General features: G+C 41.8%; 11 protein-coding genes, 3 non-coding genes and 3 pseudogenes across 20 annotated transcripts; 8 read left to right on the top strand and 9 right to left on the bottom strand.

Moving 5' to 3' along the window:
• Positions 1-1,027: 1,027 nt before the first annotated feature.
• On the bottom strand, positions 1,028-8,935 carry LOC133920100 (actin-related protein 2/3 complex subunit 1B-like). The gene is made up of 15 exons (XM_062364750.1): positions 8,664-8,935; positions 6,283-6,368; positions 6,108-6,184; positions 5,921-6,015; positions 5,367-5,436; positions 5,104-5,173; positions 4,777-4,850; positions 4,638-4,680; positions 4,225-4,306; positions 4,028-4,116; positions 3,852-3,937; positions 3,509-3,569; positions 1,719-1,822; positions 1,503-1,561; positions 1,028-1,420 (listed from the first exon to the last, which is right to left on the bottom strand). The coding sequence occupies exons 1-15, from the start codon at positions 8,737-8,739 to the stop codon at positions 1,362-1,364; spliced, it is 1,131 nt and encodes a 376-aa protein (XP_062220734.1). The 5' UTR covers positions 8,740-8,935; the 3' UTR covers positions 1,028-1,361.
• Positions 8,936-17,734: 8,799 nt separating this feature from the next.
• On the top strand, positions 17,735-22,101 carry LOC133920101 (probable voltage-gated potassium channel subunit beta). Its single transcript, XM_062364751.1, has 4 exons — positions 17,735-18,434; positions 20,764-20,907; positions 21,529-21,693; positions 21,793-22,101. Exons 1-4 carry the CDS (start codon positions 17,871-17,873, stop codon positions 21,904-21,906), a joined length of 987 nt encoding a protein of 328 aa, XP_062220735.1. The 5' UTR covers positions 17,735-17,870; the 3' UTR covers positions 21,907-22,101.
• A 306-nt stretch (positions 22,102-22,407) lies between these two features.
• LOC133920104 (auxin-responsive protein IAA10) lies at positions 22,408-25,070 on the bottom strand. 2 transcript variants are annotated; one of them, XM_062364754.1, is made up of 5 exons: positions 24,527-25,070; positions 23,713-24,008; positions 23,183-23,291; positions 23,006-23,067; positions 22,408-22,782 (listed from the first exon to the last, which is right to left on the bottom strand). In XM_062364754.1, exons 1-5 carry the CDS (start codon positions 24,892-24,894, stop codon positions 22,727-22,729), a joined length of 891 nt encoding a protein of 296 aa, XP_062220738.1. In that variant the 5' UTR covers positions 24,895-25,070; the 3' UTR covers positions 22,408-22,726. The 2 variants fall into 2 exon arrangements, with proteins under 2 accessions (XP_062220738.1, XP_062220740.1); XM_062364756.1 differs by having other exon boundaries at positions 23,713-24,005; positions 24,527-25,069.
• A 10,537-nt stretch (positions 25,071-35,607) lies between these two features.
• On the bottom strand, positions 35,608-39,127 carry LOC133920102 (3-ketoacyl-CoA thiolase 2, peroxisomal-like). Its single transcript, XM_062364752.1, has 14 exons — positions 38,919-39,127; positions 38,730-38,806; positions 38,224-38,308; positions 37,994-38,120; positions 37,801-37,899; positions 37,644-37,711; positions 37,460-37,567; positions 37,300-37,377; positions 36,949-37,081; positions 36,769-36,865; positions 36,502-36,625; positions 36,316-36,424; positions 36,105-36,188; positions 35,608-35,989 (listed from the first exon to the last, which is right to left on the bottom strand). Exons 1-14 carry the CDS (start codon positions 38,988-38,990, stop codon positions 35,880-35,882), a joined length of 1,371 nt encoding a protein of 456 aa, XP_062220736.1. The 5' UTR covers positions 38,991-39,127; the 3' UTR covers positions 35,608-35,879.
• Positions 39,128-42,199: 3,072 nt separating this feature from the next.
• On the top strand, positions 42,200-43,597 carry LOC133920105 (uncharacterized). Its single transcript, XM_062364757.1, has 5 exons — positions 42,200-42,530; positions 42,624-42,800; positions 42,956-43,025; positions 43,106-43,177; positions 43,295-43,597. The coding sequence occupies exons 1-5, from the start codon at positions 42,267-42,269 to the stop codon at positions 43,348-43,350; spliced, it is 639 nt and encodes a 212-aa protein (XP_062220741.1). The 5' UTR covers positions 42,200-42,266; the 3' UTR covers positions 43,351-43,597.
• Positions 43,121-48,778, bottom strand: LOC133920103 (protein LUTEIN DEFICIENT 5, chloroplastic-like). The gene is made up of 16 exons (XM_062364753.1): positions 48,319-48,778; positions 48,005-48,230; positions 47,843-47,914; positions 47,631-47,741; positions 47,360-47,551; positions 47,088-47,249; positions 46,895-46,990; positions 46,717-46,818; positions 46,104-46,136; positions 45,930-46,010; positions 45,768-45,850; positions 45,137-45,268; positions 44,284-44,344; positions 44,073-44,138; positions 43,760-43,997; positions 43,121-43,539 (listed from the first exon to the last, which is right to left on the bottom strand). The coding sequence occupies exons 1-15, from the start codon at positions 48,771-48,773 to the stop codon at positions 43,797-43,799; spliced, it is 2,073 nt and encodes a 690-aa protein (XP_062220737.1). The 5' UTR covers positions 48,774-48,778; the 3' UTR covers positions 43,121-43,539; positions 43,760-43,796.
• Positions 48,779-55,854: 7,076 nt separating this feature from the next.
• On the top strand, positions 55,855-57,547 carry LOC133917764 (heavy metal-associated isoprenylated plant protein 19-like). Its single transcript, XM_062361624.1, has 4 exons — positions 55,855-55,931; positions 55,998-56,115; positions 56,227-56,411; positions 56,774-57,547. The coding sequence occupies exons 1-4, from the start codon at positions 55,923-55,925 to the stop codon at positions 56,996-56,998; spliced, it is 537 nt and encodes a 178-aa protein (XP_062217608.1). The 5' UTR covers positions 55,855-55,922; the 3' UTR covers positions 56,999-57,547.
• A 1,809-nt stretch (positions 57,548-59,356) lies between these two features.
• LOC133920106 (heavy metal-associated isoprenylated plant protein 3-like) lies at positions 59,357-60,528 on the top strand. The gene is made up of 2 exons (XM_062364758.1): positions 59,357-59,641; positions 59,747-60,528. Exons 1-2 carry the CDS (start codon positions 59,491-59,493, stop codon positions 60,211-60,213), a joined length of 618 nt encoding a protein of 205 aa, XP_062220742.1. The 5' UTR covers positions 59,357-59,490; the 3' UTR covers positions 60,214-60,528.
• Positions 60,529-61,176: 648 nt separating this feature from the next.
• LOC133917765 (heavy metal-associated isoprenylated plant protein 3-like) lies at positions 61,177-64,043 on the top strand (annotated as a pseudogene).
• Positions 64,044-88,791: 24,748 nt separating this feature from the next.
• On the bottom strand, positions 88,792-88,858 carry LOC133920233 (small nucleolar RNA Z105). The gene has a single exon (XR_009910047.1). It is a non-coding gene; the product is annotated as a small nucleolar RNA Z105 (small nucleolar RNA).
• Positions 88,859-88,948: 90 nt separating this feature from the next.
• LOC133920225 (small nucleolar RNA SNOR75) lies at positions 88,949-89,036 on the bottom strand. Its single transcript, XR_009910042.1, has one exon. It is a non-coding gene; the product is annotated as a small nucleolar RNA SNOR75 (small nucleolar RNA).
• A 194-nt stretch (positions 89,037-89,230) lies between these two features.
• On the bottom strand, positions 89,231-89,309 carry LOC133920226 (small nucleolar RNA SNOR75). Its single transcript, XR_009910043.1, has one exon. It is a non-coding gene; the product is annotated as a small nucleolar RNA SNOR75 (small nucleolar RNA).
• Positions 89,310-96,617: 7,308 nt separating this feature from the next.
• LOC133920108 (probable protein S-acyltransferase 15) lies at positions 96,618-99,747 on the top strand (annotated as a pseudogene).
• Positions 99,748-99,808: 61 nt separating this feature from the next.
• LOC133920107 (thioredoxin M4, chloroplastic-like) lies at positions 99,809-102,652 on the top strand. Of its 3 annotated transcripts, none has more exons than XM_062364761.1 (5): positions 99,809-100,548; positions 101,412-101,486; positions 101,560-101,640; positions 102,071-102,097; positions 102,177-102,332. In XM_062364761.1, exons 1-3 carry the CDS (start codon positions 100,064-100,066, stop codon positions 101,621-101,623), a joined length of 624 nt encoding a protein of 207 aa, XP_062220745.1. In that variant the 5' UTR covers positions 99,809-100,063; the 3' UTR covers positions 101,624-101,640; positions 102,071-102,097; positions 102,177-102,332. The 3 variants fall into 3 exon arrangements, with proteins under 3 accessions (XP_062220745.1, XP_062220743.1, XP_062220744.1); XM_062364759.1 differs by having other exon boundaries at positions 99,812-100,548; positions 101,574-101,640; positions 102,177-102,652; XM_062364760.1 differs by having other exon boundaries at positions 99,817-100,548; positions 101,574-101,640; positions 102,080-102,097; positions 102,177-102,652.
• A 1,567-nt stretch (positions 102,653-104,219) lies between these two features.
• Positions 104,220-110,252, top strand: LOC133920109 (pumilio homolog 1-like). The gene is made up of 11 exons (XM_062364762.1): positions 104,220-104,537; positions 105,011-105,691; positions 106,120-106,939; positions 107,063-107,621; positions 107,704-107,845; positions 107,969-108,076; positions 108,190-108,402; positions 108,484-108,594; positions 109,037-109,231; positions 109,510-109,684; positions 109,793-110,252. The coding sequence occupies exons 2-11, from the start codon at positions 105,062-105,064 to the stop codon at positions 109,822-109,824; spliced, it is 2,985 nt and encodes a 994-aa protein (XP_062220746.1). The 5' UTR covers positions 104,220-104,537; positions 105,011-105,061; the 3' UTR covers positions 109,825-110,252.
• Positions 110,253-110,508: 256 nt separating this feature from the next.
• LOC133920110 (P-loop NTPase domain-containing protein LPA1-like) lies at positions 110,509-115,203 on the bottom strand (annotated as a pseudogene).
• A 1,963-nt stretch (positions 115,204-117,166) lies between these two features.
• On the bottom strand, positions 117,167-120,921 carry LOC133920111 (OVARIAN TUMOR DOMAIN-containing deubiquitinating enzyme 12-like). Of its 4 annotated transcripts, none has more exons than XM_062364765.1 (12): positions 120,771-120,921; positions 120,124-120,266; positions 119,903-119,989; positions 119,682-119,815; positions 118,930-119,003; positions 118,659-118,713; positions 118,356-118,430; positions 118,197-118,270; positions 118,054-118,102; positions 117,851-117,935; positions 117,685-117,741; positions 117,167-117,523 (listed from the first exon to the last, which is right to left on the bottom strand). In XM_062364765.1, exons 2-12 carry the CDS (start codon positions 120,230-120,232, stop codon positions 117,456-117,458), a joined length of 867 nt encoding a protein of 288 aa, XP_062220749.1. In that variant the 5' UTR covers positions 120,233-120,266; positions 120,771-120,921; the 3' UTR covers positions 117,167-117,455. The 4 variants fall into 4 exon arrangements, with proteins under 4 accessions (XP_062220749.1, XP_062220747.1, XP_062220750.1 ...); XM_062364763.1 differs by having other exon boundaries at positions 120,094-120,266; XM_062364766.1 differs by having other exon boundaries at positions 117,642-117,741; positions 120,094-120,266.
• Between the last annotated feature and the right edge of the window lie 7,944 nt (positions 120,922-128,865).

The following is a 128,865-nucleotide window of genomic DNA, read 5'->3' on the forward strand; positions in this document are numbered from 1 at the left end:
GAGAAGGGCACCATCTCGTCCCGGTCGAGGCGGCCACTGCCGGACACCGTGGACATCGCTGCCGTGCTGCCGGAGGAGGAGGAGCCATGCCTGTTCATGGAGCTGTCGGAGGAGGCTGTTGCGGCGTCGGCGTTCGACGTGGAGGACGAGTTCCTGGTGATGCTGGAGGACAAGTACTGGGCGAGGAGCAAGGAGATCGAGAAGAGGCTGAGCGTGAGCCTGGACATCGGGCTGGACCTGGACTCGCTCATCAAGGACGCCGAGATGGAGCTCGCCAAGGCGGAGCAGGCGTGGAAGAGCAAGGTCGGCGCCGCCATGGTCGAGGAGGAGGAGTACAAGGAGCTCGTCAGGAGGTGGAGCGCCAGGGAGACGCCGAACTCCCACTACTCTGCTGCTTCCACCGGCTGCTCCTGGGGCTTCGGCTTCGGGAGCCCAATCTAGCTAATCTTTCACCCATATCAATTACACTACTGATCGGTGTGTACGTATCATGCACTACTATTACATGATGACCACGAGTGGTGATTAAGTGATGTATTGGCTGCTGTAATACTGGAAAGACGACAAAAGGAAGAGAAAACATAAACTGGATCGATCATTGGTTGCTCCATTGTTACACTTCGGGCTCATGCATCCATGACAATTGATGCAACAGGTAGCCACATCACTGTGACTTCCATGCAACAACCAAGTTTTATCACTGAAATGGTCCTACTGAGGATTGATCGAACATGCGAGCTAGTAGTCTAGTACCAGCAGCTAGCAGCTCATGCACATACAGCCAAAACTAGCCGACTTGGTGGAATGTCTCACATTATCGAGCAAAGCAGGATTAACGCGCATAGGGATCCACGAAAAGGACAGGTCCCCACAGGCCACATATCAGCACGACCTGATTTCATGCCCCTCAAAGTGTAGATTATACGTACGTGTTCACAGATTTCGATCGTCAGGCGAGTCTTTCGATTCTACAGCTTCCAACGAATACAAGAGTGTAGCTCAGCAGAACAAACAAAATGTCCACAAGTACCAGTAACGCATCCGCTGATAAATTCCAGGTGTGGTTATCTTACAAACACTGCAAAATGTCGAATTATGTCATTGCCTACCTAGCTAGAATTATACAGGTGATACACAATATGAATTCGTTTTAAAGGACAAATTACTCCCAAAAATGAAGCCAGCTGATGGATGCCAACGGCCTCTACGCTAAAGAGTTGGTTTGTGTACAGGTACAACAAAGTAAGCAATCTACCTGGCTGGCCCTGGATATTGAAAACCTGCAGGGCCCGCTGCCAGGAATGGTCCCATGCGTAACGACAGAAGTTTTCAACTTGATTGATATGGAACCTTCCTTGCAGCTATTTTGCAATGGTGATGTGATTTTCCAAATCCCATAGCACAATCTTACCGTCCAATCCTACAACCATGTGGGAATGTTAAAACATGTCTGAACAAAGAACTGCAAGAACTGGGTAAGTTTAGCTCTACATATTACAAACCTGAAGTGCTGAACCGTTTGATAGTACTCTGACTTCCTTTTTGCAATGGTACGATGCAACTGAGGATATGAGCAAATTATCAGTCCATATCAGAGATAAGAGCACACTGGAAGCGTAAAACAACAACATCAACAGTCTTTGTCCTAAGCAAGTTAGGGTAGACTAGAAATAAAACTTACAAGATCCAACTAAAAAGAAAATAACTAAAGAGTGTACGTTATGCAGTTCTCATGGGCACCACCACGAGGTTTCGTTGGTTCAACAGTGTCACTTGTCCCTTGCTTTGATTGGCCATATAGCTTCCCGAGGGCTTCAGATAGCTGAAATATACAATTTTTTAAGTATTAGTTCCTGTGAGACAATGACCGGTGAGTTCTTCGAGTCAATCAGCAGCAGCCACTAATGATCAACACTTCAGCAGTATTTCCAACTTTCATATAGTGCCTATAGCTTTAGCATCTATCTAGCCATAAAATTGCAGTAGTCTACCACTAAATTAGTTATTGTACACGTTTGACTGCAAAATAAACAGTAACTAGCAGGTTTGCAGCACTAGATATACAGTATTATGAAAGCTTCATGGACCAAACTATTTAATTCTAGCATTCAAGAAAGTAAGAAGGGGGAATTGAAAAAAAAACCACTTGCAAGTCGGGGGTCCAGCGGGGGGGGGGGGTGTTCAAATACCCACATGTATCTCAATTTCTCGCGTTTTACCACCTGTAAGTTTTATGCGTTTCCAGATAGCCCCCTATGCCTGTTGACTGATCGTGGTGGCCTCTCTAGCCTTCACCTAAGTGCTTGACTTGCCAAGACAAGCTCGCTTACGAGATTTCTCAAACTTTGGTGTGGCTACTTCCGAGATTCGTCCATCTTCCCTAAATCCGGCCATCATAGCTGCCCTTCATCATTTTTCCACTCGGGTGAGCTCTGTTACAATTTTTTGCACCTGGAGCATCTCTAGCACCTCCCAATGTTATGCTGGAAGAGCCACATCACGCTTGGAGGCTACGCGACAGCCTCGTTGGTCGGTCAACAGACATAGGGGGGAATTTGAAAACACATAAAACTTGTAGGTGTTAGATCGTACGGAATTGAGATGTAGGTGGGTATTTGAAAACCTCCCTGACTTCCAAGTGGGTTTTTGTAATTTTCCCAAGTCAAAATACAGAAGTCAGAAGAGTGGACCAATCCTTGATTACAAAAGGAAGAGGGGACAGATCAATTTGTAGTCATATTAGCGGAGTGCAAAAAGGTGACAATTAGACTGGCCACAATTCCTGGCTAGTACCTCTTTCCTTCAAGTTATAATTCCTAAACAGTCAAAAACTAGATCAGTCTGACATATAAATAGGTCAAACACACTGTGGACCAGATTGCTTGCTGTAAATCTTTTGAGAAAGGATAATTTCATTTCCATCATCGGAAACCAGAGAGGTAAAGGTCTGATTAGACTTTATAGCCTGAAAAGGAAACCCAGAGTTCGATAGCCACCAAACAATCAACAGGGGATGCGTTAGAGTAGAAATCAGTGGCCAACTGGCCACAGAAAACACTTGCACTAATTCTCATATGAGCAAAAGAACAGCACAACTCCACCCTCAAGTAGGAAACAGAAACCCTTTCTCGGGTTATCTGAACCCTGGTTTTGCATCCACTTTGTGACAGGGGGACCATTCGTGGAAGGGGAAAAGAAAGAATGTTGAAAGCTGGACGTGATGCTGGTGCATTGAACTCCTGAATTCTAATGGAAGGAGAGAAAATGATCGTAAGTATTAGCAAAAGCAAAAGCAACTCTATAGTACCAGCCAAACACCATTCCCAAGCATCTACCAACTAAACATCTAGCCAACAAAATAAGTCAAACCACACTCAACCATTCACGGAGTTATTCAGAACTAAGCAACCTCTTCAAGAACACAGTGTACCCTCATAAAATAGAATAGCAGCTGGGTATGACATGCATAAGCATCCATTGACACAAACGAATATGATAAGGGAGAGACCTGTGATGCTTTTGAAGTTGATGGAGTAACTTTCCTTTCATCCAAGAATCTTACAAAACTCCTACAGGCCAAAAGTATGCATGGGTGAAATAAATATGGCCATAAAATTCTATAGGGTTATCTGTAGTAGCATATCCTGTAGAAACGTTTTCTTTCAAAGCATTGAACAATAGAATATTTGAAGGTGCAGCGAGATTAAATGAACTACAGGTTTATAGTGTTGTAGCATTTTACATGGTTTCTACAGGAAGCCATGACTTAGTTCAAAACACTACAAGGTGGGGGAAAAGAAAAGGAAAAACAACTCATGTAACAAAGAACTCGTATGTGCATCTTCGCTTACCAAAGTCCAGTCTCATCTGCAGCGAATATCATAGGATTGCAGTCAAATCCAACACCGATCAACATGCACTCAGAGGCAAAAAGAACCTGAAATTTTGAAGAGTTCTCTCAATATTATGAAACTTAGAAATAATCACATGCAACTAAATACTAGCAGAAGAGAAAATGCTGACCCACATCACGGAGAGGCAGATCACGCAGTGCCAAATTTTGTGCAGCAGGAGACGTTTCAACATCATCAATGAAATAGATCATGGAATTGTGCCCTAGCAATCAAAGTATGAAACAATGTTATGCATGCCAAATGGTCTGGTGAAAAACAATGCAGATTTGAGGAACTCTTAAGAACAACAAGCTAGTAGAGGAGTAAGAACCTGCATAGGCCAATGTTTTTCCACTTGGTGACCACTTTACACCAAATGTCCAGGTAGATGATAGGTCAAGCTGAGCAATTTGCTGCATCCAAACAGGAGAAAATGTACGAGGATGAACAATCACTTCCACAGGTAAGGGAACTAGATCCACTATGAACTATCAAGAATGCTCTCATTGTAAAACATTCATGATTTGCCCTAAGCCTACAACGAGTGAAAGTATTTGAGCAAGCATTTTACGCAAAAGATAATCCAGCATATTGTTGAAGGTTAGCTTTGTGCATGAGCAGATGAATTGTTATTTTTCAACAGTAGGTATGGTGCATAAATAGTCAATAGACTTAAAATTTTAGTTACTTTTTGGCAAAAGTTAACGGATGGTATAATATAGAATTGATGGACTAATAAAATACCTCTCCGAATTTCGAATTGGCCAAAGTGTTTGATTGCGATACCCTGGAAAAAAGTGAGAAAAAAACATGAGACAACTAAAGCATTTTGAATATCCTAGATTACCAGTAGACAGGTAGATGTAAGAACAGCATGTTCCACCTTGTATCCACACCCTTAATGAAAGTAGAGAATACTCTGCATTTACCATCAGTAGACGTTGTTGCAAGATATATCTGAAGAAATAAAAGAGCAAACAAACCAGCATTACATTCAATACCGATTCCTACATAGTGACATATACATAGAAAATCTAGAACAAACTGAACTGCATCATGTTTTCCAATAATTTTTATGGTATAAATGGGAGGTATGTGGCAGACATACACCATAAATAAACACAACCATAATGAGAACACGCCATAAATAATTGTGTCCTAAGTTTACCTACAGAAGACTCTTTAAAGAGAGTCATAATACTACACTCACATTGTTCGGATGCCATGCGAGACTAGTGACAGAAGATTCATGCCTTTTCCTAATAACCTTGCTAATCCACCTGTAGCACAGTGCAGGATCCAGATAGTTAAAGATGCATATCAAGAGTGTCAGATCAACCTCACTAATTGCAAGAACCAAATCAGTATGAAACATGCTCAATGGCTCACCAATTGTGCTATTCAACATAAATAATGGAAAAATAAGGTCATATGGAAAATGATAGTGGACTGATGAAAGGTGAGGAAAAATACCAGTTGTTTTCTTGTTCATAGTAGCAAATGCACACAGACTTAGCACCACTTCCCACAGCAAACTTATTTTCTGCAAACAATGCAAAAGGAAATTTAAGGAAACCGGTGATAGTTATTCAGCGAAAAAGAAAATAAACAACAAAGCCTACTACTCAAAAGCGCTTCTATTGTATGTTTAGCTCATAAGTAATTTCATTATTTCAACATGACCTACATGGTTTTCCCAGCGAAGTATGATAATTTGAGTAACTAACACAACTAAGTATTTCATGTGTTAGCAACACAGGTCTGAGAAATTACCATGGGTGCTCAAATAAATGGGATACAGAAGTGTCAACTATGGTCAGTTGCTTATTAGTTATTGCTAAGCTACCATCTATCAAGGAGCCATATAATGAAAAGCTGCTAAGAAATAAAAGATCAAAAGTTTAAATATTGACATATTGTGCGGAAAAAATAACAGGAGAGCACGAAGAATTGGATAATCTATTCATGTCACTAACAGAGGGAGAAAATTTCCAATTTGTAACAGAAGTATGTGCTAATTAACTAACCTTTTGGGCTCCATTGAACACATAAAGCTGCACGATTTAGCTTGAGAATAACGAGTGTAGGCACCCAATCAGATCCTTCTTGTGTCCAAACATATCTGCAGGTAATAAGAGGAAAAAAAAGTATTTATTACTGTTGGAGTAAGAAGCGCACAACAACGTAGAAATCTGGGCTTTAATGTATACTTACGAATTTCTATCATGTGAAACTGTTACAATTTTGTTGGATGATCTACTCCAATCTATTCCAGATACTATTTGATCGTGCTGCAAGATACAACAATAAGTAGAATTAAGATAATGATTCACATTCTGATTAGGCAGCATGAAAAGATTCCTTGTGAAACATAAACAGGAACATTTACCTTTGAAAGAACATGAAGTTTCTCCCACTTGTCTGTGAAAAATTTATAAATATGCACCTCATTGTTGTTTGGACAAAAGGCGATCACTGGAAGGGAGGAAAAGGTATCCAATCAATTAAAGATCAGGTGGCATGATAGGTGCAATTACAAAATAGTAGGAATGAAAAAATGTCAGAAATATTTCAGCAGTGTTGGAAGGCATGCGATGCTTGTGTTCTTAAATCGTGTTAGGCTTTTTTGCCGTTACAGACAGGTTCATCGTCTACTTTGTGTATTTTTCCAACAAACAATGGAAGAGACAGCATGCACCATAAGCAACCAGCAAGTAGCGGAAAGCCATATTTCCAAACTATTATCATCTTAAGGTTAATACAAGCAGCAATATTATGATTTGTTCATCCATTCCGAGCAACTTGTGCATCTCATGGACATTTGTGTGTTCAAGTCAACATTATGCACAGCTAAGTATAATATCACATGTCCCTCTATTAGCAGCAACAATGAAATTAAAACCATATTGGCACCATGTACAGATGTCACCATGGACGAAGATACCTTCACCATTGAGAAACAAGGTAACTGGGATAACTAGATCGCCCCGCCTTGTGCGCTTTGATCTTTGCTTTGTTTATTTCTTGCTTGATCCTAATACATAGCTATTGCCAACGCCGGCCAACTAAAGAGTCCCAATTCTAATCCAACTAACTATTAAACCGAATTCAACTCTATCTCCTTGCTGATTCTATCCTAAATTACCAAACTTATCAATCCTGAAATCTAACTATTCCAAAACCTAAAACAAAACTAATTATTCTGAAACCTAAGAGGAAACTAATTCTTTCCTTCCCTAATTGCTTCTCTATGCCCATATCATTTCCGTCCTTGCCATGAAACAGCTCGTCCTCAAGCTGTGGTGGTGGCCATGGTTGCAACCCATTGAAGCCCCATGCTGATAAAAGACTGTAGTTCTTGAACACAGCCACATTGTGAAGGATGGAGGGGATATCATCCTTGTTTCTCAGCATAGGCACAGTTGTAGCACCTAAGGACAACTGGATTGAGAGTGAGACATTTGCCACCGGCAATGCAATTGACACTGAAGCAGAAATAGCAAGTGGTTGTTTGATGACCAATGACGCCACAGATGGGAGCAATGTTGTCTCCTGCTTTGCCTCTACCTCCATGCATGTGACGACAGGAATTGGTAGCACTATGGTACGTTCTAGATGTATGGCCATGAGAGCAGATGATAGTCCTTCAGCCGGTACTGGTGGAGGCGAAACGACTTGTGCTAATGTGATTGTTGGGGCAAGCGGTGGCAGCATGTCCACTGCATTGGTGCTGAATTTTTTTTACCCATCTAAGTTGACGAGCCTCGATTTTTTCAACCTTCGCCAAAACTTTCTCCATCATCTTGCTAAGAAGCTCTATGGTGCAGGCGTCGTTACCCATGATGAGGGGTGCAGCCGGTTGTTGATGATACAGCAGCGGCTGGCGAGTAGGCGGCGCCGACGGCTGTGGCGGCGGCGGCGGCTTGGCAGGGCAGCAGGGGTGTGCGGCGATGGACAATGGTAGCGGCGGCAGCTGATGTGGTAGGACAGCAGCGGTGGGTGCGCAAGATCAGTGATGGCATGGAACAAGTAAGCAAGGGTGTGAAAAACAGTGGCGACAATGAGGTGTTGGCGCAGGAACAGGAGCATAAACCTGGCTGGTGGAGCGGCTGAAAACAGAGTAGGGTTACGGTGGCGGTGGGCACGGGAACAGGGCGGTGTGGAGGTGCAGGATCGATATCTTTGGATACCAAATATTGAGAAACAGGTAACTGGGATAACTAGATCGTTCCACCTTGCGGGTTCCGATCTTTACTTTGTTTATTTCTTGCTTAATCCTAGTACATAACTATTGTCAACTATATATAGCCAGCCAACTAAAGAGTCTCAATCCTAATCCAACTAACTATTAAACCGAATCCAACTCTATCTCCTAGCTAATTCTATCCTAAATTACCAAACTTATCAATCATGAAATCTAACTATTCCAAAACCTAAAAGGAAACTAATTGAATTGTTGTGTATCACTATGGTGCTAGCAGGATTCGCATTTTCAAACTGAGAGGCCGTATCTACGAAATAAACCCGGCTCTAGTTGTTCGTTGAATAACCCTTTGATCTCTAAGGATGGGAGCGGGTGCTCCACTAGCTAACTGAAACCCTAGGAATCTGATGATCCTGAACTCCACGCGTACCAATCGGAGGCTTTCCTAACTAATCACCCCATCGGCCTAAGCCAGGCGCGGATATCCACAAGCCGGAACCAATTGGAACGGGCGCCAAGGAACAGTGAGATCTAGCGCGGACAGGGAAGAGGGTGGAAGGCGTTACTGGATTGGTCGGGGCTCCAGGCGTGGCAGGTGATGCACTCGGCGAACTGGTGGATCGCCACCGCCGCCGTCGCCATCGGGGGCGCGAGCCCAGCGGCGCGGCGAGGGCGAGACTGGAGCGCTCTCTCAAGGGCGGAACAGGGTGGGTGGGTGGTTCAGCGATGGAGGAACCGGAAATGGATGGAGGAGTGGAAGCGAAGGAAGGCAGGCAGGCGAGTGCCACTACTCCACCACGACTAGGCCGTGATGGCGCTGCTGCGCCAGCTCGCTTCATTCGTGCATATAGCAGAGAAAGTTATTTGGTTGTTAATATATTTTTTTTCTTCTTATAATTATTTGGTTAGAGATTAGATACAATTATATAGTTGCAGACTGGTTCAGTGCATACACTTGAATCGAGTGTCTGTACTGAGCTTGAAGTGATGGATGTATTGCATATGCTATAAAAGAGTTTACTCATTAATCTTAGTTAGTTATTATATATATCTATATAGACAAGCTAACAACTTTATATCTATAGTACAGGTCATTATATCCGTCATATAAATAATTAAATATTCTTTTTTACAAAATTACTATATTTATTTAGCCTGTTTATATTCATTTAACATACATACCTACATATAGGAGGATGGTCCTGCCCCTGCACGCACGGCCGGACCGTTCACTTGTTCAATGGTGCCATGATGCCACACTTCACTCCACGGTGTTATTCTCTGTCTCGCTCTGTGCTTGTTTGATCATTCATCTTGTTTTCATCATTGACAAAGCCAATCATAAATCATGGGACCATGGCTTTAGCCTCAGTTCACATGGAGCGACATTTTTATTTTGATCTCAAGAAAGAAAGAACATAGAAGACTAATCACATCTTTTTCTTCGTAAACTACGAGTAAGTTTTGTTTCTTTGCCTATCCTTATCAAGCAAGACTAGAGAATAAAAATATATTTGGTTCTTTTGTTTGGTTTAAATTTAGTCAAATATTTTCTTGCTTTTGAAAGAGAAGCAAATTAGTTTTCCTCTTCTAACTAGATTTGTCAGCCTAACCTTACCAAACAAAACTAGTGAATAAAGAAATCAAATATACCCTGCCTTTAATTTGTGCTCAACTGCAACCATCCAAATATCAGCTGCAATCATTGTTCCTCCATGATAGCAGCTCTTTCATCATCGTCCCTATTATTCTCGAGAGGCTTTTCGCCAAAGATGAAAGATATCACCAGAAAAGGGGGACAACAAAAGGAATTTGTTTAAAATATATGCCCCTGTTTATAAAATTGAGAGGTACAGACCCCTATCGCCCAAGGGCGACAAGGTAAAAATCGTTCTTTTGTTGCACTATTTTTGCAAAAGAGAGAGGAAAATATATTTTCCTCAGAACTTCAAAACGCCATTCAAATAGTCAAAAACAATTCTGAAAAAAAAAACAGGTAAGGTAGAGTATACTACTTCAAGCGCGATTTTTGCATATATAGCTCAACAAAAGGGCGATTTTTGCAAAAGTAGTTTTTTAAGTTAGTGATTAGGCTTTGTCGTCCATTGATTGGGTAACAGGGGTCTATTTCTATAAATTTTGTAAGCATATGCCCAATTTTATAATATTAATAAGAAATAAATATAATTGAGAAAAACCCCAACAAAAGAGGATTTTTTTAAATAATATTATTTTATTAAAATTTGTAAAAATAATACCTAAATTCAAAAAATTACAAGAATAGATACCTGTCGCACGCGGAATACCGACAAAGGACATGTCGGTATTCCGCATGCCAACAGGCTATGTGGCACTGGGTCCGAAGGCCTGTCGGCACGTGGAATGCAGATCAAAGACCTGTCGTTATTCCGCATGCCGACAGGCATTCGGATAGACACCGACAAAGGTGTCGCGGTAGCGGATAGCCGACAGCTCGATAGCTATCTTTTTTAATTATTTTTTATTAATAATTAGGATAATGCAACGTATTTATTGAAAGATTTTTATTAATAATTAGGAGAATATCATGTATTTAATGAGGCACCGCTAGAACTCAATGTGGATCCTATAAATGAAGTTAAAAGAGTTGTCCAAACGGTATCACGTAGTGGTTCATTTTTTGCTAATATTGATTCAATGTAATTTTATCGATATTTATTTATTTAGTTGATGTAAAATTATGTGAGTAATTTTTTAGTGAAGTGTCGTTGGGAGAATACAAAATCTAAATTTTTGAACAATAGTAGTTGTAAAGCACAATTATCATAGTACTCGATACGAATGTTACATACACTAGTAAACATTACACGAGACATATGGTTTATCTTCGCTACGCGAATAGACCATAACCATAAAGAAATGACGATAACAAATATCGGCATATACAGTACGCCTAAAGACTAACCTAATAGCGTGTCGCTGGTAAATCTAACATACATTACGGAATGAAAATAGGTTGGGTTACAATAAAAACTATCTACTGAGTGCACCTAAAACATTTGCCCTTTTTCAGGGCATCGCCCCCCCCCCCCCCGCCTTAGCACGATGGGCTCTCTCTCGCTTCCTTTCCCTCTCTACTTTGCGTGTTTGAGTCATGGCGCGCTCCTTCGCAAGAAACAATAGGGGAGATTAGTAAGAGGGTGAAATCGTATGAAAAGACCCACATGAGTAATCATGTCGCTATACCGGTGGGTACTCGTATGGTCCATGTCGAGACTTGTTGCACAGGTAGTTGTAACATGTTTTTCTTTCCACATGAGTGATCTACCCCGATAGCTGCGAGTATCTGCCCCCTGTATTTGTCTGTGAGAAATGTCTCGTTCATGCACATTATCGACCAACAATGTCAGAGTACCTCGATCATACAGTCGAACAACCAAAACACCTGCTGAAGTACTCGATCTTCATCCTGATTAACAAAATCATGAATAACAATGCAGGTGTCTGGGTTCCTACCTTGAATAACCTCTAGCAGTGAAGGCAAATTTGTGGTATGAGTCCTTATAAGTGTCAAACCTCTTCCCTAACACCTTCTGTTTCGCTCTCCATGCAAATATCATAAAAAATCTCGTACCCAAATCTGGTGTTGATAGCATGCAAAACTCCAAAATTAGACATAATAGTCTTCTTCACTATCTCTGGGTACATTACATTTGCAACAAAATCAGCGCTCAAATTCCTGTGCGCACGCAGAGGTCAGCTCAAGTTACAAGTATGTGGCTCAATAATAAACGCTAACCATATTGTGTCATACCTCAGCAACAATCCACGAACTTACCACGTGCAACCTTCAGCTAAACATTTGACGTCGTGTGTTCTAGGATTAGATATTACCACCTTGAACTCCCTCGCCTCCGAGAAACACCATCTCTTCACTGCATGCTACAGATGAACCTTGTCATGAAATGTCTAGCCTTTGTACACCACGATAGAATCATACTCCCATGTCGACTCATGTCTATCGTTCATCGTCAACTTCTCCAAAGCAAAATTCGACCATTCTTTCAGGATTCCTGCACTTGAGTCCACAAATGTGCGAAACTCGTCGTTATCCGCCTCCATCTAATCCACTAATGTCTCGTCCTGCTCTCCCTGATCAGCACACATCGTGACCTGATTTTCTTCCCCATCGCTACGTTCTTCTCTTCCATTCTGTATTTCAATCGGTACACTAGTCTGCAAGGGTACCTTCGGAACCACACTCTCCTGCACCTCCTCATGGATAATATTTTCATCAACAACTTATATGGTGCTAGGTCCAGGTTCTGTGGACCCAACATCGATCACTTCTACAAGAATACGGTGGGAAAACCCCGTCTCAACCATAGGGACACAAATTGCTGTCATTGCTTCGAACATATTACCTCCAAGAGCTTCCACTGCCAGCTGGTTTCTCGACATTTAGGAATCAAAATATTCACCATCAACTACTGATGTGTCGGACTGAGTTGTAGTAGATTACACAGCCAACCTAACACTTGGTATCGTCGAATCTCTCTCGAACTATTGAAAGTGCATCTAGGTCTCTATGTGGATTTTGGATAATTGATGATAAATAATTAAGGGACTAATGAGTTTATCGAAGTTATGAATAGATTTTAGTCCTATCAAAGAAGTTAAATGATGTTAGCATCCCTCAAAAAGAAAAAAGAGAAGCGGTATATAGTCACTCAATAGATTTAAATTGATTTTATTTTCGAATTTGAGTATAGGTATACCGTTCTATCAAGAGGGATGTGTATATATTGACATGAAAATATCTCAGTGATCAAAATACCTATCTAGACCAAAAAAGAGAGAGAAACAATTCACCCCACGAACATCAGGAAGTTAAATGTCTTAGTCTGGACCCAGAGTCTCCAGGCTGACCCGGATACTCCGAATTCTGGTGTGTCAGTTAGAGTCTCCGAGTTCAGCTCCAGTAAAGGTGCTCTGTTAGTTTTTACCTAGAGTCTCTGGTTTGACCTGGTTACTTCAGGCTCTATCAATCATCTGGACCCTCCGAGTTAGGTTCCGAACATGGCTCTCGGTTACGCATTTAAGTGTCAACCCGGAGTCTCTGGGTATAACCTGAATACTCTGGGTCGGTATAAAAAAGACTGTAACGGCTAATTTTTTGAGGGGTGAGTATATATACCCCCTCATCCTCTTCTTTAATATGCTGTTGTTGCTGAACCAACTCGAGACAAACATATTCATAGTCATTCAATAGCTATCCTAATTCATCTAGTACATCGAATCTTGCAATATTTTGAGACTTGGGTTGGAAAAGTAAGATTGAGTGCTAGTGAACATAAATTTATCCTTTGAGCACTTGAGTTCGTCATCAAGTCGTCGATTCACATTCATTACTCTCGAAGCTTGGAGCTCTTAGACCTCTAGACGTTACTCGGGGAGCACCCAAGCTTGTGGAGTGCCCCGGAAAGTTTGTGAATGTCATATTTGCCTCCGTAAGGGAAGAGGAAGCTTTGAGTAAGCCCAAACTCGGTATTTGTAGTCGCTTGATGAGGATAAAGGTTGGAAGATACATGGCTCTTTGCGAGCATCTCAATGGAGATGTAGAATCGTTTGATCCGAACTTCGGGAATAAAATCTTGTCTCCTTTACTTTCTTGCATACTTTCTCATTTTAGTTGATATTTGAGGCAATTTGTCCGATCTATTTGTTTGCGAGTTTGCAGCTGCAGGTGGTTGGTGAAAATGTCTTTAAGCTTCCTTTGCAACTTGTGATAACCCTTAGATTCAATTAGAGTTACTTAGATGTTCTTAGTTTTTGATTTCCTGTTCCATCCGAACTATTCGGGTTGAGCTTGGAACCTTCGGACCCCAGAGTCTCCGAATTGACCTGCAGTATCCAGAATCTGTAATCCACGATGAAGTTTTAATTTTCAGGAAATGCCTATTCACCCCTTCTAAGCGACATCACGTACATTCAACTATGCAATTATGTATCTACACAGTGGAAGTTACTCGGATCCACCACACTGTCACAATGCATGGCATATCTAGGGCCGTAAAAAACTCTGAACCTAACTAAGGTCGACATTCCAGATTTAACAAACACACTATACTCCATAAGGTCAAATAATTGTAATCAATATACAACAGTTATGACCACAGATTCTATTCAACCTTATCACTTGTATTCTACATAACCATCAAATATCATCACTAACATACTCTTTCTGTTGACACTATATCATTTTAAATGTATTGCTGCCAAAACCAATTACTCCATTCATAACAATTCGACTTCAAACTATTAAACATTGAAAAATATCAAACTATATATGTTTTATGCTAAATTATCTATTCTACACATGTCTAAATTTTTCTATTATAAATTCTAAATGAATCACATTTTCCTGCTTCCATTCTAAATACAATACTACGAAAATTCACAACAATTCAAATATACAATTCCTACATTGACAAAAAATATGAATGTCTAATAATATCAAATTTTCAAATCATATTAAGTAACATATTTTAACTCTACATTACCTAAATATTTGAACTTTCAAACTACTCTACATTTCCTAACTAACTATACTATATTTTCTATATATAGCTAATTTCCGAATCATACATACTATATTCTAAATTTCATATCCTTATTCTCCTAAATTATCTACTCTACTCGGCATTTCTCTAACTATTTTACTACTATTTTTCTAAGTATTTACAACATTAAATTATCTAAATATTCAAACTTTTCTAAATACTCTGTATTGCCGAACTACCTCAAACATTTCCAACCTAAGTTTTTAAACTATAATAAATTTTCTACCTAACTATACTAATTTTTCTGACTATTACAAATTTCCAAACTAGATCTAATCTATTCTAAATTTTCTATCCTAACTTTTCTACTATGTTCTAGATTTTTCCTACTGTATTCTAACTATTGTATACTAATTTTTCCTACTCTATTCTAACTACTCCTAAATTTTTCTATTTTTCTAAGTATTCATAATTTTTCTAACTACATGTACTTTCTAAATACTCTAAATTTCTAACTATTTCAAAGAAAAAGAAAAGAAAAAACCCTTACCGACCACTGCTGCTCACCGTTGCTCATCGCCCGAAGCCGCGTGATGCCCGCCGTTGCTCTCACCGGTGGTCGCTGCCCGCCGGACGCCTTCGCCCGGCGCTGCCTGTTCATTGCTGCCCGCTCGTCGTCGTCGCCTGTTCGTTGCCGCCCGCGATGTGTACGATCACACGTGGGAGAGGAATCGACGCCCGTAGATTATATAACGTGGCACCTGTCAGCAGTCTACGTGCCAAAGGGTCATGTCGTGTCACCTGTCAGCATACGAAATGCCAATAGGCTCATATGCTGCACGGACATCTTACATGACACACCTCTTTAGCTGGGCTCACAATCTGTCGGTATTCTATGTGCCGATAGGCCCTCGAGTCTAGTGCTACATAGGCTGTCGGTATGTAGAATATCGATAGTTTCTTTATCGGTATTACGCGTGCCGACATGTAATTATTTTTATAATTTTTTTGAATTTAGCTATTATTTTTGTAAATTTTTTAATAAAATAATATTATTAAAAAACCTTGCTATGGGCTTTTGTGTCCCGTAGTTCGATCTATTTTGGTCCAAGCTAAGAGGCCCAGATTTTGTACACCAGGCCTCAGGTTTTGTACATCAGGCCTCTTCTTGGCCTAAGCCCTCGACGACCGCTCATGCCACTCTTGGACCAGGGTGGATCTTGTTGTTTCTTCGCGTCTATTGTTCCTTGAATTTTTTAGTGAAGTTTACAAAACTGTCATGGTCTAAAACATTGTGTATTTGTGACCAAAAGAAGTACCCTTTAGAACCTTGTAAAAGTATAGTTTTGCAATAGTTTTTGTAATTATAATGTAGTTTTCTGAAATTTACTTCAATTTTTTCTGCAGGCTTTTACAGAGCTGTCACATGCACAGAGAAGAGCAGTGGAGCACCTGCTTTGATCCGAGTTCCGACTCTCTGACACTGTACATGCACAGCAAACCCGAAAAGCCCACGCATCACGTGAGCGAGCACATGACGTTGGGTCCGTCGAATCTTTGGATCCTTTGCAAGGTTGCGTTAACGACTCACGTTACAAGATTCTTTTCTTTAACAAAAACTGCCAAACCATAGACATACAGAATGGGGGATAAGGCGCTGTGTAGCTGGAGCCTTCTTCAGTGCTACAGTAAGGAGAGGCGAAAAAAGAGGGCGACTTCTTCTTCGGCGGCGATCCGGCCGATTCCTCCTCCCCGGCGTCATCTCCGGCGCCGGGAGGGGAGGGAATCGGCCCGGTCTCGGCCGATCTGTATATAGGTACTAGGTTTTACTACTACCTCTAAGTTTTACCGGTGGCGTTGGTGATGATGGCTTCGTCCGGCTTCCGGGAGGGCCAGGCATCTACGACTCCACGACGGCTTTTGCTCCTCCAACGGATCTCCGGCGATGGCGTCTGTGAAGGCGCTCTACCGGGCGACCCTTCTGGGAGGTCCGTTTTCCTCAATCTCATGCGGTGGGGTTGGTGGATATGCTTCCCCCTTTTGGGTGGACTTTATTCCGCGTCGGTGGATTTCGGTCTGACGGCGGCGGATTCTGTCTTCTTCTCTAGTGACGAAGCTGCCGATGGTTGTTTAGTGGTCTCTATGCGCGTCGATGGTGAGCTCGGCGTGCTGTCTTTTGCGGCGTTTCCAAGGGTTGGAGCTTCTTCACCGGCTTGGAAGGAGATTTCTTTCCTCACCCTCGGCGATTGTTTCTCTCGGTTCCTGGTATGGCAGCGGGGGAAGCACGGGTCGGAGGTGGAGAAGATGAACAGGAGGCCCTGTGCTACTTTCCTTTGTAATTTCCAGTTCTTGCAGGGGCCTCTTTGTAACAGCTGGGTTGTAATATCCTTTTAATATCAATATAAATCCAGCCCTTCCGCAAAAAAAAAAAAAAAAAAAGAATCACTATATTTTTATAGAAAAAATCGTTCGGTTAGTTACATTTTTTTTATCTATGAATGTAATTATATAGTTAGAGGCTACCCTGATATGTGTTAGAATCGAGTTTTTCTGTCGATTCTGACCTGATAGATATATTAGAGCGTGCATCGAAGAATGCTACGCAGAAAACATCAGGCCGAGTCACGAACGCCGACCGGCGGCCGGGCAGCCGGCCGCGTTTTTTCCTTTTTCCTTTTCAAACGAAGCCCGGCAGGCCGGCGATTGCGGCGTCGCCTTCCTTGGTTTCCTTGTCAGCCTGAACGTGGGGCCCAAATGGCAGTGCCTCACGCGGGCGACAGCTGGTTGCTCTCGAGACGGGTCCCTGCCAAAACAGAAGGGCGCTTTTCTTCTGTCACGCCAGCTTTCCTTACCCCACCTGTCAGTTGTAAGATGTATAGGATCGCCCTTACTCCGTACCCCACATGTCAGAGAGCAAAGTGATGCCCCCACTGGTGACACAGGACCATGGCCCCTCCTCGCGATGGAAAATATACCACACGCCCCACATCACGCTGCAGGTGGGCCCGAAACAACCCGGTCCACCTGTCCGTCACCGGTGGCGTTAGTTGCGCCTAGCGAGTAGCGGGGTTGAAATAGCTACGTCCACACCGCGCACTACTTGCCTTGTTCAGCGGTGCTTCGTCCTCCCCAGTCCCCTTCACACAGATCCGAGCGCAATACGAGCAGGCGAGCCAAGGACAAGGAGGAGGTGGAGGAGGAGAGCAGGGCAAGGCAAGGCGAAGAGGCAAGATGCAGTACAAGAACCTTGGGCGGTCGGGGCTCCGCGTGAGCCAGCTCTCGTACGGCTCGTGGGTGACCTTCGGCAACCAGCTGGACGTGAAGGAGGCCAAGGTGCTGCTGCAGGCATGCCGCGACGCCGGCGTCAACTTCTTCGACAACGCCGAGGTCTACGCTAACGGACGCGCCGAGGAGATCATGGGCCAGGCCATCCGCGACCTCGGATGGCGCCGCTCCGACGTCGTCATCTCCACCAAGCTCTTCTGGGGAGGCCAGGGCCCCAACGACAAGGGCCTCTCCCGCAAACACATTGTCGAGGGCCTCAAGGGCTCGCTCAAGCGCCTCGACATGGACTACGTCGACGTCGTCTACTGCCACCGCCCCGACGCGGTAACGCCCATCGAGGAGACAGTGCGCGCCATGAATTGGGTCATCGACCAGGGCTGGGCGTTCTACTGGGGCACCTCCGAGTGGTCCGCGCAGCAGATCACCGAGGCGTGGGCGGTTGCCAACCGCCTCGACCTCGTCGGACCCATCGTCGAGCAGCCGGAGTACAACCTCTTCTCGCGGCACAAGGTCAATCTAATCTTCTCGGGTTACTAGCAAATCTCCATTAATGCTTTCGTACAATCACCAGATGCATTTTATGCCTTGGATTGGTACTTTGTCGGGTGTTGAGCGGTACTTGCGGATCGACAGATGGGGGATTCTAAATGGAATTCCAACAATTAATGTAGTAGTATGCAACCGTACTCGCTGGATATTTGACTCGGAGCAGTAGTACCCTCCTCTGGGGTGTTGTTTTCCCTTCCCACAACGCGGGATCGTTGAAATTTGAAGTGGATATTTGATTGATTTAATTAGTGCCAGTACAATCCCTGCTGCTAAGTAGGTCATGTTACAATGACTCTCCGAGCTGGATTAGGTGATGGTTCTTCTTGGCTTTTATTCGCTCTTTGATGAGGTAAAGTAGATTGTTGGAGAGAAACGGCATCGTAGATATGCAAGCTACCTGGTTTGCTCAAGAGAACACTGGTTGGTTCAGATGACGACGACAGATACCCTTTTCACCTACCAGATAGGCAGATACTATTATGTTTTTTTTTTTTTAATCCGGGGAGTGTGGCTAGTAAACATCTATCTTTCTTGATGTAACCTACAGCTCGGCACAGCTCGAAGCACAGTATAGCTACCAAACTAGACAGAGATACCAGCCATGCATTGTTGTGTTTGCTTTTGAGCCATGTAGGATGCCAGGCACAAGACAGCGCAATGTTGATGATGAAAGCTTTTCTGTAACAATGTGATATGGACAACTTAGTACTAGACCGGAAGGAATATGTTTTTATGCTTAGAATCGGAACCTTGGTTAGGCATTTAGTCTTAATCGAGCACACAATTTAGCATTTGGTCTGAACTCACAATCAAACAGAAGAAAACACCAACCTGTCACTGTTAATGTTGCATTCAATTAGTTGGTAGTGGTTCCTCATTCCAGGTTGGGAGCTCACTAAACGAGCTTAGAAGTCATACAAGTCGCCTGAGCAGGTTGGAGGTTGGAGGTTGCAGTTTAAAATTCTTATTGAAGTCCAGCAGCCGAGGTACAGAAGCTTTTAATAACTTCAGGAGGGAATTGGATTTTGAGACACGGCAATAAGAGCAGAGTGTTACTGTTAGGGTAAACACCTGACCGGGAGAGAGATTGTACTATAGATTGGGCAGACTTAGAACATTGGGGGAGACATAATAGAAAGGGACTGGAACTAGATTGATTTCTCTTTCTTCATTGTTGATTAATCACGGTTGACGCCGTGTATATATAGCAAGCCAGCCGACCTGCAACGGCCTAATTCAAATGAAACTCTAACTTATCTTTAACTTTAACTCTTATCTGATTTAAACTACTAACTTATCTCTAACAACCGATCCAACTTATCTGATAGCGGGCTACAGCAACACGTGGTGCTACAGTTATGCTAACAAAAACTTAAATTGGTTGATTGGATGTGGCTGTAACCAGAGATAGTGGCTGTACTCTGATCGTTTGTAAACTCTTTCCTCTCTCAAATGGCATCGGAGGCAGTTGTCCTGCCTCTTTTGGCAAAGGATAGAAGTTTAGGTCGGTCAAAACTCAAACAAGACTGTCGAATTTCTATGACTGGTAGTGGAAATAGGCTTCTACTTGTCTACAATCGGTACTAGGTAGCAAATACTACAAAGATATTTACTGTTGATACCTGAATAATCATAGAAACATAGGAAAAAATAAACTGCATTATCAATGGTGGTTCCAATTGAAACAAAGATTCATGGAGTCTAGCTTTTAAAGGAGCTTCTGGTCTGCATTTTGAGTCTATGGTGTTCTATGGTTACATGTATTGCGAGTTGTGGCACATACCATAAAGGTACATCTGATTTATGGCACTACTCACTTCAGTTTTATCGTTTGATAACTTTGCCAGGATTTCTTATTGTCATGCCCACTGTACCTCAAAATCAAGTGAGCCTAACAAAAAATGCGAGATTGAAAGAGTAAAGATTTGCCATTCATGTTATGAACATTATAGTTTATTTTAGTCTATATTACCAGTATGATACTATCTGATATGGAACTGCCATTTTGCACGATTAGTATCATATGTGATATTTAATTGCGTCTATGTGATATTCCTTGTTTTATGTGGACATAGCAAGTGGGATCTCTGCTTTAAACTCAATTTACTCTTGGATGATTTCCTGAATGTTTGTTGAAACTGATTTCCATGTTTTATGTGGACATAGCAAGTGGGATCTCTGCTTTAAACTCAACTTACTCTTGGATGATTTCCTGAATGTTTGCTGAAACTGATTTTCCTATGCATGCAGTTTGTGTTGCAAGAACTAAAAGTATACTGCATTTCTGCAGGTTGAGTCTGAGTTCTTACCTCTTTACAGCACCTATGGCATCGGTTTGACTACATGGAGTCCTCTAGCTTCAGGAGTGCTCACTGGAAAATATGGCAAAGGGAACATACCTGCTGATAGCAGGTTTGCCCTAGACAATTACAAGGTGATTTGGGGAACTCTGTCTATGCATATTTATTATCTCTTTAGCAAAAATTTATGGGGAGTTCCCCAAAGAACTATGCAAGTACTCCTGTTCTTAATTACTAGTAATTTATATCAGAACTTTTAAGGTTTACTCCTCCGCCTCATATCATGTTTTTCCTTGTGACCACAAAAGTGTATGGTGGTAGTAATTAAAGTATCAAACTGCTAATTACTTTGACCATACATGAGTGTTCAACTGCACTGCTAATTAACCAGGGCATAAAACTCAGTTACTGTATCAGTCATGTTAATCATTAGGCGTTGGTCCATGGTGGGCGGCGGATGCCACACTGCAGAATCAATATACAGGAACATAATATAACATTTTAGGACTTAACAATTTTGTGTAGCAGCTACTAGTTCCACTTCTGCTTTCTTGTCCTTGTGTTGATTTTACTGCTATGTATTTTGTAGTTATTACCATTCTGAGTGTTTTATAGACTGTAGTTAATCCATTTGTAGGTAGGATGGAACTATCCCCTAATCAATGTATACATTCGAGTTCCACTTTACATATTTGCTATGTATTTGTTGATACCTTGGGATCATAATAAGTAGAAACCTCTGCTCATCTTTCCAGAACCTGGCTAGCAGATCCCTGGTTGACGAGACACTTCGGAAAGTGAATGGCCTAAAGCCTATTGCCTCTGAACTTGGTGTTTCATTAGCTCAACTTGGGATCGCTTGGTGTGCATCAAACCCCAACGTCTCATCTGTGATCACAGGAGCCACTAAAGAAAGCCAGGTACATTTTTGCGAACTCTTGTTCGCAGAAGATTGTTTCTTTAACCAACTATTTCTATACTAATAACATTAACCTCTCATCTGGCAACTGCATGAACAGATTGTCGAGAACATGAAGGCTCTAGATGTCATTCCCCTGCTGACCCCGGAGGTTGTCGACAGGATTGAGGCGGTGGTCCAAAGCAAGCCGAAACGCCCTGAGTCATACAGGTGAAATGATAGTGTGCAGAATGGGTGCTAGGGATTCAGCATTCATCTGGAGTTCAGGCCATTCTATCTCCATTGTTTGATATTTCGGAACTATATGCTTGCTTTTGTGTACTCTGTGTGTCCAGTCGTGGTGCTCTGTCCTAAACATTTCCCTTTTCACGAACAGTACTCTGATCTGTGTGTATTCTGCATTTCCTGATGCCTGATTCCTCTGCATTGTTCCTTTTGAGCATCGAAATTTACCGACGACGACCCTTCCTCTCTGGTTGGGGCAACCAGGGTTGCTTTTTAACGTGTCCGCTCAAATGGGCAGTCGCATTGTGCATTTGCAAGGTAGGTTCAGACACAACCATGAGCAGCGAAGTGGAGCCATCAGAAATCTCCAAGGAGCTTTCAAGGGACATAGATGGCGCTTTCACTCATTTTGTCTTCGGTAGTTGGCCTCACAAACCAGAACAATATGCACAACACGAAACACCAGAATGAATACTTTTTCACAGAAAAAGAAGGAAAAAAACTGACACTTAAAGCGACCGTGCTCTCACAGATTAAACAGTGTGCAAGAAAAAAGAGACAGGGAAGATGCTAATAGCCATGAGAAAAGCGCAAAGAGGGCACCAGAAGGCAAGGGAAAAAAAAATTAGAAAAGAACAGAGAAAGTAGTGGGGTGGCTCTTTCTTGGCTTCTACTATTTCCACTAGACACAAGTAATATCACAACTATGCCGAAGATATGGACTGCTCTTATGTGATATCAAACACATTTCAAGCTTCACCAGCGGTAGAGCCTCTCTAGTCTCTAGACACGAACACAATCGGCGCTTTTCAACTTCTGCCTCTTGTGGAAGCTGCAGTTCTGTGAACCCCTTGGAATCGCGGACCTGCAGTAGAATGTTTGGGGAAATGGGCGTCAAACACGGTGTAACCAAAATGCATTAAGGTTGGCTAATTGCAGAGCTATATCCAGCTAGTAGATAACCAACGTGCTTTGAACCTCCAGATTAAATTCAACAGGTTATACAAGCAACAGCAATCTATTAGACTAGATTTCTTTCAAATGTTTTACTATGTCTGGGATGAAGGAGAAAGAGAGAAGAATCTAACCAAGACCGTTGGCATCTGAGGTCCTCATGATCCTGAGCCTCTTTACTGAACTTACAAACATCCTGCAGCGAAGAACAATAAGCCATCTGAGAGAACCATTCCAAGGCACTTGGAAATTTGTCAAGAACAATGTTGACTAGTCTTAGCTTCTAAGAGCACATAGTGCAGGAGACTTACTCCCAGGGAACATCTCCAACTAGCATCCAGTCTCCATCCCTGTCCTCATAGGTGAGCTGATATTCCGATGAGTTGTCCAATAGCTTCAGAGACTTTGCACTACCTGATACTGCCAGTATCAATATAAATCAGGTTCAGAAATGGGAGGAAACAAAACATCCTCAAAACCTTGTGAAACTATATATAGAATCGTGTCACTTCTTAAGTACATGTATTCAGATATTCGAGTGTACAACCCCATTGCCATAACTATAGCACCATAGCCCCTAATGCATTAGAGCACTGAGTTGACAAATCAAGTGGGGATTATGGCAAGTCATTTGTGCTTGCGATTCGTTGACTAACCATTACCATTTGTAGCAATACTATTGCACTTTTGAGTGCTGGTTTACGGGAAATTAAGCTCTACACATTTTTTTTTTCTCTCAATATGGAGGCTCACACCCAAGCTCTACACCATATTGGTTGACACGATCAGACTATGCGCTACGCTAAACTATGGAAAGTAAAAGGATCAGACAATAACTTACTAGAAGTGCAAAGATCGATGGACGGCTTCATGAACATGAGCTCAAGGGCTGAGGCAAGGGTCTTATATGACCGGTGGGCGTTGAGATCCACCTTCCTTCCGATGACATCCCCATCCATGTTCACCTTCACCCATCCAACGAGCCGTCCTTTCTTCTCGCTGTCCTTGTCTTTCTGCACGTCAGATTCATCGGCGGCCTTCTTGGTCCCAGCCTCTGAAGCATTGTCTTTGCCCTGGTTAAATAGACTGTTCATCCTGAAGGTTCTGATGGGTGGCCATCCCACCACTCCAAAGCTGCTACCAAAATCGGAAAATGCAGTTTGGATTAGGAGAAGTTGAAGTTGATTTTGGTAGCTCAGGAAATAAGAAAATAATGTCATGTTCTTATGCACACAATTCCTAGGGTACTATTTTGCGAAACAAAAGGTGTTGGCAATTGCAGATCTGAACGGCAATACTACCACCAAAAGTTTCCCTTTTATTTTCTGTTTCAGGGTTTTGCAGAATGCTAATGGGAAAACAAAGAGATTTCATAAAGGAAACGATGAAAATTAGGTAGCTTTGGCAGAAAAAAAATAGTATTTAGGAATTGTGTGCAGAAAGAAGGTGGTTTCTTATCCGGAACAAATTAGGTGTTAAGGCACAGCAACGCATCCATCCTATCATCCTAACAACAAACAGAACGGGGAGCCACTTATAGTAATAGAGATTCGAATTTTCTTTTCCTGAAAGAAAAAAGTGCATGCTTGCAGCCGTTGTTCTACAGAGGCAAAGAAAAGAAGAAGCATGTCCATGGAGTTGTCATTGCTGCTCACCTCTGTGGGTGGCCGGAAGCAACCGTTCCCGGCGAGGCGGTGGCTGTGGGCGCCGCTTCCGCCTTGGCCCTCTTGCTGGCCGCCGCGGCCGCTGCCCCTGCCGCGGGCGAGGAGGACGAGACGGAGGAGTCCGGAGACATGGCCCCCGGCTGCAGGTCCCTGGCTGTCAGGATCCGGCATGGCGCCGGCGACGGGGACTGTTGCTTCTTGGAGCCGAGGCAGAGCCCCAGCTCCAGCTCGTCGTCCTCCTGCTCTTCGTCCTCGCCGCCGGAGTTCTCTTCCACCTCCTCCGCCGCCGCCGCCGCCGCCGCAGCTAGAAGCGGCTCGCCGGAGGCGAACGCCGCAGTGGGTCCCGGTCCTCCTCTCATCGGGCTGTTCTGGTTTCTTGGCTCTGTGTTTGTGTGTGTGTTTAGGGAGAGACACCTCGAGGGGGAGGAAAGGAGGTGGTGGCTATTATTATCAGAGAGAGAGAGAGTGAGAGAGAAGGAGGAGGAGGAGGAGGAGCTGCCGTGGCTCTGCCTGGGCGCGGAGGTGACTTCTGGGTATGCGTGCAGTATAGTAGGAAGCTTTCGCCTCCTGCAATCCTGACCTGTGGACCCTGCAATGCCGGGATAGTCGCTAAATGCTACGGAGCACCAGCCACTTGCTAAAGAAAAGGTGTTTAAGGCAATACCTACTTGCTCGAGAAGTTTATGGTAGGACTTTTACTCCAATAATGATTTTATTTATGTATGTTTGATAAAAAAAAAACACTTATGATTTAATTTATTTTTTGAGATGTCTCCTCATCCAAACATTCTCTAAAAAGATGCTATGGTAATATAGTTTTGAGTTCATTTTTTCTATCAGTAAGAATAGTCCAGAAGCTTACTCTGAAAGATATCGTAGATATTGTTAATAATATAAACCATACTTATAGCTATGCATGATAGTATCGTAACTTTGGTCATCTCTAGAACAATCTACGAAGCCTAGTTCTCAACTAGATGGTGGGCTAAGCTAAACACGGATGGGGAAATGCCGTTAAAATTTGTTGTAGGTGCACAAAGTTAATAGCTTTGCAAAGAGATGATACCTTGTGTTGATCAATATGTCGTTTTTTCTTAGATGAAAAGAGATTGTAGCTAGAGGTAAAAATATTTTCCCACGTATGCTACTTGAGGTTTTAGTTTTAGAGGTATTGTATGTCCAATCTAGTCATGTTTTGTGAGTAGTATAATATTTTTGTTGGGAATTACAAGACCGATAAAAAAAGATGCAACGCACAAGAAACATGGAAAGATCCACAAGGGAGTGGGCAAAGCATTTTCGCTCTTCCTTCATCCTTGCCCGTTGGGTGGTGGGCCCAGAGTTGCTTTTATTGGGCGTACAAAATGCAAAAGATAAGGGAGAGGAAAGGTTAAAAACCGCGGAAATGGGAGTGGGCGGACAAAAGGCAGGAAAAAGCCATCACGTGAGCCCTCCTCACGTATCGTATCCGGACACGGATATGGGTACTGTATACGTGACTGTTAATGTATATCTAATTATTGTAGAGGATTTCTGCGGTCGGATCTGCCATTTGGACATCATCCTTGCTACTACTGCTCTCAGCTACTCCCTCCATTTCATAATATTTATTCACATCTAACATTACATATAAATCAAAAAATACTGAAATCGAGTGAAAAAACACAGTAAGATAACCATACTACCTTTAATCAATAAAAAAATAAGTGTAAATAACTCACCAGTGTTAGAGTAAATGTATGCATGCACTCAAAAGCATAGCAGAAAAATAAAACATAAAGCATCCTTAGGTGAGACAGATACTCCTAAAGCTATGAACAAATATTACTAAACGAAAGGGAGTATATAACTACAGATACACTAACAGAATATATTTTACGGAGAGAAAGTCCGAGAAAAAAAGAAAAAGAATGTTTTAAAAAGTGTGTAGCTTATTTAGTAGGTTTCACATTAACAAAAATATTAACATATAAAAAATATATTTTATATATAGAGTGCACTTAAAAAGATCTACAAAATTAGTTTGCCTTTATCTAGAGTTTTATTAGTTTTTTCATGATTTTCACAAAGTTCATAAGCATAAAGTGAACATGTTAAGAAAAAACATAATTAACTTTGCCATGTCTTACATTATTTTTCCTACCCAAAGCATTGTTTAAGTAAACTAAAAAAAGTGGTTCCACTAATTTTGGGGTGTGATAGATTAGTTATGAATTAATCTATTTGTAACATATTTACTCAATTTTGTATGTTATAATAACTATTTCATGATTTTATGTATTTTTAGAAGATAAAGGATTGTGTAAGAAGACTAAAAATTTGGTTTCATGATTTTAGATTATAAAATAATTAACTATGTATTTAACTAGGTTTAGCATATTTTTTTCACAGAAAATATACAACTTTTTCATGAGTATAAATAATTTTATCATGTAGATTATGTTGCAAGAAAATCAATAAAATTTGTTTCATTTGATTTAAAACTCGGATGAATTAGTTATCAATTTTACAAGATTGAGTTATTTTTTTATTTTCTTGAACTTTACTGAAATTTGATAAAACCGAATGATTTTTCATGTAATTCGAGCACAAACGAAATGCGAGAAATGCGGTTGGTTTTTGATTGAATTTGATCAGTTACCAAATAGTCGATTTGCCTGAATTTTATCTTGTTCGGTCGAATTCTCGCCGAATTTTGAGTTACAATACTCGTGAAAACCGAGAATTTGCTGAACTCCGGTTTTCGCTTGTCAAACGAATCTGTGAATCTCGGTTCTTGTGAACCTTAGTTCTAGCTAGGTTATTGAAAAGTTTACAGCGTACCAAACAATCTCTATTTTTCTTGCATCTTCGCTCAGCAGAGCGCGCGTAAAATCAGTGGCCATAGAGCACTAAAATAATACTAGTGCTGGTACGTAGCTAGGCGTGCGTGACAATGCAGATTGTTGGGACCCGTAGATTAGGTTCAGCATTCCAAGAGCAGCCGGGCCGGTTAACCTGCCACTTTGTCTCTCAATTCTCAAAGGGAGGATAGGAAGCCAGGCAGCAATATTTTGAGCCAACCAAAGCCAGGACTAGTACGGGCAGCACCCCTATCCATCACATTGCCGGCCCGGCCGCCCGAGATCGTATCCCCTGAACCGATAGTATGTCAGTTCATCAGTGTTTGGCCTGATCCAGCTGGAAAGAGGCTGAGATTCAAGTACATATCTCAGAGGGGAAATTGCCCTCATCCTATTATAAAAATTTGCATCTTATAAGAGTATCACTGATATGTCTAATCAGATCTTATATGTTATTGACATACCTTAGTGGTATTTTAATAAAGTAGAAGAAAGAATGATATAGTGGCAATTTTTCCTTTCCTAAACTAACCTCTGATACGGATACTATCTAGAGTAGGAGCCAGTAGCAGCAGCAGCAGTACATGGTTGACCTTGTCTCAAAATACAGTACTCCTACGATTACACTTCACGAGTTTAGATGTGCATGCGGTACTATATAGCAGGATGCAATACTATAATACGGTTTATTGGCTCAGAATACACCACTGCTTGCGTTGACCGGAGTTGTTGCCAGATTTGCGTATACACGTACATGAGCATGAGTTTTTTTAAGCCTCAATATCGGTACAAGATATTCAGTTTTTTAAGCCTTAATATCGGTACATGCTGGAATATCTGAACGCGCGTGCGTGCGTGTAGCGAAAGTGGCAGAGCGCGTGGGGAGGGAAAGGAAAGGGGGGACAAGCCGACAAGGCGCGGCAACTGTTGACCCCGTGCCCCCGACAGCCTTACCTCTCCCGCCCTCCGGGCCGGGCCCCACCACCATCACATCCATTTCTTCTCTCTCTTCTTTCTCATCCGTAAATCCTCTGCCATCAAAGGAGAATGCTCGCACGTGTCCAACAAAGGAGCGTACGTGCAGCTGAGGGCTCTGTTTCTTCTCTACCTGAGCAGATTCATTCATTCAGCTCTGTTTGAAACCGAGGAATTTCAAAACGAAATTTGAATTTAGTTTAGTGTTTCTGGTCTTGTAAAACTCACCAAGAGTTTCGAACACACTGTCACTGTACCTATCGCACAGAGCAAGACGACGCTGGCTATGAATAACACAGCTGCCACACCGGCCGGCATGGAGGGGGACGTGGCTCCTTCACCCGGCCCCATTTTCGCCACGTCAGCTAGCGTTGATGTGTTTGCTCCACGTGGCACAAAACATAACTTGCATTTTGGTTTGGCAGAATTGTATCGTATAGTCTGGATGAATGTGGTTTTGTAGAGTTGTATCACATAGTTTGGCTGAGCAGAGTTATATTTATTGAAAAAAAGAATGTTTAGTTAGTTGTATCTGCCTAGATAGTCTAAGTTGAATTTATGTTTGGTTGACCGAATATAAGGCCGTATAAACGGATATAAGAGTTGATATTATGATTGGTTGCTCGCATAAATATGATTTTGTAACACCGACAATTGGATCCTCCTGCATGAGCAGATATAGGAGTATACATCCACATGGCCAGGATCAAGGCATATATTTGCATCCGTGGGACCAGATTAGAACAGTGGATGTGAGCAATCAAACACACTTCTCTCTGAGATTATACGCATCCACCTGACCAGGTTAGGACAAATTCGGACAACCAAACACATTTAAAGGATGACCTGTCTGTAATTTTGTGAATGGATATACTAAGGTGTGTTTGGTTCCCTGGATGTGGTATTGTAGAGTTGTATCGTATAGTTTGGCTGGCGGAGTTATATTTATTGAAAAGAAGAATGTTTAGATGGTTGTATCTCTCTGGACATATCGAGTTGAGTTTATATTTGGTTGACCGAATATGAAGCCACATGAGCAGATACAAGAGTTGATATTGTAATTGTTTGCTCGCATGAATATGATTTATTGATATTGACAATTGGACTCGCCTGCATGAGCGGATGTATGAGTATGCATCCACATGACCAGGCTGAAGGCGTATATCTGCATCTGCGAGTTTTGATTGGAATAGTGAATGTGAACAACTAAATACATTTCTCTATGAGATTATACATATCCATCAAACTAGATTGGGACTAATTCAAACAACATTTAAGGGTGGACCTGTCTGTAATTTTGTGAAAATTGTTGCGAACAGACATCTTTTGAGATTAGCATGTGATCAATTAGCCTAATAACTATCATAAACAGTTACCAGCCAAGGGACACCCGTTTGGGTGGAACTACCACCCGAATGGACATGTTCATGTCCCTTGAATATGTGTGTGTGTGTGTGTATATATATGTATATGTATGTAAACTCAATGATCAATAATAGAAGTTCTTAATTCTACTGTTCATTCTACTCTATATACTTTAAATTACAATACGTTATCAGCACTTTGATCTCTGCTGAGCGATGAATAGAAGAAACTGGCCACTCGTCTGGACAAGAAGCAACAACAGAGAGGCACGAAGGCCTCTCCCAGACGATAAGCGCACATATGTAGCCCTCACCTGTGACAACCAGCGATGTTCTTTACTGCTTGATGGTCTTGGACGGCAATCCTCCGTCACATTCGTCCCATCTCGCCGCTCAGTCGCACTCGTAACAGTGGTCATACACGTGCCTGTCGTTGCATCCGTGCACATGCTTGTTGACGTTTTGACCACCACTGCGGCCCTACAAGGGTTCACCCGCTGTAAGGATCGGTGACGTCCTAAGAGGGGGGGGGTGAATTAGGACACTTAGAACTAAACTGGCTCAAAAAATAACACAAGATAAACCTATATCAATTTCTATCTAAATGTGCTCTAGGTTTATCTAGCGTGTCTACTCTACCGATTAAGGAAACTTGCAACCTATCTAGTAAGGTAAATTGCAAGAATGTAAATGCGGAAGTGTAAAGAGGGTAGAGAGAACAAACTCGGCACAAGGATTTTTATCCCGTGGTTTCGATGGCATGAAAGCCACCCCTAATCCACGTTGGAGCTCCACAAAGGATATGCTGCCGGTCGGCACCCGGTCACGGCCTTTGAGCCACCAAGTCACAAAGACAAGGCCTCTACCCGGATGAGCCACCAAACCACCAAGGCAAGGTCTCACCACTAGCCTCTCTTCCGGTTCCTCGCCGCCGTGATCACTTCGGAGCTTGAGCCACAAAGGCAAGGGTCTCCGCGTCCCCGCACAAATACCTTGCCGCCTCTCCACACCAAGTCGGAGGGTCAACAAGCTTACCGGCGAGTCACCAAGACTCCAAGGTGCCGGCGTACCACTTGGTACAAGTTAGGATCACTCCTTGATCCACTCTCTATACAGCTATCAACTAGCTACACTCTCTCTAGGCCTACAAGCACTAATCACTCTCTAATGGTGTGCTTAATCGCCTTGGATTTGATCACTTAAGCACTTTGGTGGCTTGGATGTCTTCTCAAGTGTACATGAACTTCTCTGGACTCCAGCCACTTCAAATGACTGAGTGGAGGAGTATTTATAGCCTAGAGATCAAAAATTAGCCGTTGGCTAACCACTCTCATTTTACTGTAATCACCGGATAATCCGCTGGCTATATCCTTAAGATCACCGGATAGTCCGGTGGGTTCAAAATCAGAGCCAGCTGTCACTAGCCGTTGCACGGCAACATTTGTCCGGTGATAAACTCCGGTGAACAACAGTCAACACCGGATAATCCGGTGAGTACAACTCACCCGACCCTTCGAATTTCAGAACCTTCTGCAAGAAATACTCCGGTGATATTTTTGCTAGCACCGGATAATCCGGTGAGTTCAATTTGTCTGAGTTTCTTCACAACATTTCTCCGGTGGTCTGCCAGCTAAGTCACCGGATAATCCTGTGAACGTAATTTTCCACTGTGGCCCGAAGCAATGCTCTCTGCAAGAAATAGTCCGGTGTTCATATTATGCATTCACCGGATAATCCGGTGGGTAAAAAATTGTTTTTCTCCGAAAATTTTCTCTGCTGGAAAAGCTCCGGTGGTCACCGGACTTATGTTGATTTGAGCACCGGAGTTATGTTGATTTGAGCACCGGATATTCCTCTGAAGCACCGGAGTTATGTTGATTTTGATCACCGAATTATCCTGTGAGGCAAATTTCAGCACAACTGTATTTTGGGCATAACTTTTCGCTACGAACTCCGATTTTGATGATCTTGGGCTCTATTGAAAGCTTGTGAATAGATCTACAAGATTATACAAAATCCATCCCATTTGATCACATCAAAATTCATTGTGAGCACCGGATAATCCGGTGAGGCAAATTTCAGCACAACTGCGTTTTGTATTTTGGGCATAACTTTTCGCTCCGAACTCCGATTTTGATGATCTTGGGCTCTATTGAAAGCTTGTGAAGAACTCTAAAAAATTATACAGAAATCCAACCCATTTGATCACATCAAAATTCATGGAACAAGTCCAATTCATTCCTTTCTTTATTCCGGCTTCGGTGACTTCTCTTTTGTTGCATCCATGAGACCTACTAAAGCATATACTTGACAAACATGTTAGTCTTATTGACTATATTGTCATTAATCACCAAAATCACATACATGCCCTTATGTAATTTAGGCAATCAACCTAAGGGCATGTTTCCTACACCCGCTCCTGCATCCGCTCCTGCACTCGCTCTTGTTGAACTCGTAATAATGGCGAACCATGGCCTCACTTCTTCTTCCCATGGCTTTGACCTCAACATGCCGGCCGGGTCATCCTCCTTAGCTCCAATCTTCATCGACTGCAGCATTGATGTTGAGGATGCGCTTTCCCATGAGTCATCCACCTTATCCGGAGGCACAATGGTGACACGTTGTAGCTCTCCGACCTTGACCGTCGGATCCACTCACGACGAAGTAGATGCTGCCTCTACTGCTCTGGCCCGCCGCATCCTCCACCGCTTTGCCATAGCGGTGGCCAACCGTCGTCCAGGCCTTTACCCAGGGTCGTGGGTCCCTATGGCCTTCGGCCTCCCCTCCGATGGCGCCTAATAGCGCTCGGGCGCACGCGCATGCATGGGGAAGGGGGCTCTTAGGCTCCTTCATGCGCACGTGCGAGGGGGAAGGGGCTATGCACCCCTAACGACGGCGTCCTCATCGACACCATGAAGAAGGCGACGGTCCTGGATTCCACGTCTTTCTTTCTGGCTTCTCCACACTGGAGGTCCGGCTTCTCCACGCGGCCCTCCTAGATCTGACGATGGCATCTCTGGTGGTGTGGCCTCCATCCCGACCGGCTCGTCTCCAGCCCATCTTCGGCGGCGGCAGCACCATGGTGGACTTGATATCGCATTTTGCAGTGGATTTTCTAACTAGGCATAACACCGCTCCAACTAAACACCATTAGACGGGAATCAAGAATATCTTTAAATATCTCTTAGGCACTATAGATCTTGATCTTTTCTTTCAAAGAAAACAAGATATAAATATGATTGGATACACTGACACTGGTTATCTATCAAATCCCCACAATACCATATCACAGACGGGCTACGTGTTCTTACACGGTGGAATAGTCGTTTCATAGAAGTCTTTAAACATATTGCAGTATGCTACATTCATAAATCATTCTAACATAATTGTATTATATAAAGCATCATGTGAATGCGTATGACTTCGTAGAATGATAAACCACATACAACAATCATGTGGAATTAGTTCCATTGAATCACCAATAATTATCTATAAAGATAATTCTGCATGCATTGTTTAAATGAAAACAAGTTACATAAAAAGCAATATAACCAAACGTATTGCTCCTAAAATGTTCTATTATCATAAATTGCAAAATAATAGGGAAATAGAAATCTTGCAAACTAAGTCATGTGATAATCTTCCTGATTTATTCAATAAGCCCTTACCAGCTTCTACATTTCAAAAATATGTTTACGAAATTGGTATGCGACGACTACGAGATTTGCAAAGTTAAGAGGGAGTTGATCCCTGAATAATAACCTATTTATATTATATTGCACTTTTTTTCTTTATAAATTTTTCCTATACGATTAATGAGACAATATCTACCTTATTTCTCATATATTTTTTCAATGGTTTTCGAAGGTTATAATATAATCCAAAGATCATAAGTATTATTCTTTAAGCTCACCGATGAGTTTTTTTGTTATAGGTTTCTCATATGAGCTCACAAAGATACAATAACTAATATATGCTATATCATTTTCTTCTTATTTTTTTCATTGAGTTTTAAAAGAGTTTAATAGCATATCAACATATCAAATATATTATTTTCTCCTCATATTTTTCCATAAGGTTTTTAGAGAAGTTCTAACAAAAGTTTACATTCAGATAATTGATCAAGGAGAGTACTGCGAACAGACATCTTTTGAGATTAACATGCGATCAATTAGCCTAATAACTATCATAAGCCGTTACCAATTAAGAAACACCCAATCGGGTAAAACTTGAATGGACATATTCATATCCTTAATATGTATACTCAATAATTAAAAAAAGTTCTTAATTTTACTATTTATTCTACTCTATCTACTTTCAATTACAATAAAAACTTTTCCTAAGAGTCCTGTCGATAAGGGAGCACTGTGACGTGGCCTTGCCACATGGCCCAAGGCATGCAGGCGCACCGGTAGGAACAACTGTACAAGTGGGCGGCACACCTACGGAGCGGCCGGTGTCTCCCTGAAAGGGGGCAGGCCCACCAACCAATGCAACCCGTGGTCCACCGTCAGCGTCCCGCTCGACAAATGCCATGCGATTCGCTACGTTGGCGTCTAGATCCATGCCATAGTGCATGGTAATCATGTCTTAGTTAATCATCAACGAAAATAGTACTGTAACTTCTTCTTCTTCTTCTGCGGAATAGAGTAACTTGTTATGTACTACTACTGTTCTTGTATAGGAACACTCTTTTTGACTACCAGCAGCAGCAGCAGCACCTCGTCGCTGCATGTGCTTGTCCCTCACAACTCCAACTCCAACTCCACTGCCAATAAGCTAAAAAAAATTAAAAAAAAACTCCACTGTCAATCTCGCAGCTGAATCTTAACAATGATTTAAAATGCCATTCGTTTGCATATTAGACTGCAGTGGGCAAGCTCTCCAGTCTAGACTCATAAGCTAGATCCATGCCACTAGCAGGAGCATCCTACCGGCGGATCCCACTAAAGCAAGTAATTATTAGAGCATATTTCTTAAAATTTACTAAGATGGAGGTTGCTCCGTGCTTAGAGCTCTCTTCATCCGCACGAAGCGGGCCCCATCTCAGCATCTTTCTACTCTACGAGGTACGAAGAATTATGAATGGCGAAACCCGTATAAATTTTAAAAAATATGCTCTAATGGTTAGAGCTAACAGCTAACTCTAAGACCATTTTTATCCATATTTCCTTCATTTCGTTCCCTTCCTAATTTTCCTCGCTGTTCGTATACCTTTTATTTTTACTCATCTTTAACAACTTTTATTTAAAGGAATTCGTAAAGAGGAAAAAAAGAGAATACCAAGATGAAGGAAATAGAAGAGAGAATCTATTCGTGAAGAGAACCGATGAAGCGCTAAAGAGAATCATGCTCGTAAAGTGAAACTGATGAAAATGGTCTAATCATTAGAGCTGTCCTAATGCTTTGCAACCAATGGAAAGCCTCCTGAGCCCTTGACAATTTTTTGCTATGAACGAGGGAGAGGGTAACATAAGAGTGGAAGAAAAAAGAGAGAAGTGGATAAGACCATACCTCCCTCCTCTGCATCCGCCACTGTGCGTGAAGATATGTAAGAGTACGTACTACTACCAATACTTCAAACTGAGCGAGGGGAACATGCATGAAGCTTCAAACTCGTGATCACAGGATTCATAAGAATTTGCACTAGGCTGTGGCTGTTTGGAGAGAATCTATACTAGGGGATGGATGGGGGAATTTCAGGCATCGATCGCCTCTCTTTCCAAAATGCACTGAAGCATTCGAGTTAAGCTCAATATGAAAGCTACACCCCAGAATCTGATACCAGCACAATAACATAGTGAACAAAAGATACACTAGCTAGCAGTGCCTCGCAAGTCACAGTAGCAACAAGCATCTCAACAGCTTTTGCAATTCCTAATCAGCCTAGTGAACAAAGCTACCATCTTTATCCTTTTGGTTCAAGTACACAAAGGCAAAGGAACAATTCCTTGGCCTGTTCACATTCGGAAACAAAAGCAACACAGACAAGCTGACAACATCGAGGAGCTGGTTACAATGCCTGATGACGTCACATGATACTATAGAAGCCCTTTTATTCGTATACTAAGAAAAATATGGTTTTCGTGCTAGTAAGGTAGCATGCTTACTGCTTTAGGACGGTATACTGATTTCCTTGAAGATAATAATGATTCTGCAGCTCTACTTTGCATCCCTAGACAGAAAATTGTGTGACTGGATGTCCCGCACGTTGGAGAGCTCGTCCACCAGGTCGCCCCGCTCAAACACAGCTGCTGCGCCCATACCAGATCCTACGCAACGCAATATGGTTAACAACAGCAGCTCAGTTTGCATCTGTGTGTAGTGCATTCTTTGCACATCAATTATATGTATGTGCAGACGAGCACGAGGAAGAAGAAAACTGACCGATGCACATGGTGACGACACCAAATCTGCAGTCTCTGCCCCGGCGCTTCATTTCATTCAGAAGAGTAGCCACACACCGCGCACCTGAGCAACAAATGAATCACCAGCTTACATGACTGCTCAGATGATCGTGTAACAGGCACTACCGGCAATGGCATGCCATCAAATTCTACGGTCAACATGATAATCTCGAATACAAGTAATTGATTACCTGTTGCACCCAGAGGATGTCCAAGGGCAATCGCGCCTCCATTTACATTTACTTTGGAACGGTCCAGTCCCAGCTTGTTGCAGCTGTAGACAAATTGAGAGGCAAAGGCCTACACATGGATGACTTGGTTATCAGATACTACTGTACATAGGTAAGCGAAGTGCAGATCATAGCAGCTAAACATACCTCGTTTAGTTCAAAGAGATCAATGTCTTCAATCTCAAGGCCAGCAGACTTAACTGCAGCTGGAATTGCTACTGCTGGACCAACGCCCATGACAGCTGGATCCACTCCAACAGCAGCAAAGCTCCTAATAGATTATTCCAGGCATTTCATTTTCAGCATTTCAATGCAACAGCGAGTTGAGGGAATTATGGGAATTATACGTCTCAACAACAACAATAAACACAATCTCAACTAATACATGTACATAAGGAAAGGCAGATAAAGCACCTGAAAACACCAAGAATAGGAAGCCCTTTCTTCATAGCTACAGCTCTCTTCATGAGGAGAACAGCTCCAGCACCATCACTCACTTGACTAGAATTGCCTACATTGGTTGATTGATTTATTTGAGGATGTTTTAGCAATGAGCAAGCAAACACTGGCTGCAATAGTTGAGTTCTGCAATACCTGCAGTCGTACTCCCATCCTTTTTAAAAACTGGTTTAAGCTTTGCCAATCCAGATGCTGTGGTCCCTGGCCTAATTCCATCATCAACTGATATCACAACTTTCTTTTCCTCTCCGGTTTTGGGGTCAATAAGCTGCACAACATAAAGAGTATTGGTGAACGCTCATAAGTCATAACAGATACTTTATGATTTATCTAAAATTATTGTTCTTTCCCTACGTAATCAGACTGAAAATTTGGTCTGACAGCATATTGATAACTTTCTGATATTGTTGCAGTTAAAAATTAGACCCATTCTCCGCTAATTCCTAGCTGAAATGAATTGCCAGCATGTAATTCAATGCCTCTTACCTTTGTAGGCACTGGAACAATCTCATCCTTGAATTTTCCAGAAGCCGTGGCAGCAGCAGCCCTCCTATGAGACTCAGCCTGGTAAAATGCCAAGCTTCACTTGTCATTTTAATGCAGGAGGCAACAATAAAATAAAACAATCCACACCTAAGGAACTCACAGCAGCCTGATCTTGCTCTTGCCTGGTTACACCATATCGATGAGCAACATTTTCAGATGTAATTCCCATGGGCAGAAGACAATCCTGTGCTTTCTGGAATGCACTAATCTGCAGAGAAAATGTGTTATCAAAGCACAAACTACAATATCTGAAGCAATATACACTGTGATTTTATAATGCTTACTTTTGGGTTTACTTGTCCTTCCCAACCAATGGAACTTATCGACATGGATTCTAAACCTGCACCAATCCCTGATTTGGAGGAGAAGCAGTAATTAAGCACCTTAAGCTGAAGGAGCTATGCAAAAAAAAAAGCATGGATTTTCAGCATATTGTAATACCTATGTCATAGAAACCAGCCTTTATAGCAGCAGCAACATCAGCTACTGCCTGCAACCCAGATGAACATTGCCGGTTGACAGTTCTAACAGGAACGGTTTCTAGAACAATGAGAAGGGAGAATAAAATTATGGTCCAGAAGATAAAATTCCCTTTTGTCCATGTCAGGGTGGCATGATTGGAAATAGTATTTACCAGGGAATCCAGCATAGAAAGCAGCCATCCTGCACTCATTTGCACGCTGCGAACCTGGACCTAACACCGTCCCAACTACAATGTCACCAATTTCACCTGGATTGATTCTAGTGTTGTCCAGAACAGCCTACAAACGGAAAACGCAACAATAGAACTATGAGCTCGCAAACTTTTGTTTGATGACAAACAAATGAATTGAAATGCACAGAAACATGACAACAAACACAAACCTTGAGAACAACAGTGAGGAGGTCCTCCGGGTATGTGTCCTTGAAACCTCCACGCTTGGCCTTGCATATCGGCGTCCGGTAGGCACTGCAATGACAAAGCACCAAAGGAGGTGATATCATATTCAGTCAATGGAAGTACATGTGTAGCACATTAATAATTCATACATATGCAGCAAAGATTTGCAATTTGAGAAGGAGTGCGTCGCTGGTTTGTACATAGTACAGTTTTGGACCTGTACTGGTGACTTTAGTTGTAGTGTTTGTGGACCAAGTGTTCTCCTTCTCTGTTATGTTCTCGAAAAACAATTAAATTGATTATCCAGTACGCGCTGCTCAGTGGTACAAGGTTGCCGAGTTCGATCTAACTGGGGGCGCGTCAATATTCTTATTCTTTTCCCCTGTTTGATCTTATGCTAGTTTTTAGTAGCACTTCGGCTAGCACATAGGCGAGTTTAGGAACTATGCTAAAGAGGGCAAAAAGAAAGAGGAACAAGAAGGAGGCTTACGCGACGACGACGACATCGTCTCCGAAGGAAGAGCTCCTCTGGTAGGCGGCGCTGTCCCCGGCCGCGCACGCCGACGCCTGGACACCCCCGCCCCCGCCACCGGCAAGCAGCACCAACCAGATCAGTTAGAGCTGGAACGGAATCGCGGCGCGGGAGGTCGACCAAGCACTAGATCGGGGGGGAACTCACCGAGAGGAGAGGGGGAGAGGAGGGGAGGAGGTGGGCGAGGAGGACGCGCTGCCGGTCGATCGCCTTCTCCATCGCTTCCGTTCCTTGCTTACTCGGCTGCGAAGTGCTTGGAGGGCGGATCGTTGCTTCGACTGCTTCTCTTTCTCGGAAGCAATTCCTCTGACGTAACGTTAGAGGGCAGTGTGGGTCCCACACGTCAGTGATCACTGCACAACGTCAGAGGATCTGGATTCCTCTTTCTCTTCCTCTTCCTCTTATGGCAGGACGGGGCACGTAACGTGACGAAGTGTTTATCCACACGTGCCCATGCCGTCTCGACTTTCCAGAAGGTTTTGCTTGTACGTAACAGATGCGGTATATATTTATCGCTCGTCATTTTCTGTCACCTCATTTTCGTATATCCATCGGAATTGAATTTCTTGAGAGGGCTCAATTGCGGATAAAAAATAGATTTTTAATGTATGTATATATGATGCTAATTTTTTAGTTATACTAAGACAATTAATTGTTTCACAGTGGTTTAGTTTCTTCTCTCCTTATAAATCGCTTGTCACGTTAGTTTTTTTAGTTGAATACCTAATTAGTATAATCGTCACTGGAAAATGCCTTTAAGAGCTCGAACAAACAAGGAAGAAGCTCATCCTTAAGCCTGATCGATCTACTGTCTGCCTATTTATCTATTTCTAATGTTCTTAAAAAATTCTATCTCCAATGTTAGCTTAGGTAGATGGAAGTGGAAGAAAAAAGCAACCGAGAGGCAATCATTACAGCAATTTTGGTTCTCGCAAAATTAGTTTAGTGAACAAGTTGGAACTAACTCCATTTTCATTTATTTACCATCAATTTTTTACTATAGTAATTTTGATTTCACGTTTTTTCTAAAAAAATTTATAGATATCTAAAACTTTTGTATCACTAGATTCATCGTGAAATACACTTCATTAGTGTTGTATATTTTTAAGTATTGGTAAATTTTTCGTAGAAAAAATATAAGATCAAAATTTGCTGTAGTAAAAAGCTGGTGACAAATAACGAAAATGAATGTAGTACTAACCAAACAAGCCAAATGAGATATGAAATTTATTCTTTATCAAATATGCTCATAGCCCTGGTCGTAGCGGTCCGTATGTGGAGGATGTATATTTCTAAGGATAATACTAGTGGCCGTATGGAACGGAACGTGACATGACTCCTGAATTTGTCGGGCCTCCTACATTAGACGTCACGCATGACGCGGGCTTGGATCGGACCGGACAAGTGCCCGTAGCAGTCTGCCATTCCCTTTTTTTTTAGTGGAGTAACGTCCTGCCTAGGTCAGCCACGGCCCACCAATGCCGAATATCTGGATCAGTATTGCACGGCCCATCACATGATGCAACCAATTCTAATTTTCCAGTATAACTCGGAGACGCACGTTCACATTTTTCATATTCACATCATCACACATATATACTCACATAAAGCCTACTAAAGACTGAAGATGTGGAGCTTGAAGATCGATTAAATCATCATAGACGTCTTACTGTTTGATACCTACTTCTTAAAGAAAATTATATCTTAATCAGATATATAAGAAGCAAACCTATCGTTTGATAGGTGGTGAGTTGAGAGTATAACTACCTCGGCTTGGTTCTCAACCAATTCTCACTTGCACTTACAAAACTTACGAGCGAGCAAATGCAGCCTGTGAGGTGTGAGCTGAGCCTCTGTTGCTGTACAGTCATGGTCCTTTTTCTTTTTTGAGGGGAGCCCATTCTAGCAATTCATGCACCGATCCGCAGCGGCAGCCGTGACTTATGCCTACCGAGTTGCATGGTTTAGGCCTGGTTTGGAACGGAACGTGAGAGATCTCGCACGAATTCTATCAAAAATCCACAGGAAACAGATTCAATATCCGCAGGTTTTAGAAATATCCCGAACTCAAAACACAACGCTAGACGGCGTACGACACTAGACGCACCAAAACCAGAAGTCGACGACGATCGGCGAACCATGAGCTCGCCGGTGCAAGTGTAGCACTAGCTACCAAATCAAAGGCCAATCATACCAGACCATACCATAGGCAGACCATTGACCGTGAAGCTAGAGGGAAAATGCAACTTCGAGTTTGTCATGGATGCACTCCCATTCGGTGACCTTATCCATTGCTACGTGACGAGGGCCGCCCACGAGAATCTCGGCGGCCAGTCGCGGCCAGTCACGGTGCGCTACGTCGCCCGTCCTGTAGAAGAAACCATCATTGGAGCAGGCAGCACGCCCAAATTCACGTCAATCCACATCACAACAAGAGCACATTCAGAGCAACTCTCCTTCGCCGAATCTAACTTATAATGTCCCCCTCAGAGTTCGGCACGTATTCAAATCCGGCATTTGACTAAAAATGCATTTGATTATCCCAGGAAGAAACATATGCATTATCATTTCACTAAAAAATTGCGTAATTCTACATACAGTTAGCTCAACTGTCAGCCATGGTTATCCAGATCCGACATTTGATCATCCCAGGGAAGAAACATATGAGTTATCATTTCACTAAGAATTCACGTAATTCTACGTCCAGTTAGCTCACTGTTAGCCATGGTTATCCAGTTAGCTCACTGTTAGCCATGATTATCCCAGGGAAGAAACATGTGCATTATCATTTCGCTAAGAATTCGCGTAATTATACGTCCAGTTAGCTCACTATCAGCCATGGTTATCCAGATCCGGCATTTGATCATCCCAGGGAAGAAACATATGAGTTATCATTTCACTAAGAATTCACGTAATTCTACGTCCAGTTAGCTCACTGTCAACCATGGTTAATCATAGAGAAAATTCTTATTTACCATCGAAAAAAAGATAGTAGTAATTCCCTATTTATCGTCCTACAAAATAAATTTTCTTATTTGCCACTGCTTCTGAGTTTCATTCCTTTCTTGTCACTACTATTCATTTGACTCTTATAAAAGACACATTTGACCTTGACGAGGATAACGGCCTCAGATGTGACCGCCAGCAACTAATCAAAGTTTAGAACTCTTTAGAAGTCGGATCTTAGAATGTAATATAGTAGAGAGTTGTAGAATTTTTCTTTATGTTTTCATAGGGTTCTTGAATGCTGAATTTGGTGATAAATAAGAAAAATATTTTGTAGGATGATAAAATAGAATTACCTTATTTTTTTATGGTAAATAAATAATTTTCTGTTAATCATAAAGTAGCACCAGTCATTGGTGGGCCAGGCCATCCCATGCATGCCTATCCACCTCAGCTCCCTGGCACTAGTCGTTTTATAAACCCCCGCCCCCTACAAGGATCTGCAGAAGAAAACGCAGAACCCACAAAAGAGTGATCACCCTTCCATCCATGGCGTGCATCAATACCTTCCAAAGTTGCTCCATTATCAGAGGGTCAAAGATCAACACAAGAAATAAGGGCAGTGATGGAAAGGGATCACCAACCTTTCTGCGCAGGGCGTCCACTTTCATGGACGGGAGCCTCCGGCTTGAGCTGGACGAGAACCCTGAAGCTATCATCTCCGGCGAGTGGCAAGAGAACTTCTCCCTTCTGAGCTACGATGATCTCCGCGCCTACCTTGAGTCACAGCAGGCTGTCCAAGTAGGCAATCAGGTACTTGTTTCTTGAGATCCTTTTTGTTATCACTCTTCTTCCTCTTGATCTCCTTAAGTTCTTGTTGAACTTTGAACGGGCTGGTGAAAACAGCAAGTGACACTCTTGCGTGAGGTCATGTCAGCACCTGTTCTAGTGGCCACAGCAGAGCAGACGTTGGAGGAGGTTGAATGCCACTTTGAGGTCGTCTCAGGGCTTCCAGTTGTAGACAGCAGCCTCAGATGTGTTGGGATGGTCGTCAAGAATGACCGGGCCAGGGCTTCTCATGGGGTCAGCTACCGCCTCCCCTCTCTCATCCCACCCCCCACAAAAAAAAAGTGCACGCACCCACACATGCACACACTCCTCTCTCTCACACACACTCGCTAAATGAGTAAGACGAGCAATATTCATTTTGTTTGTTGATCTATTGCCACTTCTAACAGTCAAAGACGAAGATTGCACAAGTTATGACCTCACCAACCATCACACTATCATCTGACAAAACAGTGATGGGTAACTGCTGTGTTCATCTTACCTTTTATTTTCATGTAAGTTTCTAAGTTAAACTAACAGTACACGTGTAACATCTACAGATGCTGCGGCTCTGATGCTCAAGAAGAAGATCCACAGATTACCAATTGTAAATCAGGATAACCAAGTAATAGGTGAGTATCAGAATTGTGACAAGTAAGAGGCATGTATATGCTTGGTTTGTATTATCCTTAACATTGGTAACTAAGAGTATGTTGCAAGCTTAATGGGGTTCTAAACACTATCAACAGGTATAGTTACCCGTGCTGATGTTCTGCGCGAGTTGGAAGGCCTGCTGAAGATTTAGATGTGTAGCAGTCCATGCTCAGAACTTCTTGTGTATATGTAAATATGTCCACGGTGCTTCTGAGTAGCAAGCAGATGTATAATCTGTAAGAGTGCACTGTAGCACCGGCAAAAATAAGCCTAGGAGAACTTGAGAGCTTTTCCTTGTAAAAGAAGCATGCCAGGAAACTTCTGCTCTGTGTTGTACTGTCTGCGCAGCACCGCAGCCAAACATTTTCGTTAGTCAATGATTTCCAGAACAACATAAATGGATATGCCTAAAGTAATCTTTCAAAAGAATGTGCTCTGTTTGGGATATGCCACAACAAAACCACAGTAGAACAATGGAAGAGAGATGAGAAAATGCCAACTAATGCACATACTGAATGGAAAAAGCTAAAGAAATAAGGAACCAAATTAAAAGAACATACTCATTCTGTATGTCATTGCAACGTGAAACTGCACAAATCAGGAGACTTCCCCTTGATCTTCTCCTGAAGCACCACTAGCAGCAGAAACAACCATTGATGGAGTAGAATGTGTGGGTTCTTGTGAATCAGAAACAACTTTCATCTCCAGGTTCGGAATTACTGGCGGTCTTGTCCTCCGAGTAACGGTCATTTTCAACCCCTCAGTTGTGTGAATCGTCGCTCCAGTTGTCATCTCAACCTATTATATTGCTCATATATAATGGTTATGGATATTTTATCAATTATAGTAAAAAAGAAACTGGTGGAAACATACCGGAGGTGCTCCTGGAGCCATCTGAAAATCAAATCGCTTGACAAGCATTGCTGTCGCCACCACAGTCTGCAGTGTCCCAGCATGTCTATGTTATTTGAGTTTGAAATACTGCATGTTCTATAGTGATCACTTTGTTACTTATTTAATGACATCAGATATTGGGCTTGTGGAAGCTCGAAATAAGAAAAGAAACCAAGTCTCAAAAATCTACCTCAAAAGTGGCAAACATGTCACCTACACATTTCCTTGGTCCGCCACCAAATGGTAAGTAACTGAAAATTCAACAGGGTATATGAATCCCACTGAGTTTAAATGATTCATCAGGCATTAATCAACGCGGTGGTAGCCAACAAGTGTAATCAGAATGTATCATCCACTACCTTGATTGCAACTACAAAAAAACAAAACTCGACCACGGGGAGAAGATGTCCCCCTGGCTTGTCTTAAGAGAGGGGAGTATCAAACCCTATAGGGAGGTACTCACACGACCTGCAAGCACCTAGGTTCAAGCCCGGGTGAGCAGTCTCTCAACTGGAGGCTCTACCAACCGAGCTATTGCTCGGTTCTCTAATTACAACTATCTTTTGTTGTTTATTTGAAAGATGCACTCTTAAAAAGAAATATATGTGTTCCCCAGTAATCATGTCGTCACCCTAAGCTAACAAAATAGTCAAACACAGAATCACAATCAATAGGCTGAGCTATGTACTTGCGTCCATCTCCTCCACTGTACCATTAGAAAATATCCATCTAATTGATCTTATTTTGTCTCTGGTCAACCACAGTCACAATAGGCTGTGGTTACGTACTATGTCAGAACTACTACCTCAAATAATATGAATCACAACTGAAGAGTTAGATGTTGGAATGAAAGTTGAAAATAGGAATAACTTTTGTCATTTGATCTAAAAGAACCAAAGATTTCTTCAGATAATAAGCACATTCAAATGTTTTCCTTGTTCTTGCAATCAAAACAACAAAATTGACAACTCAAGTGAAAAAACTGGCGTATGAAAAGTCAAAACTAAACTATAAGTGCATTTCGGTGGTGATAAAGATGGAACCTGAAATTTTGGTTTGTCTCGTTTGGATTTGGTCCGTCCAAAGGCCATCTTTCTGGGTTGAAAACATCTGCATCATCCCAATGCTTTGGGCAGCGGTGAAGGTTCCAGACAGAAATAAAAATGTCTTCTCCTCTTGAACAAAGAAAAGAAATAATATACTATCAGATGGTAATGCCAAATGAATGAACGCTATCACATATCAAAATATCCTAGAGCAACCATTACATCAAGTTACTTAGCTACCGGCAATGGCATTTGGAAAGCAGAAAGGAAAATATTTTGCATCAAACAGGCCATACAAGATTGGGAAAAACCAGTGGGCTTGCACATTTTATATAGTAGTTTAAACTAATACATATTACTATCAATGAATGGCTCTCTAAACCACCTATAGTGTTCAAATAGAATATGCCAAATAACCCACAAAAGTAGAACAAATCTAAAGTAGATAAGCTACTTCCGTGGTGATAAACAGTCCTTACAATCGACTCGATACTAAAGCTAGCTTTTTTACATATAAATCCAACAACAGGAGAAATTGCATATCCTTGAGGCTAAATACTAAAGCTAACTGAATATTTGCAGGCATCAGTGACTTAATTGTATAGAATTCTGCTAGAAAATTTTTTACCGGCCAATCGGGTACTCTCCCAGCATATCATCCTCAAGTGACCGGCGAATTAAAACTGGCGGCTGTGGGTATAGTCTCAATGACTGCAACAAATATGATTTGGTGATGTTTTCATTCAACGATAAAATTAATTGGTTCATGAGCCATCACTTAGTTACTTACTTCATTAATAACGCGAGTAGTGTACTTCAGTTTCTTCACATCTTCAATTGTTGGCAAACGGTCACCGAGAACATTATCAACCTAGGGGTAAATGAGTGAGAATAGTCATTTGTAAAAAATAAGAAATATTCAACTCTATGGAAAAGACATCTTAAAAGTAAATCGTGAGTCTACCTCATCTTGGAGCTTGGCTAATACATTTGGATACTGCAAGTTAGCAATAGAGAAAACTAAATTAGTAAATACCAATATTAGTGGCTTAATACCTCATCTTCTCGTTAGTTTACTGTTGCGTCACCCCTAGTTACAACTTAAAAAACTGTCAGTACAATCCGTTAGGTAAACCAGTTACAACCGCACGTCCAAAAATACATAATTGCAACACAAGAAACTCACGAGTTACGTTTAGATTGTACTACGATTACAATCATGTTCCTTAGGTTGTAAATCATTAGGTAAGGAATTTGTTAAGAGTTACGTTCATCCATAACGCAATTGCAACTCAATTTTTTTTATTTACGTATGGCTGTAACTCCCTGTCTCGTGGATTGTAACTCTACTATTTCTTTATTGTAATTGGGGGTGGCGTATCAATAACTAGAGTTGAACCTAAGCACATAATATATATATATGTGTGTGTGCGCGCGCGCGCGTATGTATATGTGTATGTGTATGTGTGTATGTGTGTATGTGTGTGTGTATAGCTGCGAAGACAATCAAAAATCAAGTCATTAGATATTTCTATGTTAGTACAGCAGTGAGTTTTGAGTTACTGATAGTAGAGTACCTTAGATAGAAGGTAAAACGTCCATGTCAAGACTGCTGCAGAGGTCTCATGGCCAGCTATGAGCATCGTCATTAAATCATCACGAAGTTGCTTGCTGGAGACCTAATGCAGATGGAGTGAAGCAACGTGAATATGCGAAAATTTAAACATATGAAATACTTTACAAGTTACATTATACATCATCTCCAGACGCCAAAAGAAAGTGAAGAATACTAGGATCTTGCTCATTCATGTATTCCTCATGAAACTGAAGATCTTCTTGCTCTACCAGTCTCTGCAATAGTAACAACAGGCAATCTTATAGTCATGGGTTATTTTTTCTAAATTCAAGAATGTACAATAGTAAGATCAAAATGTTAGAAAAGATATACCTTGCATATAGCAATTAGTTCATCGAGAGTATTATTTATCAGTGCAAGAGCTTCATTGACCTTCTTCTGCCGAGGGGAAATGTCCTTCCATATGGGTATTTCCCAGGTTGGTATAGGAGAAGTGCTACGCATTTCTGCTTCCCTTAGTGTTACGTACACAGCCTGATCATCATCCCACAAACAAAAAGGTAAAAGTTTCAGGCAAGAATAACCATAATGAAATGAAAACGAAAATTAACTAAAAAAATAGATAAAAAAATCTGAATAATAACCTCGACTATTCCATTATCGTAAGATAATGAATCAAAGTCATAATTGAACACTGCTTTCCCAATAACATCTAGCGTTAGTCGAGAGAACAAAGATTCCATCTCCACATCCTCCCCATCTGATGCTGCCTTGTCCAATTTCTTGCAGAGACGATCAGAAGCTTCTCCAAAGAGACCTATCATTGCGGTTACATACTGAAGCAAAATTAAGGTGAGTGAAGTCAGACTCCAAAGAAAGCAATACACTAAACCTCAGTAACTAGAAAGTTAGGACCTTCTGATGCAATGCTGGTACAACTGCACGCCTCCGAACACGCCAAATCTCCCCATCAGCTGGGATCAAACCAGTACCCATCACAAATTCCAATATTTCCGCAAGAATTCCCTGCATCAACCATAATCAAACAGCATGCTCAACTCATCTCGGCAGAGCGAACCTATCTTTTCGAGGGTAGGAAGCATATGTATCCAAATTGATAACTAAACCTTGGAATAAGATTTGGAGTTGTCCCTCAGGATGTGCTTAGCTATAGCTGGATCGGAGACAATAAGAAAAGACTGGAAAAGGTACAAAAATTAAACCATCAGTAACACGCCTGGGGTCAAAAGTTACCACTTCGAAAGCACTTTTTGCAGATTGCGCGTCACCTTAGGCCCAAAGTTGAGGCGAAAGATGCCGCCGTAGGTGAGGAAGAGGTCATACAGCGGCAGGAAGAACGCCTGCCCGGCGACCGCACCCAGCGATCCCACTGCCTGCGGAATCTCCCGGCCCCTACGCGCCGCCCCAGCACCTGCCAACCTCGTGAGCAGCGCGGTGGCGAGCTCCCCTGGTGGCCCCAGCTTGGACAGCCTCCCCACGATAGGAGCAATCCATCTAAAATCCCCCAAATTCCCCACCAAATCACTACCGGAACAACACAATAAGCGCGTAAAAATGACGGAAAAGGAACAGGGGTGCTAACTCAGGGCCTTGGACGGTGAACTCGCCGGACGCAATGCGCGCGGACAGCTGGGCCCGGCGCCGCTTCTGTTCCTCAAGAACCGGGTCAGAGCCGCCGCCGCCGCCAGAGGCAGAGCAGCGGAGTGGCAAGCGACGACGGCAGGAAGCAGGTGGGAGACGGAGCTGACCCTGGCCGGCGCCGGAGCCGAGGAGGCGGAACGGGGGAGTGGAGGAGAGGCCAGCGGTACCTGTGGTGGCAGCCATGGCGGGCGTCGCTGTGGCGCAGCACTGGTGCGGTGACATGGGACGTGCGCGAACAAGCAAGTGGTGGGGGGATGAGGCGTAGCGTGCAGGACGTGGGGTTCCGTGCTCCGTTTGTTGCCTCCTGGCCCCGGGAAGAGATCCCCGAACGGCCCTGCTGATGGTATCTTCCGAGGCGCAGACGACCGAATCTCTGCCCCCTACCCACAGTGGCATCTTCTCTCAATCCAAGCCTTCCAGTCTCGGGATATTTTAAGTCACCTAGGTCCAACTGCAATTTCGCAACCTAACAAAAACCAGACCAAGAAAATCTAAGCCGGCAGAAAAAAAAAAGGCGGCCAGACGTCTGAAATCGATGCTCTTTTTAGTTCTAGTCGCCGGATACGGATTTAATGGGAATCGTTCTGACTCTTTGTCTTTCTTACTCACTGATATTCTTCCTCACATATTCCTCCTGCCCCGTTGTAAAGGATGTAGGTTATAATCGTGCGATTGTTTGTCTTACTTCCTTGCCATTATTATTCCTCACACGTTCACCATGTCCCGTCCATCTACAACGACGAGGATGTTGTCGGATGTGCTCCCGCAGCCCCCGCCAAACTAACATGGCGTGCCACGCTAATCTAGAATCCGACCAGAGTTTCTTCTAAATGTCGAATACATGGAATCCTCCTAAACCCAAACCCCGAAAGCTCCTCCTCCTGACTCCGGTCGGAGGTGAAGTCGCTAAAAATCTCACCCAATTTCAGGCAAGTAAAGAATAGAAAAGCATGAAAAAAAAAAGTGCACAGTAGTGCCGGTTGAAGAAGATGAGTACCCGTACAAACCTAACGATAGCGCAGGCACTGAGTGCCATGTTACTGCTTTCTTCAGAAGTTCTGAGGCGAATCCTCATCGATCACTAAGGTGTCAGCCTGTCAAATGGAGCCACAAGACGGGTAGTTGTCAATTCATTTTCCTTGTTGCGTTCTTCCTGCAAAAACTAGGCGAAAAGGGTAAGTTTATCTTCACGGTGAAACCCTGTCGTGGGCAAAACAAAGCCATCTGTCTGTACCTTGTTTTTTCCTCAATGGTAGACGAGGAGGAGCACACATATTGCTAACAATTCGTCCTACCAGTACAAGCGGCATAAGATATGGAATCTTCAAGTGGCTCCGCGCATCTTTCGCAGTGCTTCAAGCCCTTCGGCTGTAACAATAGTAAAACTCTTTTCAGAGAACTGGGGCAGCCAACCTCATAAATACTTACATTAGGTAAAAAAAAATATCAATAGGAAGAGGATTATTTAACACATATAAAAAATAAAAACAACTAAAGTAAATCGTGGTACTTGCATTGGTCAAGTTGCGATAGGTCCAGAGCTGCCCAATCCCTGCTATGACTCATGGCAGGGTACAGCACAGACACAAGTGGCTCTGGACTGAGGAACCCATTCCATTGCGATGAATCAGGACACCTGCTAGTTGGATCGGCCTCCCGCGCGTCAGGGTACGCATGAGCTGCAGATGCGCCTCCAGGTCAGACACTGAAGTGAGTGACAACACATGGTGCCAAGCGCAGCAACATGCAGGGCACAATGCGCCGTCAGTGTCGGAGTACTTGTGCGGATGAGCACGGCGGACGAGACGGTTACCAAATGCAGGCAGCCTCGTCTGATCGGCACCCCCAAACAACTAGGAGAATTAGCAAACGACTAGCACCAAACTGAAACTGTAACTGGCTGTGGAAATCGCACAAGCAACAGCGCATTCCAATTTACTGGTACGCGCTCACGAGTCGAACCCACGCGATGGATCCGAGCATTTTTCATAGCACCGAAACGATCGAGCCCAGAGGCTAAGATAATCAAGTGCTACGAGGGGAGGACGATGGAAATATACCTAGGAGATCGAACTGTTGGTCGATGGAAGAGCGTGGTCGATCCCCTCATCGCCGCCGCGGCGCAACCAAATCCCTCGCGCAGGGGGGTCTCAACGCGATCGAGGCGGCTCCAATGGAATTCGGGACGACCAGCCGCGACATAGAGATGGCTTAGGGCTTCACCGGCGGCGACCGCCATGGGGAGACGAGAACGAGTTTCGAGCGGGAACGGAACTGAAGAAGCGCGTCGTGGTTTGTGCGAGACGCCGAAGAGCATCTATAAATAGATGGAAAGAGTAGCGGGTTTGGGCCCTATAGTTCTACATAGACGTCAGCTAAGTCTGGCCCTTTTAAGGCCCGCTTTGAAACGAAACGAAGCTAAATTTTTTTTTCTCTTACCAGTTATCAGTCCATACGTTGCAATGAAAGATAATATATTAGATCATATAAAATATATTTAAAATAACATAAGGCAAGATAGTATTACCATAAAAAACTTTAGATTTTAAAATAATATAAGATAAGAGAAATATGGTATACCTATTAATACTTTATAGTATAATATCCGAGAGTTACAATGAATCTTTAAATCTAGCACCCTTACATTGCAATGATTCTTAAATCTCACATACAATATTGTTTTACTTTTCACATGAAGAAAATAAAACATTGATGCTAAAGGTAACACTTAATTCATAGAGAAATAGTGCTCTATGATGTCTATGATTCAACATTAAGATAATGTCATGACTCTTTATTTCTATCTAACATGAATATAACAAAAATAATATCGCTAACAGATCAGGAACAAATTACATATGAGAGCACATAAATATAATTGGTTCATGGATCTGAGTTCTGTACAAAATAATGAAAAATAAATGAAACAGAAAATAATAGTTTAAATAGTATAAGGTACGACACTACACCAGGGAAGGATAGTAGATAGTATGCAATATATGTGCACATGAATCTCCAAAGAAGCAAACATGAGTAGCATCTGGTATCAACAACAGTAGAGATCACTGTTTGATACAGTCTCCCGTATATCACCCAACGTCCTATTCTCTTCAATAAATCCAGCTGCACGTGCTTCTTGAAAATATTTAGAACCTTTGCAGAGACCAATATGAAATCAGAACACAAAATCAGAGAGATGCGTACTACTTACTGCTTAGACACTTGTTAATAAACCCACATTCTCAAGGGAAAAGGCCCATAAATAGTTATTATTTTGTTTTAGCTACCTTATGAAAAATGTTAACTTATGTAAAGTTGAGTTAAGAAGAAACTAAGGAATACTTGATGGCCCATTAAGCAATGGTTCATAGCTAAGATACGGTGGAAATTTTGATCTTATCAATTATAGCTAAGATATGCTGGATAAGCAAAATATAAGAAAAGCTAACCTTGACAACACTGTTTGACTTTGCCTCAGCAAGTGAGTCTCTCAAGGTATGAGCTTGTGGAGGACCCTATCCGCAAGCAAAGTCGAAAGCAGCACCTCCAAATATTGGCCCTACAACCTCCATCTCATTCTCTACGTCTTTGTAAAAGAAAAGGCTGCATTTGGTCACAAAGATGTTAAAGTACCTCTTGCGCAGAAACAACTTAATAATAGGATAAGGATACGCTGCTAAATAACCATTCCGTTCCAATTATCATAATTAATATGCTTGAAACAAAATAGGTAGCTCTCTATATGTTATAGAATTTATAAGGTCATAGCAGTCAAGTTATCAACCGACTATTCAGGATTGTGATGGAGATCCAGAAGCTTCATTTAACAAACTTCGGACTTCTCTCACTTTGGAACCACTAATATTGGTGATTCGCTGGTTTGTAGGAGAACACCTTATACACGATTCTTAGACAAAATGATAAGAAGCCACTAAAATAGAGATAATAGATGAATTTCTGTACGATATATACTACAGAACAAGTATGTAACAGATATTTATCATTTTGAGGTTGCTCAAGCTTAAATTTTGCGATTCATTTTTCAGCGGAGGTGTACTATAGTGACTGTTAATTTACTTTATATCAATTGGCAAACAAATATTAAAAAGAATCAAACAACACCATATCATATGCATACACTACAAATAATATATAAATTCATTTAATTACATGAAAAATTTATGACAATATTTTGGACTAAATATATAAATTCATAATGTAATGTATTTTGTATCCTCCTGGTGCAATGATACATAGAAAAGGGAAAGCATGCATTTGGAGAGTAGAGTATTCTCCATATCCATATACTAGTGCAATGGGCTCCTTGAAACATCTAGGCATCTAATTCGTATTTTGGTATTTAATGATAATATGTTTTTTATGAACTAACATATTCAAATGAGTTGTGAAAATGTTAGTCACAAGATGTTGCGGAGCTAGAAGATGCATGAGTGAAAAATATGAAAATGGCTAGCTCAAAGCAAGGGTATAATTGTAGGGCATTTTATTTTGTCGATCAAAGGAGATTAGAGAAGAAAAATTGACTGGATTGATAGGATAAGCACCGTACTATTAAGATGGATTGATATGTGTTTACTTGAGATATCTATAGTGCCATAATTTCTCAAACTTGCATTTCATATAGAGTGAGAAATTTAGTTTGAGAGAAACCAAGGGAAGGCAATACTATTCGAGTTTCATGTATGGCGGTCAGACCGTCTGGCATAACCGGTCTAACTGTTGTATAAACTTGGTTGATGCTTAAGTCCAGGTCTGTCCAAGGAGTGTGCCGGTCTTACCGCCAAACGAACACAGGGGTTTGGACCCTCTGGTGTGGCTGGCGGTCTGACCGCCGGCATGTCTGGTCTGATTGCTCTGGGAACAGAGAGTTTTTGGCACTCTGTTATCTGCTCGTGGTCTGACCGTGAGAGGCCACGGTATGATTGCCAGACGTATGTCAGTGTCATCTTCACGCCTTTTATAGCCGTTGTAATAACGGTGGTCCGATCGCCGATTGAGCTGCGGTCTGACCGCCCAGTACGCAGAGATGTCAACTCAAATGCAACAGCTACATTTTCGAGTGTGGGCTATAAATAAGAGTTTGACTAGTTCAAGGAACCTCTCTAGCATTTCATTAAAACCCTTTTTGAGCTCTTGTCTTCACCCTCTCCCTCTCTTGGCTTAATGATTGTATTTTTTAGAGTGTGAGAGCATCTAGTGCATTACTTTGAAGAGTTTGAACATTGAGACACTAGTGATCCTTCAAGCAAGCGTCATCAACTTGTTACTCTTAGAGGTTGCCGCCTCCTAGACGGCTTGGAGGTTGTTACGCTGTTGAGCCCTTCAAAGAAGATTGTGAAGGAGCTACGACGGTGACTGTGAGAGGCCTTGAGCACGTCTTGCCGGAGAGACAAAGTGTTACTCTAATAGAATCGATGTATTGAGTAGTTCTTGTTTTATTTCGTCTTAAGATTAAGTTGCTCGGTGTGAGCCATTTTCTCTTTTGAGAATTGGATACTTGATAGAGAAGTGGTTAGAAGTGTGAACTCACCTCAACGTGGATTAGGGGTGATAGGAAAATCACTGATACCACAAGAAAAATTTCTTGTGTCTTCCTTGAGTAATTTACTTTGAGCAAATTTACTTTATGAAATTTATCTTTATAGAATATAAATTGTTGCTTGTCACTCTAGGGTTGTAAACTTTGAAATAGCTTTTAGTTGTCTTCATACCTCTCTATTGATCTTTAGTTTGTTTCCGCAAGTTTTCTTGATCGTTTAGCATTTAGTTTTAAAACTGCCTATTCACCCCCTCCTCTAGTCGGTATCTTAGACCCTACACTCCTCCCGTCATTGTCCAAAGCATCAAAGTCTACACCGTGCTTTGAGATAATGTGATGCAAGAATGATGTTTCGCCATACTAAGCTACAACATGATCTGCCTGGCATTATAGTCCAAAGGATGAATAGTCAAATAGAGATATCACTCGCTCCACACAAAGGTAAAATGCAAAGGGGCATTAAGCTGTAACAGGGACAAGACTTATATTCCTTTTTAGCATTGTAACTCCAAAAGGGGGGCTGAAAAGCTTCTAACAAGACAAGCTATCAAGCCTAAAAGGAAATTCCTAGAAGTTGCACTGTAAAAATTGCCAAACAGGTTTCCAATGAATCAAGTAATGCTTTCCCAGCAGCACATGCAGCAGAACTAATCTGTACTGGCTCCTATTGCATATGATTTGTTATTAGCAAATAAAGGTGGTTCTAGCAGGAATGAGCAAGGCATTTATTTTTCAAAATTAAATTGAGATGACAGTTTTTCTAGATTGCCAAGCTCATTCCTAGTTATGTACAAACAGAGATTAGCTCATAAATATCTATTGTAATATATATATATGTTGAAACACACAAACTATACAGCATACCTATCGAATCAGATGATAATCAATAGTCAACACGGATCCTACATTTTCAATGGTCAAACAATGTTCCAAAGACATCACACAGACCATCAGAAAAAGCAATCGGCTTTACGATATCCTCGCCAATCAAGCACTAAATCCAAAAGGTGGCTTCATCCACCTCTCCCACCTCGCCTCCACCTCTGGGAGTCTACTTCTCAAATAGAAGGACCTCTGTTTTCCTGCAGCTGCTAACCAAGTTTATGTCAATTCAGCAAAAGGACTGCAACTAGTCAGGTACATCTGCTGATTGATGTTACAATTTCTGAAAATGGTGCATCCCATAACAGAGACAGATTGCGGGGATTTTGAGAGCTATGTACTTCCAGAGCTCTTCACTTATTTTTGGTATATATCCTTACTCTCATCCCAATGCCTCAAAATCTTTGTGGGAGCTGTGGGCAGGTGCAAACTGGATTTATGGTTTTGAGGTCAAAGTCTCAAGTTTGAAGGTCAAAAAGGCCTTGGTGGACATTGGTAAAGGTTAAAAAAATGTCCTTTTCCTGGAGAACCTAAGAGAGTATAAACTTCCATGCTGAAGCTATCTATATAAACCCAGCACACTAAGGTCGATGTTCCTCAGTTATGAGATCAAATGCCGGAATGTTGGAAATTGAAAATTTTGCTCCACCTGCTGAGAAAACCTAACCCAAGTGGGTTGTTAAAAGCCACACCTTACTATCGAATGATACTGACAGCTAACATGACTCCTGACAGAAACTCAGAATAATATATGAATACTATGAGGTCAACGTGCTGTTAAACTGCAAGAAGAAAATTTGAGCAGAAAGAAGCTTACAGTTGCTAGTTGCAATGGCAAACTCCTATCGTTTCTTTATGTTTACCTTTTTTATATATTCGTCCAATACAAACACATATGTTCAAAATAGCTTCACAAATTCAAACCTAAATGGATGGTTTAGTTGTCACTTTCCTATTTTTTATTGGAAGCTGATGGCCAACCACAGGGAAAGCTAACCTTTTCTTTTATTCCTCCACCTTTTGCTCTCAATATAACATATGATCACATCCTTCCGGGAGACTTGAAGTATCAAGACCAAGCTTAAGGCAGGGCCCAAGTGATCATGCCAAAGGTATGTTCTCAAGCATCTGAAAATTTATCCTTGCATAGAGCAATCATTTCTTCACATATGTGGCAGGAACAACGCAAGGGCACTGGTTCAAGGACTTATGTTTTGAAGTTTGACATGCACTGCCAATGCAACGGTTGTGTCAAGAAGATCAACGATGGGTTAAAGGAGATTAGCCGTTCAGAAGGTGCATGCATGTCACTCATATCAGCATCTCTTTGTTATAGCAAGCTGTGCATGTCTTCTGTAGGGTTGCGTTGGTTTGGAATTTACACCTTCATGTAACTCTGTGCTGTAGGGGTAAAGAGAGCTGATCTTTTGGTAGAGACAGGAGAGGTGAAAGTGATCGGGAGCATGGACCCAGAGAAGCTCTGTTGTCTTTTGCATGAAGTAACAAAGAAGCGTGTGAAGATAGTTACCCAAAGCACCCTGTCTGAAGGACGCATTGCAACATCTCAGCAAACCAAGAACCTATTTGGTCAGGTACGAAGGAAGTTACCGTCACTTCCAGTTTGTGCCGAATAACCCTTTTTTTTCTTGAAAATGATATGCTGTACAGCTAATGATGATGGTGGATACTACAAATTTGTCTGCTTATAATCCCTCGGTCACAAAACTTGACGTTTTGGCGTTACACTGAAACAATGAATTAGGAGCAGTTAGATAAGCTGCCAATGAGTGTTATTTATTTGTTCAATCAATGTTCTGCTCAAACGACATATCCATGTTATTAACCTTTACCTTCGTAATTTGTCCGCAAGAGGAGTAGGAGCCTAGTAAGCCACCTGGTACTGTATCCATCTCCAATCCATGATCAGAATTTTGCAACTGAATGAATCTTTCAGGCGCCTTCTGATTCGTTTACGCCGGAGGCTGGGGAAATCTCAAGTAGATGGCAAAACGGCCTCAGCTCCTTCCCCATAACCCCAAGCGCGCCGCCGTTGCCGGAGGCTTGGAGCCAGACGGCGCCTTCAGAACGATGCTGGTATCGCTGGTCAGCGCCTTCCAGCACGCTTGGCATGTGGGTTGCGTCGGACATCACCGGGACACTGGCGATGTACGAGCTCTGAGCAGCAGGACCTGCATGTGCTTCAAGACCATTGTTACAGCACTAGATATTCCAAAGTATCCTGGACCGTAATCCGCGTTTGGAGTTTTGGATGCTGTTTGTGAATGGCCATTTCCCCTTCTTTTCTTAAAGGCCCTGGGAATCAATTTCAATTTGTCAGACATGGGACAGCTCTCTTGTGCTTCGTTGTAACATTAACTGTTAATGTGCTTGGGGTTTAGTCTAATCATTGAAGCAACATGCATTGGATCGGCATGCTGTGCCCACTGGTCGCTAAAAAAACAAGTGGTGTGAAGTGACACGGAAGACGAGCCTAGCGCGTCAACCACGCCAAGGCAGGCAGGCAACTCCAGTTTTGTAGGCGGTACAGTACACTGATCTGAATACCTGATTGTACGGGAGTGCTGGTCCTCTTCTCTCCTCTTGGCCTGTCGTTGGTTGGAGAAGCTGTTTTTAAAACAGTGTCTGGATCGCCATGCATCTTGTTCCCTGATTGTTTACCGACTCTGCTATTTATTCTTGCACGGCATAAGTATCTAGCAAGACTTGAGGCCCGTCAATGCGCTCGTGACTCTTATAAGCAGCTACTGCTATACGGCCGTATACTACAGTGTTCAGTGTGAGAGTTCTGCTGTTCCTCTCTGCCTGCAACTTCCGTGTAATTTCTCCACATGCTTGTAATAGAGCAAAGCCGGATTTCTGAACGGAACGACATGTGCATACACCCCAGACCTGCATCGGATGGCGAGACAAAAAAGGATGACATACATCTGAATTCTGTTTTTTTTTAGCTCACATACATCTGAATTCACCCTCCTATCTCTTATCTCTTTCCCCTTATTAGGAAAGTAGAAAGATCAAAAAGCTTACTAGAAGACATTACATTGCTAGTTAGCACTGATATCAAATAAGTGTGCTTTTGCTTTTGCTGCAAAGATATACGCACGTAATAATCTTAGTTGTAGAATCTGATGTTTTTTATTTTGATTATGAATTCTAACTTCGAAAGAAAAATAAAAAAAATTAATAATTTTAATATAAAAATTGATGCTTACAATAAAAATATTATACTATAAAATTTTACAATTTATAATATAGCTGTACTCTACCGACTGGACTAGATTCTCACATGCGTACAACTGAATCAATATCTATATCCTAACGGTGGAAGAAATGACGCCCTCTCAAGGCCATGCTACTGTAGCAGTAGGTCCTAAATATGTATACACGCATATATATATATATATATATATATATATATATATATATATACATACACGTGTGTATATATACACATATACATATGTATCTATACGTATACGTATAGGTACATATGTATATGTATACATATACACATATACATATGTAATTTTCTTTTCCAAAAATTTTAGAAAAATATCGAAATGAATAAAATGCAAAGAAAAATATCTAAAACTAAAAAAAAATATGAAACAAATTTTTTTAGTTAGTATTACTTTCACATACAAGTTAAAACTATGTGTATACATAAAAGTACTATTATTTTTTCTATAATTAATTTAATGTATTTAACATTAATAATTTTATAAATAAATATTGAAATGTGAACTTAATTTTTTAGTTTTTTTTATCGTACTTTACACAATAAAATAAAAATAGTACGTCGCGTAATGAGACTAGTATTGTACTGAGATAGAAAAACTTGGAGTGCTCCGTAGAAGGGAAGAATCTTGTTCAGCCGGATGAGCAGGTGCGTGCAGGCGCCGTACTGTACCGACATGAGCAGTAGCGTTAGTTCTACTCTTTTTTTTAAGGATAGGTTCTCCCTTCTTCTATAGGCCTCCACTGGATAGATTTATTTTCAGTTTTTTTTTAAAAAAAAATCAGAAGCTATTCAAACTGCTGATTTTTAATTTTGGTTTTTGTTATTTTTTTGGCTACATGTGGAAGCGTCTGTAATTAAAATAAACTAAAATATCAGAAATAGGTTCTGACTGATTTTTTAAGTTTTAATATGTTAATAAATTAAAAAATTATTATTAAAAATAATAATAATTCAACAGTTAAGAGAAGCTCCGAGAAAACATAATATCCAAACACAGCAACAGCAAGCTAGGCAGGAGTGACTCGTTCGTCTATCTGAGTAGTCACCTACCTCCTAGCCATCAAATCCGTAGTCACACCCATCAGCTGAGATGAAAGCGTCCGGGCGAGCGAGCAAGCTCTTCTTGCTCGGTACGTCCATTCCGTATGGCGTTGACTGGCCAAGACTCCACCGGTTCCAACGCGCTCGCTACATGCGAGAATCTTCTCCGAAGCCAGCCGCGTGGCCCACTCTGGTAGTATAAAGCCACCTGCGACCCATCGCTGTTTCGCACCACTCCACTCTCAGTCACCACACCAGTCTGTACTCCTTTGCTCGCCCTGCAGCTCATACCGTCACACGAGCTGATCTTCTCCCTCTGCCGCGACTATCTTCTTAGCTAGTGTGACAGGACACCGACCGGCGATAGGATGGGGAAGAAGAGCGGCCGCGGCGGGGAGAAGAAGGGCGAGGAGAGCGCCAAGGCGAAGGCCTTCCTGCTCAAGGTGGCCATGCACTGCCACTGCAACGGATGCATCGGCAAGATCCGCGCCGCCGTCCAGGACATCACCCTCCTTCCTGGTACGCAATTACGAAGCTCTTCCTGGTTCTTGAGCTATGTGTCCGTCGTCAGTCCGAGCTAGCTGTGATGCTTAATGAAGTTGTTGGCTCGTGATGCGAGTTTAGGAATTGAAGCGGTGGAGCAGTCGGCGTTGGAGAGCAAGGGCGAGGTGAAGCTGGTGGCCACGGCGGACCCTGAGAAGCTCCGGCAGCGCCTGCGCAAGGCCACCCACAAGAACGTCGACCTCATCCTGCCCAAGGAGACCAAGGCAGACAAGGCGAACAAGGACGACGCAGCAGCCGCGGCGCAGGCGCTGCTCGTCAACAGCCTGCAACAAGCCCAGTACGGCCAGGGCGCGTGGGCGAACCAGCTGCTCACCGCCGGTGGCGGCGGCGGCTGGAACACTCATCAGGGGAGCTACGGCTACGGCGCTGCGGGGGTCGCGCAGGCGTACCCGTGGGCCGCGCAGCAGCCGGACCCGTACGCGGCCGCGTACCCAGCAGCTGCTGGTGCCTGGGGCGCGTACGCGTATCCCCCAGCTCAGGGCCATGGCGCCTACGGCGGCGGCGCATGGTACGGCCATGGCTACTGATCGTCAGTACTGAGCGCGTGAAGCAGAGCCGCTGAGCCAAAGACTAGTTCACTACTAGTTGTGTTGTGTGTGTTGTTGATGGGGGTTAATCTCTAGTATTGAGTACGTCATCAATGGTTGTAATAATAGCCAGTCTGTCAGTGGATGCATTTTATGCTCTGTGAGAGTAGTGGTTTGGTATCAACTGCTAGTGTTTTTTGTTGGGTTATCAGTAAGTACACCAGGCTGTTATGCTGCTCTGTAATACTCCATTTTGCAGTGAAATTCACTGGTGAAGTAATATAATATAATTGACTAGTCGTATGCATGCTACAACGTGTAATTAAGCAGGTTTTGCCTCGATCTCTTCTCCCCTGTTCTTCACCTCACAGCGAGCTAGAATTCGTTGATCAGATATGCTCGAGAGAAGAAAATGTCTCAACTTGTACATATTAGGCGGGGATACGCAGAAGGCGAGCTAATTTCTTGTAACCATCCGGGCGGCTACTGAAGTTTATTGTTGCCTAGTCACAGACACAGTGCTTGTGCTTGCTGCTCTGTTCATCCAATCTACTCCAGTCCAATAGATTGTTTGTGCAAAGCACACTGGTACTGCCTCTGCCTCCTGCTGCTAAAACTGGGCCTGAGCGGGTGCAGATGCAGAACCAACCAGAACTGTACAATGCTTTGCCTTGCTTCAGTTGTCTGCCTGTTTTGTTTTCATCCGGCTGGGGCAGAGAGAGCATTTCCCTTTCTTGTTTCAGCTACCTTCCTTGTCCGGTCCTTGAGCTCCAGCACCGTGCTGCAGCAACCACCCACCGTACAGCACAGCAGTCAGGCAGGCAAAGCTTCTTTTCCTCTGCCACAAGCGCGAATGCCATGTGGCAACCCGTGCAGTGCGACGGCAAGGACATAGAGCACACCACGCGCAGGCAGAGAAAAGCAGCCTTGTCGACCTACGAGGAACAGCCGCCATGGGCAAGGCGAGGCGCCAATCGCTAAACCCATTCCTGTTAATCTCTTTCAAACACACGGTGTTGGTTGCAGAAGAAGAAGCGCAGCGGAGCGGGCGGCGGAGGAGGAGGACAGCAGCAGAAGCCGGAGGCGGAGGAGGGCGAAGAGCAAGCCGTCGCGGCCCACGCCGACGCGTCTGGCGAGGCGCCGGCGGAGGACAAGGAAAACGACAAGGATAAAGGGAAGGGGACAAGGAGAAGGGGAAGAAAGCGCTGCCCCCCGTGGTGACAGCGGTGCTCAAGGTGGACATGCACTGCGATGGCTGCGCCAAGCGCATCTGCGGCTCCGTCCGACACCACCCAGGCACGACGTCCCCGTCCCAATCTAGAAGGCTCTGGAAGCGCCTGCACGCCTTCGTTTAGGTGAACTGATCGGCGCTGTCGTTTGTCAGGTGTGGATGGGGTGGCCATGGAGGTGGACAAGGGCACAATGACGGTGGTGGGCCGCTTCGACGCCAAGAAGCTGCGGGATCGCGTCGCCACCAAGACCAAGAAGAAGGTCGACCTCGTCGGCAACAACAACGCCGGCAACAAGGGTGGCGGTGGCGGCGGCAACAAGGGAGGAGGCGGAGGCGGCAGCCAGAAGGGAAACGACGAAGAGGACGTCGAGCCGGATCGAGAAAGCGCACGAGTACGGCCAGGAAGAGACGGGGAAGCATCAGGAGGAGGAGAAGGGGAAGGACGACAAGCGCGGCGGCGGCGGCGGCCATGGAGGGAAGGGGAAGGGCGGCAAGGACAACTAGAAGGCCGTGGTGGTGCGTTGTGCGTACAATAATAATATTACTACTACACGCCTCCTTTGTTTCCCTTAATTTTGCTCGCTCTTTCTTGTTGTGCATTGGTCATCATCCATCGAAAGGGACGAATTGAAGCACATGGTTTACTCATGAACACGACACGGATGGCAATATAATGTCCTTCGATCCTAACATGCATGCACGATCGATGTGCTTTGGCCTTCATTCACATTTGGCCTTTCTGCACATTTTTTTTTTATTATTATTTTGACAGGAGAAAGATCTCTGTTTCTATTGAAAACAAAATAACAGAGTACACATATCATACAACAGATCATTCGAAAAAGAAATAAAAGGCAAAAAAAAAACAGTATATAAAGGACCAGCAGCCCACATGCCACCCACCTCACAGCTCAATTACATTAGAAAGCATCCACGAAGATGTCTATAGATTGTTGCAGCACGCCACGAAGTGATCAAGCGCCGGATCGAGCCTCTCCTTGTCACCCTCCTTGAACAAAATCTTCCAGCTCTGCAAGCAAGAGATACCCTTGAGAAGAGAATCAATCGGTTTGTTGGAAAAGACCCTTTCAATTGCCATCTTGTTTCGGGTGCACCACATTGCCCAGTTAATTCATGCAAAAATAAAGAGACACAATATTACGGGCATATTTAGATTTTGTTTCAAACAACCATCAGCAAGGTCGGCAAGGGACCTGGGGTGTTCAACCCAGCCAAAACTTTCTCGGACAACACTTCATGTGAATGTGGTCAGGACACATTGGAAGAAAATGTGATCGACAGTTTCCTTTTTACCGCATACACAACAGAATTCGCTGCCCTTCCAGCCTCTTCGTTTCAGTGAGGCAGCAGTTTGAAGCCTGTTGTTAAACATCTGTCAGAGAAAAACCTTAATTTTCAGAGGAACTTTGCTTTTCCATATCTCTCTGCTGACCTTGCTTCTCACACCCCCATCCTTGATAAAACGATAGAGTGATTTAGTGGTGAAGTTCTTGTATCTCTCTAGAACCCAATGAACTTTATCATCTCTATTGTCCAGGCTAATATGGGACATCAAAGTCTTCAGCTCCTTGAATCTCCCTGATTCCGAGGCCGTTAGGGTTCTTTTGAAGTTGATTTTGAAAGTACCTCTCTCGAAGTGGTCAGTCACCTTGGCCAAGGGATTGGCTTGTGCACATTGTCTTGTGCGCTATTAGGAGTAGCATTTCTGTGGCCTCGTGCTGAGTTTGCTTTGCTTTGATCTGTATGACGACGCAGCCGGTGGTTGGGACGGTGGTGCTCAAGATCGGCGCCATGGGGCTCCACTGCGATTGCTGCATGAACCGCATCCGCAGCAAGCTCTTCAAGATCAAAGGTACCGCCACGGGCTGGTACATACATGCTTGATCGCCTAAGTTAATTGCCAATTTCTCCGCCGTCAATTTCAGCTTAATTCTGTCACGTTAATTTTTTCAGTTGCCTTGCTGCAATAGAGAACTACTCCTATCTATGTGGCTTAGCTTAGTAATTACCTGATCATATCTAGAGCTTGATCTTTTCAAGTTTCGATTGCCACTTGTACTAGTAGTTTCTGGAGATTGCAGATCCCTCATTGTTTCATTTAAGTAACCAGTAACCAAGTAACCATGCAAATTAACCGTTGTACTCGTGTAGGCGTGGAGCAGGCGAGCATGGACATGGGCAAGAACCAGGTGACCGTGACGGGGACACCATGGACATGAAGGCCCTGCCCGAGAAGCTCCGCAAGAAGCTGCGCCGGCCCGTGGACGTGGTGCCGCCCAACAACGAGGACAAGGACAAGGACGGCAAGCAGCAGCAGGATGGCGGCAAGGAGAAGGACAAGGACAAGGCGCTGACGGCGGAGATGGAGGCCTGGAAGGCAGCCTTCTACGACCAGCAGTCGTTGATCAGCATCGACTTCATACTCAGCGACGAGAACCCCAACGCCTGCTCCGTCATGTGATCGATCTTGTTTACAGTTCTTTCCTGTTGGTAGTTGTGTTGATCTGTAGCTAGCTATGATTGAACAGAGCCTAACAGGCAGGTGAAAGTAGGGTAAGAAACAAGTGGTACATAGAAAGGGTAGATATGCAACGCAACACGGACAGACAGGTGCAGAGTGCAAGTTACAAAGCATGTCTCAGCTGGAGCTGGTCTGGTCACTGCTTTTTTGGGAGCTGCATGTAGTACTCGTACACCTGAATGCTGAATTGACTGATGTTTATGGGCACTACTTAGTATCACCTTTGGATGGCGTCCAATTTGTTAGAGATACTAGTAGATGGACTGCTTGTGTGAGGGAGACTGTCAGACTGTGACAAAGGTGATGTTCCTCTGCCTGTTTCTTGCACACAAGTGTGTTGCTTTTGGGCCAGAGAAAGCAGCTGCTCTTTTGGGTACTGTTTGGGCTGGCCTTCACAGGAGTGGGAAAAATCAAACCAAACGAGAGAGAGAGATACTGCTGCAGATTAAGGCTGGCATGCCAAGACGAGACTGCTTTTTCGCCACATAAAAACACACTCTATACTCCTTTCATCCTTTGGAGTGTGCAGAATCGTCCGGACGTAATTTTTGGCCAACAAAAGTTCACTCGACTTTCGAACCAAAGTCTTGTGCTCTACAGTGGAAAGCTCAGCTCAGCATCACTGACCTAACCTCGCAAAAAAGAATGAAAGATAATCACAAACTACTCCAAAAGGAAAACCAAAAGGATGAATGGGCCCTTGTGGGCTTCTCTTTTAACTGTGTGCGCGTCTTGTGGGTTAATGGGCTGGGTTGGACAAGACGCTTTTGGGCCTTTGGTGTCCGTCCTTCCGGTTTTGCCTGCTGGTGTGAGGGGCTGCAACCTATGGCCCTTTAAAGAAACCTTTGATTTTTCCCCTTTCTTTGCTCCTCTCCCAGTCCCAACCTATGGTTTTATTTTATGTATGCCGTTCTATTTTTTCTTTTTTTTGCGGAATTATGCCGTTCTATTTGTACTGTAAACAATTAGGTTAGTTCCAATCGGCCGGGTTAACTATATTGTATCCGGTAAGAGCAGCTGACAAATAAATTGACCAACATATCTCTGATACTCTGACTATATATGCACCAGTATATGAGAGCTATGTAGCCAAAAAAGATCCGGAGGATAATGTGGATATATGTTGTGAGCATTATTTTCCATGTCTTTTGTCTCTGCGCTTCCGTTCTCTCTTAAGATATCTCATTCCTAGAGACATGCAGTTATATATAGATCCCATTTCAATGTCAACTGCTAAATTAGGTTTGTTTAAACTCAGTTAATCACATCATCTCCAATAATAGATAATACTATCTATAAAATAATATAGGTTCATATTCAATAGACTATAAAATCCATTAATGTATTAAATAAGTAGACTATCTACTAGTTAGTAGTCTATCTTTTATCTCTCCTTACTAGCGCATTTGCATGTCGATTTGACAATACAACATGAGTACCATGTACGTGTGGATTATTTGTATGCATGGTATCATTGATCAAGTGCATAAGGAGTTACTCCCTAGTTTAGAAATAATAGACGTATTTATTTTTTAAAAAGTCAAATTTTATATATTTTAACTAACATTTAATCAAATTTTAAGAATATTTAGTGTATAAAAATGATGCAACTGGGTTCTCCATTCAAAATGATTTCACATTATATAAGTTTTGTAGCTATATATGACATGTTTTGCGAGAAAACTTTAGTCAAAATCTAAATTCAAAGACCAAGCACAAAAGAAATACATATACTATTTCTAAGCAGATGGAGTATTGAGTCCTATTTGGGGGAGCTTTTAATAGCTTCTGCTACTCCCAGCAGCTGAAAAAGCCATAAGCTACACCGAATAGGCATGATTCTCTCACAATCAGCCCTCTCACAAGCTAGCGTTTGTACTAGTATCGAAAAGCTCTGTGAGAGTAGCTTCCCGAGCTTTTGCGGGCTAGGGTTAACAAAGTCCCCTAAAACTTGGGAGGAAATTACCCACCAATGCCATTGGTATAAATATTCCCATTTCCTCCCTTCCCCATCGATCCAAATCCAGATCGGTAATCGCTCTCCAACCTCTTGAACTCCCCGACCCACCTCCCCGAGACCTCAACCGGTCTCACATTGTCGTCGTCTTCCGCCGGTTTGGCATCTTCCCCGACATCGGTGTTGGAGGCGAGGCCCCGCTCGACCTAATCCCCGCTGCCTGCAATGAGGCTCTGCGCGCGTCGCCCTGCCGCCCTAATCCCCGCTGCCTGCAATGAGGTCCTGCACGAAGCGCCATAGTGGGATCGACCCTGCGACCAGATGACAAAGCTCGTGGCATCCAGCGGCTCACGTCATACGCCCAGGCCCTCAGCCACAAAAAGCTCGTCAAGACCTGAGCCGTGAGTCCACCACTTTGAATTCCCCTCTGCAGCTCTAGTATCAGAGTAAAAAAATTGATGCAACCATCACCCTGATGTGGCTACTGTAATTTGAGAGGTTTTGTTGAATAATAGTGTGTTCTATATTCAATTTAGATTGGTAGCTTTGTAGTTGATGGAATTGCGAGGCTGGATTCTGTTATGGAAACATGAATTTTGAAAGAAAAAATCAAGTGTCTTGGTTTGTTAGGATCATATCTTTTATATTTCCTTGTGTGGTTATCTTGCATAAAACTAAGCAAAATTAAGTTGATGCAGTACTACAATTATCTTTGGGTGATATGTCTAGATGTTGTTCCATTTTTTTTTGTTAGTAGCTAGGTACTGTTTAATAGTAATTTACGGTAAATTAGATCAATAAAGTGAAGGTACCAAAAGCTAATTGGGATGCCTATTTGACAAGAGTGTTCTGCGAGATATGTAAGAAAGAAACTCTAGATAGGAATAGATCAGGACATACCTTGAGTGCCATTTGCTACAAGAACCTTAAGGAAAAATTCAAAGCAAGGACTAAATGACACTATCAACATGAAAAGCTAGAGAACTAATAGGATGCATTGAAGCCACAATACAACTTGTGGTTAGATTTGAAGAGGGATGCAATCTGTTTTGGTTATGATGTTCAAAAGGGAATAATTACAACCAACGATGAATGGTGGGAGGCCAAAAAAATGGTACGTAAATCTAAAGTTTTATTTTTTGGCCCCTTTCAAATCCATGCATGATTATTATGATTAATAAGAACATATGACTTTATTATACCAGGAAAATATCAAATATCGCAAGTTTCATGATGGCCCTATGGAGAACCTAGATGAGCTTGAAATTATGTTTCAACATATCAATGTCACAGGTGCATCATCGGTCATTCTAGGTGATGGAGGTTGAAGATGATGCTACAATTGTGGAAGATGAAAAAATAGAGGAAAGTGTAAGATCAATGATGATCTTCCTCAAAACCCTTAGCAGAAGGGTAGGAATCTCATGGTTAGGCAAGTGACACGCTTTATTGATGTGATTTCTACCGGAAATAAGATAAATGACCAAAAGGTTGAGGATGATATCATAGAGCTCATTTAATAAGCTGTGAGTGCGGGAGCATATGAAGGAAGCGATGAACATTTTATGGCCACCAAGCTCTTTATTAAACAAGAATACTATGTAGTGTTTAAAGCCTTTAAAACTAATGAAAGAAATGTAGCTTGGCTCAAGAGGATGTATGAAGAGAGGAAAATGGATTAGAGTTTGTTATCAATAATGTGATGTATCCTAATGTTAGGCTATCATTTTAATTTCAGCTGAACCTTGTATGTAATGTTTGAAATTTGGTAGTTTATGAACCTTATATGTAATGCTATCATTTTAATTCATGCACTAATTTTTATTTTGAGCTGAACTTTATGTCTATTTTCATATCTATATTTATTCGTGCACCAATTATCCTATTTTTGTAGATGAGCTCATGAAGTGAAAGTCATGATGATTCATTTAGTGAGTGACAATGATCAATTATTACTCCTATCAATAGTTACTCTCATTACTATGCACCACAATAATGATAAATATCTGAATAAAAAGGTGAGGCATCCTCCACGACAAACAGGGTATCAATAGGTCATTGATCAACATGTTTCGTATGAATCGTTCTATTTTTGACAAGTTGCATGAAACATCAGTTGAAAATTATAGACTAAAATCCACAAAAATGATGAGTTTTGTTGAAGCTCTAGGGATGTTCTTGTGGATGTGTGGTGGTCCTTAGTTATTTCTTCAAGTTGAGAACATATTTAAGCGATCAATTGAAACAATTAGTCAAAAATTAATGAAGTCTTAGAATGTCTCAATTTGTTAGCTGGGAACAATATAAAACCAAAAGATGAACAGTTTATAATAGTTCACCCAAGACTTCAAGATTCTCGTTTTTCACCCCACTTCAACAGTTGTATTGGTGCAATGGACAACACACATATACGTGTTATGGTCCCAGCAACTGAGATGATTCCCCACATTGGTCGTCATGGATATCCAACACAGAACGTGATGGCTATCTGTGACTTTATTACGAGATTCACATTTGTTGTAGTTGGATGGCCTAGTTCTATGCATGACTCTCGAGTATTCAATGATTCTTTGAGCCGATACTTAGATTATTTTCCCCATCCTCCTGAAGGTAAGGTCCATAGGTCCTACAAATAGATATGTTACTTTTGTCTTTGTCATGTTGATATATTGTATCACATTATTTTTACGTGTAGGAAAATTTTATCTGGTTGATTCTGTGTAACCTAATAAGAAAGGTTTCCTAGCTCCCTATAAAAACCAGAAGTATCATACACCTAAGTTTCAAGGGGGCATAACCCAAGTGGATTCAAAGAGGTGTTCAATCATGCTCACTCCCCTCTTTATAACATAATTGAACGTTCTTTTGGTGCACTGAAAATGAAATGACAGTTCTATTGCATTTGCCAAGTTTTCTAGTTGAGAAGCAGAAGAAGATCATCATTGCATGCATGTCACTTCGTAATTTCATTCGTGATAGTGCTATAAGTGATGAGTTGTTACAGATGTGCGGCAAAGAAGAAGAATACATCTCATCGTTGACTCATCGGGAGGAGGTGACTACAATGATGCATCATTTGATTTCCAAGCCTCACCAATCTAAAGGGAACCATGTTTGAGATAGTTCATGGAGTTTAAAACTCACTCACTAACCTAGCAACACGATTCCTAACTCAAACCTCATCCAAATTCTCTAAATTAGCTCCAAAGCTCAAGAACTGCACTCTAACTCAAAATCGACCAACCAAATCATGCATTCTCACCAGGGAAAGTCTAAGGGACTTACCCATAGTGCCTGTGGAGGTTGGTGGCCGTCGAAGAATGGAGGAAATGCTCGGGAAGAGGAAGAATGCCGATACTCCTCGTTCTTCAACCAAGAACACCAAAACGAGTCAAAATCAGCTCAAATATTCTGGGAAAATGAAAATAAATTGTATGGATGGAAAGCTCATGAACTATTGATCGTGTGAGTACTACATACGTACCCAGATTCGGCTGCTAGAGTGCGGATTCGAGGGAGAAAGAGAGAGGGAGCTTGAGAGGGAGAGAGGGCAGCACGACTATTGTGCTGCTCGGGTGGGAGAGCATGTGAGAGTGAGGAGGAGAGATAGAGAGCAGGTGGGGGCTACTCTAAGGGAGCGAGGGAGTGGTTGGCCTCCCATGTGGGCCATACGCTAGAGAAACTAGTCCGTTTTAATAGCAAATTCTATTCTTTTATTTTTTGAATTTTTTTTTCTTATTCTATTGACTCAAATCAAAGTGCTCTGTGCCAAAATAAATTACTCCAAAATTAATCATGACCCTAATAATGCATAATTAGAATTAATTATGTGATTAGTTTTCGGGACGTGACAGTTTGCCCCGACCTAGCCTGGCTGGGGGTGAAGGAACTACAACATCACATGGCCTCAAAAGAGTCGTTGATAGCGACACTCGGTTGGTAAGTCATCCCATCGTGGACGCTACCCGCCCGAGCTTGAGCCCGCTGGCGCGCACCAGGGTTTTGCTCCTAAGGATTCCTTCTGTTTTGCCTCAAACGCTTGATGGACCTTAACAGGAGGGTGGCACGCTCGTGCTAGCGGAGCCTGAGGCTTCATGAATCTCTTCAATAGATGTGTGTGAGTATATGTTATAGGTCTAGTGTGTGTGGGTGTGAGTATATAAGGTATAGTGTGAGTTCAAATGCTACAGTTTGTACCCAGTATTGAGACTTAAAAAAAGAGTCATCAATCGTAACAAACAAAAAATGTTGGGCTCTTCACTGCACACCTATTTACACTTGCTTTAATTATTGATTCTTAATTTCTAGCTCACAGTTGCCACCCGAGGAAAAATAAAGATTAAAGTCAATGTAATATGACTGCTAGGTTACTCTAATGTCTTATTTCTTAGATACCAATATACACACACACACACACACACACTTCAAATGCAATTAATTGTCTCACAAGAAGAGATGTCTTCCTCTTTAAATTACTTGGTACATCAGCTTTTTCTTAGTTGAATACCTAATTAATATCTATAAAAACAGCCACGCTGGAGCACTGAAAGAAACTGCATGCTCTTGAATCTCAAGAAAGGATAGAAGACATACTGGATTAATTGGAAAACTTACCACATTAAGTAAGACACTATCAAAGGAGACATATCATTAGCGATCCAATCTCAGTGAAGGGTGGAAAGCTATCCGTCATTAAGACTCAGTTATTACTGATGGGTGGTCAATGCACCTGTCATTAATGATCTAATCCCAATGACGAATGGAAAGCTATCATTCAATGAGACTCTGTCATTATACATCCATCACTAATAATCGTCATTAGTAATTGAAAGGAGACATTCTTAGGTCATAATGGACGCATCTTAGTAGTGACAGGTCTCAAGTATGACCCGTCACTAATAATCATCATTAGTACTGAGTTCGTCACTGATTAACACGATAAAAGTGATAAATACCAAACCCATCACTAATGATAAGTATCATCCATCGTTAATGATCTGTTATGGCGTAGTGTTAATATATATAGCCACCAGTAGGCAGCAGCAGATCAAAACTGCACAAATCAAGCAACCTAAACGTTGCCTCCTTTGCTCTCGATTAGCTTTGATCGATCCTAGCTGCTAGCTTGTTAATTCCGACAATCATATACTATATAAACCTAGCTAGCTAGGCATTGCTTGCTAGCTTAGGCTGCATGGTCATAATCATTGAACAGCAAACTTGCTTGTGCACACGATGTACGTCTGATCACAATTGAACAATGCATGATGAAGCCACCAGTAGAATTAAGATGCATGAACGAACACGCGCTCGTACGGTACAGCCAGCTGAAACAAACAACCAGGGTCCAGGGGAAGCTAAGCCAGCTGCATGACACATCTGTCAGTACATGCAGACTGCAGTGTGCTGGGTACAATATTATCACTGCAGGCAAATAAATCATAGCCGTCAGGTACCGTAAGGCGCGGGACCAATTCCAATTCGACCGTCCGATCGCCCACCACACGCACGTACGTAGGCTAGGCATGTTATGCATGCATGCATGCATGGTCCACCGTACGTACCTCCCTCAAATTGAATCGCTAGCTGCTCGATCGTGATCGACCGGTCGGCCGGCCGGCCTCTATTCGTTCTCGTATATATCATGCATCCATGCATGCTGCTAGCTAGCTTCAGCATGCACTTCATGCATGGATCTACATCTCTCACATGTACTGCAGTGGTAAATTATTTGATATATATGGTGCCTGATGATTGCACAGATGCAGAGCTAGCTCTGCATGAAGCACATGGGATGGGACTACGTATTTGCGTTTTACGACATCGATCGATCCAAGTACGTGCTCATGTTAGCCTCAAGTTTTCATCCATCAGACGACTAGCTCATCAGCAGCCGTACATACTTGTTCATCAGGCATGTATGCAGGGTGTATACTCAATGCGATCCGTCTGATGAAGGAGCTAGCAATGCGTATGGCCGGCCAATGAGATCATCTTGCAGGCATGCATGTAGCATGTACGTACTCGTGTTTACACGCCGGTTAGCTGCTAGTATTACTGGCACTGAAACAATTCGATTCAATTCTCGATCGCGGTAAAAACTCTACAGTATATGAGTTGTGTACTTCTTCTCTGAACGCGCGGTGGAATCAAAGTGGAGCTACAAGATTCATGCAACACCTTAACTTCCATGTATAACTCATAGCTTGTATTAATTTGAAAATTAACTGCAATGTAATATATAATTTATGCAAACTGCATGCGACATGCAGGTTAATTCATGTAGAGAGTTCTAAAATGATTTAAGCAGTTTCAGTTCATCGATCACGCTTAGCCTAACTTCGCAGCATTTCTCATTTCAATCTCAGAAATCTTCTAATGCACACACACATTAACTTTCCTTGATCCAACATTATATTTGTTTGCGTGTTAAGGGATGCATATATATGATCTCAGCTAGCTGGTCCATTTTACACAGTTAATTGCAATCTAATTTGCAGGCTTCAATCATATATGGATGCAATGACATGACGTGAAACTAAGGCCTTATTTGGATAGGCTATGGCTTTAGAGTTTTTGGCTAGTTAAGAAAGCGATTGTGGCTATTGAATTTTGGTTGTTGGTTTTTATAATAATTTTTTAACTTCTCAGCACACCAAAAACCAGAAAATCTCTTCTCAACTCGCTTCTTAGCCTCCAATTAATTTTAGTCATAGTCGTTTCCTCAGCCAGTCAAAAACCACCAAAAATCAGGATCAAAAGCCAGCCTCATAAATAACTTCTGACTTTTTTCAGTGATAAGCAAAAAAACCTATCCAAAGGGGGCCTAAGGACTAAAGAGACTGCACGCACAGACTTGCAGGTTATTCACTACTAAAGAATATATCTTATATGTCAGCCCATCATTGTCGAGTCTTATGAGCCTGTAGTGATAGAGTATCATTGTTGGTTTGTACAAAGTACCGACACTAAAAGTGTATTTGAAAAGAACCGACAGTAAAACTTGATACTATTAATGTCGGTCCTTTTTATGAACCGATAGTGATGGACCAACTATCACTTCGGCTCTAGTCACGAAATGACAATGATAGTTTATCAAGTATCACTGCCGTTCCGTGTTACCAACCGATAATGATACAACCGGCAGTGATAATAGATAATACTTATCTTAAAAAAATTATAATTTTTTCATACAAAATCGGATGAGGACAAACTTTATAATATAATTGTAGCCCTCGATGAGATCTACAACTTTATAATTTAAATTTTTTTCATTTGATGTAATTTAGATGTATAAAAATAATCATTTGAAGTTTCAAATAGAAGAGATCAAAAGAATTGCATATGCTATTATTATCATAAACATTTTTATGGTGGGATGGTAAGGATGTATCGTGCGAGATGACTGATCCTGGGTTTGAATGCCACCAACTATACGCACGCGTATTTCGCACGAAAAATCATGTGATTTGTGACTGGTCGAGAAAAAATGTTTTTTTGTCAAAAAAATATCGATTCAGGCATGAACTATCCTATCAGCTGAAGGCTTTAGGCTGTAGTGATAACACCTTCAATATCAGTTTTTGAGCTGACAGTGATAGTTAGGACTATCGTTGTCCGCTGCCCACTACCAACTTCAAAATCGATAGTGAAGGCTATTTTTAATAGGCAGTGAAGATATTTTTTATAGTAGTGATTGCAGCTAGATCGCAGAAGGAAAAAGTAAGTAAAGTGAGATGAAATTATCACCAGCTTTGAGACATGCAGTAGTTGTACCACCACTGTCTGCCAGGCTTGTCCCTCTGGTCTGGTCTGGTCCGGTGCATCACATTATATTGGTCCTTCCCTAGGAACAATAATAGCAATGTACTACGTACGTACCCGGCCGGCCCTCTGCATATACGCATGGACCACTTGAAATTGAACGATCTAGCCAGTGTTATCTTGCATTGGTGATGAACTAGCCGGCCCTCTGCATATACGCATGGACCACTTGAAATTGAACGATCTAGCCAGTGTTATCTTGCATTGGTGATGAACTAGCACATAATATATATGTTGCTTTCACAAGCTAGGCATGCATGAACACCACACACCAAAAAGATCAGACACATCTTGAGGTCGTACACGCATTGTACCACATTACTAATGGGAAGGTTCTGATTACACAAAATAAGAAAAATAGGTGTTGATAATAAGGTGTGTGTATATACACACAAAATAAGAAAAATTAGGTGTTGATAATAAGGTGTGTGTGTGTGTCTATATATATATATATATGTAGCATATTTGATACTCCCGGGAGTATGTACTCTCACATACGTATCTTATTATGTAGAGAGTATCTCATGTGATAAATGGTATATATATGAAACATGTGAGTATATAAGATCATTCAAGTGGTATGTATAGTTTTTTAGTGGTTTGCACATATTTTTTTGTGTATTACATTATGTACAAATACAAAATCTAATAAAATTGATGGACTTCTTTTCTATTTTTTTCATGTAGTTCACATTGAAGTATCTTAGAATGAGTATATAAGTATACTCGTAGTGACAAAGCAGTATATCCACTTCATTTAAGATTGTGATTTTTCTTCCTTCTACACTTTACTTAATTTTAGTTCTCAATTTTCTTATTATTTGAACTAAACTGAGCTTTATTATTATCAATCCCTTCTCTTTGAGCGTTGCTCTGAGCCTTTAGATGTTTTCCTTTATAGTCACGTTTTATTTTGTAGACTAATTTACAGCCTATTGTTTTGGCTATACCATGAGTTTCTACTAAATCTCATTCATCATTATCGCTCATAAACTTTAATTGATCATTCATGGTGTTAAGCCACTTAGGCAAATGTTTTTTATATGAGTTGGAATCTTCTAGGACTATTGAGGCTCATCTTTAGATGTTTCATTAGAAATTTTAGAAACTTCAATAGCTCCCCTTCATCTATGCAATGGTCAAAGTCAGAGGAGTCTAAAGGGTGAAGAATCTCGTCCTTAATGAGATGCTCTATTCTCCTCCTCAAAACATGGTTAAAAAGACAACGTCTCTATTTCGAATAAGTCTTATTATTCACATCACAAATATTAAGAGATATCAAGAACTCATTCAAAGAAAGCAAGACTAATAATTTCCTAATTTAAACTTAATGATAAAATTATTGTCTCCAAATGATATTAATAACCATAATTGTCCAATGGGAAAATTAAAGAAAGATTCCTCCTGATAGAAAGAACATAAAAACATTATTAAGTTGAAGAATGAAGCCGCTATCTAATACTAATGGAAGTGATATGACGACTTTAACTTCGTATTTCTTATGTTGACAACTCTAAGACTTTGCCCCCCTGGTCGCCCCCTCTTTTATGGTTCTCAGGGTATGGAATGCCCTTTCTTGCAAGCCACTTCAGGAAACCAGGACAATCTTTCTGATAATGTCCTCTCTTATTGTAGAAGTGGCAGCTATCAACGAGTTTTTGAATAAGTGTACTGGTATAAACCTTGTAGGTACATTTAAATTGCTCCTTTATGGATGCCAAGTACATCCTAGCTTTCTCTGAGCTCAGTATTGCTCCTCTTATAGCATCTGAGATTGAGTTTCTTATTATTATAAGTAACATGTGGTTGGACTGCTTTCACTTCTCAGAAAGTGTATCATAATTTTTCTTTGAGTGAATTATACAAAACTATAAGTAGTATGCCATTTGTAACATAAAACTACAAGTATTGTACCTAGTAAAACAAAATTATAAGTATTGTGCACTAATTTCACAAAAAACCCGATTTTAATTAGATTCACCAAAAAATGGTCTTATATTTCTTCAAAAATCCTATAAATTTTTGTATGTATTCCATAATCTATGTGCAACCCATTTTAATTAGACTCACTCAAAAAGTCTGTGTAAAATTTAAACTAAAATTCTACAAAAATTCTACTTTTATAACTCCTAAAAATTGTTAGGGCCTCAAATAAAACCCCAAAAATATTGGAAAATTCATTAATATTCTTCTTATATGATGGATTAATTTATAAATTTATTTCTAACTCTAAGTTATATGGTGAAAAAGTGAGTTCTTTTATACATTACACTGAGTAGTGAGAGCATCAACCATGAGTGCATAGTCAATGTCCAAAACACCAAGGACAATTGTCACTTTATCTTTCTAATCGGGAAAGTTATTCCCTATAAGTTGATATATGTTGTCAATTGTGGTGGCAACAGAGTAAGCGTTAAGAGATAAGGAAAAGACTTGGCAAGATTAGAGAAACATCATGAAATAGTATTTGCACGAAATTAACCCTACGGTGGTCTGATTAAAAACATACAAAACTCAATTCTAATTCATATCACCGTTGGGCAGAAGATGGAAAATAATTTAATAAATACGTAAATGGCACATAATCACAATCAACGTTGGTTAGAAAGTAATTATGGACCTTCGTAAAATTAATCGTAAAATTCCAGTGCATGATCGCAAACAACGTTGGTCAGTATGCAGCCACGACCAGAATAGCATCAAATTTCTCTAAATAAATTTTCCTGTTGGTTCCAAATTATCGTTATAATTTTTAGCACATAAAAATGTCAGTTTTGGGCCACATTAGTCAATTAAACCAGTACATAAAAGAAAAATATTAAGTTCACTAAAAAATTCCAGTGCATTAAACACTATTTATTTGGGCTAAAATCATTAAGAAATCCAGTTCATAAAAGGGAAATATTAATATTCACTGGAAAATTCAATTTAAAGAAAAAATCCTAGAAAAAAAAAATTAAAATTGGCCTTTTGGCCCAAAAACATGAGCCGTACCATTACCGGTGGATCTGCCCAAGTGCAAGCACATCCGAATGGCCCAAAGGCGCGAAGTTGGCCCATCCAAGTGTCGCGGCCCATTTCTTCTCGTGCCAACCTAACCTGAAGGCGCGACGTCCCGTAGTTGTCGGATCACATCCGACGGTTTGCCACCGATTTTGCCAGAACAAAACCCGTTGTCATGTGTCATCCCTGAACCCTAAACCTAATCCATTTACTCCCTCTTGTCCTGAGTTTGTCGCGTGAGAGAAAAACGAGAGAGAAAGAGGCAACGACGAGAGCTCCGCCGACAAAGAAGAGAGGGAGCGAAAGGTGAGAGCGGGAGCAACACCACCATAAGAGATGCGGTGTTGCCGTGGGCCTACCCGCTAGAGCACGCGTGCGACCACAGTCGTGCATGGCCCTATTGGTTAGAGCTATAGTGGTGTCCACGTTGAAGACGCACGCAGTGAGAAGGGGTGGCCAGCACCAAAGACGTTGTCAGCGTAGGAATCCCGCTCGCACCCGAGGTGGAGGAAGCGGATCCGCTGGAGGAAGAGAAGGTTCGGTGCCTCCAATGGCCTTAACATCGACAAGGAGCTCACAAACATGTAAGATCTGCCTCCTCCTTCTTAGTGTTTTAGGGTTTCGGTTTAGGGGTTCCTGAATTGGGGAAAATGGCCTCGAATTTGGGGATTGGGGATTCGAATTGAGAATTTAGGGTTTCAGATTGGGGAATTGGCGGTTTCTCTAGGGTTTGCATTAGAGTTTCTTGGATTCCCCTCCTTCTAAATGCTTTCCTGAGCTCTAATCGGTCAACCCAAGCACAAAAACGTCCCCAAAATCAAACATAACAGCATGGACATGTACATAAAGAGCTAATTCATAACTAATTAGATTTAACCCGAGGCATAATTACCCCAAAACATTAGCAATTGCACATGACTATGATCTAATTTTGCTAATCAAGCCTAAACACGAGTTAATCAACATGAATTGCCTAACACAGAGGTATAAATCCCATCAACCCAAACTAATTAAGACTAATCATCAATAGTTCACACTAAACATGAACTAATTGATCATAAGATGGCATCAGCCGAGCATAATTGAACTTGATTAACACTAATTCATACTCAATTGGATTCAATCTAGAGCTAGTCCGGCTCTGGTGCCAAATGTTAGGTCTTAATCTTTAATTCATCATCAAGAACACTAGCTCCAGTAATTGAACACAACTAAAATATTAGTGCGGAAGCGTAAGATCAAACCTGAGTTCGGTGATGCCATTAGGTCTTGATGTTGGCTCGAAGCATATCAACAACATGATGTGCACATAGGCGATGTAGTGGACGTCAAAAGAAGTCGTCGACTTGATGTAGTTGACCGCCGGCGTGATGTAGGGCTTGGTGAAGATGTGGTCGGTGTGGGTGCTGCAAGGGCGGCGATCTTCACCCTGTTGATGACATCCTTAAAGATCGGTTAAGGTTTAAGGAGGCACTTGGATCTCACGTTACTCAAAAACCTATCTATAGAGTCAGACTCCCGTTCTTATTATATAGCGTTGCACAGCATGAGACTGCAACCAAGCTGAGGTTGGTTGCACCCCGATCAGGGTGCGTGGGGAAGTGAAGATCCCCCATTTTTCCAGTTCTGTTAGGGTGCATGTTAGGAGTTGAAATCAATTCCAACCATAGCTAGCAGGAACAAATTACAACAAGCATATATGCTTAAGCTGAAGGCTACATATAACTACTAATACACCACTCAAAGTGCATGTGTGTCTTTCTTGGATGACACCCTTTAGGAAATAGAACGAAGGGTGTACAATGTCTGATATAGATGTACTAGTACAAGTATAATTAGAGAATATATGCAGCTAGCTAGTGTGACACGCAACATCTCAAATAATGATGATTGGGAATATTTTGTAGGTCATATCTGTACGTCAATCAGACGATGCCGACGCTAGTGCAGTGTTGGTACATTGGTTTTGGGACAAGAAATAAAGTATACAGATGATAGAGAATGATTAAGGAAACATAACTTGTATAATTAATAATGTGTGTCAGTGTTTAAATGTCCTCTTTAGGATTAATTAAGCAGGTAGTCAATCATACTACCAGTGCTGGATTAATCTTGAGGGAGGAATGGATGATATATCTGTTTAAGATATGCGTATCAAAAGGGGAAAAACAATAGAAAGAGAAAGGGGAAAATACGCAAACCCAACGATAGAAGCGTCATGTATATAAGATGGATGTGTAAACTTGAACTCATAAGGTGTAAGCTTAATTAATCACTTCATTTGGAGAAAATCTACCTCAAAATTACTAAACAAGTCTGCAATTGGTGCCTTGGGAACTGATGAGCTTCCTCTTCCTGAAACACACAGGGAACTTCCAATTAAACTCATAAGACACCATAAAATCATGGTGCGCCCTTAATCATCAAGTATTTCTCGATCCGCAACCGGCAATGAACCGCACAAAACCAAGATATTCACGTTGCATTGCCAGCCTTGAGAACAAAGGCTTGATGCCAATTGAAATAGAGTTAGCGAGGAAAAGGAAATTACAACATTGGTGACGACACTTCTTCTTGGATCCAACCTCAGCCAATCTACTCCATGAATTAGGAGTAGGGTTTCTGCATATTTGAAAGATGGAAACAATGTGCAAAGATTTATGAATTCAAGTGAACAATCAAGGTATACGTGATTAACGGCAAGAAGGAAGGACTAGTACTCAATTACACCAGATTTTCTCACTCTTTAAATGTTGAGCCGAGTGCTTGCTGATGCAGCATCATCAAGATTCTCGTCATATATGCATACACAGCAACTGTAAACCACACATCTCTCAAGATGAGTTGGATGTGAATCTTGATGGTGCTGCACCTGCAAGAACCGACTGTTTGCTTCATCCGTGACTCACGCACATGTATCTAATCAAAACTGAAACCCATACATCAAGAGGAATGGATTCCGCATCGATATAACTTTGGATCAAGAAGAGAGGAATGTATATATAAGTAAAGAACCATGCATCTAATTAGACAACAGGGGGATGCAAGCTTGAGATATAGATATATAGGTAGCAAAGGGAGGAGATAGAGAATCGAAGAATCAAGAACCGGATGGCACGATCTATATCTTTCCACGCGCCACGCACCGCAGTCGCTGCTGCAGCCGCACAAGAATGGGGATGAGAGGATTGATCTACACGTATATCTGAAGAAAGTAGTAGATGATGAAGGTGAAGATTGGTTGGCACTTGGCATGGGCAGTTAAACTCACATGACTTAAGAGGGAGATGAAGGGGATGTTGGCTACATCTAGGCAAGATAGCTTGGTATATATAAGGCCCTCTCTAGAACAAGATGGCCGGGGAAGCAGCAAAAGCAAAAGCCTAGCTAGATAGGAGTGGTACAGGATCTTGTTGAACGGTTGTAGCCTTGTAGCTAGGCCCTCAACCTCCATGGAGGATCGAGGTGATGAAAGACTAATGGAGAAGAGAGAGAGAGAGAGAGTAATACTAAGGTTTAGAGGCACTGAAAGGCCGGTGCGTCTCTCAACTGTCTAACGAGAGAGAGAGAGAGAGAGAGAGAGAGAGGTAGAATAAAGTAATAGGGAAGTGGGGAGAGGAAAAAAAGGCTGCTGGTGGAGGTGAGACCAACAACAAGAAGCAAGAGAGAGGAGCAAGCGTTGGATTGCTGACCTGTATGCGGCCCCGCGCTTTCGCACTAGGTTAAGTTTTCGCAGGGGCACATGACAGCGCCACCCACATCCGATCCATCCATACAACGCAACGCGCCTTTGGTAATATAATCGCATTCACTACTGTTTTCTAAAACCACACCAATAGAAGATCGCCATCTTCTCCATTCCAACCATAAACTATACATCCGATGCCTCTCTTTTATCTCATCACCCAAAAACACGTCAGCCACTGGTAAATTCATGATCACAAGCTATCTGTATTTGTATGTTTGCCACTAGTAATTAGTGTCTACTGATATGTAAAGCTTGTTTGTGTTGTTCAAGAAAAAAATAATGTTGCTAATAATAAGGTGGATATGATGTTTTTGCGAGAGGAAATATATATCAGAATGCATGGAAACATGTGTGTGTGTGTGGGGGGGGGGGGGGGGTGGCAGGGAACGCAAGGGGCGGCAATTTGCAAGGGGCCCGGCCAGTCACAACTTAAGATTGCAAGTATGGGAATTGAGATTCTCTGTAGTGAAGGAGTCATAGTAGAGTATCTACAGTTATCTATAGTCGTTCGATCGGCAACGAGCATTCCAGATCAGTCACTACAGTAAACACTATAACACAAAATCCACCATACAATATATTGAAATACTGTAGCAACAATATTAATAATTAGTTAATACATACTACTATAACACTAGACTTGTTTTACTGTATGAACAGTGATCCTCTGTATTAATTTATCATCCGTGCCTAAAGTTAAGGTCCACCCCACCAAAACCAAAATTTCTCAGTGACATGATGTTGTGACATGGATGTGTGTCACTTTTAGGTTTAATTTAATCTATAAATAATTCATGAGCATAAATTGATAAATTGATATGTTTATATCATCATAGCATAATTTAGATAGTGTATGATAGTATTATATATGTCTAGATCTATTATACTTAAAATTAGGAATCGTAGGAAATAAAGTACGAGTGATATAGTTTTTATATATTGATCCTGCGCTGTGAAGATTGCTGAGGATGTAGGTTACACCGTGTTAACGGCATGATCGATCCTACTAACAATGCACCGGATTTATTGATGATGACAGTGGGCGGTGCGCAAGTGACCAGGAGCCATGGTGAAGAACTTGAGCAGTCGCGCGGAGCATATCCCAAAAACCTTATCTACTCTCTCCCGGCGTAAGATCTCAAGAGTGAGGGTTTCGAAGAACTGCTCTCCTAGTTGCCAGTGCACGTCGATGCTGGGATGGAGTAGACTACAATGGCAACGCAACAATAAGAGGAAGAGATAAAACCCTAATTTTTATATAAACTCATGTAATAAGAGCGTTTACAAATTGAGGGTGTTGAGAAATTCATGAAATTATAATATTTTTGTGAGCTTTCCTCAATTAGACCGGTTGGCCCTTTTGGCCTTTGTTTGGCCCGGGCCCATTCAGCTGGGAGTAAAAGGGTAGGGGCGTCGGTGCAGCTAGGGTTGAGCAGATAAAAAAACGAAAAAGAGCAGAGGGGAACATGCGGCTTTCAAGCGAATGCGGCGTAACCGGCCTCCGACCCTTCCGGGGGCTCGGGTGGTGCTGGAGGGCGTTGTTGCCGCTATATGGAGGTCGGTTTCCTTCTCCCTGTTCACCGATTGAAAATCCTCTCCGTGTTCTTGCTCTCACACTTTTATCTCTTTCGATTTTTGGAGGTTCAACTCCTGGATTGGATCCGAGTGGAGCTCGTGCTTTGGCTCAGTGATTCGATGCTGAAAGTGATTGGGTGGAGGAGCTTGGTTGTTGGGGCTCTTTAGTGCTATGGTTGCCGAGGCTCGCCCACATGCTCCGATGCGGTGCGATGAGGCTCGATATTTCCATCTTCCTCGCTGATGAAAACAACGACGAATAGGATTTCTAGGACAGCAGCAAGTGTGTCGTGCCTTGCCTCGCTTCTCTGTGCATTTGAGCAAATCACTTTGTGAGTATTTTGCCCTTTCTATGTTCGGAACAGCAGATTCATACTTTTGTATGCTCGAAGATGATTCATTGTTCTGAGATTGGGATTGTTTACTGAGTACACTAGCTTAGCCTATGATTTCTCATGTCATCTAGTTGAAATTGGTAGTTCTGGAGGCTCAGTTTTGTGTGCATCGGCTATGTTCCTGTTCATAGTGATACACTTGTTGATTTGGGTCATCCATATACTACATGTTATTCTTATCATTGGATTAGTGCTCTTTACATGTTTGTTTCTAGTTGGATTGCTCGTGCAAGTTGTTGTCTTTGTTCTGTACAACTTGCTGTACAATCTCATATATGGCTCGACAGTGATTTGTTTCTACTATTTTGTTTATGAGCATTCTGATATTGAACTACAACAACATCCTCGATGAGCCTTAAAACTTGAGAATTAAATTCAGGTTATTTTGCTAGTTGAGATCTTAGAAACATCCACCAATCGATGACTTTCTTTCTAGTACAATTAGGGAGGAGGACATTGAAAGTCCTGGGGCAAATTGTTATGTTTTTACTGAGAGCACGTTTATACATCATATATATCTATTGTCCAGCTTTTAAGATATACATGAATATGGAATCTGATAGTTCTACTTTTTTGCAATTACATTCAAAGATCATGTATACTTGGTTCATATTGTTAAGTTCGTGTTTTTATACATATGGAATAATATCAATGCTCATATTATCGTATTATATACAACAGAGGGCTACTCTTATTAGTAATCTATCTTCTATCTCCAATAAGGTAGAGATACTTAGATATATATAGGGAGAAAATCATCTACCTCTATCTCTATTAGTAATATGGTACTAATAGAAGTTAAACCTTATCATGAGCTATCTCTCAACAATATGAGCTTTTAAAATTTATTAAAATTATATGAGTCATATAATTCTGACACTCTCAGATCCCTCTCTCTACCACTACCTAGGAAAAAAAATAATTAAGTGAAGAAGAAGAAGAAGAAAAGGAACCGGGCAGCAGGCATCCCTTATTGTTGCTATTGGTGGCTGCTGGCTGGAGCAGCCTGAGGTAGCTGTTTGTTCGGTGGCACCGTACTGTTGCTACTGCCGTGGCCACCATCAATGGTCCCCCGAAGAGAACATGCCTGCCTAGCTACACTACCACACCTCAATTAATCTAAGCAACAATTGATTACTCCTCAAGGTAGAGTAGTAATCAAATTATGCATTGCTCTCCTCGTCGACATACGTATAACTACTCCCTCCCGGCCCTCGGTCGATCTGAATCCTTTCTGTGACAGCGAACGTAAGTATATTCGATTCTGATCTGATGGGTCGTTACTAAATCGTTTACTCTCTCGATCAGTACTGTAAGTCAGTAGCTCGAATCTCGAGGTACACGGGGCGTTATGATTAATTACTCAGTTAATTATTAGCCAGGGTACTCAGCAGTAGCTAGTATATCTGCGTGCTGGCCGGCCGGATGCTGGTTTTCTTTGCTACCGAGCGATGATGTCGACACCGCCACACTCCTAAGACGTCAAACCATCTTCAATTCTTATATTACTCTCTGTCAGTACTTCAGATTCAGAATTACTCCATGAAATTACTAGAGTTAACTGATCGATCGATAGCCCAGATACTCATCTTATCCTGCAACTACTCCTGCTTAGTAATTTAGAGCTAGCTAGCTAGTATAGGAAGAACTGAAGCGCCAGTTATATAACAAATATTATCAGGCGGCAACAATGATTTACGGGAGGAACTGTAAAACGGCACTTATGATTCGTATAGGCGTAGGAATATTTTCGGAAAAAAGGAACTGTAAAATGACAAGTTTTTCAATGTAATTAAAATTCCCTTGGCTACATTGAATTTCTAACAGTACTGCTACATGACACTTAAACAAGCACATATGATTCATGCATGCAAAGTACCAATATATACGTATAGTTTATATATAAAAAATATCAAATGAACACATTACCTATTAAAAATGAAGTTATTAAATGAAAGGTCGTTATCAGCTAAAGATGAAAGTAATTTTTTTTTCCAAAGCTCCTTTTTCTCCAATATGTATCATAAAGTGGTATCATCGTAAGTCAACAGACTGCAAGCATCGGACTGACTGGAAAGATAAATACAATGCGAATAGCTGTACGGACTAATCTTAATTTATGCCTACCTGTCGAATATGATTTGATTTCTTTGCTGGGTCGATCATCATTGATTAATTAGTTTAACGATCCGATGAAAATATGATTTAAGTATAGGCATCTAGCACGTCTGCCCCCCCCCCCCCCTCCCCAAAGATTCCTCGTCTCGATCTGAGGCAGGTAGTTTCTAAATATTTAACAATTTTTTTTGGAGTATTATTGGTGTGGAATGGGAATTGCACTGCAAAAGAAAGACAAGGTCACCTTAGTAACATTCGTGGTCAAGTTCTTTATTTTGATATTTTGGTGTGTTCCATATATATGAGATTTTGTATGATCTGAGCGTGGCAGATTTAAATTTGTTCACATTTTAGATTAGGACCAGCAGCTAAACTTGCTAATGCATGCAACAGCAGGTCCATTAATTTGTAGTTGTCACCTTAATATTCTGTCAGTGCCCTTCCTTGCAACCGAAAGGTTAAACGCTTAAACCATGGGGTTGGAGCCTGTGTATGCATGATGTGTTAAGTTGTTGGTTTATCTCTACGCAAAATTGTTTCTTAACTATAATATATATCCCTCCCTCTAATAACAACTCAGCTACCATTTGTGCATATTCTCACTTAACTATATCCAAAATTCTGCTCCTTCTGTGTGATGTTGTAATAATAATGTCTAAATAGGCCATAACTTCATGGATGATATTGTTTATACTTTTGCTTTGCATTTTAGCTAGCCAACTATTTGGCTATACTTTAGCTTTATCCTAGTGAAAGAAAGGGGAGAGCTACCTGAAAGATACTGTGAATTCTAAAATGCAGAGATTGTTCTTCCAAACGTAGTCAATTGGCTGGACACTTATACAAAGGAATAAAGGAGTTTGAAGTCGTATAGCTGAAGCAAAAAAGGCACCAAGTTCCTAGGCAGAAGAAGCTGTTTCTTCCAAACAGGCAAATTAAAGTTAGGACGACAGGATTAAACACAATGCATGGGTTTAGTTGCACCAAAAGCAACAATCAGTTATAGTGAGTCAAGTCATTGGTGAGTAGGAGAAGAAAAAACCTTAAAGGTTGCAAACCGTAATTAAGGACCCTGGATTCTAGCATGGAGTTTAGCCCTAAAGAAATCATCGGTCACAACGCCCACCCACTGGAATCTCCATACTCCGTAGTGTGTTTTGTTTATCGCAAGAAGACAAGTGACAGTACCATGAGGAAGAAGAAAGAGCTTTACTACCCCTAGCCATGTTGTGGTTCAGTACATATGCATGATTGCATATACTTCATCTTCACTTCTCTCTAGCTAGCCTCTCTACCCACAAAGGGTAAAAACTAGGAGAGAGTTTGAGCATGGAGCTACCTAGATCTGGGACAAGCTCCTCCCATTTGAGTGGCTAATTAATCAAGAGAGTTTCCATTTCTCGAAACGATCTTTTTCTATGAACTTCTTGAAACATTTTCACACAAAAGGTAAAAAAAAATACTAAGTTTCTAGATTTATTCATACAAGATATTATCCGACAATAACTTACAGAATGACTCATCATGATAAGGATTGATGTGAGTTAGAACAGAAACACGAGATGCTTGCCAGCTAGACTTTTGATGCCTGTGATTTAGCAGATAGAACTGTCATGTCTTATTTACCAGGTTCTTCTGTGCATGTGTTAGGTACTTTTTTTTCTTTTTTATCATTAAAGAGAATGATGTAGCTATTATTTGGATGGTGTAAAAATCTAGAGGGTTGTTCATTGGATGAGGTTAGTTAGAGATGACGAAACCAAGATGCAAGTGTTAAGTGCTCTGATAAACTATGTTAATATATCGGTAACAAATTATTCACATAAAACTATGCTAAAGTAATTTGTTTTTCAAGTATATAAAAGAAGTGTCATTAGTAGCTTCTAGTTATGAAATTATTTTCACGCACGGCAGGAGAGGAGAAAGGAGGAAAACCCATGGGAATCGAAGAAAAGGGGAGTTGGATGGGTGTGGTGGTGGGCCCGGGTGCCCGTGATGTGGGGAACAACCTAGTACCGCTCCCATTGAGCCCAATGCAGGTGAGGCCCGCCTGCCCAAACTTTGACAGTCACCACCACTCGTATTGGCTACCCAATCAACCACTCAGCCAATCAAACCGTTGCTTTTCTCTCTCCTACTGGCTAATCAAAAGTGCACTGATGTTCTGTCCCCTCTTTCTCTCCTTTAGTCCTCTCTGAAAATACACTACCTAACCTGATGGCTCACATTGTCCAAATCTATGTAATTATTCTTGCTGAGATATTGTCGACAGGTATTTAGTATGGGTTAATATTGAGCCGGCTCGGCTCAGTCGAGCTCATTATGCTAATGAGTTGGTTTAGCTCGGTTCGGCTCGATTTGCTTGAAAACTGAGCTAAAAGACATGCTCAGTCTGCTCACTAGCTAGGCATAGGATCGCGAGATAGCACAATTAGATCATGAGAATCTTGTCATTTGTTGTTCTTTTTTATATATATACATCAAGCTGTTAGGCGGCAGGCGACGCGACGTCGAGGGCTCTAGACGGCGTGGCGTCGAGTACTAGAGGTGACATCAGCTAGGGCTATGGGCGCTGACACTATTGATGCGACGAGTGACACCTTGTGGTTATGTAGAGTAGGTAGCCAGACAACCCAGTCCTCGGGTGCACTACTACAGAAACTATTTCTAGAGGCGATTAGTAACCGGTTTTTACAGTCGTTTAACGTAACCGTTGGTGATCGAATGTCTGTAGAAATAAATGATTTTTGTAGATACAAAATAGACCATATATGGAAATCTATTTCTATAGGCGGTTCCTTAAGAGCACCGCATATGAAAATGTTTCGCAAGCGGTCATCTTAAGGAACGCGGTTCTTTAAGTGAACCGCATGGAAATAGTTTTTACAGCCTATAGATAGATAGATTTCCACAGGTGGGTAATATAAGGACTCGCATGTGGTATGTATTTCATTCAAAAATTAATAATGAGCATATATTTTATTCCCTTTCGATTTTAACACATTTTCAAGACAGATTTCAAATATCACAGATTTCAACAGTATTTGAATTAACATAAGTCCAATATTTAATATAAGTCCAATATTTAATATAGGTACAATAATATTCACAAGTATAATATTTTTACATCACAAGCCAACATTGCTAAGAGTCTTTACTCTCCCACTCACAAAGCCTCGGATGTCTAGGTAATTCGCCTCCGAGATTAAAGAATATGTCACTCTTGTTGATGACTTCGTGCATAATGAACTGGCACATGTCACGTTGGACGTTTTTAATATCTTCGTATGTGAGAGAGGTGTCAGTACGTTCGATCATTCGTGCCTGAAATGAAAACACAGCTAAAAGAGTTAAAATACTACTGACAACGAAAACATAATCAAATAAGAATGTGTAAGCATAATGATTACTTACATCCTCGGGATTTATTTTGTACCTCCCGTTTACCCTAAGAAACTAGCCAACATAATATCCACAAAGAACAATATTGAAACCTTGCTTGTGGCACTTCAACAAAACATAATGTATTCATTAGTTCAATAAGACTCTTCGTCATAAGTAGTGAGATACAAGCATTAAAGGTGTGCTATTATCGAAAAGTGTGTACGAATGGCCATCGCATCCGGCTTGGCCGTATCGTGTATCCCACTAGATTATTATTGTCTAGAAAAAAAACTAACAAGTATACAATAGTTCATCAATGAAATTTCTAGTTTAAATATGCCATTGTGAAGCAAAATGCAATAAAGATCAAATTGCAACGGGTAATATTATTTTAGAGAAAATAAAAAGAATCAAGGTGTGTGTTTTAAACTTTTCGTGAGCATATCTATGTTCAAACACCCCATTCCATCGCCTCAAAAGCTATCACTGAAACTATCACTCATATACTGTCAATTTGAATCATATGTTTGTATCAAACAACATATTATCCTTATATAACTATATATGATCTATATTTGGAGTGCTTTATTCATCATGACATGATCAGAAACACATACCAAAATTTCTTCATCATATCCTCCAACACAAGCTTACATCAAACATGTCAAATAATCATAGCTAGTAATGAGCAGATAGGACGTGATCTCATCACATATCATGTACGACAAACTCATGAACGAACCAGTAAACAAAGACATATCTACTCTACCTATGGAAAAAAGGATAGTACACTATTGGCTTTCAGAATGAGTAGGAGGTATTTCTCATCAGATAGATCAGAAAGAAAAGGTTTACCTCATCATGCCAGTACCATCGAAACATTAATGCAAAGAGACTACAAACAATAAACTAGAAATAGCACAGCAAGAAAACGAAACATAACTAGCAGTGATTTGTGTTATCTCAGACAAATGCCTCGATTGTTCCCTTGGTTTAATGGAATGGATTAGATCGGACTCGTCATCTGTGTTTCATCATCACGGAGAACACGAAGGCACAACCAGTAGACGCAACAAAACCCAGATATTGCAATCACGAATACTCGAATCAGAGCCTTGAACACTATCAAAGAGTTGGCACAGAGCTACTTCTACAGTTCTACTACAAGATATCATATCATCAAAGGGCAACCGCGCAACTAAACAAAAAAAGATAACCTATTCCGTGCAACTAAATCAGAGCCCCGAACACTATCAAAGAGTTGGTTTAATGGAATGGATTAGATCGGACTCGTCATCTGTGTCTCTTCATCACGGAGAACAAAAAATCGCAAAAAGTCACCTAAAAAACCATCACAAATTGCAATCTAAACATCATGTCATCACAGGGAAATCGTGTGACTAGGCCGTAACGAAGGAGAGGAGAGGAGATCGAGATGAAACCTTGGCCGGAGTCGTGGAGGAGTGTGGGCCAGGGGGGAGGCGGCTGGAGTCAGGAGGAGCGTGGGCCGGGGAGGAGGCGGTAGGAGTCAGGAAGGAGGCGGTCGAAGTCGTGGAGGAGCGCGAGTTGGGGAGCGCCGACCGGGGAGGAGGCAGTCGGAGTCGGGGGAGGAGGTGGCGGGTGGGGAGGAGGCGGCGGGAGTCTAACGACACTGTGGGTGTTCATCAATGGGCTAGGGTTTCGGGGCTGAGCGCCAACATATATATAGAAAACATTTCCACAGGCGTTGACTTAATGAACTGCAAGTGGAAATGATTTCCACATGCGATTGACTTAAAGAACTGCCTATAGAAATGGATTTCCACAAACGGTTTTCTTAACGAACCGCTTGAGGAAATGATTTTAAATAATATATTTTAGACAATTCTATTAATAATTATCATTTTTTTGTCACTTTTGAGAATCAATAATCACATTGAAAATTAAATTACATAACATGAATGTCACATTAGAAATTAAGTTACATAACATGAATGTCATATTGGAAACTAAGTTACATAACATGACACTATTTGTCTTGAACTATTTTTCCTACACCATCAAGACGTATATAGGGCATCACAGATCTATCAAGGGTTGCTTCTACAAGTTTGATATTTTATGGATCTCCGAAAGATGGCATGTCGTCAAACTGATTGTATTCTTACTCATCCTTCACATTCTCAACTCCGACAATTCTTTGTTATCCGGCAATAACTACATGCTTCTTTTCATTCGCAGAGTCGATTGTATAGAAAATATGTGCGATATGATCAGCATGTACCCACGGGTCATCTTTGTTGCCTACAATACTGAGGTCGACAATTGTGAACCCGTAGTTATCCAACGCCACACCATTTGGGTGTTTGACCCATTTGCATCGAAAGATGGGGATCTGTAGATTCACTCCATAGTCAAGTTCCCATATTTCATCTATGAACCCATAATATGTGATATTTTTCCCTATTATGTCATAGGCTTCTGTCTGAATGCAGTTGTTTTGGGTCGTGCTCTTCTTGTCCTTTGCTTTGGTAATATATACTCATTAATGTCATACGTTTGCCATGATGTAACTAAACTTGATGGGCCAGCTCTTTCAAAATCTAATCATATGAGCGGCCTTGATTTTCTGTGTGAAGCTCATTCAAGTGTTGCTCGATGTACGTCGCCATTATCTGGAGTTGCTGCAAGATGTAGAAATGTGTTTCTTACACTATTTTGTAATCAAGATCAATGAAACTTTTCTTCCCTTTGGTCCCTTTCCTAGACAACTTCCCCCCATGTCGAGATACAGGTACACCAATCGGTTTAGCATGTTTTATGTAATCGATACAACACTCAACGACTTCCTCATGGCATCAAACTTTCTCCATTAGCTAGCATCAGTCGGGTGTCGAGCCTTAGTTCCGTCCTTCTTGCGCTTATCTAAATGCCAATGCATCAGTTCAGAGTCCCTAGGGTTCGAGTACAAATGCTGCAAGCGGAAGATCACTGGCAGGTACCACATCACCATGGCAGGACTTCTTCTCTTCTTCTTTGCATTGGAAGAAGTGTCTTCTTCATCACGACCAGTATTACTCTTCTTGTTCTTCGCATTAGCGGAAGCATCTTCGTACTTATAATCATCATTCCTCTTGTACCAACTCACATTGCATACTGGACATCTATCTAAGGTTCTGTACTCTTTACGGTAGAGGATACATGTTCGAACACGTGTGTATTTTTTGCACATCCAATGATAACGGGAAGATAAGCTTCTTCGCCTGATAAGTGGTGGTGTGCAAGGAGTTAGGCTTCGGAAGCATATTTACTAAGAGACTCAACAGATCCGAGAAACTGTTGTTGAACCATCCATTGATGGCCTTCAACCTTAGAAGTTTAAGCACCAAATGTAACACAATAAACTCTTTATCACAACCCTTCGATTTCTCGTATAAAGGTTCATTCGATACCTTTTGTAACGCCTCAAAATTATCTAAACCTCGCATGTCCCTTAAAATATGCGGTTCTGCATAGCGTAACATTTTCTCCAGATCGAAATCAGTATCATCATCCATCATAACATCAGTGTTGCCTTCGGCTCCCTTATCATCATCATCCACTTGATCAACAGTGATGTCATCGTTTAGTTCGCTAGTACGTTGTTCGTCATGATCGGACCAACATGTGTAATCCTCGACAAAACCTCTCACGATCAAGTGTGATTTGATTATGCTTGATTTGTCTCATAATTTTTGGTTTTGCAGTCAGAATATGGACAATATATTTCCTTTATCTTCTTAGTCAAAATGTCTTTCTCAGCGGCTTCAATAAAAGTAGAGAGTCATTTGATGTATATTTCTCCATGTCTTGGCGCAACGTACATCCATGCTCTGTCCATCTTTAACTTTAACTAAAAAATTAGATACATAAATTAATTAATTAATTAATAAGATAATCATGATTAAAAAAGATTTCTTAAAAAAATTAAAAAAAATAGGCATGTTATGATTATAATATGGTTACGCAATTGAATCTATATTGACGCAAATTTATAACTCAAAACAATGTAGATTCATTACTGTCTCTCCCTATACATCTAGATCTAGATTTAGATTAAAAAATCTCCATTCATGATAAAACCTCTTAAGGCTAAAAACATCAAATTGAAGCTACATTTTTAAAATATAATGCTACAATCATGTGAATTTACACAATTGAATCAACATTGCCACAACTTTTAGCTCATTCGAGGATTTAAATGGCTACAAGCATGAGCATCTTTAGAACATATTCAAACCCTAAATAAGCCATAAATCTAAATTTAGACTTAAAAAGATGCTAGCTAGGGATGAGATACTCTTACCTTAGATATCTTCTCCAAGTAATTCAAAAACAAACCTTCCCCTTATGATCAAGTGTGATTTGATTATGCTTGAATTATCCCATAATTTCTGGTTCTTGCAGTTATAATATAGATAATATATTTCCTTTATCTTCTTAGTCAAAGCGTCATTCTCGACGGCTTCAATAAAAACAGAGAGTCATTTGATGTATATTTCTCCATGTCTTGGCACATTTTACATCCATGCTCTATCCATATTTAACTTCAACAACAAGATTAGATACATAAATTAATTAATTAATAAGAAAATCTAAATTAAAAAGTTTTAAAAAAATAGAAAAAATTGGGTATGTTATGATTATAATATGTCTACACAACTGAACCTACACTGACGCAAATTATGGCTCAAAATAATACGGATTCATTACTCTCTCCCTCTACATCTAGATCTAGATAAAAAAAATCCCCATTCATGATAAAACCTACTATAGGCTAAAAACATCAAATTAAAGCTATATTTTTTAAAATATAATGCTAAAATCATATGAATCTACACAATTAAATTAACATTGCCACAAATTTTAGTTCATTCGAGGATCTAAATGGCTAGAAGCATGAGCATCTTTAGAACATATTCAAACCCTAAATAAACCATAAATCTAAATCTACCCTTTAAAATGATGCTAGCTAGGGATAAGATACTCTTACCTTAGATGTCTCATCCAAGTAATTCAAAAACAAACATTCCCCTTTGTTTTCAAATTTTGCGACCGCCTTTTGAGATCTGTTCGAACAACAATGAGCTCGATCTGAATCGAGCTTCCCATGGACAGGTACTATTTATAGAGATATTACCATAGACAGTTCATATAACGAACCGCATATGAAAACTAATTTCCAATGACAGTTACTTATGTGAACCACATGGGGTAATAGCTCTATTATCACAGGCGGTTCACATAAAGAACCATCTTAGAAAATCTCCATTTTCACAAACAGATACTTATGTGAATCGACTGTGGAAAAATGCTCTATTTCCACAAGCGGCTCTATTTCCACAAGCGATTCATATAAACAATCGCATGTGAAAATGAATATTTTTCGAGGCGGTTCCTTATATGATCCACCTATAATAATGAAGTTATTTTCACATGCAGTTCATATAAGTAACTGTCTGTGAAAATTAATTTTTACATTTTCACAGACGACCCAAAACCGCACAAGACACTAGCCTACTATTCAGACGGTTTGTCATATGAACCATCCGTAGAAATAAAACCGCACAGGACACTAGCCTACTATTCAGACGGTTTGTCATATGAACCGTCTGTAGAAATAAAATCTAAGTATCTCAAAAAATAGTTTTTTAAGTAGTTGTGGAGTTCGGGTGGGCCAAGTCAGCCGGCTAAGTTAGGTCCGGCTCGCCAAGCTTGCGAGTTGGCTTATTAACAAAAAGTTAAAATATTAGCTCGACTCTTTACAAAATACAACAAGCTAAATCGAGCTAGCTCGTGAGCTTTGAATTTTTCATCCACGTAGTATTTAGGCCAAATTTAATCCGAAACTTGCACTCCTTTGGTAGCTATGTGCGATTTCAGATGGTATGTATTTGAAAACGGAGGGAGCAGTAGTACTGATGCTGGGGTAGTTTTGTGATGCTTTGATCTGAATGGCGCTGGGCTGATGGATTGCAGCGTGTACGAATGTGTCCTCTGCATCTCACTCCCGGCCATTGAGCTTGTCCATCTCTCCTCCTTCAATTCTCGCAGCAGCAACGTTACGTTACTGATGCTAGATCAAAAGGTAACAATGCATGCATGACATAGTGTCATTAATGTTGTTCAAACGTTAAGAAAGTTCTATCAACACAGGTCCTAGGCCAAGTCCAACGAAAGCCTCATCTGCACCGTATCACTGTGCGCTTGCTCTTTTGCCGATCGACGTGCGAGGACAGCCCTCCAACAGCGACGGTATCTATCAGCACAGTGATGTGGGAAGAAGCTGACTCCGGCAAATTTGCGGCAGGAAACGGAGGCTCCATTACTGTTTATAGCGTATGTATATGGGTCTGAAGGAAAAAAGAGAGTAATGTAAGGTAGGAAATAGAGTAGCTGTTGGAGATAGAAAAAATAAAGGATGATGTAATAGTATTATAAGAGATTAATTTTTAGAGTTTCTGTTGAAGATGATTTAATGAGAAGCTTAACAAATGGTACAGGTGAGAGTGAGAGGAGGATAAATGAAAAAGAAAGGAAAGAAAAGAAATGCTGGATCAAAAAGTAACGATGCATGCATGACATAGTGTCTTTAGTGTGCCCTTTGATGTGGGTTATGGAAAAACACTGTTCATGCATGCCCTTTGATGAACTACTGAATTAGTGCTCATATCATTCTTGTACCTAGCCACGTACGACGTTAGTTGCAATGCCGTGAGTGGCATGGCATGGCATCATATTAAAAAATTATTTTTAGAGATGGATGGTAACTCATTTTTACAGACGTTTAGTGTACCCGTCTGCGATCGAAGGTCTGTAAAAATGAATGATTTTTACAGGCGCAAAAGTGACCGTCTGTGAAAATCTATTACCACAGACGGTTCACTTAAAGAACCGCATGTGGAAACATATTTTCACAGGTGGTTCCTTAAGTGGACCACCTATGGAAATTGATTTTCACATGCGGTTTCTTAAGCGGACCGCCTGCGATAATCAGTCCCTCAATCGATATTTTTTGAACCCAAAAAAACAAAAAAAATTGGACCAACCAGAGAACCCTACACGGTCGCGACGTCGCAAGTCACGCGTTTTTCGCGCGAAATACGCACGCTACGCGGTTTTTGGCACTCAAACTCGAAACTTGTCGGGTCGCGCGAACCCTCCCCACCATTACACTAGAGAACAACTGCTGAACATATGAGCATATGTAATTCTTTTGATATCTGCAATCCAAAATTTCAAATGATTATTTGGGCATCTAAATGACTTCAAATGAAAAAAAAATTCAACTACAAAGTTGTAGATCTCGTCGAGAGCTACAATTTTCATATAAACTTTATCCTCATCCGACTTAGTATGAAAAAATTATGAATTTTTGAAGATAAGTTGTCACCTATTTTCACAGGCGGTTACTTAAACGGACTGCCTGCGATAATGTGATCATTTCTACAGGTGGTTCACATAAGGAACCGCCTGTGAAAATGAGTGACAGCTTATTTTCAAAAATTCATAATTTTTTCATTCGAAATCGTCATTATCGTAGGCTGTCCGTTTAAGGAACCATCTGTGAAAATGGGTGACAACTTATCTCCAAAAATTCATAATTTTTTCATACTAAGTCGGATGAGGATAAAGTTTATATGAAAATTGTAAACCTCGACGAGATCTACAACTTTATAGTTGAAAAGTTTTTCATTTGAAGTCATTTAGATACCAAATAATCGTTTGAAATTGTAAACGATTATTTGGATATCTAAATGACTTCAAATAAAAAATGTCAACTACAAAGTTATAGATCTCATCGAGAGCTACAATTTTTATATAGATTTTTTCCTCATCCGACTTCATATACAAAATTTATAAATTTTTTAATGGATGATCATTTTCAGAGGCGGTTCACGTAAAGATCCGAAAGAACCGCCTGTGAAAATGACCATTTTTACAGACGATTCCTTATATGAACCGACTGTGATAATAATCTATTATTATCAGCTGGTTCCTTATATGAATTACCTGTGAAAATATATTTCTACAGACGGCCCATAATCGCAGAATGCTCTCGTCAATTGTTCAGACGATTTATCAATTAAACCGCATGTAGAAAGTTACTCTAAATGTCTAAAAAATAATTTTTTATAGTGCATGTACGTACCTACGTACGTAGCTGCTTAGCTCGATCGCAGCGATGGTACGGTGCTTGCTACATAGGGAACACAGGTGCTATGTACTATATCTATGTACCATCACAAGATTTGGGACGCGTATGATACGTGTAAATCGAAATAACCAGGTAAGAGAAGAATTCCAGATCCGTTCAGAACACGCGAATTTCATAGAGAATAGTGCAGTTCCCGTAGGAATCATGTGAGATTCTTGCGTTTCAAACGGTGCCTTATTAGTTATATGTTTGTGATGCACTAGTAACTTATTTGTGTGTCTAGCTAGGTTGCACAAGGTAGCTATGTTTTTAGTTAGTATGGCCCGTTTAGCACATATTTGGGCCCAATTACTTCACATTCGAGGCCCAACTAAATATAAGCGAGTATTGAATTCCCAACGGTTGGAGGCCATACGAATTCAGGCCCATGCATTAACACTGCAGCCCAGGCCCAGAGCAACCTCTAAGACCGCCTCGCCGGCGACGGCCAGAGAGATTGCGCGGAAGAGGGGCGCCGCCGCCGCCGTGGTCGCGGTGATATCCGTGATGGCGCTCGTGTACTATACCACGGTATTCGTCTTCCTGGACCACTGACTGGGCCTCGGCACGGCGGCCGGCGCCGCCCACGCGGCCGCCGTCTCCCGCGCCGTCGCAGCGTGCTTCTTCGCCTTCGTCTGCCGCTGACCTAGGCGCAGTTCCCGCCCCTTCGCCCCCAACGCCGAGGACGCGCAGGGAGGAGAACCGAGATCTCTCGCCTTTCCTTGTGCTCGTTGCTTTCAATTTCTTGGATTTTAGGTTCTTTTCTTCTCGAGCTTGAGGGGCTATCTGTGTATTTTTTGCTACGAAATTGCCATGATTATTCATTGAGAACACTTGGAATTATAAATTGCATCACTAGTTTAGCTGGAATCCATGTCATTACATCAACTGTCAATCTCCATGAAAGCTTGAACTTCTCCTGAAATAAAACCAATCGCCTGAACTACCTGGGATCCTTATGTATATACAGATGATCACATTTCTTTCTTTATCTTATCATGTCACTTTGCACAATCAGTACTCCTTGTATCCTGCAAGAGATAGCTGCTACTGCTAGTTCTCAGATGATGGTATTACTCTCTATTTAGTAGAGCACGCTAATGATATTTGGTTACATTAGGGGTTGAAATCAAGGAATTGTGATAAGTGTTGCATGTTCAAGCCTCCTCGATCCCACCACTGCAAGGTCTGCAAAAGGTGTGTTCTGCACCTTTTTGTCAATAGGGATGCTATGTCTTGCCTTACACTGCTGCAATAAACAGGCCTACTAATGTTGTTGCTGCCAGGATCATCACTGTGTCTGGGATCAACAACTGTGTGGGATATGCCAACTACAAAGCATTCATCATATGTGTTCTAAATGCTACTATTGGCTCTCTTTATTCATTTGTAAGTGACTAATTTGGACCACAATTGACACATCTTCAACGGCCTTTTTCACAATTGCGCCAAAATATTTTGCAGGTGATATTTCTTCTGACAGAGCATGAGTTTGATATTCTTTACGTGAAGATAGTCTATGTAAGTGCCCTGAGCCCCTGACCATTATTTTGAGTTAGGAGCTCTCTCTAATGCTATCAGCAGTCTCTTTCTTGCGAAATATTCAATGCGTCATCGGGTTATGATGCCACTATCCTTATACACCACTGCATCATATATTTTTTTTTCATTTTATACTGAAATTCATCGGTACAAGCTTTGCTAGGTTGATTTTCAGTAAGATTAGGCTTTTTGCCTACTGTATCATGAAGCTCAATTGACATTCCAACCTTTATATGCTCATGCTGATATGATATGTACATATTTAGATAGTTGTTAACTCCTAGTACAGTTAATTTACTCTACCAGAGGTTCAGTCAGTTAGGGTATAGCAGACACCAGTAATGTACTGGAGGTTTTGCTTGCACATGTTGATATATTTTCATTTTTTTGAGCTGAAACAGGAGGGGAGTCCCCTACTGCAATCTTTTTTCATTAAAGCAGAAATTTACAAGAATGAGTCGTAGACTCAAAGTGGAAAGACTCTAAGCTAATCCAAGTCGAATTAGAAAACTGTCTCAATCCAAGATTCTATGGTTACTTTTACAGCTGGTTTAGCCCTATGGATAACCAGCAACATCTCCTCTTTTAAGGTATGCTTCCAACGTTCAAAAGACAGCGCACCATTGTAAAAAATGATACAGTTATGAAGTGTCCAGGTAGACCAGCAAGCAAGAATTAAAATCTCTCTGAAAATAGGAGAAGCGAATGATGTCGCCCCTCTTCAATCTCTCTTTTAGAAGCGTGGCAAGTATGAAGAAATTGCAAAAGCCCAGGATATACAATCTTGAATAGTGCGCCCTTTGATGAAACCATATTGGTTCTCATGAACCACCGAGATATATTTTAACTTACCAGAATCCAAGGGAAGTGATCTTCAAAAATCATTAACTAGTATACAAAGTGGAGCCTTTTCTTGTACAACTCTAGTGAGTTATCAGTTTGTCATGGATTTCAACTCAACTGAGACTGGTCATAAGTATTAGCTGCAGAAATAAAAAAGGACTCTGGTAACTTTTTAAGTTGCATGATAGATGGAACCGGTCCAAACTTTCAGAAGAGCCTTTTAGGTTTGTAGAACTCAAACCATAATGATGAAATCAAGCGCTTTTCCTGTGCATGTAGTGTTGTCATGAAAACCTGTATGATTCTGTGCCTCAGCTGTAACATTGCGGACTGACATGCATGCAGTTATTCTCTATTTTAGTTTGCGGTATGGTTTTTGTGTTTATTTCTTTGCTTCTTTTATAAGAACCAAACTAAGATTGAGTTTAAAAGATTATCATGGAAATTCAGATCTTGGCAGGTGTCCTGTTATTCTTCTTAAGCTTGACAATCGGTTCTCAATTATGTTCACATCTATCTCTTATGTAACAACATGACAACCATAGAGGTAAGTTAGTACAATTTGGTATGAGTATTCCAGACTTCCATCCACCACATAGCTTCTTGGTACCATGATTGATTTTTTTACTGCTCATTAACATCAGTGCCGAGAGGCTGTAAGAGCAAAGTGGCTTGCAAAGAAGAGTGGACAGAACTATCACCATCGGTTCCATCTTGGCACGAGAAGAACATTCAAATGGTACTGTTTGTATAAAAACGATGCATAACATCGGAAACTTACCCTTAAAACCATCATTATTATTTCTGTTCCGGAGTCTTCGACTTTGGCTTTGGCGATTTAGATCAGTTTACACAGTTCGACTGTTGAATTTTATTCTTGTTTTCCTTTGCTACTCCTTTTGACTGAATCTTTGGATCTATTTGTAACAGATCATGGGTCCTAACATTCTTTGCTGGCTTTGCCCTACTGCGACCGGGCATCTGAAGCGAGTTCCAAATCAGAAACAACTGATCGGATGTTCATTTGCAAGTTCATTTGTTGACCAAGTTGTTGCTCTTCCATTGGCTTTCTTGTCAGCCAGCACAAGCGGTAGAAATCTCCACATTTACCCCAATCGTGTAACACCATGTATAGCTTCCTTCCTCCTCCCAATCCCCATGTATTTTAGTTTTGAAACAAAAAAATCAACATGTATCATGTTCAACTAGGTGGCGTTTGGCAACTGAAAAAAGAGGGGTGGAATAGGAAAAAAAAAATGAATGGAGGGTTATGATAGAAGCTGATAGAGAGGTAAATAACTGAGATTGAATTTCACTGATCACATCCCTTTCCCTTTCCTATTTCAACCTACATCCAAACTGCACCCTAATGTGTATGTGTAGAGTGGTTTGAGTTTGAGCATTTTATGTACTGAAACAGTGAGTTTCGAAATTAATCAGAATTTGTTTTGCGATCAATATGAGATGTGAAAAATGGAAGAGAAAGCAAATTGTCTATGTTCATTTCTGGTAGTGCTGGCCCCACCTGCAGTGACACAAGTCGGCAAAGAAAATAATGCAACTACAGGAGAAACAAATACGGCATCATGCCAGAAAGAAACAAGCCGAGAAAAGTCCACGTCTCTTGCTCCCACGTCGGCAATGGCCCCTGCCCCTGCCTACGCCGCCGCCGCCGCCGGCGCAGCGGCGGCGGCGGCGCTGTCCCACGTTCGAGTTCGTGGCACCCGCGCTCCCCCACACCGTCTCTCCTTTCCCTCCAAATCGCCACCCCCGTGGGCCGCGATCTCGCTGCCTCCGGGGCCTCGCCACGCGGCTCCGGCGGCAACCGCGTCTGAGGACAGGGTGGAGGAAGAGGAGGGTCCGGCGTGGGTGGAGCTGGAGCCCATCAGCAGCGAGCAGCAACTGGACCGGGCTCTCACGGAGGCGCAGCAGCTCGACCTTCCCATCGTCCTGCTCTGGTAACTCCGCTGTCCTAGAATTTCAGATGAGGATTGATTAGTAACGGCAGTAACATTGGTTTCCGATTTCTATGGTGAAAAATGATCGTTATTAGTGTACCAATCTGCGATGTTGGATGAAATGGTCGATGAAAGAAGGGTTAGTTTCTTGGATTAGGTGGTCATTGTTGGACTACATATTTACTCCAGCATCTTGGATGAAATAGGGATTATCTGCGACTCATATGGTCAGGCGCTTCCTAGCCTGGTTTATTGTCCTTCCTGTGGTTGGAATTTGGATGAATGATCTTCATCGGTATATCGCATGAAATGATCAATACGCATGGTGTTTTAAGAGCACATGTTTGTATGCATAAGTCTTATTTACTTCTTTTAGTTATATCTACCTTTTCTTTTCTTCTGGTGATGTTTTAGCTTTTCTGTATTGGTGTCTATCCCTGAGGAGCCAAATGTGGAGCCAAAGGCCATTTTTTTTATATCCTGTATGTGTTGCACCCTATGGTTTAGATTATGCTCTCCTGGTTCTTCTGAATTGTTCAGTGATCAGCAGGTTGCTTACCTGTATTGACTTTGCCATATAAATAACGGTGTCATTTCTTCAAATTATTGGCTATTTAACTCATACATATGATTGAAGGTAGGTACTCCAGCCATACTTATTTAATGTAAAAAATGTGCACCTTATCATTTTCACATCAATTTCAACCGCAGGTTCTATATGCAATAAAAAGCTAAGTTGTATGATAAACATATTATCAGTGTCAAATTGTATCTCAAGTAGTTCCTATAGCAGCGACTGTCAAAACTTTCCCTAGCATCTTTCAGCTAATGCCAGAATTCATACCAAGCTTTGCAATTTGTAGGATGGCGACTTGGTGCAGAAAATGTATATATCTGAAGCCTAAGCTTGAGAAATTGGCCGCGGAATACCATCCAAGGTTAGAGAATTTTTCCCAGTTCAACAAAGTACCCCACCACTTGAGTTGTTGACAAATTGATGATCTCCATGAGAACTTGTCATGCAGAATCCGGTTCTACTGTGTCGATGTCAATGCTGTTCCACAGAAGCTTGTGAGCCGTGCAGGAGTAACAGTAAGTCTTTCCATGCACTATGTTGATAAATATATCAGGAAACTTCTTTACACCCAATTATGCCTCTTATTGTAAAAATCAAAGGTATCTCTAAACCTCTTGTTTCTTTTTGAGAAGCTTCTAGAATTCCTTTCTTGTGCTTCTTTCCCTGTTGTGGTGGAAATGTTTCCTCTAGCGGCCCTGGAAACTTTATTGCCAGTTGCCAGCTTTCTGCAACTTGCACATAAGTTTTTCCTAGCCTTATCCTCTACCTCTGGTAACAGAGTACCATATCAAACATCCTCCAATGATGTATTTGGTCTCTTCTTAGCTTGTCCTGCTGCAGTTACACATATACAGAGTTGACAAATTGGATCCTTAGTATATTTGTTAAATTAATTTAATCACTAATGCCTTCTTTTGTCCAACTTGTGCCATCTGTAATGCGGAGCTGGAGCAGAAGATGCCTTCTATACAGGTACAACTTAGGTTTGTTTCCTTCTTCATGGTTTCCATCATGCTATTGTCCATCCTTAGGACGGTTTTGTCCCATGCAGCTGTGGAGTGACTCCCAGAAACAGGCCGAGGTGATAGGTGGGCACAAATCTTGGCTGGTAATGGATGACATCCGGAAGATGATCGAGCGGGAGGAATGATCGAGCTTGTCTTTTAGCGTAACAATATCGTTCGAAGGAAAGATAATTCAGTATTGATATTTGCTCATGGATTGAGCCATACGTCAGGTCCTGTATTGACAAATTAGCATCCATGGTCAGAGGCGCCACAATTCATCGATTCATCATCATACATAAACACTCAGGGCAGCACTTCTTGGAGCCTCTGTTGGTGGAAGAATGATGAAATTTAGCTACTGGTGGCTGCATTCTTGTGATGTCCTTGATGTATCCATGTGTATTATATGGAATTTGTCCTATCAAAATAATTCAATATGGCAAAACTTGTTGCCTATGTACTGATTGGCCTTGATATTAGCCATTGGATAATAATATTGAGTCAATGACTTTTCTGAATACATGTTGAAGTGGTGTGGCCATGCTGTCCACCCTGAACTACTCAATGCTGTTATTGAATCAAAAGACTGTGTGTGTGCTCAGCTTATTTATTTGGGAAGTGGCAGCAGGTTCCCTTGTTTGCTTAATTTGCTCCCTGCGCACTTTTAATATTGGGTGCCCGAGAATGTACTTTTTTCTCAACCACAAACAATATCCAATGCCTTTCTTGTGCCGTGTTTTCTTAACATCATCGCAACCTCAGCACTATTGTGTGTCACAATTTTATAAACGCAATAGGGCAGTCGCTTCGTCTCTTCATTTCCATGCCTACCATTTAGCTCCTTCAGATATATTGTTTCTTTCACAAAAAAAAAAGAGATATATGCTCGTTTGACTTGCCAGTCAAATAGTGTTTCCGCTCATAAAATCAAGGCAAACATTGTGTTTTCGCTCTGGCCCCACCGCAAACAGATGAATGTGGTGCCCACTTATCAGCCACAGTAACACGGTACAACCAGCGTTCTTAAAACAAGCAACATATGAATGAGGGAGATTAGCAACAACGCACGTGAAATCAGTAATATTATGATGGGGCAAAAAATCATGGAAAAATAATTAAAAACAAAAAAATCTGATGATGCATATCTAAAGTTTCTTAAATTAAGATAGCAAAAATATATTTATCTTGCATAGGGAAAGGAAATAGCACATAAAGAAAATGAAATGAAATGGCATGGGTTCGAGCAAACCTGTGACGTGCAACATAGTGAAACGGGCTCGGAGTTAGATGCGATCATGCGAGACATAAGAGGTGATTAATTGTTGCCTGGAAGAGAGGATCAAGGAATTTGATTACACTTTGTAATTAGTGAGATTCAAGTACAAATTTAAGTCGTGTGATTAAGACTTGTAGACATTATATATCAAAAACTCTTCTATCACTCTTATATTCTATATCTAATTATGATTTTTAGATAAAAATAGATTTTCCAGCCGAGGTACATTAGGCACCGACCACCAGCTTGGGAGTCCATGTGACTAACCATCCGGACTAGAACCCCTCCCGTTCTATATCTAATTAGTATTATTATAGAAGATATAGAGGATTCTAGTTGTTGATATGGTAGAAGAAAATAATAATGTATTAATACTTATTAACATTAATAGCGTATATTAATTGCAAGTTTTCAAATTGATTAGAAGTTTCTTAACAATTGAGGTGAGGAGATGAGATTAACTTTAACTATGGACTATTTTATCGTGTAAGATGTACGGTGGAGAATATTTGAATTTGTTGTAATTCGTCCATTTTATAGAAATATAGATAAATTATATTTTGTTCTTGAAAAAGAATCTGTTTCAAACAAAGTAAAGATACATATCACGTCGATTTTAATTTCTCGCTCGATATTCTTCAAAACTTTACTTCTACGTCATATACGTATGAACTACCTTCATGGCTTCATGACAGTATCTGGTGCGTATAATACGGCGCTCTGAGATTAGTGCAGGCGTCGATCGGACGGTGGGGGCATACTCCAGAGGCGGCCACGCCTACCGGTCTCCAGGGGTGGAAGAAAAGGCCAGACGTCGCTTTCTGTTTCCTCCTCTGCTCCTTTCCCATTTGTCTCGTCCCTGCGCCTCCTCGCCTCCCTCTCCTCTCCGGGCGCAGCAGCCGCTTCCAGAAATTCCCCAATCCCCAAACCCTAAATAAATCCCCTCGTCAGAGCAGTCCTCACCAGAATCCATCTGCTGAATCCAAACATCGTCGTCGTTACTGGAGGCGCGAGGCGTTCCTCTGGATGGGAAGGCGGCTGGCGCTTTGGATTCCGTAGTGGATTGAAGGTGCTCGCGGGGTGGGCTCGACTCGACCGGTGGCTGTTTGATGCTGAAGCCGTTCTAAAGGTGAGATTTTTATCGGCTTCGCTTAGTTTCTCGATCGATTCACCTGCTAGGAGATGGGATGCTGTGCGATGTTTTATCTTTTCTGTTTATCTCTTTTAGTTGGGCTAGTGAATGTTTGATTGTTTCATCCCGTGGATTAGGATTTTTTTTCTCTCAAGTTTTAATCGGGGATTCGTCAGAAAGTTTGGGTTTTCAGTGACTTCTAGTGTTTGTTTATTCGTTCTGGGGTAACTTGATGCTGCAGCTCCTTACTTCCCTTAAAGGTGGAACTTTTCCCGGTTCTTTGATAGAATAAACGGCGAAAACTTAAAATTGAAGCGATTTCTTATTTTCTCTAAGCTGGTTTTCTCTTAAAACGCATCCGATCGTTCTTTCAATTGAATTCATGCATAACTTCGTATTACTACTCAATCAGGCAATTGTATGCAAGCTTGGGCACGCAAATATTAATAAGTATCTGCTTGCTGGTTTAGGCTTTGCGCAGAAGGGAGGCAAGAAGGAAGGAAGCAAATTGAGACTAAGCGATGGCGCCGTCTCCAGCAGCAGTGGCTGGCCCCACCTTTGAGGACCTTGAGCGTGACCTGCAGGCAGTTTTGATGGACCAGAACCACATGTCGGCTGCCGATGAGCTCAGCATGTTCCGTAGTGGCAGCGCTCCCCCCACTGTCGAGGGCTCTCGCACTGCCATTCGGGCGCTCTGTTCACCGGCTCATGTCAACAGCCTCAGTGGTGGCAGCAGTAGCGGCACTGGTGTTGACATGCTCACTGAGGAGGAGATAAGGTCGCACCCAGCATATCTGTCATACTACTATTCTAATGAGCACTTCAACCCAAGGTTTCCACCGCCAATGGTGTCGAAGGAGGACTGGCGTGCCGCGCAGCGGTTCCAGGTTGTATCAGGAGGTATTGGGGATAGAAGGAGGAGGCCCTCAGATGTTGGGAGTGGAAACTCGCTGTTCTCAATGCAGCCAGGGGCACATGAGAATGGTGGAGAGAAGGTGCTTCTGAGTGATAGAATGGGGAGAGGTGAAAGGAATGGGCTTGCACGGCAGCAGTCATCGGAGTGGCTTGGCAGGGGCACTGATGGGCTCATCGGGTTGTCAGATGTCAATGCCCTTGGGTCTCAACGCAAGAGCTTTGCTGATGCATTGCAGGTTTGGAAGATCTTTCATCATTGGTTTTTATTTTCTCTGTTACTGTATTTAAACTTCAGTAGAAGCAGACACTCTCGATGAATGGAATTAAATTACTATGTGATGTTCACTGACTATGTAGCTATAGGTATTCTCTGTTGATCTGTTTGGGGTGGTATGCATATATGAAATTGACGGATTATTCAGATCGCCTTGCAAATCATACTTCTAGTAACACTAAATTCCACCATAGTTATGTTCACTGCTGAACTTGATGGATGGAAGGGTGACTGTATTTTGTTTTGTGCCTGCTATTATCATGTGAAACTTCTCGCATAGATACTGATAGGCTGCTACTACAATGCATTACCACTATATCTATTACAGCATCTGGCATTGTGTTTCCTTGTTTTTTCTCATCTGATTATCTGAAATGGTTTCAATGGCAGGAAAATATTAGCCGTCCTGCTGCTACAGCCGGTCATTTTTCACGTTCTAATAGCCGCAATGCTCTTGAGAGCCCAAATCCAATCAGGCCCTCTGATTCATCCAAAGCACAACTGCAGAACAGATCAGAATCCATGAATGGCCTGCGATCCGGATCCGCTTCACCCAGTCTTGCTAGGGTGCAAAGTCTAGGTTCATCAATGTCTCATACCTTTGCTTCTGCTGTAGGCTCATCTATCTCAAGAAGCACCACCCCTGACCCCCAGCTGATTCGGAGGACTCCAAGCCCTTGCCTTCCTCCAGTTGGAGTTCGGATGGGAAATTCTGATAAAAAGGTTGAAGCTACAGCTGTTGCCTCACTTAATCATGATGGTGCTGACATTGCAGCAATTCTGTCTAACTTAAGCCTATCTGGAAATGAGATGTCGAATGTGGAAACTGAAGTGCAGCATCATGTTTACCAGAACTTTGGTGATCAGAAAGATGTGCTGTTTAATTTACCGAAGGAGCATAGGAAATTTTCACAGCAAAACTTAACTCAAAATACTGATGAAGACTTGCTTATTGCCCCTGAATATGCAGTTTTTCCAAATGGGGGAAGTAACTTCAGTAAGCTAGCATCTCATAGCAATACCAAGTTTCCTATGCAATCACCACATGGTACTGCCCATGAGAAAAGATCTTTGATGAGCTCAACTGGATCAGTTCCTCACTACCAGAATCTCAGTGGTGATAGCCCTAGCATTGATTTATCTGGACGGCATACACAGACTCATGCAGGCGGTTTTGCTTCCTCCATGCTGAACAATCAACTGAATTCTGGTACACTGAATCCCCGTCCCCCCCCCCCCCCCCCCTCTCTCTCTCTCTCTCTCAGACACACACACACACACACACACACACTCAATCATTCACTCACCTTTTGAACTGTATTTTCATGTCCAGATGGTGAATATGGCAACCTTCTTTTGAACCAAGGGGGATCCAGTTTTCAGGGCCTACCAACAGAGACAATGTATGCGCAGTACTTGCAGGCAAACCTTGATCCCCCCCTTGGTGCAACTGTAAGCATGAGCCCTTTCCAAGGGAGGAGTTTTACTGGTTCAGGACACCTGGATAGTCCTGGATACCAAAATGCTTATCTTGGGTCATTACTTGCCCAGCAAAAGCTACAGTATGGGATGGCGTACCTGGGAAAGTCTGGTGCTCTTAATCCAAATATTTATGGCAATGATCCTGCATTTGGTATGGGAACGACATATCTAACAAGTCCACCATCTAGTCCTTTTATCTCATCTCCTCAAGGCCATGTCAGGCAAGGAGAGCGGCAAACTCAAAGTCCATCCATGGTGAGGAGCACTGCTGGAGGATCCACGGTATCATGGAATTCAGAGAATGGTCTGATGGATAACGGTTATGGGTCCTCCCTGCTGGAGGAATTCAAAACCAACAAAACTAGATCTTTTGAGCTGTTAGATATTGTAGGTTATGTGGTAGAGTTCAGGTAATATTCCTTGGAATTCCAACAGAGTCAAGTTGCTTTGTTTATATATTAAGCTTATATGGTTCTATCTCTCACCTTGCAGTTCGGATCAGTATGGGAGTCGCTTTATACAGCAGAAACTAGAAACTGCTTCTACTGAAGAGAAGAACATGGTTTTTCCAGAGATCCTTCCCCATGCACGCACTTTGATGACTGATGTTTTCGGAAATTATGTTATACAGAAGGTGAGCAACCCTCTTTTGCAACAACATTGGACAAATTTGATTTACCTTTCATGTTTTGCAGATTCATATTGAAATTTAAAACTTCTTAGTTCTTTAATTAGTAATATTACTTGAGCTTGGCAGTTCTTCGAATACGGGACTGATACACAAAAGAAGCAACTGGCAAGCCTTCTGAAGGGTTATGTATTGCAGCTGAGTCTTCAAATGTATGGCTGCCGGGTGATTCAGAAGGTTCGTATATTGCTACCAGCGCAATGTTTCCTCCATATTTGTTTAAATCCCAGTTATGTAGTTATCAAAGATTTATCTCTCTGGAGGCTTAGGGGCATACTGTTGTTCTGTAGGCTTTGGAAGTGGTTGATGTGGAACAACAAACACAAATGGCTTCGGAGCTTGATGGATCTATCATGAAATGTGTTCGTGATCAGAATGGCAACCATGTAATTCAGAAGTGCATAGAATGCATCCCTCAAGAGAGGATACGCTTTGTCATTTCAGCTTTTTATGGACATGTGGTGGAACTTTCCATGCATCCCTATGGTTGCCGTGTTATTCAGGTGCTATATCGACCTTCCTCTGATTTACAGTCTTCCTTATAGATTTTGACAAATGTACTTACTGTTCTTGGATACCACCAGAGGGTCTTGGAGCACTGCGACGATGAAAGCACACAAAATGTTATGATGGAAGAGATAATGCAGTATGTGGTCACTTTAACAGAGGACCAGTATGGCAATTATGTAATCCAGGTAACTGTCTTTGTTTCCTGTTATTTTTCTGATGTACTGAGTTATGACTTTGATTTCGCCTGTGCCTATTAAAGCTACGCAGTGATGCCCTATACTGGATCTAACTTCTGTTGATCTAACATCCATAGTCTTGTGCCTATAAGCCTATATATTGTCACTGGAAGTGGTTTTAGTTAGCACTTGTCTATTAAGACCTACACCACTACTGTTCTGTCCATACTTTTGGTTCACTGCCACGTGCCAAGTTTTCTGTTTTGGTGTTGATGTGATGTTCACTTTATCATGCCATTGTATGAAATTAGCTTTCAATAGTTTTATTTTATCTTGAATTTGTCATATTATGCTGTGATATGCTGTATTGACTTGCCATTGCCTTCCACTTCATGTTTTCCCATCCCATTTACACAAATAGCTTCTTATAATCCCATTTCTTGTTTTGCAGCACGTTTTGCAACATGGGAAACCAGAGGAGCGTTCTGCTATAATTACACAACTCGCTGGACAGATAGTGAAGATGAGCCAGCAGAAATTTGCTTCCAATGTTGTTGAAAAGTGTCTTACTTTTGGTTCTCCTGAGGAACGCCAGATTCTAATCAATGAAATGCTTGGCACAACTGATGAGAATGTGCCATTACAGGTTTGTTTTTGACCATCCATTTGAACTTGCTTTTTCTTTACAGAAAAATGTCTGTTATAGGAAAGGTAGAAGAATTTATATTTACCACTGGATGTTTGAGTAATGTTTTAACTGTTGTTTCAATTTAGCTGCTGAATTACGGTGACATTATTAGTGGAAGATATTGCTTATTCTATTTTTGTTTTTGTAAAGTCCGTCTCAGTACCATGGGCTGCTGCTGTAGGGTTGAATTTCATTGCATTCCCAACACGCTTCTAATGTAGACTTTTGTTCTCCAGGCAATGATGAAAGACCAGTTTGCAAACTATGTAGTGCAGAAGGTTCTCGAGACCTGTGATGACAAGAACCGTGAATTGATTCTTTCCCGTATCAAGGTCCACTTGAATGCACTGAAAAGATATACCTATGGGAAGCATATTGTTGCTCGTGTTGAGAAGCTTATTGCTGCAGGAGGTACATCCCAACGCCTAAAATTGTTCTGATAACTGCTCATCCTTCTCGTTTGATCTTTCTTGGCCACTGATGTGTTTGCCTTTTGCTTCTGTTTTTATCATCTTTCAGAACGACGTATTGGCGCCGCCTCATCTTCCTGAGATGGCAATTGTTAGTTGACAGAATAACACCTGTACAGACAGACAGATAGCGAGGCTAGCTTAACCATTACCAGTAGCCATGTTGAGTACAACCGGAGAAGCTAAGGCTTGCAAGGCCTTTTGATGTAAATAAAGGAGAGCCTCTGGAAATAAAATAAGAGATTTTGCTTGTCCTTAAGGAAAGAAAGTTGTATATTTGTATGGTTTGCCGCTCCAAGCAGGATAAAGAAAAAAGGCAAAATATGGAAGCAATTAGCAAAAAGGTTTATCATAGATGATGGGAAGCAAGGACACCTGTAGATCCTTTTGCCTTTTGCCTTGGTTTTCATCAGTGTGTAAGGTTCAGTTCATGGTGATGTTTAATCTCTGTAAAGGCTTTAATTTACTGACATTCTGCAGAAATCAAATGCATGTTTCTGTTTGTCAAATGCTGTTATTCTCAACGTTTCCATACTGTTTGTTAAATGTTTCAGTTTATCTTTTGCAACGATGCATGTAATGACGTAATCTTCTAGCCATTGAATCCACTGATCTCAGGGTCCCTTAGGATTGTATGATTTTCAAATAATTTTTGAAGGTTTCGAGCCAACTGATTTGGAAGCTTAGTTCTTGTTTAAAATTTGAAATGCAATTTGTTTCTTTGTGTTAACGGTTTCACCAAAGAGCATGTTCTTGGATGACACAGATTCTAAGCTCCAGGTGGTGAACTTTATTAACAGCTGGGATGTTATTTTTCCAAGGATACAAAGCTTGCCCGGAATATTATTCCCAACACAAGGATACATACATGGCTGCCTGAACAGAGCATCAGGTCCTGTCTTTACAACCAGAGCACAGGTGCCGAAGCAGCACTACCGCTGGGGACCCGGTGTCGCCGGAGACCAGAGGGCATCGCTCGCTGGCTTTCTCCTCACCCCTGCTTTGGCTGGCCGGTGGCGTTATGACGCGCACGGCATTCTGGTGGCGGCTACCTCCTTGGACATTTTAAGGAACAGGTCCAGTTTGTGGTGGTATCGGCCCTTCATGCCATCATCTTCAGGTGTTCCAGGGATGCTCTCCAGGGCTGTTGAGTTCTTGGTGCTGCTCACAGCTTGCTCGTCGTCGGACCAGTCACCGTTCTCCATCACGTCCCGCATGGCGAGGTCGTCGTATTCCTCGTCTGACTTGGTGGAGTGCTCGTCGACAGAGCCTGCATCTATCTGCAAGCATTTGTTGATGCACAAAAAAAAACATTGAGCATCTTCGACTTTGAAGTGTTTAGCATGGTAAAACAATTAGAAACAAAATCCTAAAACCAAAATCGTTGAATATCGAAGAGAGAGTCTTCACTACCTCGTGGATGTCTCTTTCTTCATCCGTTAGATCTTCATCAGTTTCAGCATCATGTGGGTCGTCAGCTTCTTCTTCTTCCTCGCTACCATAGACTGAATAGTCCTCCATAAGCTGAAAAGGTTAAAGCATTTGTTAGATTGCAAGTATTGCACCGGAGATCTTGTAAACAAAACATCGACACACTATCATATCACATGCCAACAATCTAAAGTTCTACATCCGTATGGTCGAGCACGGCCATGTCAAGAGCTTTTGCAGTGGATGCTATAACATTTCAAACACACAAAAGACTGTTGCAGGCGGACACGCTACTCAAATCATAATGTTGGTATCAAGACACACCTCCTTAGAAGTGGAATCTGACATGTTTGGTGAACTGCAGCATGACGAAAAATTTCTACCACCAGTCTCAACGCTATCAGCTCTCAGGTCTTCTACACTTCCGGTATAGCTGGTTCCACCCGTATCACTCATCAAGGCACTGATCCCGAAAGGACCAAACTGGAGATTAACTGCCTCTGCCTTCCCAATTTGTGAGGGATCGAACATAGGACTTTCAACGGCCTTTTTGCTGTTTGTAGTATCATTGAGATTCCCGTTGTTGTTGCTTGTACCTACGTGCCAAGCTTTGGTGACAGAACCATCAGTGTTAAGGAGAGCCATCAGATTCCTTGAAGACCCCTTCCTTTGGATCAACTGAAACATGCCCTTAGAACCCAAGGTGTTAGCTGCACGCTGGTTTCTGTATTCCTCATCCACTACGGCAACCGTGTTTGTGTTGGGGTCATACAACTGCTCCCCAGCTTCTCGGCGGCGAAGACAGCTGAAAACTGTGGCATGTATAGCCGCCACACTCTGGTCAACGTTGGTGTTGTTGATCTTCGGCACGAGATGCTTGTCAGCACGGTTGCAAAGGTATTCCTGGATAGCTCTGATATTCCGGATGTATTTGATATATTTGTTCTTTGCTGGGTCTAGTGTCATGTACTTTGCGCGTACAGCGAATCGTTCCATGTGTTTCTCCTCATTTGTAATGTATACCATAAATGGTATTATGGAAGGATGTTTCTTCATTAGCCCCATCTATTCGATAATGAAAATAAAAGAGCTTAATCAGTTGTTAGGAGAAAGAAGATATAAGTAAAGAATGCAAAATAACATAAATATAAACACTGTAATGAAATATCCCTGTGTCGTTTCTTGACTAATACACACCACAAAATTAAGGCTTAAATGAACTCCTTCAACAATCACAGATTCTTTCTGCTCTTCCCAGGATGTAATTAATCTGTCCAGGCTGTCGATCACCATCTCGCTTTGCGCCTTGTACCCTTCTATTGCCATTTGCTTGTTGCCAATTAACTCAGTTCTGGGAGGTAATTCTGAGGATCCACGATGAGATTTTTCGTCTGAAGTGGCATCTTTGCCTTCATTGGTGTTAGGATTAGAAACAATAGTGAGTTTATTTGCCTTGCGCTTTGCCTTTGCCTGAGCAACCGCAACAGGATCTAAACATTCGCCTGCATGATAGGTTGAGGCATAGAGAAGAGGGTTTTGTTTTTCATCTGCAAAGCCTCTCATCATATGTCGGATGGAATCAGTAGAAACTACTGTCGTGATACCCAATCTACTACCCTGGGAAACAGAAACAGACTGTATTAGGCATTCAGTAATTGTCAATAATCAATATCATTCATTTCTTTGAGCTGTGATAAAATCTTCTGGAAGCAATTAAACAGTCAGTGGAACTAGAAAGAATTAGGTGCTTCAAAGTTGGTTTTGTATTATGGACACTAATTAATAAATGCACGCACTTGTAGCAGATTACCGGATTACTAATATGGTATAGCAATTGCTGGTCTAGAAATGGGCGACTGTTTTAGATGATGAACATACCAGCAAAGATGATAGAGTGGACTTGCCGCATCCGCTTGTCCCACACAAGATTATTGTCACTGACTTCTTTCTCTCTTTAATTCTGATTAAAACAATTGGAGAAAAGCAGAAAAGAAATTTTATTAATTACTTTCAGGTTGCTTTCGAGTGGCTGTGATGAACTGTTGATGGGTAATACATCTATTCTGTTGCGAAGAATAACTTCACTTAAATAAAGCATGTGAAACATGCATTTCTATCTAGAACATGCATGGACATAGAGATGATGAAAATCATGTGAATTAAATGGATGGATAAATATATATTTGTTTATTGCTTAAGATTCATGTGGATTCACAAAGACAGCGACAAGGAAGTTATTTTACCTGCAAGCGAGAAGCAAGTCAGCTTTCTGGTTGGGTCCGACATACTTGTACAAAGAGAGGGCATCACATACAACACTTAGGAACTCCTCCCTTGAAATAACAACAGTTGTCTGATTCTTGTATAATTCAAATGGTATGCTGCTACTACTTTTATCCAAAATTTCTGGATTCAGCAGCTTAGTATCTGTACCAACGTCAAGGGTGCGGTAATTTTCTTCTTTGGTTACCACATCTGATTTTGATGCAGCCAAGAATTCACTCTTCATCACATTGAATACTCTCTTGCTAATCTGATGGTGCCAAGAAGGATGGAAAAATTTCTTATCATTGCAGTTGCAGGTCTAAAAAAGGAACGTGCAATTCACACAGTCTACAGAGCAGTAGGTATAAACAAGTCACTGCTTTTACACTTAACCTAACTGGACCGTCAGAAAAACAGAAGATGTCAACCGGCCATGACCAAATCAGAGTAGAACAAGTCATTGCTTTTACACTTAACCCAACTGGACCGTCAGAAAAACAGAAGATGTCAACCGGCCATGACCAAATCAGAGTAAAACAAGGCATATCGAGTGGGAACCTGATACCAGCTCAAGTCAATTACCAGATACTGTCTAGAATGGTAGCCCATCAAACTAGTGTCCGAAAGCAAAAAGGCCATGCATCATGCAAGCCAAAACAAACGCGTCTACATCTTACTACATGGTGTTGTCTTTGTCAATCAAATATAGTAATTCCAAGAAAGCAATAAGAATTCACACTAGCTAAACTAAGATGCAACAGTTGCATGACAGTATATATATGATGATGACCCACAAGCCAAGTATCACTAACAGACATATTCTGTTCGCAACAAGAACACGAACTTAAAAACAGAGGTGGATTTCGAGCATCCAAAGAAATGCAGAATTGATCCAATTGAAGCATCACACAGCTCTATATTTCCTTGCAACGAACGCCCCCGACCAAAAGATCACGAAAAGGACATGAGCGAGTTTTTTTTAATCTGATCCAGAGCAACGAAAGGACATGAGGATTTCAGTTTGGGCCAAGTACATATCTGCGCATCAACCACTAGAGATGTCGCTTTTCCATGTCGCAATCTCCAATCATAAACCGCACATACGATTTGGTCACTTGAAACAAGAACAGGCGGTTCGCGCACAAACCGCAGAGAAAGCAGCAAGCTTTTCATGCAGGGATCTACCGCATACGAGAATCAGACAGTTTCATTCAATCAGGGCGCAAGATTAGCACGCCAAGCAAATGAAACTACGAGCAGGCACTTCAGAGGTTTGGATCAAGATCACATGCAGGAAGAGAGAGAGAGAGAGAGAGAGACGTGAATAGAGAGGAAGAGGAGGAGGGACCTTGAAGGCATGGCGAGGCTTGCATCCCATGAGGTGCAGGGTGCTCTGCAGCACGGGGCGCGTGTACCAGAACGCCCGACGGCCCCCGCCGTCGGCGACGGCAATGTAGAGCAGCTTCAGCGGCGGCGGTGGCGGCGCCTCCTCCCCCATGTCCCCAACCTGCAACGGAGAGACCAGCTAGCCGGATCAAGAAACGTTGACCGGATCAGAGGAGTCGGCGGCAGTGAGGCGAGAGCGAGAGCGAGACCTCGAGGTGGGGAGGAGGAGAGGGGAGTTTTGAGGCGCATTGCGGCGGCAGGGGCATGGCGAGGCGGTGCGGCGCTGGGGCGGTGTGCGGCAGGTGTCACGACGTCCACGCCGCGCGCGCGCATGGCGTCCACATGGTCGCCGCGCGGCGGGCGCCCTTGTTTGCTTCTCCCTCTTCCTCTGCTGCCTGCTCTTTCCCCACTCTCTCTATTTAACCTCCTCTCTTCTTGGGAATATCTTTTAATTCCCCCCCCCCCCCCCTGATTTTCTCCTATTTTCGAGGGTTTCTTCCCGGTTTTATTGTGGTTTTGTCATGCCAAATGCTTCACTCCTCTCGACGTCTGATTTTGGTATGTCTTAATTGTTGGTAAAATGCAGCTCATGTGAGATCTATTCATATAAAATTCATGAACAATATTCGTTTTTTTTATTTCAAGAACGCAACCATATTCGATTATATTTCTAACGTTACACGTGGCGAGTCCTAGCAGATTGATTATGATGTCTTGTCGATTCCGTAACTACTCAAAAAGCCCCGTGCTCTTAGAAGTCAACGCTTGATTACTGCAAACAATATTCCATTTTTTTATTACCAGCAAGCAAAGTGCTTGGTGGCGTTTGGACAGCATTGGACTGAGAAAAGGAAAGGAATATGTGTACTAAAATTCAATTTCAACCATACATCTGTTTCATTTTTTATCCTAACCCTCTTTTTATTTCACTTTCTCTACCCTATCCCTCTCTTCCCGGTTACCAAACGCCACCTTAGTGGTATAGCTGCAGCTGCACTAGATGACGAGCACTCTTGTTTAATGTAAAACGATAGGACCAAACAAGATCTTTTAACTATTAGCTCGGTTTCTAGCTTGATGTTAAACTTATCAACTAGAATTGAGACTAGAGCTAGTCGTTGTTTTAATTTTGTTTTTCGATGACAGCTCGCATCGAATATGGTCTGCGTTGCGGCGCGCCAAAAAAGAAGACAACCCATCAACGGTCTGCGGCCCCCGACGCAGCTTGCTTCCTCTCTCTCTCTCTCTCCAACTCCAGTAACGCGGTCTGAACATTTTCCTAGATGCGTTCTGAACATATTCTTGCTTTATCTGTTTGCAATGGCCGAATAATAGCAGCAGTAATAATTAGAGTAATGTTAGTGCGAAACGAAACGAAGCGAGAGCCCTCCAATCTTGCAACAGCAAGCAGGGAACTCCTTCCTCTTTTGGGGCACGAATGATTTTCAGAATTCGTTCCGTATGTACAGTGAAATCATCGGCCGGGATTAAAAGACAGCGAAATCTGGCCTTTCTCCTTTTCTCCCCGGCGGGCCCAATGGAATGGATTCTTCTTCTTTATTTCTTGCACTACTCGTCTCCTGAAGAGAAAGAAAGAGAAAGAAAGAGAGATCTAGGTCTAGAAGGATGGGTGCTGATCGGCGCCGCAGAGCTCTTCCACATTCCTTCAAACCGGTACTACTCTACTTGCTACCAGGCTGGGCCGTACCATGCCAGGCGGCGGGATGGGGCATAGCCGGGCTGAGACGTCGGCCCAAGCATAGCCTGACTTGCCATGCAAGCAAGAAATTAAGATGATTGAAAGCTATCAACTCGGGCCGTGTCATGCCATTCCGAGTAACAGGACAGGGCATAGTCGAGCCAAGCAGGCATAGCCTGACTTGCCATGTCTACAATAGCTGGCCACGTATAGACTCACCAGACACGACTTATTTAGACAGCTTTACTTGCGGGTAACCACGGACGGTGCAAGCAAAGGTGGCCATGCAACATCACAACAGCAGTCACCCATCTGAAATTGGAGATTGAGTTGGAGGTGCTGAAGAACCAATTGGAGATTCAGATGTAGGGCCGGATTCAAGTGAGCCCTTCAATTTGCAAATGAGATTCTGGGCCTCAAGCTATGTCCATATATCATCTGTCGTTTGAGCTGGTGGGTTCTGAGCATAAGGATGGACATTGGCCCATCTTTTACGCGCCTCTCAGCCATCAGTCGTTTTTCTCACTTGCTTTTCTTTTGCTGCTGCTGATGCTACACTCGAACAGAGATCAGCCAGTAAACGGGGCATCTCAACTCCAACCTGATTTATTATCATGATTATTACCATAATCGTTTCCCAATCGGCAAAATTTGTAAATACAAGCAATAATACAAGGCACTCACCGGCCTCCAACTATATACGGGACAGTTCCATATTTATTTCATCCCATCCCATTTATCTATATCTCGATATTAATCATAGTGCCATTAGTTCTATTGTCATATGGATATCAGCGCAGGACCATATGACCATGATGACTGATGATGGCCCCGGACCACCACCTCATCTGAATGAAGAGAAGCTCCACCGTGCCGACATCCGACAAAGATGATGATCATGCGCAGAGCTCCATCGACAAAGATTCAGTCATCAACGGTGCTGGTGGTGCGAGAACGGCCACCATCTCCTCCTCTTCGTCGTCTGAGACGTCGGGGCATCTGTTCACAAACCACATAGCATCTATCTTGAGCCAAGATAACACCGCTTCCAGATGATCACAGTATACACCATGGATACAGAAGACTAATGGCAGTATATGTAATGTTGGATGCATACATTGGCGACGATGACCGGGCATGCCAATGGCAGGCCTACTCACCATTCTGCGGATATATGGAGTTGTAGTGCACCTCGGCCCAGAAGCTCAACAGTACCACTGCAACCAGGCAGGGGAAAGAATGAGATTTCCGATGTTGCAACCAGCCAAGGATTGAAAAACAAATATCAGGCTTGGCCCTTGAGGAGTGCAAGGATCAAATGCATACCTTTGTTGGACTTCTGAACCTTAGGCTGGATCTCGATGTAGCATGTATCCTTGAATGATGTCATAACGAAAATTTTTACTCCGTACTGCATCAGATTGTTGTCTTACATTAGGATGACTAAATAATAACATTCTTGTCAGATCCTATGTATATGCTATGCTTTGGCACGTGTATGACAACTGGAAGATAGATTGTATAAAAACCTTGTCAGCAGCAGCCTGTAAAGTCACATGGTCACCCCATTCACCGCTTCTGTTAGTTTATGCAATAAAATACAAGTCAAGCAACCATTCACATGCACTTAATTTGTACTACTCACAAATGTTTGGCACGATGTGGAACAAACCGTGAAACTTTCTCCAAGTATTCATCATATGCCATGGGAATGTATCCATCATAGGCATCACGGTTAGTTTTAAGCTGGAAGGAATGATTTATCAGCGGAAAGATAAAGAATGTACACGGGGATAGAAATCACAAAGCAAAAATTGATGCAGTCAATTACCTGGTTAGTTATCTGCTCCCTCACAAACTCATGGTGATCGGGACTTTGGTAAAGCTGATCTGACAGTGCCCGAAACTGTGGAATTGGGGACATGCAATTAGCATCAATTGGTTGTGATGCATGAAGGTAATAATGGACTAAGAAATTTCAATACCACAGTACGGGGCCACTTTGTGACCCAAAAAAGAAAGAAAGAAAGAGAGACAAAGGCAGAAAAATGAAGAACGGACATCACCTGAGAAAAGGAAGGTGAAAAGTGGAAAAGGAAAGAAAAATCAAGCATTCAGGTGAGGATGATACTACCTGACAGTTGCCATCTCCTTTCACCTTGTGTTCAACTAACTCATACAGCTTCAACCTAAAAGATGAAAAATGAAATTGAAGAACTCCACCTGGCCACATTTTACAAAGAAAAAGAATGGAAGAAAAAAAAAACATCCTTATGCTTGTAATCTAATCCATTGTGACCATGCGACGCTTTAAAAGCATTTACTGACACAAGCAGAGCCCAGGGGAAGTTTAAGACTTGCATATAACATAAAAGCAGGCATTCACTGAGAACTGAAGGACAGACCTTTCTGTCAGCCTTTCATGGTCCATGGTGGCTTCATCGATTGATGGAATTTCCCCATTAATTCTAGGGACATGCTGGACAAGGCAGAAACAAATTATTTAACCAGAGTTGAGAACGTAGTGGGAGAAACAGAAGGTAATTAGAGATATTCACAACAGTTTCACTTTCTTCTCAGAAATGATGATAATGGAAAAGGAAAGGACAGTTTGCACTACTGCTATCGACATTAATGGATAGTATCTGTGACTGTGTAAAAGCAGTAACTAATAGGAGTTTTAGTTATTTGCATTATGCATATAGTAGCATTATTTAAGGATACTGAAGCTATGCGATATTTACATCTTGATGTAAAAGAACGTCAATATCTACATCTTTGTTTGCAAAACTCTATCATAAAACTATTTTTCGAATGGGTGTTGGGTCAATTTTCCGATACACATTAAGACCAAAGAACATCCAAAGTTAATTGGTGTTTCAAATATCGAAAGACTTTTAGAGAAATTCGCTGTCACATCATAAGTCAATTGGCATTTAAGGTTAGCGGTCCAACCGAAAGCGATATTCATGCATATTTTTTCCAATGAGATTTTGGCTAAACATATAAAGGTACTTTTGTTAATGATCTGGGTAAGCTTCCTTAGAAGCACAACTTATGTTCTACTGGTGGTTGAGGAAGCAGATCTAAAATAATATGCAAACGAAGCTAAACAATACTATTTCTTAACCTGACTTCAAAGGATCAATAGACTCACGGGAACTGGGACCATGGGGTGAAACCTCTTCCCTACTTCCTCCTCCATCTCAAAGTAACCGTCACTGCCTGGCCCTGGAGAGGAACTAGACGGTTCTATATATACTTCCTCGTGGTCATGCTCATCAGCACTTCCTGCGACATACCGAGAACATTAGGAAAAAGGGAAAGGCAAAGGCAGTATGTTAAATATTTGAGCCAGATAATGGATATTTTCAGCACCGGGATGGTAGATGCCTACTGATGGGTTGTACAAATCATATGTGAGTGCAGAAGAATGCAACTGTGTCTCATCTGGATGTGCTGCAGCTGCAACACCAAAAATACATACATGAGGAATACTGTTTCCTCTTTTTTTCAATGGTTACTAAGCACAAAAAGAAGCCTGCATGATATTCCACAAGACTGACTACCTCTACCATAATGGAGGTCACAACAGTTACCATCACAGTAACCGGGAAGAGGCCCATAGTACCCGGTTGGGGGAGCAAAAGGGTCCCGGAAAAGGTCGTATCCCCAGGGCAAATTTTGATCTTTCTCACACATGCTCATCCGTTGAACCCAAGTCGTCCGTGAAAACACTGCCCTGCCAAGCAGATTCAGCGATCTCAGTATCAGGCCATCAACATCAAAAATAAGCAATGCCAGGCAGATGCACAGCTAAGTTTGCTCGGTTGCATCCAAGCCAAGCATGTCTGGTGAGAGCGGGACCTAACAGAAGGTGAATCATCACATTCACATTAATGCGTGGTATACTATTAACGATAAGAGCGAAGGATTACGGACAACAAACAAGTCATTACGCAATCCTCCATGGACCACCATCAGTATCAGGGACAGGCTTAACCGCTTAAAGTAACAAAATTTCAGGAAAAACAGCCTCTATTAGAACAAGGCAATCAAATAGAATCGAATCGGAAAGCTAATGGAACTGGACGGATCGGAGCATCTTGGAAAGAAAGAAAGGAAGGAAGGAAGGAATATTTGGACTGGATTGCTCACAACAGGGAAGAAAACTCTAGTCTTGGAGCAATCTAAGCGCGCTACGCTAGGGCTTGCGGACGATGAGAGGAGAGGAGAGTTACATCACCTTCGAGACGGCGGGGTTCCAGAGGAAGGAGGCCTGCGCGCGTCTTCTCCGGCGCCGGAATTGGATGGGATCGCGAGGAATGGGTGAGCCGGGAGGGGTATATATGGGGGATGTTTTGATTGTGTGGAAGGAGGAAGCGGAGAGGATTTCTGTATTTACTATTTTTTGTGGATAGGACCCTGCAATTTCTGATTATTATGTTAGACCACCCTGTAAATCTTCCTAGCCTCGAGCATCCATCGGTCTCTTGTGGCTTGCATACAAAAGCTTAAAGTGAGCGAGATGACTTGCTCATCTTGCGGTGGCACCTCTTCAAATAGGATATATTTGGTTGGTGTTTAAATTTAACATATTTAAGGTTAGTTGTATTATAGATTTTTAGATAACTTTTTAATTAACTGTTATAACTATATTAAATTATATTTTGTTAGTCTATTGGCTCCCACGTTATATTCTTAATTTTTTAACTAATTTAGGCATAATTGTAGTTAAAAATTTCTTGATCTCACTTAGCTACCTTTAGATGTGATAAACTTAAATACGAACCAAACATGCCTATAGTTTAATGGTTTTGTTGACTCCCTCCGACTTTCTTTCTATTTGTGTTTGTTGAGGAAATGGGGTTGTGGAAAGTAGGTTAAAGCATGCACTATAAAATGATTCTAAAGTCGATCTAGCGATGATTAAGGTAGATTTGGAAAAATTATTTGGACATCAAAAAAGAGAGTAAAGGCAGCTTGCATAAATTCTTCCTTTAAAGTGTCTTGCGTCTCTTTTAAACACTGTGTTGAAATAGACAAAATGACGAAATTGAGGGAACTCTTGTTTTAGTTGAATACTGGTCAAATTGGTACGATTAGAATAAACAAAGAGAGCACCGAGATGTACCTTCCTTTCTTCACACCCTCCAAGGTTTTACTTGTTCATTTGACCGAAGAACACCACGTAACGATAAACGAAGGTAGCACCATCAGCCACGATGACGGCGACGTTGGCACGACCCAAAGCGAGGATAAAGAGGAATGTGTTGAAGAAACTGGCACATGGGTACAAGAAACATTAAGGAGTATGTGGACGAAGGTGTCATCGTGTGGACGGACCAAGGGGCCTGTTATGTATTTATGTAGAGAGTGGCGAGGACAAAGGATCCTCATATACGTACAAAGTATTAAAAGGACCGTGATTGTTTCTAAGTTTCGAGATGTGATCCATAGTGTCAGGCTCCCGACCTCGAATTTTAATGTATCTCGTGTATCAGTCTCTAAATTAAATAATTAATATATATAAAAATTAACAGAATAATATTAAATATATATTTTGAATAGAATAATTATCTGAGAAGAGTGAACAATAGTTTTATTAACTAGGATCCACGACAGACTAGGCAGGCAAAAGAGCCTATAGCGGAACGAAGCGGCATAAGCGGAACAACCTAATGTCACATGCAACTCAGATACGGACGCGATATTAGGCTTTTCTCTTTAACTTTATCTTGGTTAAGGTTGATCTTTATCTCAACAATACGAAAGCAACCAGACTGAATACGAAAGGTACTCAACAAGTCCTAACAATACTTTAAGATGTTGAGTAGATACATAAGGAATGTAACCAAGGACAAAGCTATAGGACTATAGTCTGGGCGCAAAGCCAATTTTATATGTAATATGAATTAAGATATAACACTTAGTTTAAATCTGTAAAATAAGAATTAGGTTTGATTGATAAGAGTTGTTGACGCTAGGGAAAGTTGTTTGTTCCCCTGCAATTTTCATCTTTTAGCTGGTTGATATCTAGTCCAACCAGTTTCAATGGCATACAATCGGCTTTTCTTTAAAACACGAACACACTGCCTACTTACACATCAAGGGAGGTACGTACACCACAAAACTAACCATTATGAATCTGTAACTTTGCATGTCCTTGATTGTGGATATGACTATTTGAATAAATTTACACTCTGTAGATGTTGTACACTATACTCATATGATATATTCAGCCTACAATCGTTGTAAGCGGATAAGCAAATCATATCAAGACGCTTCGTAATCGCCTTCCTTTACTGGACTATACTACGAGATACATCAAATGCTATAGCTCTCATATTAGGTTCACTCCCCCACTGACCACTACATAGTGGTTGGGTCAGGAACACCCAAGTAGAGTACTGACAAACGCTTGAGTTCTCGTTGCTCTCCTGGCTTCCTAGTAAATGTCTAGCTTGGTCGGAAGATAGAAAAGTCAACTCCTATCCATATATGACAGTTGCACTTGGGTGGCTTAGTACAACAGATCAATGATTCGGTCCTTATACAGCTAGGGCAAGTATCATCATCAGCAAACCTCCCAAGAGGACCTGCTTACCAGGAGGCATACTTCCCCAAAGGAATGCCTGCATGAGATAGCATGACTACCCCGCTCACCCTTGCCAAAACATTTTTCAAGGTTTTATTAACACCGCATCATTTTTCACCACACACACCATCAATCACTTCAACACGTTTCACTCATTTGCAAGCAAGTGATCATAATAAAAGAGTAATTGTGTATTCTCTAAAGAGAGAGAAAGTGTCTCCGAAGAGAGGAGAGTAATCAACTGTCGAAGGGTTAACTCCTGTCACAGGGATCCTGAGGGACCCCTTTTTAGAGATTCGGCCAGGGGGATGATCATGAATATGTTCGTCGGAGAAATAAATGGGTATGAATGCCGATGGGGTGGAATGATCTAATGCGGAACAGAGTAAATGCGCTGGTGTTTAGACAGGTTCGGGCCACTCGGGGGCGTAACACCCTACTCCTGTATGGATACTATAAATGTCTCGAGAATGTCCCTCAAGGATGTTGCAGGTTACAAGAATATCTGTCTATCTTAGAGACTGGGGCTCCTTGTTCTTCGGTCTGCGCGTATCTCTTGGCTTTGGGTGCTCTCGATCTTCTCTTCTCTACTCAAAGCCTATTCTGATATTCTTGAGCACCGGAGAGCTTGTCTTTGTCCGTGATGCCGGCTGCTTTAAATACCCGCTGGCAGTAGCGTGCCCCAAACGGGAGGAGGGCACGAGTTCCAAGATATCATAAATGAAAAGGGTGTCATCATCACCTCTGGGCGAAGTGACCGGGGGTGGAAAATGCGTCCCACGCCCGGTCATTTGTTACCATAAAATGCACTGGCAACGGGCGCCGGGGAGAGGGCCCACCGGGCAGCCGCGGAGCGGCCCGGCGTGCCCGTCCTGTCTTTCTCCTGCCACAGCAGTGCGGCAGACGGAACGCCTTGGCCCTTACGACGTTATCCCGAGACGGGCCGGATGGCACGGGATGGGACCCATGCATTCAATGGCCCCACGCCCTTCCGCTAGAATATGGCAGGGACTAACATTGAGCGTGGCGGGAACAGTTGGAGATGACAGGCCACGCGCGCTCTTTAAATGCGGCCTTGGGCTTTTGACTGGCTGACATCTCATCAGTGGGCCCCTCGGGGCCACTGTCAGAGGGCTTTCTGGGTCGTCGGGGAACCGAGTGCTCGGGGGTCACTGTACACCTCCCCAAGCACTCTCTCCCGAGAATGCCCTTTCTTGATCCTCGGGGAACCGAGTGCTCGGGGGTACTGTTCACCTCACCGAGCACTCTCCCCCGGGCACACTTGTACGGATCCTCGGGGGACCGAGTGCTCGGGGGCTGCTGCGCGCAGCCCCAAGCACTCTCTCCCGGAACTTCCTTCAGTGGGTCCTCGGGATACTTGGGTGCCCAGGGGGCCACCGCTCACGGCCCCGGGCACGTTTCTCCCGGTACTTAGCTTTTCTGACCGTCGGGGGACTCGGGTGCTCGGGGGCCACCGTATACCTTCCCGAGCACTTTCTTCCCGGCACTTAGACTTCATAGATCATCGGGGAACTTGGGTGTTCAGGGACCACCGACTGTGGCCTCGAGCGCCCTTTCCCGGGACTTAATCTTTCTTACCTCGCGGAGGAGACTCCGTGGGATGGCGCCACATGGCGGATTGCTGGCCTGGCCTCGGGATTCGGGGACCCCCGGTTCCTGATTCACCGACATCAACCCTAAGCATACTAGTTGACAAGATTTCATCCAGCATCATTATATCAGGTGTTAGGAGCAATTTAGGATTATCATTTGAGTATTGCGAGTGATGATTGTAGTATGGCTTTGTAAATGGGTTATAACTAATACCAGTATTTAAAGAGAAACTATTATATAGCATGCATGTATAACTAGCATGGATCCGATCAGGCCGAGGTCCTGGTGGAGCTCGCTGGTGAAGACTCGTCTGTGGCAGCGCGAGAGATGTGATGCGGCAAAGGGAGGGCGCGCGGATGGCTGCGCGCGACAAAGTGGGCTCCTGGCCAGGGCAGCGCGTGCGAGAGATGGTCTTGCATAGTGGCGAGGTTTAGCTCGGCAGAGGAGATGCGTTGTGCTGAGCGGCATGGTGGAGAATGATCGGGCGGTGGCCCATACAACGATGGAATGCACGGCGACTCAACGAGGAAGGGTTGGGACAACACATGTGTGGCATGCCCGCGGTTGCGCGCGACCGAGCGGCGACGTGGGATGGCGCCGTGGCAGAAAGAGGTGGCGTGGGTGAGGAGGGCCATAAGGGGAAGAGCTGCGTCGGTGCTTGGCTGTGATAGAGTAGGAGGGAGGAAGAGGGTGCTCATCGGGGATGACGCGTGCGTGCGACGATGGTGCGCACTATGACAACGCGCTTGGAGGCAGTGCGAGGAAGGGAGGCGACGTGCTGCTCTTTGGAGGTAGTGCGAGGAAGGGAGGCGACGTGCTGCTCTGCTGCTCGACAGCGTGCTACTCTGTTGTGTGATGTGCTTGTGTCGTGGGTGTATGCTCGGTATTGTGGATGCTTGTGATCTTGTATGCATGGCGTTGGGAGAAGTTTCTTTTGCAGATGGAGTGATGAGAGAGGAGCATGGCAGGGGGAGAAGAAGATGCCTTTGGCTGCCCATGTGAGGAGAATAGTGAGAGTTAGTGCGAAAGAGAGAGAAGGGCGGCGACAGCTCTCTAAGATGAATGGTAACATTGACTTTCAAGATGATGAATAGTAACCGACGTGCCTATGAACAATGACAAGAGACAGAAACTTGGATGACAAATTCAAATAAATGTATTTGAATTTGAACTATAATAATTCAAATTAAATAACTTGAATTTGAATTGGCAAAATTAGATGGATACCATCGCAAAAGTTCTCATATTGGAAAATACTATCAGTTGTGAGGATGACATATTCCAACTTTTGCAACTTTTGCGATAGTACCCAGCAAATTGCCCCATTTGAATTTGAGTTTGCGTAATTCAAATTGAATTAGAATTAGAATTAACATAACTTTAGAATGAGAATTTGAATTATGATATTTGAACTAGAAAGTATTTGAATATATCTCGAATGACTCAAATTGCATTTGAATACAAAATCATGAGGATTTGGATTGAACCAGAGGGGAATTTGATAGACGAATTGGGATTTGAAAATAGCTTCAACTAAGGTTGAATTTGGGATAGACTCAACGTTTTGATTTGAGGAAATTGGGATTTTATTTTGGGATAAAGGAAGTCGGTCTAGGATAATCTAATTCAAAATTGAAATATTAACTAGAGTTGGATTTGGGTTTAAAGAAAAGATCTAGCGATTCAACTAGGGTTTGATTTAGATGATGATTCAGATGATTGAAATTCTTACACTTGAATTGGACGTGGATCGGAAGATCGATTTTCATGAATTGATTTGGATTAGGAAACTGCCAAATATAACTCAAACATATTTGAATTTGAGAAATATTCAAATTCGAATAGCCACACAAGGAAACAAGGACATCGAGAAAGCAAAAATGCATTTGCTCAATTTAATGCATGGTTTAAATTTAGAAATTGACTCTGGTGAATTTTAGAATTCATAGTTCAATAATAATATACATGTATATATGCACATACGAATATATACATACACATATATTTTTTGGATTTTAAGTTGATTTAATTATTAAGAAATTTTTTAAATATGAGTAAATTTTATTATTTCTTTAAATACTAAAACGCGGGGTGTTACACATAGTCAAACACATTGAGCCTAAACCCCATCTATATTGAGCCAAATTCAGGAAGTTGGGCTCGAGGCTGGCCCAAACCCAATCAATATAAGCCTGAACCAATTAAAATCTTTTGGCAAGAATGAGTCCTAGCTTGTTAGGTAAGTCGCCAGGTGAGCGATGAACTCATCTGTGTTCGAGCTCCGCTTGATGCAGTGCTCATCCGCGTCCGGTTTGAGCCTATGTTAGATTTGGTAGGGTACATATACGTGTGCGTTCTCGTGCAGTGGAGATCTCGAGACTCCTATTCTCTTCTAGCATGTGTATGGATACGGACGTATATATGTGAGTGCGGTGTAATAGTGGTGTGAATGTGTAGTGTGTCCTAAAAAAAATTAAAATCTTTTGGCCGATCGACACCAAGGATCAACATCCTCTTTCATCGTTTCCTAAAAAAGAAATATCATCTTCCATCCTCTCCGTCGAGCCTTTGTTTTCAGAATGTCACTCCAACTCCTGAGGGTTAATCGTATGGACATTGGAATCACAATATTTAAGCTCTTAACATTCGAAATGTCCCCTTATGCATTAAACCGTATTATGTCTTCATAATAAATACAAAGGGGAAAAAGAAAACATTTTCCAACTTTGCATGTAACATTTTTATGGGTACCCGATGCCCTTAATTCAAGTTAACACGTGTCCGTACGAGTGTATTAAAACTCGCATCGTACTCAATGACGGTCCAAACTATGGCTTCAAAAATAGGATGAATTCACGAAATGAAGGAAGAATGAACAATTTCGAAGAAGGACAGGGTCGGGAACGCAAAGCGCGGTGCGTCGACCAGACCACTGGAATCGCGTCAGCGGCGTCGGGCCCCGCCCTGTCAGTGGGCCAGGCGGCGTTTACGTCACCGGTACGCGCGCGTTCCAAGGGAATCTCAGCGCTCTGCTCGGCATCTGACGGCTGTCAGAGGAGGCAGCGGGCCCCGCGGATCGTACCCGCACCCGGATGCTCCTTCCCAGTTTTGTCCTCCTATTTTTTTCGATACATAAATAAATAACGAGTGAATTGTATAAATATTTGTATCGTTTGTAACATAAAATTATAATTATTGTAACGGTGTCACAAAACTATAAGTATCGTATAAGAAGAATATTAGTAAATTTTTCTATATTTTTTTATTTTGTTTGAGGCCCGGAAACTATTAGAGTTATAAAAGTAGTCTTTTTAGAGAATTTTAGTTTAAATTCTACATATGTTTGTTTAAATATAATTAAAATAGGTTGCACATGGATTATATAATATAAACAAAAAGTTTTCAGATTTTTGGAGGAACATAAGAATATTTTTTGGGTAAATCTAATTAAAATCAGATTTTATGTGAAATTAGTGTACACTATTTGTAGTTTTATGTTATTAGGCACAATATTTATAGTTTTGTGTTACAAATGACGCAATAGTTATAGTTGTGTGCAATTCACTCTTACTGAATTGGACTGTTATGTTAATCTTACTATTCATAATACTTTCACTTTTACTTAAAGTATCCGTAGCTTAAGTCTGCTCTATTACAAAAGAGGAAAAATGATTGTTAGCTCTCCTTCCCCACCTGTCTCTATGTAACATCATAAGTTTAACATGTTAATTAGTTGTAAATTTTACTTCAAATTAAAAAAATTATGATTAATTAGGCTAACTAAAATCAAGAGGTATGTATATGAATATATATACTAGTATGTATATATTCATATATTAAATGTATTAAGTTGACCAGGTATTCTAAAATACACTAAAATTATTTTTAAAATAATCTATGTATTAAATTGGTTCATGTGAATTAGTTTATGGGTTTTTATGATTCTTTGTGTGGAGAATTGAAATTGAATGTCTCTCCATTTCAAATCTGTTCGTAGATTCTATTCAACTCAATTACAATTTAAATTCAAATCTTTTGATTCAAATCATCTTCAAGATCTCAAGATCCAAATCCAAATCATGATTCAAATGTCCCCAATTAAATTTATGTCAAGACCAAATTCAAATCC

The sequence above is a fragment of the Phragmites australis genome, chromosome 5, assembly GCF_958298935.1.
Source record: "Phragmites australis chromosome 5, lpPhrAust1.1, whole genome shotgun sequence".
Lineage (NCBI taxonomy): Eukaryota > Viridiplantae > Streptophyta > Magnoliopsida > Poales > Poaceae > Phragmites > Phragmites australis.

Coding starts and splice junctions, on each gene's coding strand:
- LOC133920100 (XM_062364750.1), bottom strand. CDS start 8,739: ATGGCGACGGCGGCGGTGGCGATCCACCAGTTCGCCGAGTGCATCACC. Junction 5,174..5,366: donor TATGAACAAGAAAACAACTG/GTATTTTTCCTC, acceptor ACTGTGCTACAG/GTGGATTAGCAAGGTTATTA. Junction 3,938..4,027: donor GTGATCTGCCTCTCCGTGAT/GTGGGTCAGCAT, acceptor TCAAAATTTCAG/GTTCTTTTTGCCTCTGAGTG.
- LOC133920101 (XM_062364751.1), top strand. CDS start 17,871: ATGCAGTACAAGAACCTTGGGCGGTCGGGGCTCCGCGTGAGCCAGCTC. Junction 18,435..20,763: donor ACCTCTTCTCGCGGCACAAG/GTCAATCTAATC, acceptor GCATTTCTGCAG/GTTGAGTCTGAGTTCTTACC. Junction 20,908..21,528: donor TTGCCCTAGACAATTACAAG/GTGATTTGGGGA, acceptor TCATCTTTCCAG/AACCTGGCTAGCAGATCCCT.
- LOC133920104 (XM_062364754.1), bottom strand. CDS start 24,894: ATGAGAGGAGGACCGGGACCCACTGCGGCGTTCGCCTCCGGCGAGCCG. Junction 24,009..24,526: donor GCTTCCGGCCACCCACAGAG/GTGAGCAGCAAT, acceptor CGATTTTGGTAG/CAGCTTTGGAGTGGTGGGAT. Junction 22,783..23,005: donor CTCAGATGCCAACGGTCTTG/GTTAGATTCTTC, acceptor ATTCTACTGCAG/GTCCGCGATTCCAAGGGGTT.
- LOC133920102 (XM_062364752.1), bottom strand. CDS start 38,990: ATGGAGAAGGCGATCGACCGGCAGCGCGTCCTCCTCGCCCACCTCCTC. Junction 37,900..37,993: donor TTTCTATGCTGGATTCCCTG/GTAAATACTATT, acceptor TCATTGTTCTAG/AAACCGTTCCTGTTAGAACT. Junction 36,425..36,501: donor ATCTCTTTGAACTAAACGAG/GTATGTTTAGCT, acceptor ATCCATGTGTAG/GCCTTTGCCTCTCAATTTGT.
- LOC133920105 (XM_062364757.1), top strand. CDS start 42,267: ATGGCGTGCATCAATACCTTCCAAAGTTGCTCCATTATCAGAGGGTCA. Junction 42,531..42,623: donor CTGTCCAAGTAGGCAATCAG/GTACTTGTTTCT, acceptor TGGTGAAAACAG/CAAGTGACACTCTTGCGTGA. Junction 42,801..42,955: donor GGGCCAGGGCTTCTCATGGG/GTCAGCTACCGC, acceptor CACTTCTAACAG/TCAAAGACGAAGATTGCACA.
- LOC133920103 (XM_062364753.1), bottom strand. CDS start 48,773: ATGCCACTGTGGGTAGGGGGCAGAGATTCGGTCGTCTGCGCCTCGGAA. Junction 45,851..45,929: donor CTACTCGCGTTATTAATGAA/GTAAGTAACTAA, acceptor TATTTGTTGCAG/TCATTGAGACTATACCCACA. Junction 45,269..45,767: donor GGAGAGTACCCGATTGGCCG/GTAAAAAATTTT, acceptor TCTTTGTTCAAG/AGGAGAAGACATTTTTATTT.
- LOC133917764 (XM_062361624.1), top strand. Junction 56,116..56,226: donor GGAGATTAGCCGTTCAGAAG/GTGCATGCATGT, acceptor TCTGTGCTGTAG/GGGTAAAGAGAGCTGATCTT. Junction 56,412..56,773: donor CCAAGAACCTATTTGGTCAG/GTACGAAGGAAG, acceptor TGAATCTTTCAG/GCGCCTTCTGATTCGTTTAC.
- LOC133920106 (XM_062364758.1), top strand. CDS start 59,491: ATGGGGAAGAAGAGCGGCCGCGGCGGGGAGAAGAAGGGCGAGGAGAGC. Junction 59,642..59,746: donor GGACATCACCCTCCTTCCTG/GTACGCAATTAC, acceptor ATGCGAGTTTAG/GAATTGAAGCGGTGGAGCAG.
- LOC133920107 (XM_062364759.1), top strand. CDS start 100,064: ATGGAAGAGAAAGCAAATTGTCTATGTTCATTTCTGGTAGTGCTGGCC. Junction 100,549..101,411: donor CTTCCCATCGTCCTGCTCTG/GTAACTCCGCTG, acceptor TGCAATTTGTAG/GATGGCGACTTGGTGCAGAA. Junction 101,641..102,070: donor TGAGCCGTGCAGGAGTAACA/GTAAGTCTTTCC, acceptor TGTAATGCGGAG/CTGGAGCAGAAGATGCCTTC.
- LOC133920109 (XM_062364762.1), top strand. CDS start 105,062: ATGGCGCCGTCTCCAGCAGCAGTGGCTGGCCCCACCTTTGAGGACCTT. Junction 105,692..106,119: donor GCTTTGCTGATGCATTGCAG/GTTTGGAAGATC, acceptor TTTCAATGGCAG/GAAAATATTAGCCGTCCTGC. Junction 108,403..108,483: donor ATGGTTGCCGTGTTATTCAG/GTGCTATATCGA, acceptor GGATACCACCAG/AGGGTCTTGGAGCACTGCGA.
- LOC133920111 (XM_062364763.1), bottom strand. CDS start 120,232: ATGAGCATGTGTGAGAAAGATCAAAATTTGCCCTGGGGATACGACCTT. Junction 119,990..120,093: donor TGACCTCCATTATGGTAGAG/GTAGTCAGTCTT, acceptor TTGGTGTTGCAG/CTGCAGCACATCCAGATGAG. Junction 118,103..118,196: donor TACTTGGAGAAAGTTTCACG/GTTTGTTCCACA, acceptor ATAAACTAACAG/AAGCGGTGAATGGGGTGACC.